General features: G+C 31.4%; 9 protein-coding genes, 1 long non-coding RNA gene and 1 pseudogene across 19 annotated transcripts in view; 6 read left to right on the top strand and 5 right to left on the bottom strand.

Moving 5' to 3' along the window:
- Position 1: 1 nt before the first annotated feature.
- LOC114386965 (putative exosome complex component rrp40) lies at positions 2-6,408 on the bottom strand. The gene is made up of 11 exons (XM_028347052.1): positions 6,267-6,408; positions 5,642-5,768; positions 5,464-5,538; positions 4,721-4,807; positions 3,963-4,019; positions 3,531-3,623; positions 1,096-1,168; positions 879-954; positions 709-799; positions 406-538; positions 2-235 (listed from the first exon to the last, which is right to left on the bottom strand). The coding sequence occupies exons 2-10, from the start codon at positions 5,690-5,692 to the stop codon at positions 419-421; spliced, it is 723 nt and encodes a 240-aa protein (XP_028202853.1). The 5' UTR covers positions 5,693-5,768; positions 6,267-6,408; the 3' UTR covers positions 2-235; positions 406-418.
- Positions 6,409-8,499: 2,091 nt separating this feature from the next.
- Positions 8,500-15,022, bottom strand: LOC114386943. Of its 3 annotated transcripts, none has more exons than XM_028347030.1 (11): positions 14,653-15,022; positions 13,937-14,099; positions 13,401-13,819; positions 12,780-12,863; positions 12,429-12,677; positions 11,987-12,122; positions 11,714-11,876; positions 11,443-11,571; positions 10,446-10,640; positions 9,458-9,580; positions 8,500-8,937 (listed from the first exon to the last, which is right to left on the bottom strand). In XM_028347030.1, the coding sequence occupies exons 3-11, from the start codon at positions 13,726-13,728 to the stop codon at positions 8,812-8,814; spliced, it is 1,533 nt and encodes a 510-aa protein (XP_028202831.1). In that variant the 5' UTR covers positions 13,729-13,819; positions 13,937-14,099; positions 14,653-15,022; the 3' UTR covers positions 8,500-8,811. The 3 variants fall into 3 exon arrangements, with proteins under 3 accessions (XP_028202831.1, XP_028202824.1, XP_028202841.1); XM_028347023.1 differs by having other exon boundaries at positions 14,017-14,099; XM_028347040.1 differs by lacking the exon at positions 13,937-14,099.
- Positions 15,023-36,464: 21,442 nt separating this feature from the next.
- LOC114386936 (probable protein S-acyltransferase 22) lies at positions 36,465-42,909 on the top strand. The gene is made up of 10 exons (XM_028347013.1): positions 36,465-36,876; positions 37,077-37,153; positions 37,255-37,368; positions 39,083-39,487; positions 39,808-39,876; positions 39,956-40,027; positions 40,582-40,710; positions 40,892-40,972; positions 41,254-41,442; positions 41,824-42,909. The coding sequence occupies exons 2-10, from the start codon at positions 37,112-37,114 to the stop codon at positions 42,598-42,600; spliced, it is 1,878 nt and encodes a 625-aa protein (XP_028202814.1). The 5' UTR covers positions 36,465-36,876; positions 37,077-37,111; the 3' UTR covers positions 42,601-42,909.
- Positions 42,910-46,770: 3,861 nt separating this feature from the next.
- On the top strand, positions 46,771-51,761 carry LOC114386916 (protein UXT homolog). 3 transcript variants are annotated; one of them, XM_028346993.1, is made up of 8 exons: positions 46,771-46,918; positions 47,057-47,275; positions 47,908-48,011; positions 48,299-48,328; positions 48,454-48,555; positions 48,927-49,002; positions 49,970-50,020; positions 51,317-51,761. In XM_028346993.1, exons 3-8 carry the CDS (start codon positions 47,920-47,922, stop codon positions 51,383-51,385), a joined length of 420 nt encoding a protein of 139 aa, XP_028202794.1. In that variant the 5' UTR covers positions 46,771-46,918; positions 47,057-47,275; positions 47,908-47,919; the 3' UTR covers positions 51,386-51,761. The 3 variants fall into 3 exon arrangements, with proteins under 3 accessions (XP_028202794.1, XP_028202801.1, XP_028202786.1); XM_028346985.1 differs by having other exon boundaries at positions 46,780-46,918; positions 48,895-49,002; positions 49,966-50,020; XM_028347000.1 differs by lacking the exons at positions 49,970-50,020; positions 51,317-51,761 and adding an exon at positions 49,492-49,959 and having other exon boundaries at positions 46,773-46,918; positions 48,895-49,002.
- Positions 51,762-65,489: 13,728 nt separating this feature from the next.
- Positions 65,490-70,863, bottom strand: LOC114386900 (protein argonaute 7-like). 2 transcript variants are annotated; one of them, XM_028346976.1, is made up of 3 exons: positions 70,192-70,863; positions 67,398-68,667; positions 65,490-67,226 (listed from the first exon to the last, which is right to left on the bottom strand). In XM_028346976.1, exons 1-3 carry the CDS (start codon positions 70,586-70,588, stop codon positions 65,765-65,767), a joined length of 3,129 nt encoding a protein of 1,042 aa, XP_028202777.1. In that variant the 5' UTR covers positions 70,589-70,863; the 3' UTR covers positions 65,490-65,764. The 2 variants fall into 2 exon arrangements, with proteins under 2 accessions (XP_028202777.1, XP_028202771.1); XM_028346970.1 differs by having other exon boundaries at positions 67,398-68,634; positions 70,192-70,861.
- Positions 70,864-94,814: 23,951 nt separating this feature from the next.
- Positions 94,815-110,564, bottom strand: LOC114386871 (CSC1-like protein At1g69450). 5 transcript variants are annotated; one of them, XM_028346935.1, is made up of 12 exons: positions 110,287-110,564; positions 110,036-110,081; positions 109,404-109,732; positions 109,090-109,245; positions 108,867-108,930; positions 108,428-108,637; positions 99,406-99,594; positions 98,968-99,266; positions 97,876-98,152; positions 97,201-97,473; positions 95,550-95,783; positions 94,815-95,410 (listed from the first exon to the last, which is right to left on the bottom strand). In XM_028346935.1, the coding sequence occupies exons 3-12, from the start codon at positions 109,682-109,684 to the stop codon at positions 95,255-95,257; spliced, it is 2,139 nt and encodes a 712-aa protein (XP_028202736.1). In that variant the 5' UTR covers positions 109,685-109,732; positions 110,036-110,081; positions 110,287-110,564; the 3' UTR covers positions 94,815-95,254. The 5 variants fall into 5 exon arrangements, 4 of the variants coding, with proteins under 4 accessions (XP_028202736.1, XP_028202749.1, XP_028202743.1 ...); XR_003661197.1 differs by having other exon boundaries at positions 95,269-95,410; positions 95,550-95,680; XM_028346948.1 differs by lacking the exon at positions 108,428-108,637.
- A 2,825-nt stretch (positions 110,565-113,389) lies between these two features.
- Positions 113,390-118,929, top strand: LOC114386861 (vesicle transport v-SNARE 12-like). Its single transcript, XM_028346922.1, has 6 exons — positions 113,390-113,776; positions 113,887-113,994; positions 114,817-114,875; positions 114,969-115,157; positions 118,108-118,278; positions 118,528-118,929. Exons 2-6 carry the CDS (start codon positions 113,898-113,900, stop codon positions 118,678-118,680), a joined length of 669 nt encoding a protein of 222 aa, XP_028202723.1. The 5' UTR covers positions 113,390-113,776; positions 113,887-113,897; the 3' UTR covers positions 118,681-118,929.
- A 2,020-nt stretch (positions 118,930-120,949) lies between these two features.
- Positions 120,950-123,978, top strand: LOC114386853. Its single transcript, XM_028346909.1, has 5 exons — positions 120,950-121,364; positions 122,275-122,374; positions 122,465-122,603; positions 123,370-123,465; positions 123,557-123,978. Exons 1-5 carry the CDS (start codon positions 121,076-121,078, stop codon positions 123,692-123,694), a joined length of 762 nt encoding a protein of 253 aa, XP_028202710.1. The 5' UTR covers positions 120,950-121,075; the 3' UTR covers positions 123,695-123,978.
- A 1,281-nt stretch (positions 123,979-125,259) lies between these two features.
- LOC114386844 lies at positions 125,260-130,298 on the top strand (annotated as a pseudogene).
- A 5,154-nt stretch (positions 130,299-135,452) lies between these two features.
- Positions 135,453-139,107, top strand: LOC114386836. Its single transcript, XR_003661187.1, has 4 exons — positions 135,453-135,602; positions 135,694-135,764; positions 136,021-136,071; positions 138,669-139,107. It is a non-coding gene; the product is annotated as an uncharacterized LOC114386836 (long non-coding RNA).
- Positions 139,108-142,730: 3,623 nt separating this feature from the next.
- The window catches only part of LOC114386826 (transmembrane emp24 domain-containing protein p24delta9-like), a 7,036-nt gene continuing 5,587 nt past the window's right edge, over positions 142,731-144,179 (bottom strand). Inside the window, exons 3-4 of the mRNA XM_028346885.1 lie at positions 143,073-143,149; positions 142,731-142,981 (exon numbers count right to left, since the gene is read on the bottom strand). Of these exons, the coding sequence (XP_028202686.1) occupies positions 142,837-142,981; positions 143,073-143,149 (222 nt within the window). The 3' untranslated portion in view covers positions 142,731-142,836. The remainder of the gene's footprint in view (positions 142,982-143,072; positions 143,150-144,179) is intronic.

The raw sequence follows: 144,179 nt of genomic DNA, 5'->3' as shown, positions 1-144,179 counted from the left end.
ATGTTTTTTAAAATAAATTTAGATATATATTTTAAATTAAAATAATTCATGGTTTGTAAAAATAATGATATTGAATGGCCCAAAAAATACATTCCAACCAAATGCATCTCGGTCATAAAATTAAAAAATTAAACTGAGGTTCTTGATTCTTTCTCGACAAAAATTAAACATGAAGGTGTTGATAATCCTTTGTGCCCTATAGGTAGTGGGGCTAGTCTAGTGGAGAGTGCTCACCCTGCAAAAACATTGGTATTTGGTAGCACATAAAAAGTACGCACTTCATGAGTTGGAAATGGAATAAGATGACAATTGCAAAACAAGTATTATGTTTTCTATGAACTTGAAATCACAAGGGACTATAAGAATAGCCAATCAAAACTAGAAGGGTTAAAATCATATACTCACAAGACTATCTTGATCAATGGATCCTCTCCAGCAGCTTTTCAACCATTATTCTCTGCTGAGCACCACTCAATGTCTCTGAATTCATAATCGCATTAGCTACAACAATAGTTGTTTGTGGAGATGCTGCACTGACCTAAATGAAACAATTTGAAAAGGAAAGCTGAAATTAATAGAATGAAATTACCCCCAACTCCAACTCATAAATGATGGTCAAGCATATGCTTCATACGAGACAAGTCCGTTTAAAGAAGCCAAGAAAAAGAACATAATATGGCACGCTAGAAATAGAGTGTTTTTGCATACCCAAACACGTCCATTTAAGCCAACTGCTATCTCGAAGGACAGTTTCTTCCCTAAAGCATCAAGTACTGGACATGTGGGAGAACTGAGAAGCCTACAAACAGCACAATCTCTCATGTCAAGATCTGTTAATGTTATGCATGGACAACAAAAATTAAATTTCACAGGCATACATCCTTGAGAGACCCGTTGTACACTCAAACATATAGCCATCTTTTAGGGCACCAAATTCTGCTGCTTTCCCACTGGCTAAACAAACACCGAAACAAAATAAAAGAGTCAAGTCAGCAAAAATAAAATAGAAATAAATTTAACTTAACCAACAAAAAACCTATAATTGATAGGCACAGAAAATAAGAACTTAAAATGAGGTCGAGAACAAACACCTACCATCAGTACATGCCAACTCTGGATTCATTCCAGGGTTTGCTTTTACGACCCGTGCGTAAATCAAAGTACCTATCTGCAGGTGAAGCATTAGGCAAAAGAAAATACAACCTACAGAAACATGATAGATCAAACGAACAGAGCATTGTTTAACATTCCGAGGGTAATGACAAGTCAAGTGCTAGCTCGACAGCTAAATTAAAAGAGATGAAAAGGAAAATGTATATAATTTTTACACTTCATCTCTTAGAAGAATTAATACAACATACAATCTCAGAAGACTTAATTAGGTTAACCAACAAGGCATCTTTGGTAATCCATTGCAGTAGAAAAATTCAAAGATAATAGTCCTATACATCTAACGGAAAAGCACTCTCTGCTTCGTAGTCTTGGTCACATCCAAAAAGATAAATAAAAAACAGAAATAGTAAGTTGCTGATTTGTTCTTCGATATTCAATAAATCTAAGGAATTTGGCCAGACTACAAGGAGCTGCAACATGTGTTATTAGTTGTTACGTTGCATTTGTAAATCCCATTTGGAAATATCCTATTTTCACATAAGGCATAATTCATCCCAAGAAAAACTTATAACCTGCTCCACATCAGAGCCACTATTAATGGTTTGAGTCTGGACACACCTTAAAATCACAATTTTGTTTAGCCAGCATACGGCCATCCAAGCATCCAGAGTGCACTCATTTTATTTTTTTTCTTAATCTTAAATAATAATGCCTCAATCATCCTGGTAATCTTATCTAGAAGGGTGACAATTTTATTTAAAAACTATAAATAACAGTGTTTTAAAACCCGGACGGTTGGACTGGTTCGACCGTAAACCAGTGGTCGGGTCGGGTTGCATATTGGATCATTTATGCTATTAGCCCAGTGGGGTCAGGTGCAACCCGGCCAAGTTAGCAGTTAAACCATCCTACAGTCTCTTATTTTAGAAGAAAAGAACTTAAATATTGAGGGGCTGGGAATGGAACCCAAACCCCATACGTTTACCAAGCTTCTATTCACCACTGGACCAATGGTTTGAGTTGCAATATATTTTGCAAATCATAGTTATATATCAAATCTTACATGAAAATTATAATTTTTTTTAACATACATCAATTTTTTTTATATTTTAACTTAAATTGATAAGTTTATTGAATCAATGTGCTAGAGTTATGCACGTGATATAATATGATAATTGATAAATATATAATATATATTATGGTTATAATAAAATTTAAAAAATAAATATATATATATATATATATATAACTCATTTTATTTGTTTTGAATATCATGGATGAATGTCAATAGATTTGAAATTGTAGAATGAACTTGTGAAATTAAATTAATTTGTGATGTAGTTTTTTAAGATAGGGTATGAATTTTTTTTTTAATAAAGACCGGGTCATGTGGGTCAACTGGTGACCCATAGGTTCGACCATTGACCCAGCACCTTAACCTGGTTGATCGTCAGTTCGGTTTTTTAAAACTATGATAAATATGAAGTATTTTAACCTGTGAAGGCTGATTATTGCTGCCAAATGGAAAAAGTATTTTAAAGAGTAACTTGGACAAGAATGAGTGTAGAGAGAAGAGAAATGCCATGTTTTCAACTATACATTTTCTTTTTCAACATAGGATATCAAGGCTGGTGAAAGATAAAAGCTTTAATTCAAGCTCCATAGCTAATAACAATCCTACCTGTGACAATTTGACGCTTGAAGCATTGAAGTGAAAAGAAAATAACCCAAGATTTTATGTATAGAAAATGAAATTTTACTATTAAAAAGGATGAAAGGTACAGCTATAGGGTGAATAAGATTTCCACAGAATCAGACAAAACAAATACATAGAAAGAACATGAAAATATAAAATAAATATAAAATGCAACTTTTCCCCAAGATACAGCCAAGTTATGATGGTTGGAGTTCAAATTTCTAAACTAGACATGATGTAACTTTTCAAGCAGACTAGTTAAGTAACTTAAAAAGTAAAGACCAGCATTAAGATCATGGATTGTAACTGACTTCAAAGGGTTTATGTTTTTTCTCATACTAGTCAAAGTTACTAGTGCCTCCAATGGTTGACCTCAGTGGCTCAATCATCTAGTCCACGTTACAATGCATAATACTGATCCCTTCAGCTATATTTAATTATTTATATTAATAATTGAGGACTACCAAATGAACCTTATATCCTTTTACTTAGGGTGTACTGCAACAAAATCCTAAATTCCTTAAGAACCATTGTGATTGAAAATACCATTAACTAGAAAGATGCAGTGATTTGTGTTTGTGGTAGGCACTACAACCTGCAGATAAAGAGATGAAATGATTTTCCAAAACTACACACAACATATGTCATTCTTCTACTTCTGAGTCATTAAACATCAAACAAAATTTTAAGCAATTCGCATGCAAAAATAATTTATGCTCACCTCAAACCTAGGTATATTTCTTCTAGTTCCTCCTTCAAATGCAAGCACTGGTAAAAATGCTAAAGCTGGCCCTTTTATGTCAACAAGAAAGTTCTGCACAGCAATAAATTGAGATTACCATAGAAAGAAACCCAGAGCTAGGTAAGAAACAAATTTAATTATTTTCAACTAAGAAAAAGTACAACAGATGACATCAGTGTAATCAATGGTGGATGGCGGAACATGATGGAAGGCTGAAATTCCTCCATATAAACACGCAATTGTGCCTTTGTAGGAAAAAACTAAAGGTTTTGCGGAAGGGTAGTGACATGTAATGGCTAATTCTCTTTTTTTAAGTCCTTAGTCTTCATTAACAAATAACAACTCAAGACAAATAAATACTAATGCAAGATCCTACATAAAACTTAAAGTCAACAAGAAAGTTTTCCTTACATCTGATCTGGAGTCTACAACAATTCCAAGAACAGAATCCTCTGCATGTGGCACATACTGAACAAAGCAGAAACAAAAAATCAGAATATGGAAGGAAAAAATAGAATTTTTGTTCGGGAAAAAACACTGAAATTCTACTCTGTTTATAACAAGAATGAAAATTACATAACATAATTCAATGCTGAAAAGAATAAAATAAAATTTGTAGGCATTAGGAAATAGTTTTCTGGCAAATGCAAACTGCTATTCATCTTAACAGCAAGAACCTAATTCCATATTGATATAGAATATGTATGAAACTACAAATTAAAATGGAAGAAAATGCACACAAACTTATCCTAATTTTGTGACTGCAATTGAAAAATCAATTAATTCAAGAGAGCATAAAATAGACCCAAAGCAAACATAGCAAAAGGTCCTCCACAAATTTCCTGACAGATACTAACTTTCAATGTAATGAGTATAATGACAAACAAATTTTGACACCTGCAAATAACAACACTGAAAATTGAAAACAATTGATTTGAGGATATTTATTCCCATCATCTTTGGAATTATTCATTTTGTTGTAGATCAAAAACATATTAGCCCATTCTACTAAAAATGCTCCAGGAATACATGTAAGATAAAATAAAACATTCTTGATTTAACTATAGCTATATTGCTATAAATATGCCTTTAAATCAGCATTGTCATGTCAGTCAAAGCAATGCCTTTACACATTAATACATATAGCATGAACACAGTATGATACTCACCCTCTTCTGAGAATTTTCAACCCAGTATTTATTAGGCTTTGAGAACCTTAGTCTGCCAGCCTTCATTACAGAAATCGCATCACAGTCCTAGAAAATTGACATGAGCGAGAATCCATTATTATTAACAGGATTGAACAGAATGAAGCAAATATATGAACTATCATCACATGTTATTTCCATTTTGTTTATAAGATGCTAAATGAGGAGGTGAATAAACAAATACAAAATCAAAAGCAAGACACCTGAAATTTAAGGTTAATGAAATTTAGAGTTCTGTATCACTTCATCCCTAAACAGAAGAAAAGCCAGTTCATAAATTCTAAGAAAAATTTGTATACTTATGTTAACCAAAGTGATTTAAAAACATGAGAGAGCTGAGCATATGTACTGTGTCTAACATGCATATGAATTTAAATTAAAAAGGAAGTATGGAGGTAAAAACAAGGCATCCTCAAATTAGTTAGTCTGATAAACACCCGATCAATTGGAAAACTGTCCCTCAAGAAAAAGCTGTTAAGGGAGGAGAACCAAGCCACTTAAGTACTCCACCGAGCATCCCATATTACTCAATGTGGGACATAGGCACCCCATAATACCCAAGTTTCCATCATTGTCAAAAATGATACATGTCTGTGTGAGCATGCACACGTAGTGTAGAGCCAACAAAAAAATAGTGAGAAACAGGAATTCAAATGTCAAACTGTCAATGAATGTTCTAAATTTCCGAAAAACCTGAGACATACCTGTCGTAGACCACCACCAAGTTTAATTGTCTGGTTTGTCATGTTAGACAGATCAAGAATCACATCTCCAGGACACTATACAACCATTGACACATTATAATTACGACTGACATAAAAAACGATGTTTGGTGCTGTATGTATCCATGCACAACAGAGATGGATAAGGGCAAGCACTCACCACTGATTGGTCTACCAAGTTTGTAGAGGAACTGGATGATTTTGTCTCCATTTTATTGAAGCAAAAACAGGATGCAGAATAAATGGCTCTTAACTCGTAAGAAGTTCCAACAACTTGTTACTTGTAACTGTGAAAACCATTCAGCATCAAAATGTAAGTTTTCAATTTCAAAACTAGCAACAGCACAAGAGTAAAATTATCATTCTTTTGCATGAAAGGCAGCATAGAAAACCAAACCAATGCCATGTGAAAAATTACAAACAGTTCTAACAATTTCTGCAAAGAACATTTCTCATTATACTGGCTCCATGCTTTTATCTATGAGACTCAACAACAAGTTAAAAAGAAAAAGAAAAAAAGGGTCCATTGATATATGATAGATACAAATAACTAACCCCAAAAGCTTTGCACAGACGAAACAAGTTCCTTCGTTCTGCTATAAATAAACAGAGAAAAAAAAAGTGCAAGATGCAGACAGAACCAATTTAAAAAGCGCGCAAATACAAATCGAATTCAGTTACGTGCGTTAGTATTCACAAAAGACGCAGAAGATACTTGACGGAGCTTCGACCTTACGACATAGCCGTATGCAAACACACATTATAGAGAGAGAAGAGAAGCATACGTAGAAGTCGCAGAGAGATAACAAATTGTTGAGTTGGAACCGTCGACGAATAATCAGTGAAAGTGGCAGTGTGGCACCATGACGGCGTCACTGTGAGGGTTTTGGGCAGAGATGAACTTTTCAGGTAGAGCGTGACTGTGAATGAGGGTTTAGGGTAGAAGGATTAAAAATAATATAATTTAAGAGAAAATATTTCTTAAAAAATATCAATTAATCTTTGATTAAGGTTTTTTAATAATTAATGAATTTTAATTAATTTATAATTAAATTAATAATTCTTCTAATTGCAATTATTGGTTAATAATAATCTAACAAATGAATTAAAATTGTAAATTTGTAAAACTAGATGACTAAATATTATAATTAAAAATATGAATGACTAAAGTTATGGATTTAAAAAATTAAATGATCAAAATTATAATGTAGTCTATATTTTTTATTATTAATAAACATTGAATAAGATGAAAGAAATAGAATATAGATTATATTTTAATGGCTAAAATACATTTTAGTGTTTTTATTTTGGATTTCTAATAATAAAAATTGCATGAGTTCCTAATAAATTAAAAAAATGTTTTTTTGCCTCCCAAAAAAAAAATTAGTCTTCAATATTTTATTTTATTTCTTGATAAATTAGTAAAGTTTGTTTTGAGTTTTTAATAAATTTTATTTAATTGTTACTAGTCCTTATCAATTATTTTTTAAAGGGACAAATACAAAATAAATAACATTTATTATCGATCAAAAGTAAAATTTATTAATTTATTAAGGACTAAAATCAATTATCAATGATAAAAACAAAATTTTCTTTTATTAGGAACTCAATATAAAAAAATTATTAAAAACATAATAAAATTCATTAATTTATAAGGATCTAAAACATATTTTAGTCTATTTTAATGTATTAATTAATTTTATAGTATTATATAAAGATCTTAATCTTAGTTTAAAAATAAAAATTTGTCTAACTTTTCCATTTAGTTTAAAACTTTGTTTTTAAACATATATTCGTATCATTTTTAAAATAAGTTTATGAAAAATATGAATTTGTTATTTAATTACAATTATAAAAATTCTTTTGACATGATTACAACTAGTCTTTCTACACATGAGATGCACGAGAGTTCTTAAGTTAGGTGTAAATTAATCTAATTTATATTTTTCCAAATATTTTAATTAAATATCTTTGATGAAAGTGAGATAAATTTTTTGTTAGTTATTTTAAATTTGTACAAACATTTAATTATTTTAATTACCTACCTTTAATCGAGAAAAATATTATTTTTGTTTTTACTTTAAAAAATTATAATTTCTTAACTGTATTTTTTATTTTATATATAATATTATTTTTACTTTAAAGGTGGTTGTGCAGAAAGGGGACGTTTTCAACCATGGGTCGCTTATTTCCAATGTGGGAGAATAACGACATAGAGGGAATAAGACTTAATTCTTCTTCCGAATCTCCTTGCTTTCAATTATTTCTTATGTTCTGAAATTTTTGTTTCTAAATTTGATTTTTTGAAATGTATTTGTGGTTTAATTATTGTTATTACTACTATTGTTATTGTTTTGAGGAAGTTGAGATTGGTTTTTTAGTTTTGTTTTTGAATGTGTTACAATTTTGATTCATATTTGATCATGGGGGTGAGTTTTTTCAATTGGGTCCGACGGTGATGAGTTTGACAATGCTAGGGTGGGGGTTTGGTGATTTTGATTTGACCCTTTTTTTTTTTATTATTTCTATAGATTATTACCTTCTTCCCTCAGTTTCAATAGATGAAGTGTTGCTTTCAATTGTTTTATGGGGGAAATAAACCACACAGAGGAAGGGAATAGGGACATTTTGGGGATAAAAAATTATTAAACCATCATTCGTCAATTGCATCTAAAATTTGTAATTGCATCTATAAAGTTTGTTAAAGAAGTTAGGTAGATATATGTCAAAATAGATTTAAGTTTATTAATTCAACCTAAGTTAAACTCATAAAAGAGAAAAAATTTACAATTGATTATAATACTTGATTAAACTTTGTTATAACTCGACCACTCAAATTGAACTCATCGTGGTGGGTTAGATTCATCCATCTAACTCACCTAAAAAATAACATACTCTTATTTTATAATATTTTTTAAAAACTTTAAAATATTTTATTCTTTTAACTAAAAATATAATAAAGTGCAAAGGAAAAGATTACATATACAAATTTTAAGAATATTAGTATAATTTGTTCTATAATCTATAATTTTTTCTTTAATAATCCAAGATGTCTCTTTTACAATTGTCACCTTTTCAATTAGTCATCTTGACAACACAAGGAGGAAGAAAATTGTCATGTAAAGTAACATATAGGACTTTAATTACATCATCTCATAAATAATAAAAAAAAACAATTTTGCATATCAGAGAAGCCTCAAATTTCTTCAAATTTGCTTCTCTTTTTTCTTTTTCTTTTCCCTCGTTTTATTAAATAGATTTGGCACCCCATTCTTTCATAAATATCAATGAATCTCTTCTCTTTTCTTTTCTGCTCTCCCCGTCGATCAACTAATGCACGCCCGAGTTATCGTCAAGAGTCATAAGTGTAGGAATTTGGCCATGGTTAACAAAATCAATTTTATTCAATCTTAAGCAGCACAACACTTCCTCTGGAAGTTCCTCTTGCTTTTGTGCCTGCAAAAGCATAACAAGTGGGGCATTAAAATATAGAAGCATACTAATACACCAATTAGGCAAGAAGGAAGAAGAACATGAACAATTTATTAGAAGAAAAAAAATATTACTCGACTACCTGTAATGTAGATATTAGTTGGAACTATAATAATTTTGGATCATGTAATAATTTTTCCAAACAAATAATAGTATATCTGAAAACTCATAAGTAAAAAAAAAACAATTGCTTGAGTTGAATATAAGTAAATTTAACTAATTTTGTCTTATTTAATATTATCATTTTTAAAACATCTTTTTTTTAATTTTAATTTTATTTTAAATGACTTTTTTTATTTATGATATTAAGTTCTAATAAAGAACATTTTAAAAATAATCTTATTTTTTATTTAAATGATATCAATCAAATTTCTTAATTAATATACAATTAGTTATTTTTATTTATATATGAGTTTAGAGGGAGTAGCATGATGAACTTGATTAGTGGAATGTCTAAACTAACTATTGCATGACCATGGTATACCTGGATAGTTAGGCCAACATCAAGTATTCCATGCTTTACACGGTCTCGAAGTGAATCAAGTCCTTTCCTTGATATATAGCTAAAGCGATGTATATCCAGATCTATTTCAAAGTAGTTAGGTCCCTGTAATTAAAATACATAAATAATGCGTAAAAATATGAGGAGCAGAAGAATCATTCATTCTACATTGTCAAGTGAGCTTCATGCTATGCTAAAACAAATGTTAAGATAAAAAGAACTTCAGAAAGATCTTTGTTACTCTAAGAAAAAAAAAGTTTTTGTTAAACAACTTAACATAGATTATGCGTCCTCTAAGTTCCTTTAAAATATTAGACATGGAATAGTGCACATCCCTTTCTGAATAGTGAATACAAAGATTCATGTCAGTCACCCCCGAACACTTCTGTAACCCAATGTATACGAGTGAAAGTATAATTTCAATTCAAAACACATAAAGGAATGTGCATCATTTGAATGTGTGTTTTACTATTTTTAGAGTTTTTCAATATCCTTACAAACATTTATTGAGTGTATCAAACTAACAATTAATAATAGATGAAGCAATCTTGTAATAAAAAATAGGAAAATATTAACCAATGTTCTAAGAACACTGTTTAAAGAACTTAAAGTAAAAACTTTTTTTTATTGATAAACAGATAATTGTGTTATTCATAGTTTTTTTTTCTGGACTCTCCTATGATTTTTACATTAAATATTTTCTTTTTTTAATTATTTAATCAATGTTTTAAGAACACTGGTTAGTCAGACCCTAAAAAATTAAAATAGATGGATCAATCCTAAGGTTCTATTATTAGACAAAGACAATTTAAACTAATTACCAAAGCTGTATATAAAAATGTCAACACCACGATGAGCTCAATTCTGAGGCCTTAAATATGTTTAAAACATTGCAATTTCAAGGATTCCTTCAACTGAGAAGTAGACACAAAGTTTGAGCCAAGCAAGACATAAGTTTGTATATATATACCTTATAGAACTCGTGTTGAGGACGTGACAAAACTGGCTTGCCATTGTAGGCATTTATAAGCTTCTTCTCGGCAGAATACAGATTAAGGTCCTCTGGATTAACTACTCCAGCCAAAATTTTTAGTCTCTCCCTATAGGGAACCAGGCTTTCCTTTGTATACCCTTTCACCTTTTCTGTCTCGTCATCTATTAATCTCTGTCAAACAAATACTGTTATTTAACAAATAAATGCTCAACTTGAAGCTAGGAAACTGCAGCAAGATCAAATTGGATTTTCACTTTTCTTCCTTAATGTTGGAAGACTAGAAATTGAGAATACATTGCAATTTTGAGAAGCTAAGGAAACTACAAAGCTTATGAGCATGTCATATTAAGGACCTACTTCAAAAGAATACCTAACAAGTTTTAACATGTATCCAGATAATACACGGGAGCAATCAATTGTTGGAAATAAAATCGAATATATATGCACATTTTAAGGGTAAGTAAACTAAAAGACTGAAAGAGATTATTCTGTTTAATAGGATTAGCCCTTAAAAGTAAAAGAGGACACACATGAAAATAGACATGATGTTAACCAAGTCAAGCTTGTTCTAAGCATCCACTTTGTTTTTGTTTTTTTTAACTCAAAAAGGTATGTACTACTCAGTTAAGTTTTAAAACATGCCCCCAGTCTGGGTTGACAATTGCACTTCTTGATGTTAATCATTAAAACAGATTAGGCCTTGAAAAAAAAAACATGGTAGAACTAGTGATGTCAAAAAGTACTTAATTGCCAAAATTTGAATGGAGGATATGGCTTTTTCTTGAGTGCAAGGACATGAATAATTAATGTAAGGATAATTCAATCAAACGTTGAGATTATACTTCCTTTAGGAAACATAAGAAGAAATCTGGCACTGGCAGTAATTGAAGGATTTCATTACTTCCTTTTTATATTGTAAACCTGCAGATCTGAAAGTTTAATGAAGTAACTAACTATTGATGAGAAGAAATACCTTGATCATCCCCATAAAATTTGGTGAGATCTCTTTCTCAAAATTCTCAGACAATTTAAAATATAGTACAAGACTCAAGCCTTCCCCATTGGCATCACCAAGGAACACGCTAGCAGCATATGTTGGCAACTAAGGCAAAAAAAACATAATTATGTAAGCACTCTCTAATGTTGTTCAAGTAGAAAAATAACAGCTATAGACCTCATCAAAAGTGAAGCATATTTGCGACTTGTGAGCATAAAAGGAGCAAATACATAGTTTAGGACCAAACCTGTATATTAACAATGAGGAGGGAAGGTAAACTCTCATTTTCTTTGACAAGTGGAAGTTCAAGATGCTTAGCTATGTGACTTATCTTCTTAGGACAGGCAAATAAATCAACACCTATTGGTATGTAAGGGCAGGATTCTGGAGCAGGGCACTTCTGCTTATCTCTGAATATCACATATAATATCAGTCTTTCAGAAGAAACAAAAGGACTAACTAATTGATGAATATGTGCATAAAATGACAGAAGATTGACAGATACAATTTTCTCACGTGCCTGAAAAAATTTTCACCGCGAAGATTGAACACTGAAGGCGAAATCGCAGACCATGTGCTAGGTAATGGCTTTTCTTGAATAGAAACTGGAATTTGAAGCCCCGCCGCAGGACGGTAAAGAAATTTCTCTGATGAACCTGTCCATCCACTCATTAGTATCATCATAATTCTGAGAAGTTTGAATGAATGTATTGATATGAAGTTCCTAAAGTTTTACTGCTTAGGCATTTTCAAATTATATGTATATATATATATATATATATATAGAAAAATAGCAATATAGATGTAACAAATAGGGCAACACACAAGAGATTGCATTCTTATTGTTGGACAAGGAAACCCTTCAAGGTGTTCATAATTTCACATTGAGAGATTTTAAAAAAATATATATAAAAAGAACAAAAGCCCAAAACAACGGAAAATCTTACACATAATGTACTTACATGATTCAGTCTTGTCATGTCCATCAATTGAAGTCCTTTTTACAGAAAGCATGATAACTGTTGATTGTTTTGAGCTGCTTTCTTGAGTTCTCTCCCCACTCTTACAGTTTCCACCATCTATTTTGAGGTAACTTTCATAAAACTCCTCATACTTATGCACTGAATCTACAATGCAGGATGCACTTTCATACTGGAGTAACTGAGTATTTGGGACACTTCCCATAGCATTGTTGGGAAAGGGAAAACAATCTGTAAATCATAAAAGGAAGAAACAGATAAGTTCCATTAAGAAAACAAGAGCCAATTCTGAAATTAATAGTCACTAGGAACTACAAGACATGAATTCATTACCTCCATGCACACTGCTGAATTCATCATCTGAATCAGATTCTATAATGCTAACTGAGTCAAACCATGCTTCTTCTTGGTATTTTCCTGCATAATATATACAAGTGTTCAGCATGTTTTACCAAAGGTAGCAATGTCAACTCCATGAAATCCATCAAGCTAAATGCAATAAGAAACATCATCAAAGAAGACAACCATGACAACAACAACAAAGCCTTATCCCACTAAGTGCAATCAGCTGCATGAATCACGGTTAAATGGATTCATATCTTGCATGAGGGAAATCAAGTTACTGATGCGTTGGCCAAACATGGTTTGAAACTTTAAGTGTTTCTAGTCATGATTTTGATGTAGCGCCTTTTTTTCATTTGTAATGCCTTAAATAACGTTTTTTTTTTTCAGTGTTCAAAGCTCTATCTAAAGCGCTTAAAGAAGAAAAACAAAACAAACATATTTTTCAAATGACTAAAACAAAAAAAAATTACACATTAAATTGTAAAGGACAAAAAAAGTATTTAACTCTCACTTTAAGACAATCATTAATTAACAAAAATCTCCCAATAGTTTTGTATTTTGCAGCAAGGAAGGAAGAGAGAGAGGGGAGAAGAGAAAACAAATGCATACCATTTGCATCAATTTGACTATGACTATGGTATTGTGTGAGATGAAACTTCATGTTTGAAACCTCTGATCTTCTGCAGGAGGGGGCTGAAGCACCATTATTCTCAAAGTCCAGGTGAACAAAGTTACTGAGAGAGAAGTCTCCCACACGGCTTCCGGCATTGCTAACCCTTTTCAAAGGCAATTCAGGAAGTGCAGAGGGAAGGCCGTTTCCTCTGCGTTTCCCAGACTTTTGTTTTCTTCTTTTCTGACCACTGCTCTTTCTGCTTGGATTTGAGGCACAGCTCCCCATTGTGGTGGATGCGATCTTCTTCATTAATCCGGTCAACATTTTTTCTTCCTTATGATGTATATCTCCACAAAAAATATTGATTAAGCAGTGTGTCTATGATTAATCCCCCCCTGAGAAGAAATTAGATCACCTTGCAGCCACACAAACAATTAAATTTGTACTAGATCAGCATCAAAAGGGTTATGGTTAATTTATATATACTAGGATGAGAAAATCAACTTAATTTAATAGAAGTGGCTGGCTTTACCAAATAATCAATTAAAACGTGCAACAGCAAGCACATATACTGTTATACATGTATACATATCTAGACAATGAAACACCTACGATTGATTATACATGGAAGCCATCAAGGTGATCGATCACATAGCTTTGTCTGCCACGCACCACCTCAATTTGAAGAAAAGCACCTGAATAATGATTAATTTGTAAAAAAAAGTATATATAATATCCTTTCATATAAGGATAATATTAATCGTAAAAAAAAGTACAATGATTAATTTGGCTTGCAAGAGTTGACAAAAATAAAACAAAACAAAACAAGATGTAACAACATTGGCCTGGATTCATCGTACATGTTCACATGAATTACACAATCCTAGAAACACGTACGTGCTGAATAATGTTGAAGGGGTAACTAACACACATAAAATAGCACATCACAGGCAGCATGAGCGAGTCACGTGAAAACAAAAGCATACATATATGAAATAGAGAAAGAACACGTTGATAAATAGGGAAGAAGAAGGAACATAATATATATATATATACATATATATATATATATATATATATATATATAGAGAGAGAGAGAGAGAGAGAGACAGAACATGCATGCACGCAGGATAAAAAAGGCTTGAAAAAAAATTAAAAACATGTATATTTGAGAAAAGGGTCATTGGCAAAAGGATCAATGATGATAATTGATAACAAAAGAAGAAGAAATGAAAGAGCCGAATTCACCTGAGGGGGGGTATGGTATGAAGAAAGAGGTGGTGAAGGTAGCATAAAGGAGGAACCGTCGTTCCCAGAAAAGGAACTATGATTCCTCTCTCTTGGCTAGCTTCTCCTACGTCTGGTGTTGTTGGTTGTGGTTTCCTTTGTCCTTTAAAACTCGTTGAGAATTGAGATATGATGATGAGAAACAAAAGAAAAGAGAGAGAGACAAAAAGAAGAGGGGTTCCAACCAAAAATGAAGAGAGAGAGAGACAGAAAAAGATTTTGATAACTGCACCCAACACACAACACAACACAACCCCTCCGATCAATTCGGATCCTACTTCGTTGTCAAAGTCTTTATCCCCGTCCTTTTAAATCTCTTTCGTCTCTCTCTCTTCTCATTGTCCCGAAGTCTATAAATACTTTTTTTCTTGCCAAGTACTATTATAATTAACCAGCATCAAATGATTCATGTCAAAGGTCAAAAAAATTATTGAAACATATTAATAATAACTTACCTCGTGGCCTCTTACAAGTTTCTTAAAGGTTTGATGTCTATAATAAAATTATTTGTAGTTAACTATTTTTATTTTTTTAATATATAAAGATTAAAATTTAATTAAAATATAAATTATAGGAGTAAAAATATCACTTACAAATTATAAGAATTAAAAAAAATTAAAATACAAACTATAAGAATTAAAATAATCACTTTTAAATTATAAACACTAAAAGAAAATTAAAATATAAATTATATATACTAAAAAAAATTACTTTCAAATTATAAAAGACAAAAACATATAAATCATAAAACTATAAGTACATAAGAGTAATTTAATCTTTCTTAAATTATATGTAACGTAGTTTTCAAGCGTTAGGTTGAGAACAATTAAACCATTTTCTTGAGTAGTAAATATTACATACAAGATGACTCTAGAAAATGTGGCACGAAATGCCATTTCTGAAAATCATGAATCATATATTTATGATTCTTAAAAAAAATTGTGGCAGAGAATACTAAAAATATTGGTCATAAATAATCTCATATGAACTTTCGGAAAATAAAAGAGTAACATTAGTATTTTTTTATCATAATTTTTAATTATTTATTACATTAAATGGTTTTAAAAAGTAATATAATATTTTTATTGTTATAAAATTTGTTTTTTAGCTTTAGAATGTTAGATTTTTATCTTCTCCATGAGAATATTTTCATGGAAAACATAGACAAGAAATTTCTTTAAAAAAAATTCTGATAATGTTATTTAAAAAAAAAACTGTAATTTCTTATGTAACAATTAAAGTGTTCTTTATACTGTTAAGGGTTAACCAATTAAAAATGTCTTATACAGTAATTTTGTTGATTCTTATATATATATATATATATATATATATATATATATATATATATATATATATATATATATATATATATATATATATATATATATATCTTGAATACATGCACCAGTAGCTAATATATAAAGCAATGCTTAGTTAAAGTGAAATACAGTTCAATAAAAGTGCCTAATGAAAACAATGCTTAATATGATGTTTGAATATTAATGATATTAAAACAATCAAAAAAAGTGATAAATAAATTTTATAGTTTTGATATAATAATTAGAAATTAGAGTCTAATATTCAGGTACTGTCAAGTAAAAACAAATTATAATAGTAACTAATTAAAAATGTTTCAAATATGGATTTTAAATATATGATAATAAATAATTGAATGATATTCTACAGTATTCTTTTATTTTCTTTGTTAACTTCAGTGTATTTATTTAAATTCTATGAATTATATATTTAGTCAAATCGTATGAATTATTTATTTTGTCAACAAGAGATTTCTATTTTTACCTGTACATTGTTCATGACAGAAAAATGGATAGTTAATTAAGTTAGCATGAAAAAAATAGCTTATTTTAGTAAATTACTATTGTAATATATATTTCATTGATTAAATTAATATCTGACTCAATAGAATTAAACTAGTAAATAAATTATCTTGATCGACCAACAAAATATATTTGATGTCTTTTTATTTTTAAAATACTATCTGAATCAATTGAATTAAACGTGTGAATAAATTATCTTGACGATCAAAATATATTTTATACTATTTTTGTTTTTAAATACTGATATGAGTAATGTTTTATTAGATTAAATTTAGATTTTTTTAATAAAAGTTATTGACATATTTTGGCCGATATGTCCATTTTTTTTCTCAAGCTCATATCACTATTTAACAATAAAAAATTTAAAAGATAACTCTTATGATCATGAAATGTAGTTAACTAATGAAATTGGGAAAGTAAGAACAGATATCTATCATTACGTGATAAAATTCTACGGATAAAAATTTTATAAAAAATAGATGTAAAGATACATAAATATTCTCTTACTTTCTCAAAAAAAAAAATCTTAGCTTTTTTTGGCATAATTTTCTCTTTGGATTTTTGGTACAGTTGGACTTCATTATGCTGCAAATCTAAAATACCTCGCGTTATTCAATTAAATTATAGCACAGTTCTTGGAACCAAAATGATTACGTATGTGTCACATATAATATGTTTTTGTAATTAAGTTTGTAGTCAAGGGTACCATACCATCGTTTAGTATGTTTAAAGAACATCTGTTGAAAAAAATTAGTCCCTTAAATAAATTCAGCTAGGGATACGGATACCCTACTTAAAAAAAAAAGACATACATAGTTCTTAGAAAAATTCTTGCGTATCTCGTTTCTCTAACGAAAATTCTAATACAATTTTTTTTTTTAATTCAAACAGCTGGTTAGTTGATTACTTGAGTCGAATAAGATAGGATCTTTAATTAATCTAACATATATTTCATAAATTTAAGTTTGCATTCCCCTCTTTGAGGTGACCGTAATTTTCTATTTTTTTATAATTAAAGATAAATAAATTTTAAAAAATTGCAAAAATATAACTCTAAATAAAAATTCAATGACATACTTAGTACATCCTACGTATATAAATATTTGTTATTATATTACAAACGAATTAATGCAAATCATGGTAGGTCACAATCATGGCAGCGTATCAATACTTTCAGTTGCTAATGCGTGTACATCTGGTACGCATCAGGAGAGTGACGGGACTTTTGCCTAATTTAAATGAACAATTTTTTGCATTTACATTCATAATCCAAAAAAAGAGTTTGCGAGTGTATTTAAATGGAAAATCGTAACAAGAACTTTTGATTGTCGTATATAACATAAGTATTTAGTAAAGAATTCAAACTAGCCAATTTTGATCACATAATAATTCGATATATATATATATATATATATATATATATATATATATATATATATATATATTAAGCTTACATATATTTTATATGTTTATGTTTTTAGATAAATTACTTCCATTGGAGACCATTCTAATTAAAAATTAAAGATGCACTATATGATTAATTCATTCGCAATTGTGTTTTCTTCTCAAATGTACTCGTTATCTTTCAAGTTTCAAAGTCTGCAATATTATTTTAATGTTTAGGCGAATGGGAAATGTCATGATAATAAAAATATATAGGGCTTGCATATTAAGTACATGTAGCCAAAGACAATGTAGCTAACTAATTAAGAGCTCCTGTCCCTTGAACAACTTTGTCAGATGGCTTTACCACTTCTTTTTGTCATAATAATCCACTCTTTTGTATTGAATAATAAGAGTGAATGATTGAATTTGTGTCCTAAGTAACAAGGACATAACTAGATATTAAGTAAATATTCTTGCTAATCTTACCTACCAAATGGGAAAAAAAGTCTGATTAATTCAAGAAACAAAGGAATACTATATGATATGAAGTGCATTAAGATACCAATGGAACTACTTAACCAAACTACTCTACATAAAGGCTTTCCTATATCGTGTCCTTAGTTAGTTTAGCTATTATATCACATCAACAAGTCAACATGTCAGTTTAGAATGTCATTCGTGTGCGTTATATAATTGTTTGTTGCCTATTTAATTATTTATTTATGAAATATATCCTTCATCATATAAAAAGTTTTTGTCATTATTGTTAAAAAATTGAAATAAAAGATAGGGTAGAATTGTAACGATTTTCATTTCTTTTAGCGTGACATTGATATGAGGTAATTTTCTTTCGAAATAATTATTAATTTTTGTTGACAAGTTAGAAACTATGAACCTACATAAAGAAATTAAATATTTTTTTAATAAAATTTATTTTATACTTAAGATTAAAATTTAAATTCTGAATCAATTAATTAGAAGAGATAAATTATTATCACTTATATTAGTCATTATTGATATATTGTAATTTACATTTATTCAAAACTAAATGTGAAGACATATAATAGATTAATATGAATGTCATGAGTTGTCACCTAATAAGCTTGATCATTATTTCATTATTTATATTTTCTTTTCAATTTTTTCTTGGCTTCTTCCACAATGTAGTCAAAGAAGGAAAAGATAAGAGGACCCATGTGGTAAGAAATTCATGATAGAATTTGACAAAACTATCAAATTAATTATTTTCATGCATAAAAATATTAAATTATTAAAAAATCACCTCAAATCTCTATTTTTCTTTTTTATTTTAATTTATGAATTATTTTTCTATTGTAATAATTTTTGGATTATTATATAACAAGTTTTGTTAAAAGTTAGAAAGTAATCATACAAATCTATTTAAGAAACTGATTTATTCTAATAAATGTTCTTTCATATATATACAAACTTAGAAATTCAACTCCTCTCATGCTTAAAGAATATAATTATTTATCAATTGTATTATATCATGTCACTTTAATTTATATAATTATTTTTATTTATATACGTATTAATAATGTATAGAGGAGATTGAGGAGTGCATCATGTTTTTTTATTAGTTAACATTTTATGAAAATTACAAAATTATAAGTGTGATTTACTATAAATAAGGAGTAAAACTTATATAATTTTATGATTTCTCATAAATTTGAATAATAATAAAAATATAATATTAAAAAGTATATTGCTTAATTATCTTACCTATGTATCAATGTTGAATGGAAATAATCTTCAACCGGCAATAAAGATATCATGACAAGTGCAAACAGCCAGGGCACACAGCAGCTAACAACTACGTACATTAATTAAATATATCAACCACAATAATTCTAAACATCTTAAGTTATTTTAGACTTTTTAGACCAAATAAAAGAAAAGCCTGCTTTGCCCAACAATCTAAAAGCACTTTTCAAGTGATACACAAATATATGAATTATTGTTTAAGAATCATAAAGCATCCCCAACAACATTCAAGATGTAGGTTTCTCAATAAAAACACGTTTCACCAAACCAATCATTGATTTAGGCACTCAGCCACTCTCAGTCATAACAAGATTCCTCTAAAATACTTTGTCCCCCATGGAAGCTCTTTGATTATATTGCACCACTTCCACTTCAACAACCGCCATTAATTAGCAATAAAACAAAAGAAAGAAAGACTTTTATAAAACTACTTAATAACTTCAGAAATCAGATTGCACTGCGATATGTGAACTATGGTTATTTTAGAGAGGGTTTCTAATTAAGCTGATAAATATTCTTAGTTTAATTTTGATATATTTCCAATATAAATACCAATTAATTAAAAATTATCTTAAATCTAATTTTTAAAAGGATTATTACAAAAATCAATAATTTTCCATTTTATATATGACAAATAATTGGATGATGATATATACTGTAAAAATATTTACGTTGTCATCAATATGTATTCGAATTAAATTCCAAAAGATAACCCCGGAAGAAAACTACATATCTTTTCTAATTAGTGTATTTCTGATTTAATGAATAGTGTATCAATTATTAAATAATTCACAGGGGTGATTCAAGTGGTATACAGTGCAAAATCTGCAATTAAGGAGACTCTGTAATGGGACTCCATGCTATATGGAAAATCACTTGTGAGAAATGACAGCCTCATCGATCACTCTTTGATAGAGAATCACAAGAAACCTCTCAAGGAAAAAAAATTAAGTAGTATGTTTAATAGCAATTTCATAAATTTAAAATTCATGTTATATTAATTGGAGGAATAGTTTTTAAATTAAGAAATGCAAGTTCAATTATATTTGAATTAATTAAAGGGTCAATATCCAAATATATATGCACATATGCGCATATATATATATATATATAGCTTTAATGATCATCAGTAATTCTTTTGCCAATATTAAATTTAATAATTATATTGTTATTATCATATAATTATATATGTTTAATGTAGGTTTTGGTCACTACAGTATAATTATTTTTCTTTTTTGTACAGGTCCCTATAAGTCAAATTATGGGACCAATCCTTCATTAAAAATATAGAGCATTTACTTTGATATTGAAAGAGCTTAATATCGGTATTGATATTTTATAGAGGAAGTACGCACGATCCACCTTAAGATCAATCACTGTTGAAACATAATACATTATTTTACAATTTGAATACACTATATATTTACCATTGCTATATGGGTGAGAATTTTATGATATTTTCGAAAATGAAGTGTGGTTTCATATCGGTATAAATCCTGAATGTTGTGCTTTGTGGTACCATCCATCGCATTGAGATCGAGATGGTGATCCCAACCAGGCCGGACCCAATGAAAAAAAATAAGAGGGATAAAAAATAACTTAGATAATTTTATAATAAAAATCTATATTAACTATTTATTTATAAAAAAATCCAAAATCTATCTATTAAAATGATTTTTGATAAATGTTTAATATTTCTTATTATTATAATGTTATTGGTATGAAATATTTATCAACTTTATCCTCAACTAATCTTTATTGAATAATTTTATTGTTTATATTAGATTTTTTCTTTTAATTATTTTTTTCGTTCAAAATACTCAAACCTAAAATCTTACTTTAGTTCACAATTAGTCAGATCAATAATTTATTAGTGTATTTAATATTTGGTTTGTTTTTCAATAGTCAAAATCTTTAAATAAAATTAATTAATTTGATATTAAAATATTATATATATATATATATATATATATATATATATATATATATATATTAAAAAATCTGGGGGCCAAGCCCCCCTCACATATACCTTGGTCCACCCCTGAACCCAACCATATCTGTCAGCCATGGACACCAGCATTTGAAGAAGGATGTAATTTTTTTCCTTTTTTTCATATGGGAATACTTTTCAAATTATTTTCCAAAAAGAGATAAATCGTGTTACGATTTTGAGTTAAAAAATGTAACATTTATTACAATTTTTTTTAATTAAAGTCGTAAAATTATTTACAACTCCAATATATTTTTTTTTTAATTATGACTTCAAAGTCGTTGAGTTTTCTTTTTTCTTTTAATTTTACGAATTTGAAGTCATAAGTTTTTTTTATTGGCATGACTTTGAAGTTGTGATATTTTTTTTACGGTTTTAGGATTTTTTTATTTACTTATAATTTTTTGTTTTGTTTGCAATTTTTTTCAAAAAACTGTAATTAAATTTTATTATTTAATTATTAAAAAAATATTTTTAATTTTACTTGTTATTATTTTTATTTAATATCTTGTATACATTTTTTATATGATTTTATTTAATATGTTATATATTTTTAAAATATGTTTTTATTTTTGATATTTTATATAATTTTTTAATAATGTTTTATCTAAAATATTTTATATTTTTAAAATTTAGATAATTTTTTATATTTAACGTAATTATAGTAAATGTGCATACAAATAAGTAGACAATTAATATAATTTTTATTTTCTATGTTTCTCTTTAAGTTTTATTATTCATTTTATATTAATGTATTTTATTATTTTTAATTTAACAACTATTTTTATTATTAAATTATTAGATGTTGTTAATAGTAAATTCTTTTATACAAAATAAATAATATTATTTCATAAATTATAAGTTAACATTAGTAACAAAATATTATAATATTTGTTTTAAAATTTTAGTTTTCTAAAATTTAAGTATTTAAAATAAAAAAAATATTCAAAAAATATTAAATATCATTATGTTAATTTTTTATTTCATTTACAAAACAAATAAAATTCAGTAGCATTATTAAAAAATTATATAAATTATATATATATATATATATATATATATATATAATATTAAATGTATTAAATAAACAATATTAAAAATTACATAAAATATTTTTAATAAAATAATATTAAAAATATATATAACATGATAAATAAAACCATATACAAAAATATATAGAAGATATTAAATAAAACTAATAACAAGTAAATTTAAAATATTTATTAATTACAATTTTTTTGAAAAAAAAAATGAAAACAAAACAAAAAAGATACAAGTAAATATAAAAATCTTAAAACAGTAAAAAAATACCACAACTTCAAAGTCATACCATTAAAAAAAACTTACCACTTTAAAGTCATCAAATTAATACAAAATAAAACTTTACTACTTTGAAGTCATAAATAAAAAAAATTATCCTCTTTTATAAAATAATTTGAAAAAATTCTCACATGAAAAAAGTGGAAAAATATTACACCCCAATGGTAAAAAAGCCCGATTTTGCATGGCGACAACCTCCACAAGTATCTAAGGTGGCGACAATTGTGTTGTGGTGCGGATGAACCTTCACCTCTACGATAGTGAAGATAAATACGATAAACATTATATTTAAAGTGATGGTAGAAAAATACTTTGGTAGTAATAACGAAGAAAATGAACAAATCCACAAAATAATGAGAGACTTATTTGATTTCACCGGGGAAATTTGTCATCCTATTTTGGAATATGATTTTCATATTCTAAAATAGGTTTTCTGGACTTCTAGAATAGGTATTTTAAAATATGAAATCATATTATGTAATATGAGAATTTTGAATATTTGGGGTGCAAGAAGAAAGAAAAAATAGGGGACAGGAAGCAATTTCCAAAACATAAATGTAATTTTTTTTATTAATTTTCAAGTTGTACATAAGTGTAATTGAGATTATATCGTAGACCAAAACCAAATGTTTTAGCCTTTGTGGTTGTGTAACAACTAAAGACAAAAATTTAGGGGTAATGTCTTCAGTGGCTTTTAAATTTTATATTATATTTAGTTAAAATTAGAGTTTCATCTCTAGAAAATAATGATCGACATTAATTATTACAAAGCTAAAATTTCAATTTGTAACAGATAATAACACTAAAAATATTGGGTCATCATTTGTTTCTACGGAAATAGAGAGAAAGAAAATGAAAAGAAAAGAAATAAAACAAAAATACTAAAATTGCACTATATTTGTTTCATTGATTGAGAAGATAAATTACAAGAAATTTTCTTATGACACACAAGAAAAATCCACTTTTTTCATTCTTATTTTTATTCATCCAAACAACACATTTTTTCTACTTTATAATCTTTTAGTTTTATCATTCCTAATTTTATCCTTTTTTTTATTTATTTCTATTCCAAACAAAGAGGATTGACCCACTAAATCTAAGTTCTTTTGAAAAACTAAACACAGGTTAAGAAGAGCCCTAAAATAATGCGATAGATATTATATTTTTGGTCTACGGATATTATTTTTTTCCGATACAAGTCTGAATATAAATTAACATTGGGTTGTGATTGATTCCTGAATGAAAACTTATGGCAGTAGCTATTTCTACTCCCCCTCTTTGCTTAGATACTATCCTTTTCAATTTGTTTTCCAAAAATATCCTCTCTTTTTTTTCTTACTAAAAATACACTCCCAGGTTAACATACTTACATCATTTCCTCTTAGCCCTTATTTTTGCCATACATTGCCTGTGCCCTCTGGGATCAAGCTAAGCTCACATCGCTTCAGCACCATCTTTTTCATTCCTATTATAAATGCATGAGTTGCACAAAAAATCTGCAATCTGTATTTTCTCACAATTTCTATTATTATCTACAATTTTCACTAGGACCAATGTTGTATTAAATCTCGTAGTTTGTATTTGAAACCCTTCAATGAGGAGCAAGGTTACCAACACTACCATGTTCATAAATCAATAGGATATCCCTTTTGACCTTTTGTTAAGCCAGATTTACGTTTTCTTGGTGTAAAATATTCATTCTTTTAGTTATGTGTTATAATAATTGAAAATGGTATCAGCATCTTCCACTCATAGATGTGTTCCTGCTTTTTCTGGAACGGTTAATAGGGGAGTGTATTTTTCTTGAAAGAGGACAATTTTGGAAAACAAATTGGAAAGGGAGTGTCTAAGTAAAGATGGGGAGTAGAAATAGAAACTGCGAAACTTATTCTTATGCCTCACCATATTTACTTTTCCAATTTTCTGTATTGGGCCGTGATGGTGTGTGCACCTTCTCCTCAGTTATGGATCAATTCATAGGCTATTGTATACCCCCATTATTACATCTTGCACCTCTCATTACATTCTAAAAGCTCATTTTAAAATATAAATTTGCATTTTAAAATGAATTTTCTGGAGTACAATGGGAGGTATCTAATTCAATAGTGAGAAATGTCGAATTCATAAGTTGGCTTTATAAGAAAACAACCAAAGAATTCGGCCCACAAATGGGGTTGTGAAATTTTTTGTGCCATTTTGTTTTGTGTCAATCCAACCGAGTGAAGTTATTTAAGTGTGAATTATCTTTGACGCAAAAAAAAAAAAATTGTGAATTATTCAATCTAATATATGAAATGTAAATGAAAAAACGAGGATGCAATGTCCAGTCTCGAACGTGTTTCCCCCCCTCAATTGATTCTGCTAGTGACGTGTGAATGTAATGAAATAAAACATTTTTCATTGTAAAAAATTAAGCATCAATGCAAAAACTAATATTAAACAAGTAATATGCATAACACATGATTAAGAAAAACAATTCGAAGAGTTATCATATGAATTCATGCAACAACATGTATTAACAAATACATATTCTTCTAACAATAAATTGGAAGTAGAGGATGAATGAAGCAACAAACATGAATTGAGGAGGGACCACACCATTCAGAAGCATGGACATACATAATTAAATGCTTCACATGTTTGTCTAAAGTTATATAATGAGACACAACCACCACACCCACCAGCCTCTTGGCACCTTCACCTTCACCTCCTCCACCTCTTTTTTTTTTATTTTTTATTCTTTATCTTTCTCTCTTTTTTGTTCCCCATCAAGCAAAAAATGCCATTAACAATCACCCCTTCCACCTTGCCTTTTTTTATCTATGTACTCGTGAATCTTAGTCATGATCATGGACCCACTATTTCTTATCCATCAAGCCCCCCATTAAATGTGATTAGATTACCAATTATTTTGCTACCAAGACTACCAATTTAACTGATTGTGAACCTTTTCACCTCTTGCCCTTTTTTCCTTTTTATCCATGAATTGCGCATTTTGTTTCTCTTTTGGTGGATTAGTGTCATAACAGCTCATTTGATGATACTATACTTCTATTTTTTAATTTTTTTTTTTCTACAAAAGAATGAATGATGAAAGACCGAGATTATATACCTACACTAGACACTCTATGAGGAACATCTTATCATGTTCAATTCGAATCATTTCCGTGCAAAGACAATCTCTCGTAATATCTATTAGTATTGGCATGTGTTTAAATTAAAGTATTTCATGATTATAGTGCCTTAATTCTCTCGTGGGAAGTGTTACATGTAACTAAAAAATCTAAAATGATTAAACTAATCGAGTAATATTTTTTTTGGTATTGACTGATCGAGTAGTATACTCTGTATTGAATTTTAAACAAAAAGTATACAAAAGTGCAAGAGAGTAACTTGGCTGAACAAACTTTAAAAAGAAAAAACCTTAGCTGAACACATAATTAATACTTCAACAGAGTACCCTGAAGTCCCGAACTAGGCTAATGTATGAAATGGACTATGAATCTCCCATCTGATAAGTTACAAATTCGAATTTTCACTCATTTTTTTTTTATGTGAGATAAATATAATTATCTTTGTACATGTTTTTTTGAGTCCAGGCTTTTTCTTATCTTAAATTGAAACACCATTGACTCTTCCTAAATTTTTTTACTACCAAAAGAAAAAGTCACCCGAAAAATAAACTAGCTTAATGATATCATATCTTCTGGATATAACGTAGGCTGATTATAAAATCTTTGGAACCGTGGCAGATATTTGAGAGGAACAAAAAGAAATCGAGCTTTTTGCCTAGTTTTTATGAACAACTTTGTAGTGTTAGCATCCCCTATTCAATGCTTGAGTTTCAGTGAGTTAGGTAAAATATTAAAATTAATTTCCGAGCACAGAGATTAATTAATGTAAAATCAGTCTTAGTCATTGACTTTGAGTTTTATTTTTATATACTACAGTTGTGTTAATTAAGATTTTATATATTATCTGTGGTAGAAGATACTTGTAATCTCTACCAAAAATACATTAAAGATAAACTAATTAAAAATTGTTATATTCTCTTACAATATTTGTTTATTAATTTTCTTAATGTTTTATAAAGAAAGTATTGGATAAATATTTTTTTAAATAATATTTTTCTCATTTATAATAAATAAGAAAAATATAAAATTCTAGAATGAGTCACTGTAACATGTTGCTGCAATGTTAAGATGCACCTACCCGCCATCATACATGTAATAACTTTGGCCAGTTTTTCAAATGCTCAATTCAATTATGTCATTTTAATTTAGCATTCAAATGTCAATCATTGATATCACTGTGGACCCTCTTTCTCTCTCTTGACCAATCAAGCTTCATGTTTTGAGAGATAACCATCAGAATCTCTCTATTCCTTTCACTTCTAATTAACTAATAAGTGATGATAGCCAAAATGGTAGCCAGCAAATTTTGTTTTCTTTACTTTCATGAGTCTGCATCTTTGCCCTCAAATGAAGCAAAACCTTTTTTTGTGGTTATCAACGTTTGGGTCTCTTTTGGACATTTTAGGTTAAACAATCTTATTTTCTCAGCCCGGGTCCTCTCATAGCATGATATAAACACAACCATTTCAAGTCACCAATCCAATTCAAAAGAAACTTAGAAACAATTTTTATATTTACAATTATCACTACTCTAAGAAACATTTTTTATACTCATATTTATCGCTATTCTAAAGAGGAAAAAATGATAATTTATGGTAAGATACAGTAACAAGCTTGGACCAGTTGGTAAATAAGGACAAAACTTAGTGTTATACTTTAGGTGCTGTAGAATTGAATGGGCCATTAACTATAGAATTGAGATAACATTAAATGCTACTTTTAATGCAGGTCGTTTTTAATAAAGATGGATATTATTCAAACTAGTCAGGGAAGAATATTCACCCAAAAAAAACTAGTCAAGTAAAATAACAGAAAAGTTAGAAGAAAGAATAGTAGGTGGCAAGTGAAATGGATAATAACTAATAGGAGTCTGGAATTATTTTTTTTTAAAAAATCATTTTTCTTAAATCATCTAACAAATACAATTAAAAAAAAGTGAAAAACAAACAAAAGCAAATAGTAAAAAGGTAACATAATGTAAATTAATCATGTAAAATAATTGAGGATTCAATCCTTTTACAATCATGACAAATGGAATCACAAATCCTCACTTCCACAAACATAATCCACCAACAAAAGCCTTAATGTAGATCACGAAAAAAAATATAGGTTAGGGGTGAGACCATATCATGATAAAAAAAAAGGCAAAAAATAAAAAGGCACAGTCAAAATGTTGGTAGATATGCAACAAAAAAAAAACAAAAATAGAACAAGTTACAATAGTACAATGAACATTAAAGAATGCAGTGAAGGAGAACTAAGCATGGCAAATAAATTCAAACTTGTGAGTTCTAATATCACCTCACTTCATTCTCGACGGGAAAATCTTGCTTTAAATAGGATGAGTCAGGTTTTCAACCTTATAAAAAAGGATTTGGGTTAAAGATGTAACTCCCTGTTTCACTCTTGCCCCCCTGTATTATCTTTTATTTTTTTTATAATTCTTTTTGTTACAACACACAGGCATGAGTTAAGATTTATTTTTGTACTATTATTTTCATAATTATTTAAAATATAAATTAATTATTTTAATTTTTAAATAATTTAAATTATAATAATGATTGAATAACAAGATTAAAATTAGATATTTAATCAAAAATATAATTTAATTCTTAAGTTTTTATTTTAATTTTTTTTGTTATTTTTGTATATATTGTTTGGACTAAAATATAACTAATAATTTGATAAGTAATTTATTTAAAAATGTATAAGTCAATAAAAATTGTAGAAAAAAGTGTTGCAAGTTTTCCATATATTTTCTCAAACATGATAAAACCTAACAAAAATGAGATTGAATCTAAAATATTAATTTAAACATATTTTTTAAACCTAAACATGAAGTTATTCCACCTTTTGCAATGATGGAGGATGAAAAGAGTCAAATTTATCTTCAATGCCTATAAGGAGGAACTTTACACTGTTTAGGCATTAGGTTTAGGCTTAGGGGCCATGATTGGCATGTCGCAGTGGGTGTTATTATGTCAACAATAAAGGAGTTGGATGATGTTTGAGCACTGCATCCTTAAGTAGAATTGAACACGAGGTGTAACATTAGGTCACATTTAGATTCCATAATTATACTTACAAATCAATACAATTGTTTTCAACATCATTTTATCTTTATTTACACTTTTTAAGAAAATTTTCAAGATATCACTCATGTTGAAATTTGGTAGGTTACATAAACTAGCCCAACAGATGAGATTTAGTGTGTGAAAATTGGCATTAAAAAGTTGTTTCACGGTAAAAAAAAAAAAAAAAAAAACATACACACGAAATTATATATAAATATGCAATTATTGATTTTAGTTTCGTACGTATAGCTTCTTTGTTGTATAAAAGTTATAAAAAATAGTGTTAACCACATTCTTTTTAACATATATTTTATTGATGATTGAAAATTATCAAAAATAATAAAATGAGAGACATTAAATAGAATATGAGATTCATTATTTATTGCAATTATTAATAATTTTCAATCATTAAAAACGATATATTTAAGAGTGTTATTACCATATCTCAAGTGATAAAACGGATAGATCATGACCAACATTATCAAGCAAGACACCAATATAATGTTAGAACTATTAAGAGAAACATAGTTAAAAAGGATTACAACCCTTAAAGTTAAATGTCAACATATCTTAACCACTTAGTTTATTTGCATGTCAAAAGAAAACCCTTAATGTTTACTTATGTAAAAAAAAAAAATATCTTATTGTACTAATAGATCTATTTATACTATTGGAGTATAAATACTGATATTTTAAGAAAAAATGTTGTGAGGTTAATTCTTGCATATTTTACTGTTACCATTCACCATGTGAATCTTGTTTAATATAGGGAATCTTACATGACATGTGTTTTATGCTAGCAAGGACAAAGTCTCAATTTACTAAGCCAAGATTTGTGATGATTTTGGAACACGAGAGCGGTTTGGATGTGCAAAAGAGGATGAAAGTTTTCAAAAAATCTTGTGGGTCCCATGGTTAAAATATGAGAAGATTGGTGAAGAATTGAGCAGAAATTGACATCTGTCAGTTTTTATGCTTGGGCCATCAGCCATCACCGGCCTCTTTCTCAAGTTTTCTAATGTAATAATATTGATAATATATTTTTATTTAATATTAATTTCTATTTTCTTATTTTTTTTACTTATTAAATTACTTTAATGTAAATATTTTATTTTATTTGTATTTTTCTTTAACTAAATCACCATCATTTTTATTCTATTTCCTATTTATTTCTGTTCTTTTTCTTTTTTCATCAATTTACTTTCATTCCTTTCCTTTCCCTCCTAACAGCCCAACAGAACCTAACTCAATAATTAAAATTTTCAACATTACTGGGAAGCTATGAAAATATGAATGAAGATAGAGGATCTAAAGTGATATCATATCTACAGAACAGTGAATGAAAATTCCTTCATTGCCCCTGTGTGTGCCTTTGATACTCACTATTACCATCTACACTTATGGGGTGTGTCCAAATGAAAGTGATGAAAATTCCATTGGGGTCATTCATGGAACGTGATCCATATAGGTCACGTACATCAATCACATGCCCAAGAGAAAACATAGGAATAGTGGCCAATAAGAAGAATAATCACGGTCAAATATGCTTTTTAATTTGTCTTATATATTAACATTAATACTAATTTGTAACCAATATTATTATATTTTGTCTCAAGTTTTGAAGAACACAAAGCTTATGATAAAATAATTAAAATGCGTAAGACAATCCAAAACAGGTTGAGATCTTGCGTTAATCAAGGATTCATGAGTTGGATTATTAAAACATTGTTCTGCTGTAAGTTAGTCAACTTATGCCATTTGCCTTGCTTGCAAGTTCAATTTTTAACTTTCTATGTCTTATCTTTTTGTTGTATTGCAAATGTGATATTCCTTCAAAATTTTATTCAGCACTTCGACTCTACGTGTTTGTTTGGATGCCAACAAAATCAATTTGTGATGTAACGTTATATGCTTGTATACCTTTTATTTTAAGAAATTCATTTAAAGTGTTTTTTCTTCTTCTAATTTTCCGTTAAATAAAGTTAATTTTAAGTAGGACTTAAATAATTTATTTGTAAAAAACATATTTATATTTTAAAATAAATTTACTTTATTACTAAACATTCAATTTATTAAAATAGATTTTTGTTAACATATACTTACTTTGTCTAGAATTTTTTTAAGAAGTGAATAAATATTAATTATTGTTAAGTAAGACCACATGTAACGTCAAAATTTATATCTAAAACAAACACGTATGGTAGAAAAAGAATAAGAACACGTGCATTCTTTATTATACATTTTTTATTCTAAATATTTAGCGGATTAAAAGTTAACTAACACTTCATATTAAATAATCTGCGTGTTCGATGGTTTTTGTGTAAAATATTTCTAAATTAATATCTACCTGAATTGTATTAAATTATAAAACCAAATTACAAAAAATAAATTCATTGAGTATATAATAATACTCGTATAAAATGTATATTGTGTATGATTTAATTTATTTAAGAGTGCTCAACATTGAATTCAGCAACTAAATCAAATATTTATTTACATACTTCACTTGTAACATCATATTGTCGTTCTAAAATATTACATACAAATTAAGAAAGATCAATAAATAAGTGAAAGGAACGGATAATTTTAAAAAATTAATCTTATTTTTTTTAATTTATTTACAAATCTTTTTGGTAGTTTGGTGTGAAATATTTATTAGTTTTGTTGATGACTAATTTTTATTAAAGAAATTTGATTGACCATTTTTAATGAAATATTTATTTTTAATTATATTTTTTTATTCGTGAGACTTGAACTCAAGATTTCATCGTTTAAGAAGATAAAATTCAATATCACTTGATTAAAATGATTTGTTGGGACAGTATTTATTTATAAATTTTATTGTTGATCATTAATATTATAAAAACATATATTTTAAAACTTAATTTTTGTTATATGACAATTATAAGTGTGATCGAGGAGAAAGCATGCAAGGATGCAGATGCATGGGGCAGCTATGACCCCCCCTCAAACTTCTTTAAATAGTTTATATAATATTTTTAAAAAAGATATTATCAATAATATGCATAATAACAATTAATAATATATACTACTTCTAGTAAAAATAAAATTAAATAATATACTAGTTAGTATATAATAATATATATTACTTAATAATATATTACTTCTTGTTAAAATAAAATAATACATTGTTTAATAAATCTAATAATTAGTTTAACTGATTATACGTTAATATTTTTAATACTAAAAATATTAATTTTTAATAATATATTGTCACAATATAACTCAAAGATATATATATATATATATATATATATATATATATATATATATTAATAGATTTTATTTTTATATTATTTTCCATTAATTGTTATGATCTAGGTTAATTATGTTTTATGTATTATTATAAGTCTTATTTATTTATTTATAAATATAATTATTAATATTAATTATTATTAACATTATATTATAAACATAAATATGTTGTATATAATTCCTATAAAATTTGATAACTTTTATTATTATTATATTTGATGTCGTGAGATTATTATTGTGAATATTGTTTGATTGTTATTGGGTTTGTGAGAAAAAAAAAATCTTTTAAAACTTGAAAAAAATATGAGTTATAAACACATGTATTTCTTTTTTGTATAATTTGAAATAAAAAATAATTTTAATTTTACATATAAAATTAATAAATAATGTTATAAAAGACATTATTTATTAAATATTTATTTTTTAGAACTTAGATATTTAAATAGTTAAAGTAAAGAAAGAAAAATCCAACCCCTGTTAATGGTTGTCTGGATCCGTCCTTGGGAGGTAGTATGTTAATTCCATTTTCTTGTTTGCATATTTGGTGTCAAATTTGATTAAAATATATTGATAATATAATTATATAAATATGTTTTACAATATCATCTAATTATGAAATGATTAAAGATATGTATGACAAAATTGTTAATTTTTGTCATTTATTTTAAAATTCATATATAAAATAAAACCTAAACCTAAAAATTGAACTCTTTGTTGCCTAAAATAAATTATCTATAAGCTCTAAAGCATAGTAGGAGTACTATAGTAGCATTAGGAATATTGGATGATTATTGATTGCTAAGCATGGCTTCTTAATTACTTCCGCACAAGTGAAAATTAGTATAAAGTCGGTGCTTATGTGCAGATACACTACGATGAATCATGACCGTCCATTAATTGATCAGCGGTGCCAAATCGACGGTCAAACGTGACTCACGGGACAACGTAATTTTAAAAAAGAAAACCGAAGGAGGACATTGTTTGGGACGAAACCGAAGAGGACATTCACAAAACGCACATTAATGGCTTTGCTTTTCCCAAAACGACATCCACGTAAATTCAATGCACTCGATCTTCTAAATTAAAAGAAATAAAAATTTTAAAATAAAATGTATTACTTTATGAATTTAATTATTTGGAGTAAACCCATAGTGGAATGTCTGTCATCTAATAATGAATTTCTATCTAATTAAAAATTATTGATTTTTATAATAATTAATTTTAAAATTATGTATAAAATAATTTATAAATAATTGACGATACAGAAATCTTTAACACAAACTATGTTAAAATTAAACTCTTATTTTGTTATTGATTTTCTTGATATCAATATATAAGGTTAACATTAGAGAAATAAAAGTAAAAAAAATTTGGTATATTTTCAAAGGAAAAATAATAAATATTTCGTGCTTTTATATTAGTCATTATTTTTAGTATTTTCATATAAAAAATACAAGATCATATTTTTTGCTTTTAAATTATTATTTTTAGTATACGATGGTAATAATAAGGTTAGAAAATAGGATTTTGTCCAAACTACTAATTTTTTTTTTTCATTTGTAGGCCAACCCTAGCAAGTTAGTTGTTTAGTTTTAAGTTAAGATGAAAGGTTTATAAAACTGGAACCGAAATTCATATGATCAAAGAATAATTTTTTAAACTATAGGTTTTTTTTATGATGACAAAGTATAGGTTATAAGTATTCAAATGTGAAATAGCTATTGTCATAAAGAAAAAAGAGCTAGTTTTTAGCAACAAACAAAAATACAAAATATATAGTGCCCCTATAAGAATGTTTGAATTGTTCCGAGAGTAATCTATCTATATTCTTTGATAAAACACTCAACTTAGTGTAACGGCATTTTCAAACCTTTCATGTAAGAAACTTATTGCTTGGTGTCTAAGTAACTCAATTGCTTTGTCAGTGTTTGTTTCTATATTTTTTAGAACATTTTAGGACTAAAAAGCAAACATATACAGCTTGACTTGTTTTTATTTAACCAACAGAAAGGCCATTAAGGCGAGCATTAAGAAATCATCAATAAATATCGAAGGGAGTGAAAAGAGAAACAAAAGGAGAAGTTAAACATTAAGGAAAATGTACAATCTGTTAGTTGTTGAGGGATGAGAAAGAAAATGAGTTAGGTCACTTGTTGGATATTAATGGTCTAATCCACATTAGGTTTAAGGCAGACTAAACTAATTTGTTAAAAAAGTTAAATGGGAGACATTAAAAAAAACTTATTTATATAAAATAATTATATTTCAAGTTACAAGATATATATATATAATGGACGACGAGTTAATTACTTATAAGTAAGTAAAAATGTCAGTTATATTAAAGTCGAATATGTAAAATTTTCTTTTGAAAGTTGGTTATAAGATCGATGTAACTAAGACATAAGTTGAAATTATAAAGTTGATTTGATGAAATTAACAACTAATATTTATTAATATAAAAAGAGAGACAAGTTGGTTATAAAATCGAGTGAACTTAGTGCAAATTCTCTCACGATCCAACAAAAATTAATGGTGGTTCCAAGTAATTTCTATCCTACAAGTATACTCTAATTGGTAAAATAAAAGTATACTCTAATTGGTAAAATAATTGAACAATTTATATCTTTCTATTTATATATTTATTTTTTTACTTATAGGAATCGAAAATAAGTATTATGAGATTTATAATAATTCATAAATTTTACTTAATCAATTGAGATAGATCTCTCGGTTGTATTACTTGATATATCAAATAGATAAGTAATAATAAGTCAAGAATCAAAGTTACAATTTCTCCATTTTTATTTATTTATTTTCATTTGCTTCTGCATTTAAGCAAGAAAAACCTATCATCCATTATAAATTATCCTCATTTTATCTATATCTATTTTATATTTATCTTTAAACTATTTTTCAATATTTTACTTCAAAGAAGATGAATAGTTAAGAATAATATAATATTTTTTATGAACTTTAAACATAATTTATATATTTGGAACATTTATTATAAATTTTAATTATAATATAATTTATATATTAAAAATATTCACCAAATATAAATTTTAATTAAGTAAAAGTAAACATTTATCTTATACAATACAAGTAAGTACAGATTTTTTTGCATATGTTCAAATTTAACTTGAATACATATGTTGGGTTCTAAACCTAAACTAATTAAATTTTAGGAATATATATATATATATATATATACTAAAGATTTAAATTTGTTGCCAATTTTTAAAACTAAACAGAATTCAATCAGTTATTTTAAATAATTTTTCTTTGTTAATATACTTTGACCGAACTAATATGAGTGCAACATTCTGATAAGTTTCTTATCTTTGATTTCTTTTGACTAAAATTGTTTACATATACAATAGACATTAGACAGAGTTACCCCACCATACATGAGCAAAACTCCAACATAGTAATTTTCTAGTATCATTGCACAGTATAAGGAAAAGCAACAATAAAAGAAAGCCAAACCTGGTCAAACACAAACAGTGAGTTGGTCATTGATGCTGGATTTAATTATATTCTTATCTGGATTTAATTGATATTCTTATACACTTATTATACAATTTATTACTACTACAAATTTATTCACTAAATATACCATTATGACGTCAAGAAGAAAGAAACGAATAGAATAACGGGTTCACATGCATCTCTTAATTAAGTGTTATTGGATTTAAATTTTGGTTTATTATTGAATAAGAAATAAATTATATTAAAAAAAAGACACAGGTTTCTATCAAAATTAATAACCAATTTCGGTTAGAGTTATTTGGTACTAATATAATTATAAAAATAAAAAAGATAAGAATTAAGAGAGTGAAGAGAGCGAAAGCGTTGCATGCGTTTTTTCCTGAGCAAACAAAAGCAGAACCAAACAACTGTCCATTGCAGTGAGTGTGGCTTGTGAGTAACATGATTTTGCCTATGGAAAAAGGTAACACAGCACAACACAACACAACACAGAGGGTAATGCTAATACCCCAAAAAAGTAAAAGGGTGGGTCATGATATTATGACATAAAATTTCCCAACAAAGAAAAGAAAGAAAGAAAGAAAATCAAACGCAAACAAACTCAATTCAACTCACTCTCCCACCACACCACACAGCATAGAGATCTATTCGCTTCTCTCTGCAAAAGTAAAAAGCTTTGCAAGCAAGCACCCCAACATCTAAAAACCCAGAAAAAGAAAAGGCCATTTCTTTACATCTTCCATGACCTGGGTAAGGTTTGTCTCTGAGTGAATCAGACAAACCTTTCCTCACTCTACACACAAAAAAAACTACCCCATTCTCTCTCTCTCTCTCTATATCTATTTTTGTTACATCTCTTTCTGCCAGCTCTTTGTACCAACATGCCATTGCAAGTTAAGTTTTTTTTTTTTTTTGCTGGTCCCAGAGTGAAATCTTTGGTTTTTCTTCTTCCCTTGAAAAGAACTTGAGGGGAAAGTGGTGAAAGAGGGTGGATAACAGTCCTCTACAGTTCTCTTTCTGGTTGTTGGTGCTGTTTGCATTTGTGTGTGTGGTTTTTTTATTTATTTTTGTACTCTGTGTACTTCTCCTTCAGAGTTTGGGTTTGCAAATTTGCATTCGTACTGAAGGATGAGGAAGAATGGGTGGCAGCTACCTTATCATCCTCTCCAGGTGAGTGTAAAGTTTTGATTTTTATTATTTTTTTGGGGATTTGTTACTGTTGTTTTTGTGGGGGTTTTGTCATTTTGACAAATTTTCTTTTGTGCGTGAAGGTGGTGGCTATTGCTGTGTTTATGGCTCTGGGGTTTGCCTTCTATGTGTTCTTTGCTCCTTTTGTTGGGAAGAAGATGTATCAGTATGTTGTTATGGGTCTCTACACACCCCTGGTAACCCAATCTTGAACCTTTAACCTACTTTATGCTCATTTTACTGATTTCATGTGGTTTGGTGGAAGGTGTGATGAGATCTGTGATTGTTGCTTTCTGATTCAAGGTTTTGGTTTCATGTGTCTCTAATCTTTATGTCCAATTTGGGTTCCTTTTCCTTTTCTATTATTTTTATTTTTATTTTATTTTGGGGTTAGCATTTAGATGGTGTTCAATTTAATGTTGTATGGAGTTGTCTCTGCATAGCTTATGAGTGGCCCATTTGGCTGCTTGTTATGCCCTCCTTAATTAAATTATCCTCTTCTCAATTAGTATTAAATTGCTGATACTTGTAGAGTAAACCCTTTGTTGAATCTGGGACATGTTCAATTGTTCATGGAAGATAACTTGAATGTGCTACTTATAAAGAGGGTGACATTGAATTTTGCAATGGCTTCAACATTCTGCTTAATTTTACAGCTTCAGTGTCTGAATATGGGTGACATTTAAGCAGACGTGGAAGTTGGAATTATATTATGTATGCTTTCCGATGACATATCAATGGATGATGGAGATAGCTTTTGTCTGCTGGTCATTATGCCAATTGCCAACTGAATCATCAGCATCGTCTTGAACCTTTCAGTTTTAAGATTTTAAGAAAAATGTGGAATTAGAGCAATAGACAATCATTATACTATTAATACTAGATAAAGGAAAATGTGGGCACTATAAAAATTCGCAGTTTCGTACAGCTGTTTTAACATAGCATAGCACTAACAGTTGCAACTTGGTGGTGGTTTTGTTTGGAGATCATTGCAGATAATGGTTTAGGTGCTCTCTTGAGAGTTTGGAATTTGCATTTATGTAATTGCTAAGTTCAATGAGACTTTTAGGGAAACTGATTCGATATCATTATAGAGCTTCTTGGTAAAATGAATTGTTTTCCTTAATGAGCCACGAGACCATAAGCTGCAAAAAAATGTTTGAATTGGGTTGGGTAATTTGCATTAAACACTTAGTTTAGAAGGAATTCTCTGGCAAATTGACTAGTGAACTTCTGGTTTCTGTGTGCTATTTGTAAATTGTAATTATGATTTATGACATAATATTATGGTGTAGTTTGATTTGATCCATGTATCCAACCTCACCTATGGTTGTTGTTGTATTTGTGGATTTTTAGATTCACAATCTTTAGATTTTAAACCCAAAAACTACTTTAACTATTCTCTAGTGGAGAATGAACAAATTCTTGGGTTTATGAACTGAACTCACAACAATCCTTGACTTGTATAATGTTAGTCTTCAACCGTAGAGCCAATGGAATATTAAATGGGTGGGTAACAATATATGTCCACTATCCAATAAATACAATATGCTTGACTATTTATATTCTGGATAAGTTTTTCTAGGCTGGTATGCTTTTGCAACCTATGTTCAACTCTCTTATAATTTGTCTTGCTGTCTGCACTTTTTGTTAGACCTATATATGACTATGGCCTTTTTAGGGCTGCTAGCTTGCTACTGCCTTGCATCACTCTGCTGTGTGGGTGAATATTTCTGGCTTTGAATGTGCTTGCAAGTTGCAATACACTTTACCAATATTGAGTGACAAATGGTTATTTTGATACCAATTTATATGCTTGTAAAAGATGAGAACTATCTGTGTATTAGTCTTAAACTGCAGAAAGGACATTATCATGTTGTAGTAATATACTAATACATCAACTCTTTCCAGATCACTTGTGTCTTTGGATTGTACATTTGGTGTGCAGCATCTGACCCTGCAGATCCTGGGGTTTTCAAGTCCAAAAAATATCTTAAAATTCCAGATAGCAAAAAGCTTGATGGACTCAAGAATTCTAAACTAGGAGGCGAATCAACTTCGTCAATGCATGATGGAAATGCTTCAACTGTTGGACCAAAATCGGTCGATAAGGAAGAATTGGGAACTGAAGCAAGTTTTAAAGATGCTGCTATTTCTACAGAGAAGAAAAATGCATCATCACCTTCTTTGTCCCGTCTCCTATTGGTTTGCTCTCCTTGTGCTTATATATGTGGTTGCTCAAGTTCAAGTAACGAATCTTCTGATCAACAAGCAAGTGAAGATGGCATGTTCTATTGCAGTTTGTGTGAAGTTGAGGTGAGCGGAAGCATTTTTTGACTAAACCTTTGTTCCTCCAAGTCTATTGTAGCAATACATTCTATAATATGTTATCGGTGGGGGTGAACACGTGCATTCCTTGATCTATTTTCTCCGTAACAATCCTCCAAGCAGAATTCAGATATACCATATGTGCATTCCTTGATCTAACCCTTCATAATGTCACCAGTTCTATTTTACAAAATTTGTGCTTATCTTGAAATGCATGTATTTTTAGCATTACAAGAATGCTTGGAGGTTTCATTCTGTCAATTTTGTTGATAAAAAAATTGAATCATTGGGGAATACTATTGTTTCAGGTCTTCAAGTATAGCAAGCATTGTAGAGTTTGTGACAAGTGTGTTGATCGCTTTGATCATCATTGCAGGGTATGATAATTTGAATTCTCTTTTCTTTTCTTATCAGTTGATATATCTCTGAAAGACTGTTGCTTCCATGATTTCGTAGTGGCTGAACAACTGTATTGGGAAAAGGAACTACAGAAAATTTTTCACCCTTATGGTTGCTTCTCTCCTCTTGGTAAGCAAGATTTTCCACCTATGCTTTGTTTATAATTCACATGTCCAAACATTGCATTATCATTATCTAAAATCTGCAAAACCATACTCTACAATTCAAACAGGTTCTTCTCCTGATCACCGTATTTCTGAAATCCTCTGTTGTCTGTTCTCAAAATACTATTCCTTCATTCCTTTGTGAGGCTACTTTAGTTCCCCATCCTACTGGAACTGGATTAGGAAATGAGAGCTTAGTAAGCAGTGGTATTAGTCTATTAGACTTCTAGAGAACTTATGGCTTGGTTTAGTAGAGTCTATATAATTTTTATATGCTCAGGAAACCAAGGAACATGCTTACATATTTTGTTTCCCTCGTTTCCTTGTAAAATATTTGATATTCTTCCAATCAATTGTCAAAAGTTGAACCATCCTAAAACCCAACTTACTTGATGGAAGCAACATGCCAAAACCTGAAGAAAACCCCAGAGTAAGCATTTTTAATTTCCTAGTCATTTTCATTTATTAACAATTGACAGGTATGTGCATGGTTTGTGCACCTTGGGCTTGGGATTGCAGCTTATTCTTCAGTGGTTGACTGGGATACTTGTGCTTATCTGCTGTTTTGTTGAGAAGAAGAAATTTTCTGTGGATATCTCCTCCAAATTGGGGAGCAGTTTCTCTCTGGTTCCCTTCGTTATTGTGGTGGTGAGCATTCTGCATACATTCTTGGTATTACTTAATTGATTTTAGATAATGTGGTTAGTGTATTGCTTAATTGGTTTTCTGTGCATCTTATGCACACTGAATATTTATACCTTTTGTCTTTGACTTCTTTCTTTTCCTTGCTCCTTTAATGTTATGCGTGATGAACCTCTTCTTTTCACAGGCAGTTTGCACCATTTTGGCTATGATTGCTACCCTACCCCTTGCTCAGCTGTTCTTCTTTCATATTCTTCTCATTAAAAAGGTAAAGCTTGGCAACCGTTTGGTACTAGAAAACCTACTTCCATGCTTCATTTGTAAAAACATCTTATATAATCATGCATACAAGTGACAACTTATTCATATTCTCCTCTCTAATTTTTCTCTGGCATAAAAAGCGAAAAAGAAATTCAAAAGCATATAAGGAGATAATATGATATGTATAAAAATATGCCCCTTTTCTTCCCAGAGACAATTTCATCTCATTTTAAAACAACAAAGTTGCTTAGTACTAAATATTATGATCATTTTGGTGTGACTACTCAGGGAATCACCACATATGATTACATCATAGCTTTGAGGGAGCAGGAGCAGGAGCAACAAGGCATTGGAGGTCAGCAGAGTCCCCAAATGTCGCCTGTTAGCTCCCTTACTGGAATGAGCAGTGCAAGCTCTTTTTCTACTTTCCATCGTGGAGCATGGTGCACACCCCCGCGTCTGTTCCTTGAAGATCAGGTAACATTTTCATTTCAGTTCTGCTATTTGTTAAATGTTTTTTTCTGTATTTTATGGAGTCTGCCTTAATTTCCTTCTCAAGTGATTTTCCATTTGCAGCACCTGTACGTGTGTATGGATTTTATGTGTACCTCTGGTACACTATCATTTGAATGAATGACTTAGCTATTGAAAATTTTACTAAATAAAACAAAAAATTCACAATGACATACTAATTAAATGTATCAAATTGGCCATGATAAAGATGTGTAGCTATAAGTTTCTTAGATGTTTTATGATTCTATGAAAAAAGAGTATCTTGAATACTGTGATGCATTGACTTCAGAAATATATCTAAGCTTTCTTGATGGTGTGTGATGGTTTGCAATTTGCATCATGCAGCTTGATGTAGTGCCCCCAGAAACGGCTTCTGTAAGTTCACTGGGAAAGAAGACAATGAGAGACGAGCCGGTTAAGAAAAAGAATCCCGGAGCAGTCAAAATCAGTCCATGGACGCTGGCACGGTTGAATGCAGAAGAGGTTTCCAAGGCTGCTGCAGAAGCAAGAAAAAAATCAAAGATTCTTCAGCCCGTGGCAAGGCATAATAACGAGCCATTCAGGCTGGAGCCAGATCGCAACTCTGGCAGCAGTGGCCGGCGAATGAGCCCTAGGATTGAGACCAACAGAAGACGGCCCGGTAAACGGATTCGCCTGCCTGCCGACTTGCATATGGAGGCCATACCAAAATTTTCTGCCAGCAACATTGACAAAGGCTTCATTGGAACATCTAGTTTGGCGCCTCTCCCGCCCAAAGCACGGAGCGTGTTTCAACCAAGTCAAGCAGTGTCAAGCTCAGCCGGGATGGTTGCCTCCTCTCCTGAAAGCAGTCTAGACTCGCCTGACATTCACCCGTTTCGTGTGTCTTCCACCGAAGCTGAAGAAGCAAGAAGGCTTTCCGATCTTTCTGCTGCTGCCGACGTGAACCTGAAGGGAATCCCTCTGTCAAGGTCAACTAGTGATGGGTATGAGGCCTCTGGTGGGGAAGATAGTGACAGGGTTCCCACCAGGATTGTTCAGAGGTCCACAAATTGGACTAATATGCTCTTCAGTGCTGATCAGTACGAGAGACCTTTTGAGCCAAAATCATCATCTAGCGTGGTTTATAGCAGAAAGTTGTGACCAATTTGGGTGTTAATTAGACAAAACTATTATCAGATTATATTGATGGGAATTGTTCATTCTTTGATTTGTGAGCCCAAAGGTACTCTCTCACCTTCAACAACCCTTAACTCTCTCACCTTCAACAACCCTTAACTCTCTCACCTTCTTGAGGTTGAGTTGATGCCCCTCAAAGTTTTTGGGGTAGGCTAAGTGGGAAGTGGGAACCCATGTACAAAGGTTTAGGTCACAGGAGCTGATTGAGTATCCCAATATATTGTTTTGTGCTCCTTATTTTGTTAAAATTTTAACCAAATAAGTCTTCTCATATCTTAAAATGAATCAAGTTTCACGCATAACTTTAAATTAACTTATTTAAAAATTGATTTTAATTTTAACTTGTGCATAAGGGTTAATTTTTTGGCTAAGCTTATGTATAAGTTAATTCTATTTTGAATGAGAAATTTATTTGATTTTATTTCTCATAAGTGTTTATTAAAAAGTTTATTTAAAAAGGGTTTAACATCTTATGTCAGATTTCAAAGCTTCCAGTTGCTACAAACATCACTGCTTTATGTTCACCCCAAAAATCCCGTAAAAAGTTTCATTATAAAAAAGGTTGAAATATGTTTTTTGTCAATGTAAAATTACCTAAGTAAGAATTTCTTTTTGTAAAGATTTTTTGCCTATTTTTCATTTTCGTAAAACTGAAATATGCTACTGTATGGTTTGAAATTAGGTTTGGTTGATTTCTATACCTGTCACTCCGTTGTTGGCTTAAATGTTGACTAATATTCTTACAATCTTTCTTTGAGGGTCTCCCTTCCCCACCAATTACAAAAGAAACTATCACAAATTTCTGAATCCCCCTTCCTTAACCTTCTTCAAAATTTCAAACCCAGAGAGAACAATACCTTTCACCCAATCTCAGAGTCGTCGCACTAGATCAAACTGCCATACATGTGAGATCCAAATCTTCGAACCTATTTGTGACCACCGTCAAACCATAATTGCACTACTATGAACCCATCGTTGGTCCTGTGGCAACCACCGCACTACCCCTACCTGTCACTGAAGTCCCGTAACTAATTCGGGTCCGTCGTAAACATATCGTGTTGTTGCCAGTGCGAAGTGTTTGGATGATCATTGGAGCGTGTGGTTGTGAGAAGCTAAACGTTATTTTTCGTCTGTCACAGACTCGCAGGCCATATCCTTAACAAAACCTCACCAAAACTCTAAAGCAAAAGCTATGAACTCTAACGTTCACTGCTTCCTAATGAAGCCCAAAGCCATGAGCAAAAATCAAAACCACACTAAATAACAAAACATATTCGAGTATCTATGAGATTCACACACAAAATACCACTGATGTTGTTGATTATGATTCTGACAATTTCCACAAACCATCCTAACCCTTCAAGCCTACACAAATACACACACCAACTGTTTGTATCAAAACCTAATCTTTGCAACATCAAACCACCAAGACACACACCTCGTTAAAATGCAGGCCCGTCTAATTAAAAAAAAATTGCAATTGGGGGGGAAAGTAGTCAACAATTGAGCCAATGAGAGTGTGACACATAAGCAAGGGAGTGCTATGTGGGTATGAAAATCAACCGAGTCTTGTTCTGGGCCAAAAAGTAATATTTGAATTTTACAAGATAAAAAATAAACATTTTTTTGTAAGGACGAAATCCATATTTGATAATTTTAGAGGGATGAAAAAATATTTTAGCCTTACAAAAATAATACATGGATTCTTCACATGATGGTCCTTCAAAGAATCAAGAAGTCATGGCAGCAAGAAATGAACTAAGTGGGACGACCTATATTGAAAGTGGAAAATCACTTAATTGGATTTAAGATGGATGAGATTTGTGTTTGGAAGCGTAACAAAGATGTATATAACCAATATAATACAATCAACGTGTGATGTGTTGGTATGAGTGGAAAGGAGTGTGATTTTTTAAGTGGCTTGAGTTTGATTTCAAAATTTATATGCAATGAAAAGGTTTCATTAGGAAGATTTCTTGCCTTCTATACTTGTTTGACATTTTTTTTTTCTCGAATGAGAGATGATACCAAACCAAAAAGGTTTTGGTTTTAAGGGATGAGACAAGATGTTGTTCATGCCAGCATAAATACCTCAAAGGCTCATACCTTTGGCCCTTATGTAAAGTAATTTAACAAAAAAACAAAACATGAGAATTCAATGTGGGTCTACAAAGAAAAATGTTTGTTACTTCAAAGAATTTGCAGAATGGATGTTAAGTATAAGAAATGGAACTACAAGTGAAATTAATTATCATTCATATGCCTCTTGATGACCTAATATGGTCATTAAAAAAATACATGATCCTGTTGCATATGTTGTTAATAGTACATACCCATGTTTTTCTTGGAAACTATAGGAGACTCATATTTATTTCAGCATGGAACTATTTTAGCACCTACAATAATTTAGTTAATGAGTTGAATGAATAAATCATGTCATTGATTATGAGAGAAACAAAAAATACTTAAGTTATGTTCAAGTCATGGAAACAATAACATATCTAGGAACCTAAGTTAGATGGGGCAATCAATTTAAGAAATAAAAATTAATAATCATTATAATGAAAAGAGTGAAAATTAAGTACAACTTGCTCAAATATACAAAATTAGAGAGGCAAAATATACTAGATCCGCCACTTGGAAATGTTTATGTACTTGATGATATGCATACTCCTGAATTTTGAACGCAATTGTTGCATATGGACTTCCTAATAAATAATTTGAAGTTAAAGATTGGTGTTTCCATCATATTATTGAAAAATATAAACCAGTCTTCAGAATTGTGAAATGAGACTTGACTAATAATCACACAACTGGACAATCATGTGTGGGAGACAAAAGTCATTTCTAGTTGCAAAATTGGAAAAAAAAAAGTTTTCATTCCTAGATTATCATTATTACCATATGATCCAAGAATTTCCTTCAAATTTCAGCGCAAGCAATTTTCAGTTATGTTTCCTTTTGCAATGACTATAAAATAAAAGTTAAGGTCAAAATTTTAAATATGTCCACATCTATCTTCCATGATATGTTTTTCACATGGTCAACTCTATTTTGTAATTTTAAGAGTTACAACTCATAAAAGTTAAATGATACTTATACATATACTATAAACACAAATTCAAGTATTATTTACGGAGAGGTCTTTCAAAATTAACTTAGGTAATGTTGGTTAAACACTATATGTTTCTTATATTTTTAGTTTTGAAATATATATAAAATTATTTGATGGTTTACCTATGATTTTGTTTTATTTCAATCAAAATATGTTATTATCTTCTATTTACTATCATAACTAATTCATATTATTTTTTAATGCAGGAATATCAAATACATCATTGATACCAAAGACTAATTATTTTTTGTTATCACAGTTAGTTTTTAATTTGTGGGATATTTGATATCAATTAGATAAATAGCAACTATCTAAATTAAAGCACAAGTTCAATTTCTCAATAAATAAAAAGATTGTGGATAAACTTTCTGCACTCCCATTATTATTTTTTACACTTTTCATTATATAATGAAAAGCCTATTATAAAATGTAATTAGCCCATTTCAGAATGCAAAAGGGAAAGTGGAGGAAGCAACATATGTGGATTCGGCCAAAATAGAGGCTTTCAGTTTGAGAATAAGCAAAAGCCCTAATCCCCACTATATATTAACCCTCTCTTAGTTTTTACACTTTGCTAGGCCTCATTTTATCACTTTGAAACCCTAAGACTCCTCTTCCTCTTCAATCATCATCACTTCACAATACCCTCAAAGTTCGACCCCTCCCAGGTTGTTGACGTCTTCATCCATGTTAATGGTAGCGAGGTTGGAGTGACGAGTTCCCTTGTAGTGCAGCGATGACAACGACGACTTGCAATGAAGATGAAAAAAAGAGTTGATAATCGAGCGTGAAAATGAGTCCTAAAATTTTAGATTAAAGATAATTTTCTTAACTTTTTATCTCTTTATCATTTTCAATATTTTTGGATTTCTTACAAGAAATGATCAATAATTATAATGTAATCTATATATTTAGAAATATTTATTTATTAGTATAAATTTTGGTTATATTATTACCTGGAATGCATAAATAAAAAGGGAGAAGCTGGCCTGAAATAGGGAAAACACAAAAGACAAAAGGAACAACTTTTTGACTCATCGGGCTTTGTCTCTCCAACCCGAAAAGTAGGAGTCAGAGAACGAAACGGCACTGTTGAGGTGAAGTCCAATTTCGTAGCTCTTGCGTTTAGCAAAAACGGTGTCGTACGGAGAAAGAGGCTGCGTTTAAGTAAGCATCTTAAACAATATCTATTCGAAAGTATCAGAATTTTTTATTTTAAAAAATAACAACCTACTGGTTCCAGTCATTTTTTGAATTCTTAAAAGTTTTTAAATTGGAATTTTAAAATAAAAAATATGCTAAAAGAGATTGCAGATTAGAGAAAACGCTGCTCACTCACTGCAGCTCCCTTGTTCACGTGGACCGGAGGGCGACAAACGCACGACGGAGGGTGACGGACGCGGTCTTTTCCGGCACGGTCTCTCTTCTGTCTTCGCTCTCCCTTTTCCGGCACGGCCCGAGGCGGTCTCACTTCTCTCACCCTTTTGCGACGAGGTCACCACTGTTTCTGTGTTTTCCGGCGAGGTACGTACTCTCCGTGTTTTTTGCGTTTGATTTCTCCGCGGTTTATCTGTTATGTTTTTTGAAATTTGATATAAAAAAATTGATGTTGTGTTATGTTTTTGGATGTTCTGACTTCTCAGTTCTCATGCTCTGTTTTCTTTGCTCATTTCTGATATTGTGATGTTATTATTGTGTAGTTGTGTTCTTGAAAAATGTCTACATATATAATTTTATAATAGACATTTGCATACATATATAATTTTTTTATTAACGAATAGAAGACGTATCCTATCCTTAATTTTAAAAAATTTGCGATATCGCTGTATCCGTGTCGTGTTGTACCTGTGTCATATCCCGTATCTAATCTTCATAGGTGCTATTACTTTGAACTGTATAGGGTACTTCCCTCTATAACAATAATTACGCAATTGAATCAACAGTAGCTTGTAACTCCAGGTCTCCTTGCTCACTACGTCATTGATAAAATGCCCAAATGAACCACTTTTTTGGATATGTATGCTGTTTCTATTGATATGCCTTTTTGGGTGTTATTTGTTGCTGGGAATATAAGCATGAACTTATGTGATATTTGTGTATGCATCACAATTTACTAATATAACTTGTAATTCATTGCTGGCCAATCCTTTTACTAGGACTCTCATCATATGGACAACTTACGTCAGGAGAAAGTTCAAAGATTTGAAGAATTTGTTGACAAACGCCTGAAACCTGATCTTGTTCATGCTATTGCTCAGCGGTATAGTGTTTGCTCCTGTGTGTTTTATTCTTCGTTGTTTGAATTAATGTGTATAAAATGTATGTCATATTGAATATGGAACCCTAAGTCCTTCTAATAGGAAATGCATGTCTACATAAGCCATATACTTAGTTCATTCTGCAGCATAAGTTATGTATGTCTGTCTTTAGGTTTACTGAGGTCTCAAATTATATCTTGCAAAATGGATTTAAAGAAACAATTACGTACGTGCATGACTCTCATTGTGTTTCATGGTATTTATTCATTTTCTCATCTCTTTATTGCAGGGACAAGGTATTTGAACAACAGAAAATTTTGTATCCATTTTCAGTTTTATATATACCGTTAGGATCAATTAGCACCATTGTAAGATTGAAATATCAATGTTGCACTCAGTATAGGATTATTGTTATGTATGGATTCACTTGACCTTTTCGTTCAGTGCTGATTTGGGAAAAAACATTGAAAACCTAGAGAAGAATAGTGTAACCAGTCTTAGAACTTTGGTCAATCTTGGGTCTGAAGTATACCTGCAGGCAGAAGTGTAAGTCATCAGATTTTTAGCTTTCGTGACTAATAGCATTGATTCTTTCTTTAAATTTCATGTTCTTGATTTCTGTATATCATCTTTATAGACACGACTCATCATCATACTATCAAATATTAAGATTTGTGCTATGTTGCCCAACTTGCATCTAGACACTCCCCGCTCCCTCCCCCCTCCTTCTCCTAGGTACAATTAATGTATGGAGATTTAAACCTAGGGCAACCCCCTCACCACTTGCACAGTGCTAGTTCTTTTCAGCTGCACATTACAATATGTGGATCTTTTTGTTTGTCTTCAGTCCAGTGAAATGTGCATATTTTATGTATTTAATTACAGGCCAGATACACAACACATATTTGTGGATGTAGGATTTGGATTCCATGTGGAGTTTACTTGGTCAGAAGCTCTGAACTACATAGAAAAAAGGGAAGAAAAGATAGCCAGGTATAAGTTTTTGATTCAACATACTAATTTACCTAGTTGAAACTTGAAAACCAATCTGTTTATTATGGATTTTCAGGCTTTTTTCCCTTCTAATTTTAAGCAACATTTTGGCATACTTAAATGGAGCTGATTAAATGATGTTGAAACAGACTTTAGTGAAATTATGGTCAAAATCCTCATGTTTCCTGTCTCGGACATATTTTGTATCAATATTCTCCCCAAATTTGGTTCATCCATCCACCTGTAATTTGCAAAAAAGCACTGAAGCACATTGTTTTCTTTAGTTATGCTTTGTTGTTGTTCCTTTGGCTAGAAGGTAACAATGATCATCTATGCTTAAGTGGGATTCTTATCTTTCATGTGATTGGCATATGGCAATTTTTCTGTGTTTTTCCTTTGAATCTCCCTGTCTTCCCTTGCATATGTTTTGGATGTGGACAGACTGAAAGCTGATTGATGAATGTGTAACTTAGGTTAGTGGAATTTCAGGTTGGCATGTGAGTTAACACTTCACAAGTTTCAAATACATAGAAAGGGCATATAGTTTGGAAGGCTTGGCTAACATTCCAAAAATCTGTGCTCAAGCATTTTGGCTAATATGGTGTTAGTTCATCAATTCTAATTGCTAGGAGACATTAGCTACTTGGTTGGTTGTTTCATTACATGAGATTAGATGTCAAGATACAGCTACAGAAGTTTTGTCAAAAATCATTATGGAAACAATTAAGAGATCCTTGTTAGTCCTGGAATTGTGATCAGGTCTTGAGTTTCTGTTATGTCATCTTTTAGTAATTCTGGCCGTTGTGGGACAGAATTATGTTCATCCTTTTCTTTTCTTTTAATATGTTTAAAGTCTAAACATGGTCAGCTTCTTTTCTTTATTTCCTTTTCCTTTTCCTTTTTAAGGTTGAAGCTTGAAAATACTGTTTCATGTTCAAACTTAAGGCATGTTTTATGTTGCAGGCAGATAGAGGAGTACACCCAGTTGATTGCATCTATTAAAGCTCAGATTAAGCTTGTATGTTCATTCTGTTCTCTTCAACTCACCGACTTCTTAATTCCCTTTGCTTGTAATTATTCTCATGTAAGGGGTGATAATTGGTCAATTAGATACTAGTTCTCAGAGCTGTCAATTTTAGCCAGCATACACTACACACAGCCTTAGACCACATGAGATAGGCAAAAAGCTTATAAGGCTGGAAAGCCCACAAAGCGCGGAATGCGCTTAAAGCCAAAAACCCTACAGGGCTTGTAGGTTATGACCAACTCATGGGTAAGCTCATTAAGAAAAAAAAAATAGCGTACCTCTTCTTGGGTTTCCCTGGCATGAACTTGTGTATATGCACCTATGCATACCAATAGGAATAGCTATGGACATTAAAATGTAATCTACATTACCAAATATATTAATTGGAACAAAATGTGATCTATATGACTGATTGCAATACCTGAATAACTAATAAACCATATTACAGGCCAATGACACAAATGCAATTAGCAAAAAAAAATAGTAAAAATAAGGATTTTCTAATATGCTCCTTACACAGTTAAGGTGTACCCTTGCACTTTTTTTTTCTTTACCTTTTTTTGTCAATTTATTCATGGTTTTGTTTTGAATCTCAGTCGCAATATGCTGTGTTATTGTGCTTAATTTTTTATTGCCACTTGTGTAATCTTGCTTGACTATGTTGGGATTAATTTTCTAATAATGTTATAATTGTTTGTGAATTTTAGACAAAGGTTATTGTAAATTTTCCAGTCATGGGACGTCAACTAAAGAGTTAATATGCATGAAGATAAAATTGAAGACTAACAAGAACTATTGTTTGTTGTTCTATTTTGCTCATTGCATTTTTATTATTCATCTTGGAAACACTGAATTAGTTATTTAGATATTAAGATAAGCAATATAGATTACATTTTATTCCAATTGACAATTAATGTGTAAAACTACATTTGAATGTCCATAGTTATTGGTATATGCATAGGTATGTTAGGCTTGTTGTTAACATAGGGTTAGCCCATTTGAGAAGTGAGCTAATTTTTAATGGATTGGCCTTAACCTACATGGGCCTATGCTTTTTGCATCGACCACTGTAGGCTAGAGCTGGCTGAGTGAGGTGGATTTGCCCATGTTGATAGCCTTACTATGGGAGATATCAAAGAAAATGTTGGGTAGCGTTTGACATCATTCTGGTACTGACCTGGGATTGAATTTTCCATGAAGATATTTTAGGAAATTGTAATCTATTTCTATCCAAATAATAATTATTTTACTTTGGAGTTCCATGAACTTTAAACCGTTACAATGCAGGTTTGTGAAGGGATTCGAGAATTACTGCAACTTCCAGCTGAGAAATCCCTACCAGAACGGATATTTTGATAATTACTGAAGAAATGCATGTGAGCAGACCAGAGATTGATGTTTATCTAGGGCGAAAGATTGCATCTCTTTCTCTGACCTTATATCAAAGTACATGAAGATATATTGAACGTCGTTATGTTGTCTTGTTAACCTTTTTGTTATGGTGTCCTGTGTTTGGTCTTGTGGCACTGTGATGCCTCAAGGTTTATTTTTGTTAGCCATTATGTTTAAACTCGATGGTTATGGGAAATCATTTGAAGAATGGCTAGTTTAGTTTTGCATTCAAATAATTTGAGAAAAACATAGCTAATGTATTCGCATAAATGCTAGCGGAAAGTTTGATAATGGAAGATGGCAGTTGCTTCCTGCACCTCCATAATTTCTAACATTCTAACATTACCCTTCATACCCCATTGGAAGCATTTTCTTTTATATGGTTATTTTTAGTAATGCCAAGTTTGGAAATCCATAATTTAGTTTTAGTTAATTCTGAATTACTTGATCCAGAATTAACTGAAACTAATTCTGGATTTGTAAATTAATTTGGAAACATACAACAAATTGTTTTGTTAGATTCACCAATCTAGAACTTGTCCCCCCCCCCCCCCTTCATGTTTTGGAATGCATACAAGCACATAGAGCACCCCCCCTAATAAGAGGAATTTGCTTGAGTGTTCGAAGTAAGAATAATGGGAAGACTGAAAGAAGAAAGCGCAAGAAGCAACCACAATAGTGTGTAACCCATTGAAGAGCAAGAAATGCAACCATGAGGCGATTTTTTCTCTAAATTGCAACCTCACCGCACCCCTAATCATTGTGCCAAGCAAAGACGTCCCACCTCACCGCACACCGCACACCACACGCTCGATGTCACTTACATCTAGCATGCCACCCACCTCGTTGACAAATCTGCTGGCTTCACTTCTCCCAATCCTTGTTTTGGCTGTGCCATTGTCTCCCCCACCGGTGTGTCATCGAAGATGAGGACTAGCACTACGCGCTGGGCATTGCCATCCCGGAGGTGTAGGCTGTCGTGGCACAGATGGAAAAGGGAGAAATGTGTTAGGGTTGCTTCTGGGTGCTGATGAGTATAAGAGATTAAAGAGCATTTTTGTCCATTCCAGGTTATTAAAGTTTTCTATGGGGTGCAAGAAGCAAAACTAAGGTGCAGGAAGATTGATGAACCTGTTCTGGGCTTTAACGGTGCACTTTTTTGCCTTGATATTGTTCACTAAAATTAGTACTTAAATTCGACCAAGAATAAAGAAAGAGTTGGTATAACTATAGTCTATAAGGTAGAATAGAAACCACTGCCGAACAAAGAAATGAATGAAAATCAACCATGTACAGAATTGTACGTGGATTTTGTACAAATCGGATTGTAACATTATTTTGATAAATTTTATTTTGTTAATAAGTGATTAGACATAAGTGATTAATCTGAGAAAATTATGATTGAATAGTTGAGATACTATTCAAATTCAATTCTTAATAAAAATAATTCTTGATCAAATTTTACTTATCTTTATTTATTTTTTAATTGAATTCTGAATTGATTAGAATATTTTTTTTTAAAGAACTGAAGGATTAAAAAATAAAACAAAAATAAATTTGCTTTGTGACATTCTCCATTTTGTATAAATAAGAAAGAGATAGCAAGGAAATCGAATAAACAGTACAATCCAACAAAGATACCCAAGTCACCTCATGATTAATGAATGCTGGGGCATTAATAATATTATGATTTGGAACTGTGTTGCAACAAGAGCCAACCCATGCAAGTACCATCACGTGTTTGTAGTAAAATTATCGACAAGTTTTGGATGCATTGTTGAATTATTATCATCTATTGAGCCATACAATACAGGTTCAATACAAATTGGAGTTGCAATGTGGGAATTAACATACTGAGTTTAAAGAAGACATCCAAGAAGCTGGCTACTAGGGTTGGAAAAAAAGGAGGATAAGATGGAAATGATGGGACCTATAACGTAAATCCATACAAAAGAAAGGCAACGTCATATCTTAGTTTGTCTGATAGGGTTGATGGCATCATGATTGGTGATTGATCATAAGGCTGTTGTTACTGCTTTTTTTAAATATTTTATTTTATGGGTTGGTGTGTTGTGATATGAATTGCATCTGATCTGATTTAACGGAAGCATCAACATAGGTTCCATCACCGACAATGGACACATCTCTCTCACATAAATCCAACACCTTCTCACTTTTCTTTTCCCCAGGTATGGTTTCTCTCACACTTTGTTCTGATGCTTGCTTGCTAGCTTTTCGTACCTTCCAAGGCTAGTGTGAAAAGTTTTTTTTGTTTTAGTAATAAAAATCTTTATATGAATTGTGATGAACTGAAGGGTAATGGGGGAAAATACACCACCAAAAATGGGGTGAAAGAGGTGGATGAAAGCATGATAGATAGAAAGAAGGAAAAAAGAAAAAGAAAATGAAAGATATGATAATTGATGTGATGTGATAAGAAATCAGAAAGAAATAACTTAATAAAAAGAAAAATGAAATAGAAAATAAATGCTACATGTTAAAAATAATTCAACTTTGAAATCTTATGTTCAATCTGATCTCATCAAAGAGATGATATATAGCAACAAAAATATCTTATGTTTATGCATTTAATTTATTTTAATTCTTGTTTTAAGAATATGACTTAAATTCTCGTAGTTATTTTAGTAAAAAAAAATTCACACACATATATTCCTAAAGGTGAGTAAACTTGAAATCCCTTTGTGCTTTTTTAAATGGGGATTGCTCACATTTTGATTTGGTGAAGCTCAGTTGCTCTGAATTACGTGCTAATAACATAGCTTTTGTTTGAATAGCAAAGAATCACTAGTAAACATATGAACTTGTAAGCCTTGGACACTCACAACTTAGTCGCCTCTAACTTAAAATAGGTGTTTTAAGTTTGGGCATGTGTTTTTAAAGCTTAGTACATGTAGTTAAGAAAATTATTTCTATTTGATTTTTTTTATGTAAAATTATCTCGAGTCAACAAAAATTACACATGGTAAAAGAATTAGTCTTTGACCTAATAAATTAAGACACATCCATAATTTCTGATTTATAAAAAAATTGAGATAACATTAATTTATTAAATAGAATTTTGATTTGTGAGTAAATGATTTTATTCAAAAATAATGATAAACCAAGCGATATTGAAATAGCAAGTACCATGCCATACATACAATTGTTTGTCCACGAGTTTATTTCATCGTCTTCTCAATTTTTTCTCTTTTGTCAGTGTTGATAGGTTAAGAAATTTTTGAGCATTTTTCACTTCTTTAATTTACTTTAAAAAATTATAGAACTCAAGACATGATGGACCTTATCCTGAGCTTGTGCAAATGCATAACGTTGTATCATAAGAAATGAAAGCTCAACGTTCTTTAAATTTGAAATACTATGATATTTGCTCAGTTTTTGATAGTGAGTTTATATATTTTACGTTGAAATACTGCAATAAAAGATTATCCATGAAATTTTAAACAATGGTAGAAAAATGAGAAAGCAAAAAGTTCAAAATTTAATCTGTCAAAGACTTGGAATCTAAAACTTAGTCACCATGTTTATAGTGAAATTTCGAATCACTTTTACACTTTGGTTGGATGCGAAAAGGAAACGGTTACATTTCCACATGTAGTACCTAAAGTCATTATTTTTTATTAGTACGAATTAAACATGATAATATGAGATTTATAATACTTACATATTTAACTAGCTGAATTAAATTTTATTGGTTTTTTCTTGTTTAGTTGTGAAGTTAATAAAGCAGATAGAGTAAAAAACATATATACTAAATGTTAAAATTATAAAATTTTCTGTAGTTGATACTTTAAATGTAGACAAATCTTTTCAATCATCCTTTTCAATTGGTTATATTGGAGAATCAAATGTGACAGAGAAAGAGGGTTTATGGTGTAATTTTTTTTCAAAATTAGCAGAATGGATACTTTTTGAATTATTTATGAAGATGGATAAGTTGTCATTTTAAACATGATTTCACATACAAAGAAATTGTGCTTGCAAACACAATTTTTCTTTTCATCCGTTTTTGTATAAAGAAATCGTGCACGGATTGACGATTTATGTGTTTTATTTTTTTTTACGTAGTTTAACTTAAATTGTGCTTACATTGATAATTTCAATTTAATTTTTTTAATATGAAACTAAAATTGTCTTTGAGGTAATGATTTTTTTTAAAAAAATTTCATGAATTTATAATGGGGCATATGACAACCAACCTTGTTGAGTGCACGAATTTTGTTTTAAAAGAAGCATGAGCCTTGCCTATATATGCCTTGGTGAATACAACATTTGAAAGAAGAAAGTTGGGGTTTGTTGAAAGAGGGATACATCACAATGCATGTTAAGTACATGACACACCTACTCGAAAGAGGTAGTTGTTATGATACAAGAAAATCAACTTCTTGCTAGGATGCATCATGTGGAGGCCTACATTTTTTTAGGCTGATGAGCGAGGACGTATATTGTTAAATTGAATATTGAATGTGCCTTACTCTGTTGAATAAAGCATAAAGCTGCATGAGAGAGAGAGATATAGAAATCATACTACACGTGTTTCGTACAGCATAAGACTCAGAGTAGGAAGATCAAGAATGCATCCCAAAAGCTTACAATTATTCTATGATAGCTGTAGTATATATCTGTACACGAAGAGAGCAGTTAGGTAGTTATAACTAATTAATTAATCTTCCTAACTAACCTAACAGAATCACCTAACTGTCACAAGGTGCTGCTAATATCCCCCCCTCAAGCTGGGAATGGATATTCATCATTCCCAGCTTGTTACAAAGGTTCTGAAAAACCGTAGGAGGCAAAGCTTTGGTGAAGATATCTGCAAGCTGCAAGGAAGATGGAACTGGAAGAAGCTTAAGAAGGCCTGAGGTGACTTTTTGACGGACTATATGACAATCTATCTCGATGTGCTTCGTGCGTTCATGGAAGACGGGGTTAGTGGCAATCTGGATTGCGGATTGATTATCGCAATAGATGGTGGCTGGCTTAGTGAAGTTGTGTCGAAAGTCTTGGAGAAGGTAGGTCAGCCACTGCAGTTCGCAGGTGGTCGTAGCCATGGCTCGATACTCAGCCTCCGAGGAACTACGCGAGACCGTTGACTGCTTTTTAGACTGCCAGGAAACAGGAGATGAACCTAAGTATATGACGAAGCCGGTAGTGGATTTTCTTGAGTCTTGGCATCCTGCCCAGTCCGAGTCACTAAAGGCTCGGAGCTGAGGAGTGCCGGTGGCGGAAAGGAAGATGCCTGAGCCCGACGTTCCTTTGAGATAGCGAAGAATCCGGTAAGCTGCTTGTTGATGAACACTGGTGGGGTTGGACATATATTGGCTAAGCTGCTGTACTGCGTATGTGATGTCAGGGCGAGTATTGGTGAGATATATGAGCCTACCAATGAGCCTTCGGTAAGAAGAAGAAGCTTCCGTTGATAATGGCGTCCCTGCTGTAGCTTGTAGTTTGGTCGAATAGTCCATTGGGGTTACATTCGGTTGACATCCCAGCATTCCCGAATCAGAAAGTATGTCCAAAGTGTACTTTCTTTGACACAAATGGATACCTGAGGAAGAGCGTGCAATCTCCATACCGAGGAAGTATTTCAAATTTCCAAGATCTTTGATTTTAAAAGCTTGATCGAGGAGCTTGATAACATCTTGTATTTCAGATTCGCTGTTGCCAGTTAAGATAATATCGTCCACATACACCAAGAGGGCTGTGATAATAGAACCAGTGAATCGCAAAAATAGTGAGTGATCTGAGTGAGATTTTTCAAAACCAAGAGATATTAGGAGACCCGACAATTTCGTGAACCATTGACGGCTTGCCTGCTTGAGCTCATAAAGTGAACGCTGCAATCGACACACCATTTGTGAGTTTGGAACCGACAAGCCAGGTGGAACTTGCATGTAAACTTCCTCATCTAACTCGCCGTGGAGAAAGGCGTTATTTACGTCTAGCTGTCTTAGGTGCCACTGATTAAAGGCAACCATGGCTAGGAGTAAACGAACAATGGTTAGTTTGGCCACTGGAGAAAACGCATAAAGATAGTCAAGCCCCTCCATTTGTGTATAACCCTTTGCTACTAAACGCGCCTTGTATCTCTCTATGGAACCATCTGCTCGATGTTTGATTTTATATACCCATCTGCATCCAATTGCTGTCTTATGAGGAGGTAAAAGAGTGAGTTTCCAGGTGTTGTTTGATTGTAGAGCTTGTAATTCAGCTTCCATGGCTTTAATCCAACAGTCATACTGAGATGCTTCGGCATATGAGGAAGGTTCCACTGTGGATGATATTGACATGACAAAGTGTTTGTGTGTGTGTGACAGTCGTGAGTAGGAAAGTACCGAGCTTAGAGGATAGCGAGAACTCGTCGAAACCTTAGTATCGTGTGAAGAGAGACTATGGTGGTAGTCTTGTAAGTAAGTGGGTGCGTGTTTGGGTCGTGTGGAGCGTCTGGGTTCGTGTTTGGTTCTTTGGGAGAAGGCTGATTCATCTGTGGAAGTGAGTTGTAAGGGAGTATGGTCTGTGGTTTCTTGAATCACAGGTTGTGGGGGCTTTTCTATGATTGGGTCATGGGGACTGATGTTGAAGGATTTTGGGAGTATCGTACTGGATTCTGGATGTGAGGATTGTGTTTCGGGTATTTGCGAAAAATGATCTTCATAGAAAACGACATTTCGTGATGTGATGATGCTATGCAAATGCAAGTTATAGACCAGATATCCTTTAGTGCTAGCCTTGAATCCTATGAAAATGCATGGATGCGCCCTAGGGTCTAGTTTCTTACGATTGGCTTTAAGTGTGCTAGCATAACATAGGCATCCGAAAACGCGAAGGTGTGATATTTCGGGTAAGTGTCCATGAAGCTTTTCGTATGGGGATACATTATGTAAGAATGGAGTAGGTATGCAATTTACTAGGTATGTAGCGTGCAACAGTGCATAGCACCAAAAGTTAGATGGCAAATTAGCTTGAAATAAAAGAGCACGTGTCACATTAAGCAAATGTTGGTGTTTGCGTTCTGCAATACCATTTTGTTCGGGTGTCTCTACGCAAGTGGTTTGATGCATGATTCCTTTTGATGCATAGAAGCTGGGCATAAGAAACTCATACCCATTGTCACTTCTTATCTTTTTAATTTTCTTATTATATTGCGTTTCAACAGAGGCAATGAAGTTCACGATAATGTCTCGGGTTTCAGCCTTAGTGTGCATAAGGTGTACCCACGTGAATCTCGAATGATCATCAACAATGGTCAAAAAGTATTTATGACCGTGCATAGATGGCTTTGAGCAAGGACCCCATATATCCACATGAAGCAAGTAAAAAATATGAGATGCATGAGAGGTGCTAGAAGAAAAGGGAAGTTTCTTATGTTTCGCGTAATGACATGTATTGCATACAAAAGTTTTATCATTCCGCAAAATAGGGTAATGAGGCTTCATACATTGTAATCTTTCTGTTGAAAGGTGGCCCATTCGAAAATGCCAAAGGTCTATAGGTATAATTTTGCATTTAGGGTGAATGATGGTCGAGCAAATGACTTTATTCACTTGATCTGGTATGAGGTGATAGAGACCATGTTTCTCTTCAACTATACCAATCTTCGTACGAGTGCTTGCATCCTGTAGCATGCATGAGGTGGAAGAAAAAATTAATGCACAATGAGTAGAAGATACTAGCTTAGAAATAGAAATTAGATTAAAAGTAAACGCGGGCATGTATAGAACATTGAATAGGGTTATGGATTTTGAGAGGTGCACGATGCCTGAATGAGTGGCATGAACTTGATGACCATTAGGGAGCTTTACGGGAACTGGATTTATGCATTCATATGAGTGAAGATTACTCAAGGAGCAAGTCACGTGGTCCGTTGCTCTTGAGTCCAGAATCCATGGGCTAGTGAAAGATTGGAATGTACCTGGGCTGGAGGGTTTATCTATGGCACAAGACGAAATCGAGGCAACTTGTTTCGTTTGTTCCAATGTCGTGCTTCCTGTTGATGACTGTTTGATTAAAGCTAGAAGAGCCTTGTACTGCTCAGGTGAGAATCGCACAACGTCCTGGGATTCACGATGCTGATTTTGATCTTCCATGGGTTGGCTATCCATCGTCACTACGTTGTTCACAGTAGATCTTCCATTGTAGGGTTTATACCCTGGTGGGTATCCATGCTTTCGATAGCATACATCGACAGTGTGGCCCATCCTACCACAATGGGTACACGATTTTCTTCCACTCGTGCCTTTGTTCCTTGTCTCATGATTCAGAGGCATTCCATGTTTCTTGTAACATATATTTTCAGTGTGTCCAATGCGTCCACAGTAATTGCAGATGGTTTTCGCAGCATTAATGGAAACGTCTTTAGGTTCAAAGTTAAGGTTAGGAGAGGAATTACCTAACAATTGTCTTTCTTGTTGCGCCACGTATGAGAATATTTTCGTTATTGCTGGTATGGGATCCATGAGCAACACATGTGATCGAATGTTGGTGTACTGGTCATTCAAGCCACGCAAGAACTGCATAGCTCTATCTTCAAGCTTTCTTTGTGCAATAATGGCGAAGGCTGAGCAGGAACATCTGACGTTGCAGGTACAAGCTGGGTCGGGTCTGAAGTTTTCAATTTCATCCCAGATGACGCGTAGCCGAGTGAAATATTCTGTTACGGAGAGAGTTCCTTGCCTTAGTGTGGACGCTTCTTGCTGAAGATCGGAGATTCTTAAGAGGTCTCCCTGCGAGTATCTCGTCTTCAAGTCTCTCCAGATGTCTTCAGCTTTGTCCATCCAGAGTATGCTTTGCCTTATGGAAGCGGCAACGGAGTGTACTATCCAAGATAGCACCATGTTATTGCACCGGCGCCAAGCTCCGTACGTCCTGTCGGTTTTCAGTGGTTCCGGCGCACTTCCGTCAACGAATTCCAACTTGTTTTTGGCGCTTAATGCGATAATCATGGAACGACTCCATGAATGGTAATTGGTAGAATCCAGTACCGGGGAGACCAATGCAATGGATGGGTTTTCACTTGGATGAAGGTATAGGTAACTTTCTATATTGTTGAGTGTGGTTTCATTCATGGTGGAAGTGTTTGGTGGAAGAAAAAGAATAGTGAGTGCGCAACAGAGCTCTCCTCGTTAGAAGAGCTCTGATACCATGTTGAATAAAGCATAAAGCTGCATGAGAGAGAGAGATATAGAAATCATACTGCACATGTTTCGTACAGCATAAGACTCAGAGTAGGAAGATCAAGAATGCATCCCAAAAGCTTACAATTATTCTATGATAGCTGTAGTATATATCTGTACACGAAGAGAGTAGTTAGGTAGTTATAACTAATTAACTAATCTTCCTAACTAACCTAACAGAATCACCTAACTGTCACAAGGTGCTACTAATATACTCTCATGTTATTGTAACATGTTCTTCTTGCCATTTATAGATCAACTCGTTTGTTGATCTTGCGTACAAGTTGAAAAACATTTATAAGGTTATGAACTTTAGTTTCATTCACTCAGAAATAAGGACTATTAGTCTCAATATATGGATCTATTTTTGTTCCTCACCCTAAAATGCGACAACACCAATCAAGAAGGCCAAACATTAGTCGCATACATAGTGAAATGAATGAACCAATATCAAATAAGCCTAAGAAAATGTTCAATGTGTCACAATGAATAACGTCATCTTAGTAATTGTCTATATAAACAATGAAATATATAAAATATCTTATAATATTTTATCTTCTTTTTTCATGCTTAATTAGTATGTGTGTGTTGCTTAGTTATATTAAATTTGGTCTACTTATTGTTTTATTGTTTTTCTTGTATTTTTTAAATTTAGAAATTCTTTAATCACTTATAATTTTATGCTAAAATAAAAATCTATTTTAAATTATAAAAAATTAAGGAAAAAAAATAACCAAAATTTTCACAGCAAAGACAATCTTGGTTTAATATTAAAAAATGAATTAAAATCGTCAAGCACGTTTTCAGTTAAATTACGTAAAGAAAAACTAAAACACAGAAATTGTCAATGAGGAAACGATTTCTTCATACAAAAAGGAATCAAAAGGAAAATTTTGTTTGCAAGCACGGTTTCTTTGTATGTAAAATCGTATTTAGAATGATAACTTATTTATTTTCGTAAATAATTTAAAAAATATCCATTATAATCATTTTGAAAATAATTGCACCATAATGATAAAAAAGCCGAGAAAGAGTGTTGAAATTATTAAACCTAAATAGTCACATTATTGACAAATGGCGAAAAGAGTTGAGAGGCCATTTAAAAAGCAAATAGTTATCATCATCAATAGTTAATAAAAATGACATGTCATGCGCGCGATAAAAGTGAGAGGACTTAAAAATAAAATAAAAATGAAGAATGCATAAATTTTACTTATATAGCTTAAAACTAAAATGTAAAATTAAATTAGCACTTACACCATCATATGTTTCAATGTTTAAATATTATGATAAATAGACCGGGAATAAAGTAAAATAGCCTAATGCTGCTGTACAAGGGAACAACAAAACACAATTTTGCATTTATATTATATAAATAGTTTAAGTACATGCCTCACTAGATTGAGTTATTGTTATTTGTAAACTTTTGAAGTACATAATTACATTTTATTTGCAAGACAATTGATAGTTAGCAAGATCCTAGTTGAACCTTTTCCAAAAAGCTTAGTTGTTCACATCTCTCTCTTCTCAATATATACGATCATCATTAATTATCTTCCTTTTTTCATATCAAAATTGTGAATACAAAAGATATTTAAGTAGAAAAATATAACGAAAATAACTTTATCTGAAATCTGAACCCATTACTTATCCTTTTCTTTTTCCTGTCACTTCCTTTGTAATAAGCTGTAAGAATAAAATAAATACAAATTTATTTAATGATTTATATGTATTCATAAATTTTTACAAATTTTAATAAAGTTTTACGTATTTAATACTTATATATATATAAAAAGAAATAAGCACAAGCTTTTCACATAGTGATTCCCTTCTAATACGCACCTTATAAACAGGCTCACTGTACAACAATCATCATACCTATAGTAGGAGAAAACGTGACCACAAGTCTTAAGAGGCATGTGATTTACCAGCATTTAAAAATCACGTGATGTAATTTTCAATATTTAAAACAATGACAAAACTTAAACCATATAGGTGTATATTTGAGTTTATTTTTAATATAATGTTAGTATAGAACTTTTTCATTATCATTAAATTAAAGATAATTTTAAATAAAACTTTTAAAATATTTTTTTATAGTAGAAAATTTCCGTATTATTATTATAAGAAGGTCTTATTTTATTAAGACTTTTCGTCCATCATATTCGAATTCAGTCCTTTATGAAGTTTCCCTTATGAGTTATGACAACTATCATAAGAATTAAGGCTATCGATTATAAGTAAGACCAACTACGTAAATCACATGTTATTTGATAGGTTTAAAATTAAATTATTAATATCAGTATATTTTAATTAAATTTATATATATAAAATATTATTTTCAATTAAAAATACAATTTTAGAGATTGGAAAGTAAAATTCGAATTTTGATTGAAAAAACATTGTGAATTTTATGTTGAAGATAAAGCAAGCAAGCAGAGGAAGAGAAAAACATTTGGGTGGGGTAAGAAAAAGATAATTAAAGAATCTATGGCGTACTTGAGGTGGGACCCAGAAAGCGGTGTGAATGGTGTATGTGATAGGATCTTAGTAAGGGCAGGGCACTATCAGTGGCAGAAAGAAAACCATATTCATTTATCAGTCTTTCTGTCCCTTCCCTTGCCATGGACGTGCAGTCCTGAAAAAGCATCTGACCCACATGCAAAAGTAAGTATGAGAGAGTGGATGTGTATGTGCTACTCTTACAAATTTTCCTACAATCATTTTATCATAAGTGATAAATGTATTTTATGTTTCTAAAATATTCAATACATTTACTTTTTATTTAACACTTCTCGTTAAAGGTAGGAAAATAATTTAGTAGATATATTCCTTAATTGAAGATAAATAAATTATAAAATAGAATAGAATAAATAAATAAATGTGATTTTTTTATTACATTATTAATGTGAAATATTTATTAATTTTGTCTATAATAAATTTTGGTTGAAAAAGTTAATTAATTATCTTTAATAACTCAATCTTTTCTCACAACTATGTCTTTTCCATTATAATATTCAAACTAATGCTTTACTTAAAAAATTTAAACTTAATTGTAGTCAACCAATAATATTTTTAGTAATAAATATAATAAATAATGCGATGATAAATAGAGAGATAATAAGAAAATTTGGATGAAAGTGAAGAAATTATTAGAATATATAAATTACGCTAATTACCTCTTGAGATTTTATGAAATTACACAAATTTTATGTTTCTTCTATTTCTACACCAATCATTTTAATTATTTGAAAAATATACACTTTTGTAAATATTACACTGTGTTCCTTCCATAAGATAAGTCACTATAAATGTTAAAAACAAGATAAATTATTGTAATTTTACGTAATCTCAGATGTTGTTAGTGTAATTTATTCAAATTATTAAATAATTTTGGACTATTATTATTATTTTTTATGAGCAGTTAGACCAGAATGTTTTTAATTAATCATTACATGACAAGTAGTTGAGTGTTATTTTTTTTGGAAAAAAAAATTGAGACATTTCACTACTTATGATGTAGAGATTGATCAAGATGGGATCTAATAATTTATGGTAAAAGTGAAATGGAAGAAAAGTTGAATGTAGAAATATAATAATTCGTATATTATATATATTAAATAGCTTAAAGGGACAAAAGGGGAACTTCAAAAAACACTCACTTTACTTCTTTTCAAACCCCTTCCTTTCTTGGCTTTTGTTTTGTGTTTCTTCATCTCTCTCTCTCTGCATCTCTAATAATACAATTGGGCTGGCATTTGCCGTGCAATGTGAATCTGTAACTGAGCTTCTGTACCATTCCCTGTGGGTCCAATAAAAGTCCTTTACACCTTTGATTTTTAGTAAACCCATAAACTTTCTTGTCTTTTGCTTTCAATTTGGATTCTTTACTCTGCCACATACAGTTTGATGGTTGCATTGCATGCCAAAAATAATGGTCTAGTTATTTCATTTATGCCACTTCTACATTTATGTTTACACCCTTGCTTAATTACATGTACAAAATATAAAACAAATAAATTGTTATTAAACAAAATTAATAGTGTTTAACAACTTTTTAAGTGTATATCTATATATACCTTGTTGAAGAAGTGAGAGATGTAATAAGAGAAGAAGAGAAATGAGGTATAGAAAGATATGGTAGCATTAATTGCATGCCAAAATAATGGTTCAGTTGCTTTATTTATGCCACTTCTTATGTTTATATATAGTTATTTACAACCTTGCTCAACTAATTACATTTATGAAATCAAGTGTTTAACAATGCTTTAAGTGATCAGTCAAAAAAACAATGTTTTAAGTGTATATACTTCTTGATGAACTGAGAGATGTAATGAGAAAGGTTTAATAGATTAACAAAAAAATGAGTTATAAAAGGAAAAAAAAAAACTTAGTTTCCTTTGACTTGACTTTATTTCTTTACTATTGTGCTTAGATGAAGTCATCTTTACAGTTATGTAAAATAGTTTTTGAGACTAGTTTTTGTACCGCGAGTAGTTTACGTATGTTAGGGTAACAAGTTAAAGCTGCATGCACGGATGCACAACTACCTATACCTGAAAATTGAAGATTATAGATTGTATGAGGAACTGAAACTCTTTTGTCCTTTGTTGAAGCTATTTTTTGTCTCTGCTAAACCAGTTGTTTATACACATATCAATTTGTTAGCATTCATCTAAATCATATAGTATAAAATTTGAACATCGGAAGAAGTAGACATGACGGGAAATCATACTTTTTGCTCACAAGTGAATAAAAATATGGAAAGTTTTAACATGTCAATATGTTTAGAATCAAACGAAAAAACCATTAAAATAATAAGTAGAATCCAAGGGCTATTGTAACTAAACTGAACTTAAAACCTTCAGAATTATGTAGAATCCAAGAATTATAAAACTATACCAATATTCTTATGAATGTCACAATTGAACTAGGAAAGAAATATACAGTTTGAAGAGCATTCTGATTAGCCTGCACTTTGGCCTTTAAATGGAGAACTTTTTTGGTTAGATAAAATGCAAGATTCCATGTCTTCAATTTTTTTATATGATCCACTAATATTTATCCTGCACATGATATATCCACTGATTACATGATTTAAACAAACTATCTAGAAATCAAATGGCATTGGCAGAAGAGTAACAAATAATCACTAGCAATAGAACATGAGCTTCTTGATGTTTTCACTAAGTTTAGGTAGAGGTGCTGTCTTTGGAGGAGCAGCTCTGGATAGTGTAGATGTGCTTCTGAATAAACCTAAGGACTCTGATCTCTCAAGGTAGAGTCTGCCTCTATATGCAGCCAAATGTGCATAATATGCAGGAGGCACCAAAGAAATTGGCTTGGTACACCTAACAAAAGTGTAGCACAAGTTGTAAACCAGTTTCTGAAGTTCATCAGAAGTAAACTGGTTTTCATCCCACAAGACATGGTAGTGAGTTGGCCTACTTGTTCCTTTAACACCCCAATGGCTACAAAGATAGAAATCAAACTCCTTTGGATGAGTGATCACAGAATCAACCACAGTCCCTGGAGGAATGTTTTCATATAGAAAATTGTTTTTTTGAGTTGAAGACTGGTCAGTTTCAAAGGGAAACAACCTTGTGTGATGCCTCTTTTGCACAACTGCAAAAGTAATGGTAGGTTTGTAGCCAGGAAACCTTGAGCATGCACACCTGATGGATTGAAGTTCCTCTTCCAGCACTTTGTAAAACTGAGTTTCACTGACCCCGTCTCGGAAGAAAATGATTCTGTTAGGGAGTTTCTCTACCTCCTGGTAAAAATCATCAAGCAACTCCCCCACCATTGCGCCTAGGTCCAGGATGATTTCTTGTCTATGTGTTTGAGACCTTATTCTTGAAATGTACTTGTTTGCTGTTGGCCAATTCATGCTGCCGACGACAGCAGCGACAGATGGACTGACATCATCTAGAGGGTGAGGATGTGTCACATCTGCACCCATGAATATCACCGGCTCGTCAATATGAAAGAGGCGCGGTAACTGCGATGGCAATGAGTTGTACAAGGCAACTGTGCATCCACCAACTTTGGCGTTGATTTTGAGGGCCAAATTGGCCAAAAATTGTGAACTCAACTTGTTGAGATTGGGGTACAGGCAGCATTGGCTCACAACACCAACACTTGTCTCAGCAATTCGTTTCAAGTCTGCATACCCTTTGTGTTTTCTCTCCATTATGCAAATAAGAAGCTGGAGATTGTTTGAGGCTGTCCTCAGGATCCTCTTGAGCTTAGATTCCAAAAGGGTGACATTGTTAAGAATTTGGATTGATTCAAACTGGGGACTAATAACTGTGTTCTTGTTAAGAAAAATGCCCAATTGTTCACACCTTTGACATAACTGGTTTATGAATCTGGGGACATTGGACTTCTGGTCAGGTGTGCCCCCAAAACTAATTAGTGCCCACCTTTCAATTGTAGTTCCTTCGAAGACATGTCCATCAAGAAGGTTCCACTGGCAGTCGTGACGTGAAGGAGTCAGGTTTCTCACATGACCTCCATCTCCAAGCTTTAGTTTGGGAGGGTGAAGAATTCTACCAGTCAACTTTGTCATTTCTCTTGATACTTGGAGTTTGAATTCTTTTTCCTGATCACCACTGTCAAAACGATTACATTTCAAGGCATTAGAAAATAATACAAAAGCAATATGAATATGCAAAAGTAAAAAGTCAAACAAAGGATCCATAGAAGTACATATGAGGTTAAGAACCATATTATATATTCAACAAACAAGAAAAATGGAACTACTATAATATGTAGTTAACTACCTGGTAGGCCCAACAGTTCCTCTCATGACTCCTTCGACAATGGTTTTTCGTTCTCCCGGTCTTTGGCAGCCCATTTTGAGTATTCTTGCTGTTTGATCATCAGACAGTTTCCCAAGGAACTTCTGGCCTTCACAGATCACACAAAGCTCCATAGGGAGATAACAAGGCTTACTCCTACTAATTTGCAAGCATGGCAGTTTTCTGAATTGTATGTCATAGTTATACTGATCTTTAAAGTAATTCACCAACCTCAGATTCTTCCCATCTCTGTCAGCAAACCAAAGATTTTCAGTAACCTCCTCAGTCAAGCCATAGACACGATATCGTTGAACAGTTTCTCTATGGCAAACGAAGACCCTGATGTTCTTCAATGCCTTCTCCACTTCCTTCCTCTCTTCACCGGTTAATTGAGCTGTCTTTCTTTGAGACAGGTCTCGAAGAAACTCGAGGCGCTTCTGCAAGTATGCAATCACTCCTATGCTCTCATGGAAAGCAGTTACTGAGAAATCCACGTTGAGAGCAAGTCCTTGTTGTGTTGGTCTAAGACTCTGAAAGAAGCCTCTCAATCCAACAGCTCCTCCACCAATGTCTTTGCTTCTTCCCATTGAACTTGAATAGAATGACCTCCCTACAGGTATGCATTTCTCGGTTGGACTTTCCCTAAGAACTACATCCAAAGCATGCAGATAATCCTGTGGAAGTGGAATCCAATCATCATCCTCTTTGCTCAAATAGTTACTCAACTCCTTCCCATTGATCTTCGAGACCAGTTTGATATTTATCCTGAAAAGTTTAAGCTGTTCATGCTTCTCTTTCAAGTCAGACATTTCTCCATAAGGTGAAGTCAGCTTGCTAGTGGGGATTGGGAGGCTTATGTAGAACTCAAGCTTGTCATTTTGGAATTCAACTGGACTATAAAGATTCTTTCTACCATCATATGCTGGAGTAGCACCACAGAGGACCGCAGAATTGTTATTTACCAACTTCTGCTTGATTGCTCTGGCAACATCCTTGGAGGGATGAGGAGTGATTTCAACATTGTAATGATATATCTTCTGTGATGGATCAAATTGCACCAAAAAGTGGTTGGCAAGAAGAGAGATCACAGAACCTTCTTTGCCACCAGAGTCTGGCCTCCTTGCAACAATTACTGCCTGTGGCTTCCTTGCTGGAATGAGTTTCTTCCCATCATCTCCTTTTAAGGATGCCTTAGTTTGCTGCTGAAGTTCCTTCGGAGCTGAATCAGTGTAAGAAACAAGATGGTTCATAACTTTACCAATTTACTTTGTTGCCTATGGATTGCTTCAAAGGAGGGGAAGAGGTAAAGGAAAATTAAACCTTTTCATTATTACACAGACAAAAGTTTGGACCTTCTATTTTTCCTCTCCTTCAAACTTTTGAACCAAACAATACTTTTTTTTCATCAAAATTCCTGCACTCTTCTCCAGTTCCTTTCAACCAAACAAACAGTATGGTAAGCTCAAGTTACCAACTCCTTGTGCTCATTAGATGTCTATTTGTTTCCACAGGAAAAAACAGAATTTCTAGAAAAGTTTAGTAAATCTATTTTTGTAAAAAAATATTATTATTACAAAATATTCTGTTGTTTGTTTCTTCAAAAGTAAGTTATTGAGAAGTTCCTTTGGATTATATAAAAAAATATTTTTTTATCATGCACCCTATTAAAAGTAACTACTTATAAATTAACCATTTCCCATATTAGTTACAATAGCATGGACCAATTTCTTGTAGGAGATAAATGTTTAACAAAACACTAAATATTTCCTCAAAGCAAGCCATGATGTATATACAAGCAAGTATTGATACTAGATTCAATGATTTTGAAAATACCATAATAGCACTTTCTAGGAATATAATTCCAGCTTCAGAAACTGGAGCCATGAATCTAGAGTAATTGTAAACAAATTAAAGAATGAAAATTACTAATATAATTAAGGCCTTGACTTTGCTTATAAGGAAACTATTTTATCCCCAACCTAAATTCACTAATAACTAGAACAACCCTTGCACTTTTTTTCTGATATAGCCCTGAGCCTGACAGACACACCAGATAAAAAAAACAGAAAAAGAAAAGGAAAAGGGACCCATGAACTGGGACAGCATAGTGAATAGGAAAATCCACCGTACTTCAGAATATGCTAATATTGGCTTCAACAACTGGCACCAAAAAAAGGGAAAAGGAAGAAAGACTTTCAACATCGCTAGCTCTTAGGAGAAAAAAAGAATTAAAAAAGAAAGATGTTGAGCGAATAAAATCCAATCATGAAATACTACTATGGAGAGAAAGAGTTGAACAATTTTTTTCCCCACAACTGTTTAATAAAAGAGAATACATTGGAGTACTACTTTTGACAAAATCAACATAGAAACTTAAGGCATCAATTGCAGCAAGTGGCACACTGATCTGAAGTTTTTTTCCCCCCCAACAAGACCATGGACCAAACCCTTCGTGATTGAAGTTTAGAAATACATCAATATATAACTACATATAAAAATAAATATATAAATTACAACCCCAAATGAAATGTTTCAAAAATACACACACTACATACAAAAGAAACAGCCAGAAATGGTTTCTTCATGGTATTGCCATGATGAGGCTTTTTTTTCCTTTTTATGTGAGAAATGAGAAGTTAAAGGAAAATTGAATTATTTTTTCCAAGAAAACCAAACAAGAAGGCCTAAAGAACAATTTTTTGTCTTCTGAATTAACAAAGCAAGAATGCAAGCAAAAGGGTGAGTTTGAAAGTGAAGGAACAATGCTAGTGCTTACCAGGATCAAGTGGTGGCTGAGAGAGCTTGTAATCTGAGGACGGGGAGCTATTGAGCATGCATGGAGGTTTGCGCAAATGGGTTTTTGATTTGATGGTGAGGTTCGGAGGGAAGGGTGGAGTCAAAGGAAGTTGTTGAAGAGGTATAAGAGAAGGTAGAGGAAGAAGAGCTGGGTAGTATCTCTGATACTTGTTCTGGTTGTTGCAAAAGCCAAGCTGAGTTGAGTATTGTAGCAGCTGATGATGATGGTGATGGTGCTGATAGTGATGATGATGGTGGTGGTGGTGGTGGTGATGGTGATAATGATGATGCTCATGAGAGTTGCCTCCATTCCTGAAGCTCCTTCTTTTGGTGGTGAATTTCTGGTTGGCATTGGTTGAGTCCTCTGTCTCTTCCATGGCTTGATCAAGAGAAAAAAAGATGAAAGTGTGTGTGTGTGTGTTTAGAGAATATATGAAGATGGGGTTGATTTGGTTTTTGTGCTTTCACTACAAGTTTGAAGATGTGACAACAGAAACTACATAAAGTATTTAGAGAGAAGAAGACACAGGAGGACGGAAGGAGAGAACTTTGGGTTTTATTTAGCTTCTGGAGGTTTTTATATGCACTAGTATTTGAGATTGGTGTGGTGGCAATATCTTTTAGGAAAAAATAAATGAACACTCCAAACACTATTAAACATTTAGTTAATGAGAAAAATATAAGTATTATAGGATGTAGGTTGTGATAGAAAGAAAAATATAATAAAAAATAATATATATTTTAATGAAAAAAATGAAGAAAAAAAGATAGTAGTAGTATTAGAAGAAAATTGGCAAGTACCCTTGGAGTTGCATTAAATGAGAGGGTAAAATGGCAGTAACCAAAGAGGTATTGTCTTTATGCAGTTTGCAATCTGTCTGTATAAGAGTGTATGCTATGTTTAGGGGCATTTATACCATCTTACATGGTCCTTGACTCACTGTCAAACACAACACTGGCCTACACTTTTTTCCTTTGAATATGTAATGGGAAGTCAAATTAAGAGGGAAAGACAGACCAAAGAAACCTTCACACACACACACACTCTCTCTCACTAGTTTATTATTTGTTTATTGGATTTTACATTTGTGCTTATGGGGATTGGGGTTTCATCTTCCACTTGGATGGATCAATTTGAGTTCACATTTTGTCTCTCGTTTCACTCTGGTCTAAACATCATCATCCCTTTGTTATGTCACTATTGTTGTCTGTATTGTGCAGGCTTAAACCATTTTCACGCATTGAATTTTTCCAGCTTGGTTTCCTGTGCTCTGCTTATTTCGTCATCACCACACCACTCTTCTTCTTCTTTCATATCTCCTACATTTTGCATAATTGGGACCACTTCTACAAGCATGAAAATGGCTAAACATGTTTGGAATTGATTTTATATAGGAAAATCATCTTTTTAAAAAAATTTCTCAAGGAATTGGTAAAAATAGCAGTAAAAAAAAGGAATTGGTAAAAATCAATTTAGAGTTTAATACCATACATTATTACTATAATGTTTTTTACTATATAAACCAATCAAAAATCTATTTTAGTATAACTTATAAGATAATTAACTATTTTAATTTTCAACAAATTTATTATACATATCATATTATAGAGTAACAATGTAAAAAAAAAAAACTTTCACAATGTCAGTAAATATATTATTTATTCATAAATTTAATTTAACATACTGATAAAAAAAAATAATTAAACATGGAAGCAGATATAATCTTTAGTAAATTAGTTTTTATTTGTGAACATAACTTTAGAGCGAAAAATATTTAGAACATGTTTGGATTAAATTTTGTAAATTTAAGTGGGTCAAAACTTAAGTTTGCAAAAATAACCCGTCTTTTACATAATTGAGATTATAGGTAAAATTTTCAAGTACAAACATACCTTTGAGGTAACTAAACATGTCACCAAAATGAATTTATTTTTCAAACTGAATTTGATGCTCCCCACCCATAAAACCAAACATAGCCTTAACCTTGAGCACACGTGCATCTAATAAATCACAGAAAAAATTCAGTCTAAGGATAAATAAGGCATAAATTTATCAAGTAATGTTCTGTTTAGAACTTCAGGCCTAGAGATACCTATCATTTTCTGTTCCTTTTCATTCAACTCCCCTGGATAAATTTAGGTTCATTGCACATAGCAATTGAAAGGAGATTTAAGCTCAACCCCTTGTCTAATCCAGAGGTAAGGCAGATTTTTCATGATACTAGTAATTAGAACTACATTAAAAAAACTGTCAACAGAGAGCATAAGCTATTTCATCATGCTTATGTCTTCCTAATTTTCTTTTTAGTTCAGTTTGATCTAATCTTTAATCCTTTCATTTGCCTCATCTTTAGTCTACATAATCAGTGTTGGTGGGACGTAAAAGGGCCATTCATGCATTCAGAAGGTGGGTCTCTCGAGACAAACATCGGTTGAATGTGATGATGGGGCTGTGTTATGTATGTGGCCATTAACATAAGTTTAGTTTGAATGTAAATCACATAGCCCCACTAGTCTCCATAGGCTTTAATGCTGTTTACAATGTCTTTTTGTCATAATTTTGTCTATACTTACTGATGTAACTCTCAATTTAATTATACACTGCTTTCATAATCTTTCATAACATGAAATGATTCCTTCATTCTTTTATAAGCTATATATTAGGTAATATATGAGTCTATTTTTATTTTATTTTTATAAATGATTCAAAGAATATTCATATGAATTTAACGGTAATACACTAATAGTTAAAATAATTATATAATATTATCTAATTACAAATTATCTCTTATATGATTTTCAAAATAATAATTATAAAAATTAATAAATTTATTATATATGATAGTTTAAAATAAATAATAATATAATTATTTTTTTTCTGTATTCGTATATAGTTCTCGCCTATGGTATAAAACGGTCATTATCCTTAAATATGTTTTATATTTCAAAATCATATGTTATGATATTGACAATAACTTGACCACAGACATTTAAGCATAATCCTTTTTTTTCTTTCCATTCCCCTTGCCCTCTGTTGGCATTGGGTAAAACCAACTTTACATAATATGGAAGTTTGCCATGTGAAATGATTTCATTAACTAAGTGAAAATATTAATATAATACTCTATTAATTGTGTAAGGGACATGTAAAACCTATATTCCACCGCCATTTGATGAACTGAGTCCATTTAAAATTTTTATTCATTATCAACCAAAGAGGGTAAGAAATATCATTTAATGCTACTAATTGAGAAGTTGCAGAATGATTCTTTCTGAATTGAGAGTGGAAGTCATAGACTTTAAATCCTAGCCAGCCCTAAATTTGTGATGATCCCTATATCTTCACTTTGCTTTCTGTCCACTTTCCTGTAGTAAGGTTTTTTAAACAATGCTGCATCTTAAAGGTCACTTTTATTTGATTTTAATCTAAATTTCTATAAGAATGTTTATTAATTCAAAAGTGATTTTCTATGGTGACTTAATTTACTGATTCAACTGTGACAGTTATTACTATTCTTTTCTGTACATTCCATGGAATATGAATATAAGATATAGTCGTAAAAAGTGAAATCAGACTACACTGGCATTACCTAAGAAATTTCAAAACTTTAATTTATTATTGTTGTACTTGTGATATGCCTGCCATGAAAGATACAGCACGAGGAATCACTCCCTTTTCATGGTTTTGTGCCTGCCATATTTCTGTTCTTATAATTCCTAATTCCCAGATTCACCAAACCACATACAAGATTCTTTTCTTTCGTAGTTTGGAACTATGATAAACTTTCAGTAATAGGGATGCAATTTAATAACATCGCTGCTAACAATGGTGTTTCTTTTAATAAAATTATTTTTAATGCCACTAAGGCTAACCATTGAAATTTGACATAACTTTCTCAAGCTGCTACAATGTTGTTTTATCATTGGAAACTTTTTTGGACGATAATTTTGTTGGTGTAGTCTTTAGAGACAGTTTATAATGATGTGGTAGACATCTAGCAATTGATTTGGTTGTCTAGGTAATATTTTTATTGTATATTTTTTTTAGTCTTAAATATAAAAAAAATATTTTTTTTCTTAAATCTAAAAAAAGAAAATTAATTTTATGTTATTTAATATTATTTTTTAAAAAATATTTTTTATTTAATTGATGTGTTAATTTTAATAATTTTTTTATTTTTTATATCAAATTTTAATAAAAAAGTACTTTTTAATTAAAATTAATATAATTAATTAATTTTCTTAATTAACGTTGTAACATTCCATTTTTCGTAAAATAAATTAAAAAAATTTATATTTAAAAATAAATAGAGTTTTAAAAAAAAATGATGACATTTTTATAATTAAATAAATAAGGAGAAATAACTTTATTAATTAAAATAATGGTTTGAAGGAAAATAAAAAAATATATTTTATTTATTCATTTGATAGGAAATAAAATAGAGTTCTTTCTATAAAAATAGAATAAATAATAGGCTGACCCTAGCTATAAATAGATACATACATTTTATATTACTCAATTTTTTTTCCCTTTCAAAATCCTCTCTTTTTCCTGTATACACCCAAACCAAATCTATCTCTGATGATTTCAGAATCGTTAACCATTGGATCATCGTGAAATTTTAACACAAGGTTAGGAACTTATTTTTGCACACAACCACCGTTGGGATTTTTAAGATAATGTCTGTGGTGGAAGAAATGTCCCTCGCACTGAGCTTTCTCTTTTCTTGCATACACCAAAATTTGTCTCAGTAAAACTATGATTCCAGACTCGTTAGTCATTGGATCATCGTAAAAGTTAGATACCCTGTTTAAAATTAATTTACTCACATCTCCACCGTTGAGATTTTCAAATTAATTTATGTGAAGGGATAAATACTCATCGCACGCAAACAGTGGAATGAAGGATTCAATCCCTTCTCTTTCTCTCTAACGCTCAGAAACCCTAGCAGAGCAACCAGAGGAAAAACTTGAGAAATCTCAGGAAATCGCTAGAGATGCTGCTATCACTGCTGGAATACACATGTGAGCCCGCTTAAAGGTAATGGATGATTTTATCGTGATTGAGGTTAGAATGAACATGTGTAGAGATCCTCAGAGAATTAAATTATGATTTATTTTGGGATGTTTATTGAATTATAATTTTCCTTTACGATTATAAATACAATATTGTTGTGTTTGACAAACCAATTGATGTCCTGATGTGAATTGGTTGATAAACTTGAGTGCTCTTGGTGTTTTCATGTTTTTGACATATGATTTTTATTCATTGATTTAATATGATTGTGTTGAATTGTTTGAGGGGTTTTACTTCTCATGTTGTGAGAATCATTTTGTATAAATTTTATATTGAGATTATGAAATGGTAATTCAAATCGTGAGTAAGTGATAAATTGAACTTGTAATGAATGGTGAGATACATGTGTATTGAGATATTATATGTATTAATTTATAAGGTATGAATTGTACAATAACACAATTGTAAGATCCTTTAAGGGCAACGGATTTTTGCGCGACGAGTATTGTGATGAAATCCACTATGGGAACTCGACGAGTTGAATCACTCTGAGGCGCGACGACTTAAAATGATTTTGAAAACAATTGAGTAGTTGTGTGTATTGCATAGTTCATAGGTAAAGTCTATGTGTGTGTCATTGTTAACTCGTTGGCAAGTGTACCAAATCGTCACAAGTAGTAAAGTACTCGGAAGTCCGAGTGTCGAATCCACAGGGACTTTGTTTGTACTTAGATTAATGCAAATCCAATTTAAAAGCAAGAGATAAGAATTTAAAATAGAAGATAAGGGAAAGAAAAGATAAGATATTTAAAGATAAAATTAGAAGATAAAAGAAAAGATAAGATATTTAAAGATAAAATTAGAAGATAAAAGAAAAGATAAGATATTTAAAGATAAAATTAGAAGATAAAAGATTGAAAGATCAAAATAAAAGATAAAATATTTAAATTGCGATAAAGATAACTACTTCTATGAAATTCAAATAAAGTCTAAATCTACTAAGCCTAACTACTTACTCCTAATAAAACCCAACAGTAAAACAAGGAATAACTACTTCTAAGAAAAACCAACAATAAAAATAGGGAATAAAATCTATATATTAAAATTGCTAAAACCTAACAAGTCTAATCAGCCTAGATATATGGATTCAGGATTTGTCTGTTATCAATATCAGCAAACTAATTCTGCCCCACATTTATCCATCTACTTGCCCCTGATGCCTCATGATGACAAGCCTACCTTAATTACCTATATTCAAAATGCCCTTTGCGAAGACTCAATAACTAAGATGCATTAAGTTTACATTCTAGACATTTGCTAAAGCATCGGCATTGAGGCATTAAGTCATGCTAACCCAATGATTTCTTTATTTTATTGTTCTATTAAGCGTTACCCTCTCCCAAGTGGCCTAACCCTTAAAACCGATTCACGCATTCATTCATTATCCCTAATTAGGTTTTACCCTCTCCCGAGTGGCCTAAAGACTAACCGAAAACAAAATCCGAGATGCAGAATAAGCAAGAAAGAAAAGCAGATAAAAGAAACTGGAAGGAAAAACCCTCTAAAAGATAACCCGATAATTTTCTCCTTTTAGTATTCTCTTAAGCGTTACCCTCTCCCGAGTGGCCTAACCCTTAAAACAGATTCAAGTATTCATTCCTTACCTCTAATTAGGCTTTACCCTCTCTCGAGTGGACTAAACCCTAACAGAAAGCAAGTTCCGAGATACATGATGTAAAAAGAAAGAACGGTAAATAAATAAAAGAACTTGAAGGGAATTCCTCTTTTTATTGATAACTCTTGAAATGCTCCATACATCATTGGCTTTTTAGGCCTGCCAGGCCCTAGCTAGGGGATTAGTCACTCATAGTCATGAGGGCTTTACAATGAGAGGAGAGGTGAAAGAAAGAAAAGGAGTAAATGAAACCCCTAGGAGAGGGGATTCTGTGGTGGTGTCCTCCTTTGGACTGGCTTTCTATTTATAGCTGTTGAAGTGGGCTTTGGGCCTTTGTAGGCGCGCTTAGCGTGTGTACTTCCTAGCCCGCTTAGCCCGTGACGCGCGCTGAGCGCACGTATTGGACGGGGCCTTCTTCAAATTTTCTTCTTTTCTTCAATTTTTCTGCCCTTTTTGCTTGTTACACCTCCAATTTTTATATCTGCAACCAAAAATTCAATTTAATTAATTTTCTAACTTTTAATCACAAATAACTGCTAAATAATTAATTTCAGGCCAATATTTGACTAATTTTCTACTATCAAAATACAATTATTTAGCAGTTATCAGTCATGTATATATTAATATTGTATGATGCGTATATGATTCATGACGTGTGATAACATGTTGCTTTGGAATTATACCATTGTGATTGAGATTAAGTGTATGTGATGAAATTGGGCATGTATTGAATTGTAATATACATGTGTATTGAGATGTTGTGTGCATCGAGTTATTAGCTATGAACTATACAATCACATGATTGTAAGACCTTTTAAGAACGATGAGTTAATGCGCGACGAGTATTGTGATGGTAACCATTGTGGGGACCTGACGAGTTTAATCACAAGCGCAACGAGATAAAATTATTTTGAGAACAATTGACGAGTCATGTGTTTTGTACAGTTCATAGATAGAGTCTGCATACTAAAATATTTTCTGGGTTGAACCTGAATCAGGAGGGAGAGGACCTGACGAACTCTTCAGAGTGTAGACCTTGAGAGTAAATACACTCAGTTTGATTGTTCCTTGAAGCCTATGTTGATCTCATAAGGTTGGAGTGTTATCGCAAAACAGGGTGACCCTAAATAGTCTCCACATGATTTTACCGAGTGAGAGTGGTCTAACTTACTAGTGTGTGGTTTGTCTTGTCATGTACTCCTGGGCGCCCAATGAGATTTTTCACTAACATGGTACCACATTGCATATATGATTGAGTCTTAGTATATCTGTTGCATAACTCTTGTGTATTGATTGGTTGAGTGATATTGTGTTTAACCCTTGAGTACGTGAATGATGTGAAAATAAATGAGGCATGTTGTGTTGAGGTGTGGTGTTGCACGACAAGTGGTGGAATGACATGAACTGTATTTAAGTAAGTTGTATTTCATTTATATGATATGTATCTATGTTGTCTCGTTTCTCTCTATTAGTTAGGAATGTGATAACTCACTCCTTGTGTGTTATTTGTGTTTGGATTCTGTGATGATCTAGAACTTTGTGTTCGTGGGAACAAATGGTTAGATGGTAAGCTATGGAGAACCTTATGCTAGAGAACGCTGAAACAGAATGCTATGATAGGATGTGATATTAGGGTACAAGTTTCTATATTAATTGCATGAAGTCTTGACGACTTTGTTTTGAGCCGAGATGATTTTATTATTTATTTGGATAAGTTCTATTATGATGTTAGAAAAGTAAATGTGAGTCTTTTACCCATTGAAATGCTTTTATTTAAATATATTTTGAAACTTTTAATTAATTTTGCATTCTTATTTCTTTTATTATTAGTATATATATATATATATATATATATATATATATATATATATATATATATATATGGGGTAGCTGCTGTCATAAATGGAACATATACATTTTCCCTTGAGTGAGTGCTTGTTTAGTTCTACCATGAGAAATATCAATTGATTATTGCTAGCTAGTAAAGATACAAATGTCTGCTATTACTAGTAGTATATAGAGATAGTTTTAATGATGTGGTAGACACCAGTAGTATTAGGTATAAATAATTATGTCATCAAAGTTTAAATTGAGTTTGATTAGAAGTGATAAAAAGTAACCTGTGCTAAATTGAAAATTTTACATCAAATTTTACAACAAACTTACTTTCAGGATAAAAAAAAATTCCAACATAAATTACTTTAGTTCAAAATTAATTTTATAAAATAAATTCTGTAAATGTTCACCTAAATTCACACTAAAGTTCTCTCTCTTTGTATTCACTTTTTTTTGTGTGTGTTCATGTTATCTCTTCAGTTAAGAGTTGTGTTAATCACTCACAAATAATGTTAATGAATGTTTTTTTTATGAATTAATGTTAATGGATGTTATGTGAGCTATATGAGAAAAATATTGTGCTTAATTAACATTTCCGTCCAAGAAAACAAAAGAAAATAATTTCATCTTTTTGTCCTGTTTTCTTTCCCTTTTCTTTTCCTTTAAATACATCTAGCCAAACATAGAAACTGGTACCTCCTTCAAGCAAAAACATTAATAGGAAAGCTGAAAAAAGAGATAAGAGTTTAATATTTTGATCTAAATACATAATAAAGATACTAATTAAGGTGAATTTTCAATTTCATTTTTTCCGTTTTAGTAAGTATTAGTAGTATAAAATAGTGGATATCTCAAATGCTTAACCGATTAATTTATATGATTCTGAAGGAATTCACTACTCTATTTCATAGGACATTTGATCCCATTTTAGTGTCATGGTGTGTATATAGAGATAAGAACAAATATTTCCAGAGTGGCATCAAAGTGATTGAGAGCTCATTTTTGTTTTTACTTGTCACCTCTTGTTCATTGCTTATGACATGGTTGAATTCATTGTGCATAATTTTGCTTTGAAAAGGAGTATAGGGAATCATAAACTTCCCTTGCATTTTTTGTCGTTAAATGGATACCAAAGAGGACCAACTGTACAAACATCAGTATCAATAATTGATAGGCAAAATATATGTAGTGGTTGGCATACATAAGTATCAGTTCACTAGTTGTGTTGTTGAGTGGTTGCTCTTGAAAATCATTATAAAAAAAAAAAGATCATTAAGAACTATTTTATCCAACATCTGACTCATCTCTTAGTGATGATGTGGACATGTGGTTTATGGTTTTCCTAGGTAATTTATTTATTTTTTATCAACATGGTTTTGCTAATTGCTTAAATAAATTATAATGGATATTATGCTATGCATCCTGCGTACATATTTTGTTACCATTTCCTGATACTGTATTTTTTACTCTGATATTGGATTAGGACAACCGTTTTTCAGATCTGTGATATAAACCTAAAAGGTTACTACCATGACTAAAGAGAATAAGATGAAATTGAGATATTTCATTTATTTATAATAATAGATAAAGATGACTGCATTTATATAGTTTTAAGTGATATCAATGGATAATAATTATTCAAATGTCAACATTATATTATTTTAACAAGTAAAATAAAAATTATAATTATAAAAATAACTCTATCTTATATAGTCCTTGAACCATTTAATTTTGGGCTTAGAGTCCATCCTATCAATTTGACAAAGATTGAGTCTAGGTTCAACGGGTATAAATGTTTACTTGGGTTTATTATCCAAATTAATTCAGTTTATAAGTATAGATGAAGGTCAAAATTAGGAAAAAAATTTGTTACATGACTTTGTGAACATTTGAATAGTATATCACACTTCTTAAAGTAAATTAATCTTGTCACTACAATCAGAGTATATATTGTCTACGAGTGGCCTTGGGTCTCATGCCAAGAGATCTAACTCACTTTAGATCCCCATAAATACGACTAACATCAATGTAGTAAGTAAACATTGATTGCATACCATCACTTTGATGGAATATTCACTAACGTGAGCATCATAGGGTCTTTCGAAGGTACACATCAATTCAAACGATGCTTAGGCCACATTGGAGAACTGATTCACTCTCTTAAGGTCTTAGACCTTATTTTGCTCAAATGTCTTTCAATCAATGTTTACCAGAGCTTGTTCTTGGTCAATAGTCAACCTTTAAAACATTAGCCCAATCCATTTAGGAAGCATCACTTGATGTTGTTTTGAGAATTTGATAAATCCCCAAAGGTCAAGTGGAGGTGATTTGCCCTATAATGTTTATAATGACCACATTCCTTCTTGGTCTCTTTCACCGATGCTACAACTAGTCTACAAAATTATGGTTGAGTGTAGAATTGTAGTTGTTCATCCGATGAATGAACTAATATGTCGCCTTCAAGAGTATATCAAAGGACTAATTGAACTATTAACATTGGTTCAAATTAAAAATCACTGTTGAATTGTTTATTCTCTCATACTTATTCAAACTCCTGACCTTCTTGCTCTTTATACATGCTTTTTGCAAACCATAATTTCTCTCTCGATCCCCACTGCCACCATGAACCCAAACCCACCACCACCATGACCCTGCAACTGCCACCATCACCTTACCTCCACTTCATCATGGTCATCAAGAATCACACAATCATTAACATTGACATTATTATTTTACTCACTCATCTTTTTCACTGTCTTCATTACTCGAGTAGTAATCACTCTTAAGTCCATGATCATCAACGTAAAATCTTCATCACTAGTCACACCATAACATCATCACTTTCCTACCATTAATTTGATTTCAATCTTGCAATGGATAGGTGTGTTGATTCACATTTTACTTCTTATCAAGAGTTTTGATTGTGATAATTTTATCTAAGTTGTTTTTATTATGTCAGGCAGGATAGATGGCAATATCATGTGTGGACTTAAATGCTTGTATCATTGTTTGATTCAAGGTTTGGAGAGGGAGATCGAACATCCGTTTACAATACAAGCTATGTTTGGGGGATTTTTTTATGTTGTATATATTTTTTTAATTTTATAAGCCATGTAAAAAATATTATACTACATCAGTTATAATTATAACAAATATAAAAATTCATCAATTCTCCATGCTTATGCTGGAGACATAGCACCAAACCTAGAACCTTTATCCTTTCCACAACACCAGTGCACCCCATCACCAAACAACCTACATATATCCCATCCAATCACCTCCACATTCTCATCAATCTCACCAAATAATATAGGGAAAAATGCAACTTTTATTTACCTTAATTTGTTCCGCAACACTTGCATCCCACATTGCCAACCCACAACCATCCTCTTGGAAAAACTGTGACACCCTCGACTCCGATATACATATTTAAATAATAAAATACATGGAAATGTGAAATTACATAAAATGATTTTATTCAATAAACATAAAGGAGCTCACACGAGTAAAAGATTCACATTCGTGTTAATTACCAAATAAAAAACTTACCAATTAAAGGCATAAAAATATTTTCGGCTCAAAATAAGACCGTTCAAGTTTACAAAAGAACTCAAGTTAAGTAGCAGAATAAAATAAAGTAAAATGACATGTTTGGAACATCATGTAATTAAAACAGAAACTCATGCCCTAATGTCACATCTTATTAAAGCATTGTGTCCTGATGTCCTCCAACACAAGGTTCCTTAAAGCAGTCCACTTAGTTATCTATTCCCACGAACACAATGTTCGAGATCATCACAGGATCCAAACACAAACAACACATGGGAAATGGATTATCACATTTCTAAACAAGTGAAGATAAACAAAGACATCTATATATAGTATAAGTATAACAAGCTCAACTTAGCACAATTTGTATCATTTTACCACTCATTGTGTAACATCACTTGTCCCAAGGATTTAAGTACAAAATCACATTTCAGACCTTCACATTAATCACGTATTCAGAACAACAAATCTCAAGTACAACACAACATCTCACACTCATACAATTTATTACTCACCATCATGTAGCTAGTCACCATGAACATTACACAGACATTATGCAATAGATATACTAAAACTTCATCCTATATATAATGTGGTACCGTGTCAGGGAAAAACCTCGTCAAATGCCTAAGAGTATATAACAAGATATACCATACACTGGTAAGTCAAGTCACTTTCACTAGGCAAAATCATAGGGAGATCAGTCAGGGTCACACTGTTTTGTAAGAATGCTCCAATCATATGGGATCGATACAAACTTAAAGGAGCACTCAAACCGAGTGTATTTACCCCCAAGGCCTAGACTCCAAAGAGTTTGTCCTGGTCTCTCCCTTTTGATTCAGGTCTAACCCAGAAAATATTTTAACACGCAGACTCTATCAATGAACTATGCAAAACACATGACTTCTCAATTGTTCTCAAGATAATTTTAACTTGTCGCACCTCAAAGTGATTCAACTCGTCAGGTTCCCACAGTGAACCTATCACAATACTTGTTACGCATTAACTCGTACCCTTAAAAGGTCTTACAATCGTGTGATTGTACGGTTCATAACTCACAACTCAATGCACACAACATCTCAATACACATATGATATCACAATTTAACACATACTCCCAATATTAATCACAATGTTATAATCCCAAAAAAACATGCTATCATACCTCATGAATCATATATGCATCACACAATATTAATATATACACGGCACAAACACATACTTTACTTATGAACTATGCAATACACAAAATTACTCAATTGTTTTCAAAATCATTTTAACTCATCGTGCCTCAAAGTGATTCAACTCGTCGGGTTCTCACAGTGGATCCCATCACAATACTCGTCGTGCAAAAACTCGCCGTCCTTAAAGGATCTTACAATTGTGTGATTGTACAGTTCATAGCTCATAACTCAATGCCATAACTTTACACTTCACAATAACATGTATAATCATATTGAGAAACGTATTAATCTCACACTTATTCGCAACACATGTCACATGTCTCATCACACTTTCTTACTAACTCATTATCACTATTCATACATCACACACACACACACACACACACACACACACACACACACACACACACACACACACACACACACACACACACACACACACACACACACACACACACACATATATATATATATATATATATCATACAATAACAATCTTTCAACATTTAAGGCATATAATCATTCACTTATTCATTCGATTAATAGCATAGAACATGTGATCACATCATGAGAAACAAAACCTCTCAATTAAACCATTCAATTCACATCTAGGCATTAATTGACCTATTAAACATGAGCAATTCATAGTTATCATTGTACAATAAAAATTAAAACACATAAAACATCCTAAAATTAACTTCAATTTGATCCTTTAAGGATCTCTACACATGTTCACTCTGACCTCAATTGCGATAAACTCATCCTTTACACCTAAGCAGACTCACGTGTATAGTTCGGCAATGATAATGGCATCTCTAAGCTTTTTCCTCTAGTTGTTCTACTAGAGTTTCCAAGCGTTAGAGAGAAGAAGAAGGGATTGGAGTTTCAATTTCATTGCCTCCGTGCAAGGGACAATTCTCTCTTTGTAGGAATTACTTTTCAAATCCCATCGGTGGAAATGTGAAAAAATGAGTTTCGAAGATGGTGCCAAAATTGTAGAATGATCCAACGGTTAACGAATTCGAGATTATATTCTTATTGGGATATGTTTGGGTGTGTGCGAAAAAAAGAGAGGGTTTTGGAAAAAGGAAAAAGGGAGAACGAATTTGGAAGAAAAAGAAAGCGTAGAAATATATCGTAAATATAAAAACTAACCTAAGATGTCTCTATTTATAACTAGGATACCGTGAGTCTATTATTTACTCTACTTTTTTATTTTATAAAAATGAACTCTATTTTACAATTTCATTAAATAAATAACCAATTAAAACATCATTTTATTTTTTAAAACATCATTTTACTCTATTTATTTTCTAATACTATGAAATTCTTATTTTAATTAATAAAAATCCTTTTCTATCATTTATTTAATTTCTAAAAACTCTATTAGTTTTAAAATAAAACTTTTTTTATTTATTTTATGAAAAATAGAGTGTTACAAAAACTACCACGCCATGCTCCTCAACGCCGTAGCCTTCCTCTTTGACGCCCACCATGGCTTCACAATGCTTACCTCGAGGACCAGATCCACGCAACAACATAGTTTGTGCATGAAGGTCAAAAATTGATGAAAATTGAGGGTTGAGCGCGTGGGATATTTGGGGGTTCCTTATTCTCATTCTTCTTTATGCCACTCTTGATTCAACTTCACCATTTGCAAGATATGTGCGTCATTTAATAGAGTTTCTACAAACCCATCTGCGAGTCCTTTTTTTGTTAATCCGCTCACCACTGCAAGACCCATCTACACGCGCCACCACGGTGCCCCCCATCTGCGACCGTTGTGGGGTTCGCATCATGTGAAGTGACCTTCATGCGAAAACAAATCCTCCCTTCTCCTCAGACAAAGATGGCACCGACGCCAGAAATAACAGTGATCCGCATAGAGGGATTTGTGATCCAAACCTAGTTCTGAGAAAAAAAAGTAACATATTTAAATTTTGCTAGAATAAAAACAAACAAAAACTTTTGTAGGCCGAATTCTAAATATTTTTTATATTTATAGAGAAAAAAACATATTTTAAGATATATTTTTCAATCTAAATATCACAACATATAGATTACAATGTATTAAAAAAATATAAGATACAAAATTACAAGTATAAAACATGGGGCGATAAATATATATCGGAATGCTATTTTTAAAAAAAAAAATTGAATTATATATATGTTATTATTAAAACCAATATAGTAGGCAAAATTTTCAATATCAATTATGTTAATACTCGATGTAGGATGTAACATGACTACTCATGCATAATCTATTAAAAAAACTTGTTTCCACTTTCATTTTTATTTTCTTTTTAACCTAAAATGAATCGAACAGATTTCCGCAATGAAGCTCCCTAGCTAGGGACATGATTCATGCATATAGAGAATGTTGACTATCTGCATTGCAACCAGAAATATCAAGTTTAATGATGAAGCTAATGTGCGTGGTAACTTTCTTTAACCATAGGTCATAAAGATTACGGGATATCTTGGGAGGCAGATTGAGAAGTAGATCTAGATATCATAATGTTGACCCGTATGACCTGCACTAAGACTACCAAACAACTTGGTTATTTTATAAACCAAAGAGGCAGACATTAATGATGGTTTGGACCAAGAAAATGAAAAGAATAATGATTCTAGTCTAGTGAATAACTCAAGGTGTATATGTATCTGTGTCTGTGTAAAATAAAATTAACACCTTCAGCTACCATTTGATAGTGCATGTAATTTATTTAATAATTGAAAAGAACCCTTACATTGGTATTGGTGGCTCAATATTTGTTTAAGAAAGTCTCAATGAAATTGATTGAATTGAACCATTTCATTAGAATAAAATAAAAAAAAGGAAATGCTCGATGCAATAAACACAGTTTAAACTCTAGTTTGCTTGTTGATGTTATCAAGACGATGGGATGGCTTTGTTAAAATAATAGCGCACCAAAGAGGAAGAAGCATATCACCGATAACGTGACCAAAGAAGTCTAGCGGTGGATGAATTGAATAAGTAAGTTATTATAAATTTTTTGATATTTGAGTTTGATGATATATGATAAAAGTATAATTAATTATATAAATTAATTAACATAAAGTTATTTAAACTCAATTAGATGCAATGATATTAAATATGTAAATAAAAAAATTTATTTTCTATAATAATGATATTTGACTCAAGCATTATTATCTTTGATGAAGAATATGTGTAGTAAAAAAACAAAGAGGAAGAAGCATATTAATAACCAAATATTCGTTGTTTATTTATCATATTATAAATGTGAAGAAAGTATAAAAATATTATAAAATAAAATATTTATTAGTTTTATTAATAATTAATCTCTATTGTAGAATTAAATTAAACAACTTTGATAAATTTTTTGCTTTAAGTTACATTTTTCCATCCACAATATTCAACCTACTAGTATTATCTGAATCTAGTTTCACTCGAATAAAGTAATATTGGTAGAATCAAATTTTCATTCTCTTAGCATTAGCATACGACATCTTGTAATTTTATTTCAATTCACGTTGAGACGGTCTGGTAAAGATGAAAGAGGATGAAAAATGAATTAAATGAGCGGTAAAATTTTGTAGAATCCACATTTTAATTTTTTACTTTAAGTCAAATTAACATACACTTACAAACAACTTCAAGGTGAAAAAGTTGTACATATTTAAATTTGGGAAGTCCTTTCCCAAAAATGTGTCCAGTTATTGTTGGAGCTACACTAGTTCTTCATATACTCGTGTGATAGGAAGAATAACAAACTTGTCCTTGCAATTTTCCCTTGTAGAGTAGTTCAGTCTTCTATTTGACCCCACATTCATCTCATATTTGTGTCTGGTAGCGTAATCACTAGTGCACTTAAGTGTAGGGTGTTTCTCTTCTTTCTTGATTATTATTGTCCTTGTCATTTTCAAAATCTTAGGACAAAGAAGACTATTTGGGTAGGACACGAGACACCATAGTACGTTGTGTGTCCTCAAGAACGTGTCTGAATTTGTACCCCATTGGTTGGTCGCGTGGTATGATGTTGGCTTTGCATTCCACCTTGCTTGTCATGTAGTTCGTCCATGCTTTGAAGAATATGTGACCCACACCTTCAGTTGTGTCTATTCAATGCGGTGTTATTTCAATTTTACTTTCCATTTTTTTTATTAATTTTTTATACGTAGTATCACCAACTTTGATAATTATTAATATCTGTGGGAAAATTTGATTCTTTTCTTCCACTCATGTTTTATTTTCATCCATAACTTGAAATTTTACTTAAAGAAACTAAGTCCACCAATTTCAATAACACTTGAATCAAAGAATTCTTTTTTATTAGATATGACTTTGTAAATATTAATCATTTTGTTAACAATTTATGGAAAAAAAATATTTTTGTTCAAATAACTTTTTGGTTATTATAATATAGTTGTTTTTGTTTTTTATTTTTATTTTTTACTTTGCACCCTTATTATATACTTTTTGTTTCATTTTAGAACTTGTTTGCATAAAATTTTATTTTAATATGTACTTCTAAAAATAAAATAAAAATAAAATGAATTAAATTTTTTTATAAGTTAAAATCAACTTATACTTTTTTTATATAATTTTTCATCAAATTTCTCTAAAAACTTAGATGTATAAGTTGACTTTATCTTATGAAACAATTGATTTATTTTATTTTTAAAAATTTCTCTCTTATAAATTAAATACTCATTGAGAAGTTTATTTAAACTAGGTATCAGTTTTCAATGTCATGAGGTTATGGTTGTTGAGAGATGGCATGACGATCAGAGATTAGATAACAGGCTTAATATTTTCTTAAATAATAGGGATTAAAAGGAAATTTTTGTAATATAAAAGAGAGACATATACACAAAATCTACAATTTTAAAAGGAGTGAAACAATAAGGTGAGGAATTAAAATCGCATAGACAACCAGAAGAATTAAAAAGGAAAAATAAATATATTATAAGAATTAAAAACTCATTTAAATATATTTTATTTTATAAAATTGGAAAATAAGAAAATAATATATAATAAGTACTTTTATAATTATGAGTATAGTAAATTACATTTGTCTCTAAGCTTATCTTATACTCATCTTTTATTGTCTTCATGCTCTAAACAGAATGAGAATGAAAAGAAGCAGAGAACAGGATGTGCACAGTAAGAACTAAGAAGAGAGTAAGGCCTACAACACGTGCATTAAAGAAAGAGGGTACTAGTGATGGTGATGATGATCAATGATATTTTTGTACTATTAAATGAAAATTTGCCGGAGAGTATTTTTTTAAGGGAAATGCTACTTAGGGGTTAATAAAAAATAAGATAAATAAACAGTAAAAATAATGTGTAACTCATATTTTTATATTTTACTTTAATTCAAAACTTTCATTTTAACTCATTTTTTTTTCATTTCTTTTCCCTCTTATGCGCAAAATTATGTGTCCATAATTTTTTTTACGCTCTCTTGATCATTTTTACACTAAATGTTTTTTCATTTTCGTTTCCTAATTAATATGTTAAGGGCGAGATATTTTTTGTTTCAATAAAAAAAATCATGTTATTGGTAAAATGTTGAATGATTTTCTGTGGTAAGGTGTATGAAAGAAGATTTACTGAGATTAAAGAATATCATAATAACATTATTAGTTTTTGACATCTGCAGGAAATATATATCTTATTGCCATTGGGCTGAAAAAATGCTGGAAGTATACCTTTTTAAATATATTTTAGTACTTCTAAATTATTTTAATAACTTTTATTATAGATATATTCAAAAGAAAATATTTAACTTTTTTTGTTTGAGACTTCCAGCAAAAAAAATTGTTTATGAGACAAATTGACATTTTTAAAAATACATTAGTAAGTTCAATAAGAAAAATACAATAGTAATAAAGAGTACACTAATTAAGAATCACCAAATAAATGAATTAACTAACGCAAATTTTTTTCAGCTTAACCAAATGTCTGACTCTGTACCCAAAAAAAATTATTATTAAAAAATCTTGTTTGTATTTTTCTTTTCTAAGCATTTACATATTTATGGTGAAAAAAATATTTTAAATTTTTGTGCATGTATGTAGTTCAAAATTTTCACCGACGTTATCACACCTTAGTGTAGTTTAACTGACTACTGATATCTTGATAATTCATTGTTCATGAAGTTATATATGATACTATATATTAGATGAAGGTAGTTGAGATGAGTTATTGTAAATCATTTTATTTGACTTCAATTCTTATATTATTTTTTTTACTAAACTAAAGTTATTCTAATTTTACTTGCATCAAAGTAAAGGAAAATCAAGGAGAATGTTCTGGTATAAATTAAAGAAGACTCTTCCTGTTAGTGCCTCAGCAACCGCAAATTATTTCTGCCCTGCCATTTGAAAAGTTCATTAATTTTTATTCCACTTCTTTGGTATGATTATTCTGAGGGGTCCTATCCTTCAAAACGTCCCAATCCCTATGCATTTTCTGATCCAACCTTTAGCCGCAAACACCAGACACCCCAATTAGGGTGTAATGTCAAGATTCATAATGGTAAGAGGCTTTTTTAATTGATGCTGGTTCATTCTCATCACAGTCCTCTTCCTCCATTGACCCCACCAATCCATCCTCTCTGGTATATCAAATGATCCCTTCTTGTTAGTGCCACAGAAACCTCAAATTATTTCTCAGCCCCACATCACAGTCTTCAAACCCTCCTTTTCTACCCATGATTTGATCATTGCTATCATCAAACATTGCTACCACACTCATACTTCAATCAGAATTCCTCTTTATCCCTAAACACCCTATTGGCTAAATTTTATTTCGTTAATTAATTTAATTACTGTGACACAAGTATTTTTACTATAACCATAACTACCACCATCATAACTTTTTGTTGATATTCCATTTTTACCATGTCGAGAAAAACTTCAATGTGGGGCTCTTATATTTGTTGAAATAAATCGGAGTCCTTTTTTTAGGGGAGGGAACTATAGGGAGAGTGGATGATACTTTAGATTAAGACAGAGAAAATCTCTAAATTTAAATAATACTTACAAAAATATTTAAATTTCCTAACCTCAATAAAGAAATGAGTAGAGACTCAAATTTGTGTCTTACTCAAATTTTTTCAAGATTAGGCTTTTGTTTAGTGTGACCAAAGTATCGTTGTTTGAGGGTCAAATAATCTCTAGATATGAAAATCCATTTAAGGAGATGATATATCTCCCATAAGATATTCTTCTATAAACAATCATGCTTAAAGAGCACAACCATATCAAACCATATTTATATAAATTGGGCTGGGCTCTTATTCTACTTTTTGTACTTGCTCATATTGGTTGGTGAGAACATGTGTAGTGTAACCACAGAAGCATGAGCATTGCTTCTAGCTATGAGCATTAACACTTTTAATGTGAACAGTGAAAATGCTAGAAATTTGTCCAGGTGTTAGCAGCTCCTCTTCCTTTGGCTGACCCCATTAAATGTTTCACTCACTGTTGTTTTCCCCTTCTCCACCTTACCTTCCTTTTTCTTTTCTCCCTTTGACCATCCCCTCATTCAAAAGGCTTAGTCTTTGCTTTATGGTGTGTAGGAGAGCATGTGAATTTGATAGAATTGGGTTGAAGCACTGCAGTTTAGATTGAGATCATTGAGGGCCCTCCAAATTGGTTGCTCTACCTTTCTGTTGTTTGTCTAATTCAGCTTTCTTTCTTAAAGAAATTTCCTTTTCCATTCTAAAGGAGAGTTCAAGATTACTGTAATATGCCGGCAAAGTTTCCTATGCAATGATTCATAAATCAACTCAATAAACCTTGATACTCAAAGGGGTGTAATTTACATGTCTAGCTCAAAATTATATATATACTAGGAATTAAATAATCTCATAATCATAATCGAGTACTGTCTCAAGAACTATACAGCTTAGATAGGGGAATTTCTTGTTACATTTGAAGAATGGATTTCGTTAATTGCTTATCCACTATTAGAAATGCCGAATCAATTCAAAATGTAAATTGGATTTAAAAAATGCAAAGGGGAAATTATATAATGGAAATCCATGTTGTGTACACTCTCTTGAAGAAAATGTCCCATTTTGCTTGAATGGAAGAAAGACGAGAGAAACAAAAAAAAAAAAAATGAAAATTTGACATTTATAATTCTTTTTTTACTTTTTCTTTCATAACAAAATTCTCATGCTACTTATAAATATGAAAGGATTCAAATTTTTAAGTTTTAACATTAAGAAAGTCTTAAAAAAAATAATTCTAAAAAATATAACTAATTTTAATTAAATTTCTTGTTATGGATTTTCTAATTTTCTTAATAAAAATAATGATAATTTTTTAAAAAAATATTTTTAAATTTGCAAAATGATAAATAAAAGTAAAAAAAATTATTTTATAAATGATTAATGTTTACAAAAAATAAGGGTGTAATTTATGAGGATATTTTTCTTAAGACTTCAATATATATATTTTTCCTCCATATTTTGTCACGGCACAAAAAAAATAATTCCATCTCCTAACTTTTGTCCACCATAAAACGGGATATTGTGAACCCACATTCTTCTCATAATATGCTATGTTGGTCTATGATTGGGTTCTCTCTTGTAATCATAGATTTTTTTTAACAAGCATGATAGTTTTACACTTTTTTTTTTCTTCTTACATCTATTTTCACCCTCAATGAATTTTTTTTCTCCTTCTAATCATATTATTTATATATTATTTTCTATTTCTCTTCTTTTTCTATCCATATCTAAACAGATTATATAAACCTAAAAAGAATGTCAAGAAAAACATATTTTCCTACTTTTCAACTGGACTATCTTTTGAAGTTTCTCTTTTGAAAGTAGATTTAGTTTAGCTTTCGGCAACCTTCTGTCAACATCATAAATCCTGTAGAATTTACTCATCATCAGTGTTATATATATATATATATATGCACCGTTCAAGTGCGTAGAACAAGGGCCTTATAATTCGGGCTGGGTAGGTGTATTTGTGTCAATCGGTTATGGGTTGGGTCAAACATGGATTGGCCCACCTATAATTTGGTTAATTTACTCTAGAGTGTAAAATAATAATTTTAAATAATTTATATAACCGACATGTATTAATAAATTTAAATTAAATTATATTAAAATATTATTTGACATACATATATTAAAATTTAAAAATCTAATTATTATTGAAAATAAATATTTTTTTATAAAATAAATTTAAGTAAATTTGTGAAAGAAAAACTTGATGATTACAGTTATTAATTACGATAATTTCGAATTTGTGGAGCAGCTTAGATCCCTGATCACTCGGATAAGGAACATCCAACTATGACGAATTGGTCCACTTTTTTAACTTCAGTTTTATTAGCCTAACTTACATATTTTGTCAAGTTTTTTTTTTACTCTTACATTATTTAAAAAATCAGATTAGACTGTTCAGTTTGTTTGTTTAATTGGACCAAGAATAGGTCAAGTCACTAGTCCGGACAACTAAGGAAAATGATAAAACAAAAATCTATTAACAACTGGTCACGAACTGACCAACAATTGATGCTAAAAAATGGTTTGAACTGATTTTCTTTTTTTATAAAATATTTTTAATTTTAGTTCTAATTTTTAAATATATAAAAATCATATGATATTTACATATGAATTATTATCATCTAAATATTTATTATGAATTCTTTATTTTCTAATATGACCCCTTTATGTTTATTTAAACTTTTACCTAACTTAATTTTCTTATAATTTTTTATATTAATTTATTACTGACATGTTTTTTAATCTTAAATATATATTTAATCAATACCAATCAAACCATTGTTCAACCAATGAATTGTAAACCAATACTTTTACTGATACAACAACCCGTCAGAATTTAAAAATATTAGTCACTATCTCATCACTTCAAGTTGAGTTGACATTTATATCGAGTACTAACTGATTTTAATAGTGAATCATCAAACATGAATCTCCCGTAGTCAATTTTGTTCTTTAATAAGGTGTTTTTTAATCAAACTAGTCATTTAAAGTTAAATATATTTATAATAAATTTAAATGTATTTTTTGTCATTATAATTTACCTTTGATTTTATTTTTAGTCCTTATACTTACAAACTTTAATTTATAGTCTTTATAGTTTAAAAAACGATTTTAATTTACGTTATAAGGATCAAAACCTAATTGAATAAAGTTAGTGGAACTAAAACTTAAACCAAATCAAGCCACAACTACATTGATAAAAACTAATGTAATTATTATAAGGACTAAAATTAAAGTAAATTAGTCTGACTAAACGCATATAAATTTTAGGTAAAATTGCACTTTTGGTCCCTCAGTTTATCTCCAATTTTGGATTTGGTATTCCAGTTTTATAAATCCTTGTAAAATTGGTCCTGAAAACCCGATTTGGACGTTGACCGTTAACCTCATACGTTGACTGCCACATGTCAATGCCACGTGTCAATGTCTGAGTGATTCCCTGTAAAGGCTTCATTTTTTGTAGGTAAAATTGTACTTTTAGTCCTCCAGTTTTACTTCAATTTTGATTTTGGTCCCTTTATAATTTAATTCGCACATTTGGTCCCCCAATTTTATAAATCCCTTTATAAATTCAGTCAAATTTCATCATCGTGAAGGTGTATTTCAAATTTCAAACAAAAATACCATTGTCATACATAGGCCACTTAAGCAGTCGTATACACATAATACTGCATGGGGGAGCAAAAAAAGAAAAAAATAGGGGATTATTACAGAACTGTTAAAGTAAGAAATTTGAAAATTTCAGACCCAGGTTAGGATTTATGTGCCACTTTCCCAAGTTGAACAACCCCGGAAGTGAGAGAGAGACAAATAGTGATTTTTCTTTGGGTTCCTAAGTGAGTGAAAAACTTGTGATGAAAAGAAAGTGCGAGATTTATCAAGACCTACCATGTTTCTAGCACCAGTGACTAAACCATTCAAAAGACAAATTTTGTAAGAACAATTTATGAAGGGATTTATAAAACTGGGGGACTAAATGTGTGAATTAAACTATAGAGGGACCAAAATCGAAATTAGAGTAAAATTGGGGGACCAAAAGTGCAATTTTACCTACAAAAAATGAAGCTTTTACAAGAAACCACTCAGACGTTGACACGTGGTAGTCACACGTGGCAGTCAACGTCAGAAGTTAATGGTCAACGTTCAAATCGGGCTTCCAGGACCAATTTTACAGGAATTTATAAAACTGGAGGACCAAATTTATGAATTAAATTATAGGGGGACCAAATTCGTAATTGGAGATAAAGTAGGAGACCAATTTTGCAATTTTGCCTAAACTTTATAAAGCTTGAAGGAGAAGTTGTAGAGCCAATATGAATTTTCACCTAATAATAAAGCAAGTATTTAACATTTCTTAAATTTTTGTTAACGTGCATGATGCATCCTTAGAGAATGCATGTTAAAAACAATGTTCAATAAAAATACAAGGGTTCAATATCTTGGAAGTCTAAATATCATTTAATATTTTACTCTGCAAATAATTAAGAAAAGTAAGAAATATACGCAAATAAGGAGGAAAGTGGTTTAAGAGCCAAGGCAAAAGATAACTTCAGTGCTATATGCAAGTTTTAGGCTCTTCATTTAAGAAGCTGGAAAAAATTGGCCACTCTTTCGGAATTCAAGACTTTTCCATCTATACAAACAAGCATATACAAGCCCCTTTTGCACTTCATTGCCCTTGACATATGAATATTTGCATCATATACTGGGAAGAACCAACACAACTGGTTTATTATTGAATGACATTGTGCCTTAGCATTAAGCCTGAGATATAAGGGGACTGCGAAGATTGTCATTGTTTTGTGAATGTTGAATTGGAAGCAATGCAGGGTCTTTATAAGCATTTACCAAATTCTCATAAAACTGTGTCATTGTAGCATCATTTTGATCTTGCCTATCCTTCTTTTTCAAACTCTGGAAACACAAAACCAAGTTAAAATCAGACCTGACAGATTGAATGCAAGATGCAACAACTCTTTATTCTTTCAGTAATGTTAGGGGTTGGATATTGGAAAAAACATTTGAACAATCATTTGCTGGATTTGAAGTGTACCTCTGCAGAATATGCAACAAATATGGGCAGGAATCGTTTTCGGCAGTACTCATTAAAGAGAAGTGTGAGGACTGGTAGGGGCATCGTCAAAGTAGATGCTAGAGAAAGCTTTTTCAAAGCAAAGATTCCCACTGCAATAATGTGCATGAGTACCAGAGAAAATATCATTGAGTTGTGTATAATAGGCCAAAATTTCCCAGCTGTATCATACTTTGGTGCATATACATTTATAAACTGCATAATATATTGGCAGAGCATCAGTGTAAATTATATCAAAAATGTTTTTAAATGTCACAATTTCATGGATAAAATTAACATTGTCAGAACAAAAAGAAAATAATCCTTGAATATGTCGGGGGAAGACCTCTTGCACACGCACACACAAACAACACCAACAATTGAAATAGCGACGACACATATCTAACATAGTTTGGCATTTCTTACCTACGTCCGAGGAACATCTCAAATAAAATTACAAGTTTTCTGGACAAACTTGAGAAAACCCTCCTATTTACAAGTTCTTTGTACAGACTTGATAAAACTCTCATTACAAGGTTTTTGGACAACTTAAGAAAACCCTCTCAATTACAAGTTTTCTGGACTCTTAAGAAACCATCCCCATTACACGAACCCCACTACCCCTCTTCGCACTTGGGTAATATCTTCTCGCATCACAATTACCTCCTTTTATAAAGATGGCGAATGGCTCCATTCTTGAATGTGACTTAAGTGAACCTTAATTGTACTTCACTAGAATTGAAAACTTCTACCAAGCAATCAAATTCAAGGTTATATCACTACTTATGCTCCACATTAGTCAACCACAACCACAGGCAGTTCCTGAAACCAAATTCCAAGACATTAAAATGGAACTTGTTTAGGCTTCCCCTCTTCAATCTTTTATTTCCTAACTTTGTTGCATTTTAGAATTTGCCTTGGCTTATCCTATTTAGATCTAAGTCATGATATATTTCAGTAAATACTGTCTTGCAATCTTTGGAAAGCATGGATAAAGTACATGCAGTTGCTCTTACTTATTGTTGCTCCTTATACACATGAATCATACTCCAGTGCAGAAACGGCTAAATTTCATCTTAATAAAGCCATCGTCCAACTACTATGCCCTTTGACCCTTTCCAGGCATCTACTTATTATTTCACCAAAAATATTCCTCAGCTACATCAACCTTCCCAAGTTCAGAAGTCCCGGTGAACAAATTTTCAATTACGGACAAAATTAAACATCAGGATTTACTCTTAGCCTCTTAGGTGTAGACAGAAATCAATAAATATCTCTAAGATGCCTCCTCACTTAAGAGCCTTTTGAACTTGAATCATGATTAATTATCCCATTTTACTTGGTGCTTAAATTTATTTTTCTATACAAAGAATGGGTGCAACAAGGATAGACCTTATTTTTAGAAGCTTTGGTACCACAATAAGACATAATTCAATCCAAAGCTTAAGCTAATGGGTGGAAACTTAGAAATGATTCTTGAACACTTTTTATATTGCAAATATTTTGTATGGATTTCCAATAATGAAATTCTCCCTTGCTTTTATTAGTAGAAGCTCATCTGTGGCATAAAATAAGCTTGGCAAATATAAGAGTCTTCTAGCAGATATCAAATAACATCCAAAGAAATGCTGACCTGGTTTCGAAAAATGATGTAAGCAAGACAAAAGTAGGCCAAGAGGAACGGCAAAATTAATGGAGCTAGGAAGAAATATGTAATACCAAGAAGTCCAAAGAAAAGGACCCTTGGAATATCCTTGTGGTATGGAGTAGATGGAACTTCAAATTCATCATCTTGACTGGTGAAAGGCCTCGTTATCCAACTGAAAATGAAAGGAATTACACGGAAGAGTTCTGATGACACGCTTGTCCATCCTTGCGTGACAACATAGGTAATAAAAAATGATGCCTACAATCAAACCAAAATTAATGACATCAGAAAGATAGAAATTAAAAAGTCTATATTTTTATAAATTGTTATGTAGATTTTATATTTGAATTGTGATCATGTGATATGATCAAAGTCATAGATAGAATAAACAATTTTATTCTTATTATGTTTGGGAGGACATTTGTTTGGGTATTTTTCTTTGGTAGATGTTTATTTACTTTTATTCTATCAAGGTTCATTCTTTAAAATGGGACTTTCTTTTCGTAGAGATTTGAATGATAAAAAAACTAGTTAATTACAACTTGTCTTGGTCTTACTTGATTCTTTCCATAGCGTGGTTTTCTATCCTGCAACAGACTTTTTGTAGCCCTCAAAAATATGTTTCAGGAAAGTTTACAATGGAGAGAAACATTTTCTAACCTGTGCTGGAACTGCAACAGCCAGCTTCCCAGGAATGTTCTTGGGATCAAGGAGGGTATTGAACATAGATAGAATTGAGCCAGAAAATACAGTTGCGAAAAAAACATTCCATACTGTGAACCACAGCACTTTTCTAGATGCACTCATTTCTATATCACTATGTGAAATGTATCCTTGAATGGAGGATAGGAACTCCATGGCAGGAGGCACCAATTTCAGAAACAACTGAAGAATAAGACTGGGAAGGTATCCCGTAACTATTTGACTGAAAAATTTTCTGAAAGCAGATTCACAAAAGGCTCAGTGATTGTGCATTAAGAAATAAGAAAAAAAAATTACAAGGAAAAAGTTAGCATGTCTGCAAAATAAAGATGTAGCATTACAAGTAGATGTTTGATTACACAGGAAAAAACAGAATCACATGCAAGATATTTAACATGACACAAAATGCTGTGATTGGATCATCCTAGCAGCAAGGAATTTCAACATTGAGTAAATCTGGCAAAAAAATTATCAACAACATCCACTCTGGTCTTCATGTAACTATCATCCTTTATCAATTGCAAAACCCATACTTTATGTCTACAACCAAGATGTCCTGAAAAACAAGGTTTAGCACTGGAGTTCCTATGTGTATAGGCAGTATGCAAGCAATATGATTGCAATACTCCTCCAAATCAATGAAATCCTTGAAACATTTTTCTTACTACCAATTAACAGCGTCATGGTTTAGAATTCTGACAACCTAGTTTGATAAGTCAAGTTTCTTTTTAAAATCAATTTACAGCTTCCTGGCTTTACCTTGTCTGAACTAACTGATATTCCTAATGAACTGCACATGCAATCGAGGCAAAGTAAAATCTGCTCTCACCAACTTGTGGCCTAGTCAATTATTGAAAGTATATACTTTGAGAAACACTGGACAATCACTTTGACCTAATTCTCATGCAACCCCAAAAGTTATTCTTTTGAGCAGAAACTCACATCCATGGGTTAATAAGACCGTGAGGAGAGGGGAAATAAGAGAAGAAAGGTAGCAAAGCATAGAGGGGGTTTATCATGAACAAATAAATAAATAAACAAGCAACTTACATGGTTAGAATACTTGTCAAGAAGGGAAATAAAATTTCCAATTGATTGAGGTTGGTAAGCCCCTGTACGATTACTACAGGTATAAGGAACACAATAGTGAAAGTAGTACACACAAGTACAACCACCAACTTAGAAATCCATCTTCGCATGAATGATTCAGAGAAGAAAGGCCAGTACACATCGTGAGGTTCTGGAGCTAGCTCAGTAATCCAATGGGTGGGATTGACTGATTGCTGTAAATGAAAAGCAGTTGCAGCACCAAAACGAGACTTAAAGAACACAAAAGCTGCTCGAGCCTCCTTGAATATTGAACAAGAGTAGAGATTAGTAGGATGCATTTTATGACTTTATACAAGAAAATGCAAATAGTTAAAACAAGACTGAAACTACTTTTAAATTGTTTCTTTTTGGAAAAAGACCTGAAAGATTACCACATACTTCTCCTGCCAATGAAGCCTCTAACTGCTTCAATCTCACATTCTCCTCAATGTCCTCTAATTTCTTTTCATAATATATAACACTGTTTTTTCGGCTAAAAAGTCCAGGAAAACCACGCTGCGTATTCTTCTGCTGAGTGGAATCAGATCGTAATTGAGTAACCCTTTTGTACATTTTTTTTGCTTCGTTCTAGATTAAAGAAACGGAAAGACAGGGATGTTAGTTGCATAATTCTCAAAACTGAAACAGAAATAGAATACTGAAACAATTAATCTGGTCAACAAAATAGCAACCACCTATACATATAATTGAAAAGATAATTAGATTTGGATTACCAGCAAAGCTGTTAAAATTAATAAATAATGCTTGAGCTGCAAATAGGATAATAATAAATTACTACAAAGGTTTGAGTATTGTAATTGTCTCAAGGAATTTTCCTACAAACAATACTTTTTCATGGAATATCTCATTTATATATAGACTATCTTCAAAAGTGAACCTAACCAAAGGAAAGAAAAACCAAAAATAGTAACATTAGGTCAGGCATATGCGTTTCAATCACTACAATGGTGGAAAGCAAATATGCAAATTGTTTTGCATACAAGTCAGATCAATTATATGCTGCTTGTTTGTCACACTGAATCACTTAACTCAAAGGATCTATTGATGTCAATGCATATATTTCAAGAAGGTGTGAATAAATATGACCATCCTCATCCTCTGATAACTTAGAAGGTGGTGACTGTAAGAATTAATGTCTCATGTGAGAGGTATGTGACTTATGTAGGGACTAATAAATAAATAATTAACGATTAAGGACTAAATTGTAATTGGGCTTAATAGGAGAAGTTTCTAGGGTTAACTGCTACTTGATAGGAGTAATGGTTATAAAAGGGGCTTAATACCCACTAATGTAAAATAAGGTCCCCTTCCTGACCAGAAAGTGTTCTCTCTCACCATAACCATCACGAACGGAGAGAGGCAGAGAAGAAAGGCCTAAGGAAGTGAAATCTTATTTTTCTCCTCTTTCAAGAAAATTAAAGTGCACCGCAGAGAAGTTCCAAAGAGAAAGGTACAAGTCTTAATGGAGAAAGGTACACATCATTATCTATTGTTGTTTATTGATTGTTTGTGAGAACCATAGGTTTTAAGATCTTGTTGTTTCCTGTCATTGATAGTCTAGGAAACCCCTTAAGAATCTTTACATGTGGTATCAGAGCATGTTATGAAATTTATGATTCTCCAAGAATGATTTAATTTCTCTCAATTATACATGAACCCTAATTATGAAATTTAGGGATAATTTAATTTCTTTCAATTATGTATGAACCCTAATTATGAAATTTAGGGATAATTTAATTTCTCTCAATTATGCATAAATCCTAATTATGAAATTTAGGAATTTTATTTTCCGCTGCATGTATTATTTTATTGGCAATATTTTATTATTGTTGAATACCAATTTTTGGAGAAAGATTATTTGAAAACTTATGATTATGGGAGAGAAAGTTGCACGGCATGTATATATTAAATTTGGAGAAAGTTTTTACTTCTAATGGTGAAAGAAAGAAAGCGTGCCTAAACGTAAAGATTCAATTTCAATTTTGAAAAGCTGCATTGGCAGGTACGTTTGTGGCAGGAAGAATATTGAAATTTTGGAAATTTCTATTTGCAACCTTATGTTTGCTATTTCCAATCCCACTTGATCTTTTTTTTCCCGAAAAAATTATTGTTGAAAGTGATTAAAGGATTGAAAGTTTATGTTATGTAATTAAATTAATGTGAATGTTTTGCAATTATTGATAGCAGTAAATACATGTATATGCTACATATTTGCTTGAACGTGTTAGAATGTAAAAACACAAATAAATGCAAATATTATTTTATGGTTTGGAATGAAATTAATAGAATGACTATGAATTGTTAATAGCAATAAGTATGTGCAGGCCATACATATTTGGTTGGAATTAAATGTATGTTGGATTTGTTAGTCACCAAAGTGACCAAATTTGTAAGGTTATTTAATTCCAAATTAATGATTATTTCAATAATATTTGGTTGGAATTAAATATATGTTGAATTTGTTAGTCACCAAAGTGGCCAAATTTGTAAGGTTATTTAATTCTAACTTAATGATTATTCCAATTACTCATAGAATAATGGATGCTAAATTATATGATTATTGGTTTATGGGTAATTGAAATTCATTGTTATAAGGCATTTATGGATCGCCCAAAGGTTGATTAGTTATTCTTATAATTAATGAATATAATTGTAGGCAATTTGTGTGTATCATTAGTTTTATTTATATGCCCAAAGGAAATAGATACAACTAATTGGTGCATATTTAATTGCCAAATAATGTTAAAATTTTATTAGCATCATTATGTTTGTATGTTGTATGTTGGTGTATCACCCAAAGGAGAACATCAATATACATTGTCTGTTATCTGAATGAATCATATGTATGACATATATTTTATGTCTCAAAACACTTATGTGAATTTTATTATGTAATACATGTTTTGAATTCATTGGATTCTTATGCATCATCTGTACCAATTTTAATAGGCTTAACTTCTCTGACAGAAATGAGCAAGTCCAATTTCACCTTAGTGTTTTGGATCATGATCTTGCTATGTTAGAAGAGAAATTTGTTACTATTATTGATGTTAGTAGCAATGAAGAGAAAGTTCATTATAAAACTTGGGAAAGACCTAACAGACTCAGCCTAATGTTGATAAGAATGACTGTTGCAGACAGTATTAAGACAACTCTCCCTAAAATCGAAAGTGCTAAAAAGTTTATGAGATTAGTGGGAGAGTATTCTCAAACAGCTGATAAGTCTGTTGTTGGGACATTAATGAGTACATTAATCACCATGAAGTTTGATGATTCACGTACTATGTATGCACATGTCATTGAGATGACAAACATTGCAGCAAGACTTAAGACCTTGAGAATATAATGGCTGTGAATGAGAACTTTCTTGTTCAGTTTATTCTGAACTCATTACCGTCTGAGTTTGGCCTGTTCTAAATGAACTATAATATCATGAAAGATAAATGGAATGTGCATGAATTGCACAGTATGTTAGTTCTGGAAGAAACGAGGCTTAAGAATCAAGGAAGTCACTTAGTCCATTATGTTAGCCACCAAGGGAATCAAGGAGCTTGAAAAGAAATTTATGAAGAAGCATGATAAAGGCAAAAGGGTCATTAAAGAACAATGACGACTCTTTGCAAATCCAGAAGAAAGGTATCAAAGGGCAATAATTGTCAATTTTGTGAAATTAAGATATTTCCAAAAGGATTGCCTAAAGTGTAAGTCTTGGTTCGAAAAGAATGGTGAGCTTAATGCTCATGTATGTTTTGAATCAAACTTAACTATAGTTTCCCATGATACATGATGGATTAATTCTGGATGTATGACTCATGTTTCTAACATTATGCAAAGATTCCTTACAATCCAAACCATAAGCCCAAATGAGAAGTTCATTTTCATGGGGAATGAAGTGAAAGCTCCAGTGAAAATAGTTGAGACTTATTGTTTAAAATGCAACACTGGACGTCGTTTAGATTTACTGGAAACTCCTTATGTACCTAGTTTATCTAGTAATTTAGTTTCATTATTTAAACTTGATGTTACTGCATACTCTTTTAATTTTGGTAATGGATGTTTCAATTTATTTAAGCATAATCATCTCATTGGTACTGATATTCTCATGATGGTTTATATAAATTGGAAATAGACAGTTTGTATGTTGAAACTGTTTTAATTCTGCATCATAATGTTGGCACTAAACGTAGTTTAGTGAATGAACGATCTGCTTTCTTGTGGTATAAACGTTTAGGTCACATTTCTAGAGAAAGGATAAAAAGATTAATAAAGAATGAAATTCTTCCTGATCTAGATTTTACGGATCTAAATATTTGTGTGGATTGTATCAAGGGAAAACAAATAAAACACACAAAGAAATGAGCTACAAGAAGCACTCAGCTTCTTGAAATTGTGCATACTGATATTTGTGGACATTTTGATGTTAGTTCTTTCGGAAAGGAAAGATACTTTATCACCATTATTGATGATTATTCACATTACGGTTATGTCTACTTACTGCCCGAGATTTCTTAGGCAATGGATGCCTTAAAAATTTACTACAATAAAGTAAAATGGCAATTAGACATAAATGTGAAAATTATTAGATATGATAGAGGTGATAAGTATTACGGAAGATATGATGAAACTGGGCAACACTCAAGTTCATTTGCTAAGCTTGTTCAGAAACATGCATTTGTGTGCAATACACAATTCCCGATACACCACAACAAAATGGTGTATCAGAAAGACATAGTAGAACTTTAATGGATATGGTTAGGAGTATGTTAATCAATTAGACTTTACCCGTATGTTTGTGGATGTATGCCTTGAAAACTGCCATGTATTTGTTGAATAGGGTTCCTAGTAAGGCAGTTCCAAAGACATCTTTTGAACTGTGGACAAATAGGACGCTTAGTATAAGACACCTGCATGTTTGGGGTTGCTAGACAGAAATAAGAATTTACAATCCGCAAGAAAGAAAATTGGATGCAAGAACAATCAGTGAATATTTCATTGGTTATCCAGAAAAGTCAAATGGGTATATGATTTATTGTCCTAATCATAATATGAGAATTGTCGAAACTGGAAATGCAAGATTCATTGAAAACGGTGAAATCAGTAGGAGTACAGTTCCACGAGAAGTGAAAATTAAAGAAGTTAGAGTGCAAGTCCCTTTAACTTTTGTCTCTAACAGTAAGGTGATTACTACATCAGTTATTGTTGCAAACAGTAATGAAGAAGTACAACACAATGATGAGCCCATGATACATAATGAACCCATTGGGGAAGAACCACAAGAAGTAGCATTAAGGAGGTCTCAAAAAGAAAGAAGACCAGCTATTTCGAATGATCATGTGGTATACCTACATGAAACAGAAACAAACTTAAGCATTAATGATAATGATCCAGTTTTGTTTTCACAAGTTGTAAGTTGTGATAGTTCTGAGAAGTGGTTAAATGTCATGAAAGAAGAAATAGATTCCATGGAACATAATGGAGTTTGGGAGCTTGTAAAATTACCAAAGGGTTGTAAGAGAGTTGGTTGTAAGTGGGTCTTCAAGACTAAACGTGACTCTCATGACAACTTTGAACGTTACAAGACTAGACTTGTTGCTAAGGAATTTACTCAGAAAGATGACATTGATTATAAAGAGACGTTTTCACCCGTCTCATGAAAGGATTCTTTCAGGATTATTATGGCATTAGTAGCCCATTATGACTTGGAGTTACATCAGATGGATGTGAAAACTGCCTTTCTTAATGGAGACTTAGAGAAGAATGTTTGTATGGACCAACCAATGGGGTTCTCAGTTGAAGGAAATGAACACATGGTGTGCATACTAAAGAAATTAATATACAATATTAAAACAAGCTTCCCGCCAATGGTATTTGAGGTTTAATGATACCATTATTTCCTTTAGATTTAAGGAAAATATTGTTTATCGATGTATGTATCTGAAGGTCAGTGGGAGTAAGGTTATTTTCTAATTTTGTATATTGATGATATCTTGCTTGCAGCTAACGATCTTGGTCTTCTTCATGAGACTAAGAAATTTCTCTCTAGAAACTTTGAAGTGAAAGATATGGGTGAGGTAAGCTATGTGATAGGGATAGAAATATTTCATAATAGATCACAAGGATTGTTAGGCTTATCTCAGAAAGTATATATATCGATAAAGTGCTAGAGAGATTCAAGATGGAAAGGTGTTTAACATCGCCTATTCTAATTCAGAAATGAGACAGAGTTAGTCTCGCACAATGTCCTAGAAATGATATGGAACGAAAACAAATGAAAGTAATTTTGTATTCATCAGTTGTTGTTGCATCTGAGAGCTGAATTTGTAATATGTTTTAAGGTTACAATTCAGGCTAATTGGCTGCGGAACTTTATTTCAGGGCTTGGAATTGTCGATAATATTGCTAGGCCGCTGAAAATGTATTGTGATAACTCCGCAGCAGTATTTTGTTAGAACGACAAGTACTCTAAGGGTGCTAAGCATATGAAATTGAGGTACTTTGTCGTGAAGGAAGAAGTTCAGAAACAAAGAGTGTCAATAGAACATATTAGCACAAACCTTATGATAGTTGACCCTTTGAATAAGAGATTATTGCCCAAGACATTATAGAACATGTTGAAAGTATGGGCATTATTGTTATTGATGATCATTAAATGTAATTTACCTTATGTAATTTTGCTGACACTCTGAGCTCAATTATGATATGTTTCTGATTACATGTTCTCTATGTTTGCATGCATGTTTGTGTTAGAGTAATGTTAACGGGCTTTGTCTTGAATGAAGACATTATGTTGGACCAATTATGTACTCCTAACTAATGGTCATATTAAGTAGAAGACTAATTTGTAGTACATGGAAGGGACTATGTCAATTAGATGATGTACAACCGCCATGACTCAAATTGGTTCCTATTCTTAATCATGAAATTATGATGTACCCAATGTATAGAACAATTTAGTCAATTTTTAATGCGCATTATGTTAGTTAATCTATTTATTTATTTAGTCCATAATGTTTATTAATGTCACATGAGCCAAGTGGGAGAATGTAAGAATTAATGTCTCACATGAGAGGCATGTGACTTATGTAGGGACTAATAAATAAATAATTAACGATTAAGGACTAAATTGTAATTGGTCTTAATAGGAGAAGTTTCTAGGGTTAACTGTTACTTGATGGGAGTAATGGTTATAAAAGGGGCTTAATACCCACTAATGTGAAATAAGGTCCCCTTCCTGACCAGAAAGTGTTCTCTCTCACCATAACCATCACGAACGGAGAGAGGCAGAGAAGAAAGGCCTAAGGAAGTGAAATCTTATTTCTCTCCTCTTTCAAGGAAATCAAAGTGCACTGGAGAGAAGTTCCAAAGAGAATGGTACAAGTCTTAATGGAGAAAGGTACACATCATTATCTATTGTTGTTTATTGATTGTTTGTGAGAACCATAGGTTTCAAGATCCTGTTGTTTCCTATCATTGATAGTCTAGGAAACCCCTTAAGAATTTTTACAGTGACTTAATCCTTTATGTTGGCTCAACAACAAAAGCAATCTGGACAATATCATAAACACTTTAGCAGCAGCAAAATTACGGAATTCTAGCATTGGGGCTCATTTATCACAAAAGCACCCACTTTTAGGGTTGTAATCAAGTATGAAAAATTGGAAGAAAAAATGTTCCAAGGGCTGTCATATGGCTGTGAGAAGTAATGTGCATTAATAGGCTTGTTAGCTTCGATACAGGAAAAATTCTCCTTAGTTTAACTTCAAATGTCAATCAATACCTTCTGTACTTGAATAAATCTGATTATAAAGGCAAGACAAGGACATGCAGAACATACTAGCATCAAGTACGCCCAAGTTTAAAGGCCATAGGACCTGAATATTCTTGTATATTTATTACTGAGCTAATTGTAGATCATAATTATTTGAGTTACCACTTACTAGCATTAAGAAGTTGTTAATAAATTGTAAAATATTTTTCTTTCAATCCTAGGGGTACTTTGGGGCATGTCTAGTTTTAGAAAATGCTTTTTGTTATCATTTCCTAATTTTGTAATCATTTGTAACAACAGTATGAAACATAAAACATTTTCTCAAACCAAACAGGCCTTTAGTAATCTGGTATTTCCCAGTAAAGGTGGTATTCAGGCTTTGTTTATGTTTTTTAGTTGTTATAGAATATTTTAGTAATTTACATATTTGTTCATAGGCATTACCATTACCAGAGACTTTTTAAGTAACAAAACTATCTTTTGTTTTGAGGTAAGTTAGTTTCTACAAGCTCTATATGGTAGTCATTGAGAAGCTGCAACCTGAATCCCCAGGCATTTCAAAGGAGCACCAAGCAAGGGACTTCTCTATGAAGATAAAGGTCAAACTCAGATCATTGACTTTACAAATGCAGATAGGGCCAATATTCCCTTAGATGCGCAATACACTTCAAGATTCTCTTATTGGCGATAACTTAGTATCCAGGAAAAGTAAGAAACAGGAAAATAGAGAGAGGGGAAACAGAAATAGATCAAAAAAGAAATTCCTATGATCTAATGTAAGTGAAACAGACTTTTGTATCTTTCATCCTGTCTTATTTATAAAGTATTATGAAAACAGCTAAAACCTACAGTTTATAGAATAGTATTGTATAGGTATGGTACGGCTACCGTATCTTGTAAACTTGGTTACATTTCACAGCCAAAATTAGTATAATATGTTCTTTGTGCTTGGAAAAGAGTAAGACCATTTTAAAGTGATGTAAATTCGATTGTTAAGAGGAAAAGGAGATCCTGTTATGAACCCAGAAACAGAAAATGAGAATATAATGCCTCTATTATTGAATAATGATTGGTAACAAAGAGAAGGAGAGAATTCACCTCAAAGGGTTTCCCCTTTCTACAACAGCTCAAGTTCATTTCTGCTAACAAACCTCCTTTCCTCCACCTTATTTATTATCTAACTAATCTCCTCTAACTAACTATTTATTCTAACAACTAAACTAATTACTTTGTATTGCTCTTGTTCTTCCAAGTAACTATGCTTCTCTCCTAACAGACCTCCATTCCTCCCCTTATCCTTATTTCCCCCTATTTATTATCTAACTAAATGTTCTATCTATACTACCTACTTTGTATTTCTTACATTCTTCCAAGCAACTACCCTTCTCCCCTAACCGATTTCTATCATTTTCTTGTGATTCACTCAAAGCTCTAATTTGACTTCTTTTTCAACTATAAGTGATACATCTTAATGCTTAATCAAAAGCACAAATATGTAGCGGATCAAAGCACATAGCCAGAAAATTATGCACACCTTTAGAAGACTAAGAATAAAGTTTCCTAGAAAATGTACAATATAGAGGCAAAAACCAATCAACAAGAAACGAAATTAAAATTAAACATGATCCTTACTACAAGACTACGGATTTTGCCTGTTCGGCGAACAACCACGTGTGACAGATATGTAGAAGGGTAAAGCTCACTAAAGAAGCTCTGAACACTGTCACTGATGCTGCCTGAGGAGGAAGTGGGAATGCTGTGAACTAAAATGGTGAAGTGATGAGGCTGAGGTTCGGAAGAATAAAAGTAAGAAATTCTTCTAGAAGATATGTATTTATACTCCTGAAGATTAAAGGAAATAAAGATATGAGTGAGCAATTCAATTGTTTGTTCATATATGAATTATATCTACTTATAGTTATATATTTTAATTAATGAAGAAAATTAAAGAGAAAGAAAAGCCCTTATTACCAATCCCTGTATTAAATCTGATGTACAATGCATGAAACTTAAGAGATTGCGGAAACAGTCAGATAAAGTATTTCCATAAGCTAAGGGTGAATGTACTTACATAAAAAAGTAGTATGCATATGAATCCAGTGACAATATATACAGCACTGAAGTGGACCCATAACCTGAAACAAAAATCATAAAGGATAACAGTCTCATACAATTCTTATCCATAATGAGAAAGTAACAAAAGACAAATGCTGAAAAAAAAAACACTCTCAAGGCTGAAGTAAGTTCTTTAAGAAAGCTCAATTAGAACAATAAAATCTTGAGTTAGTATTCACCAATGAGAGCCACTGTTTACATTTGATATAGTGAACACATCCAAGGAGTTATTGACAAAGTCTGCAATATCAATATCTTTTAGCTGATTTCCCCAACAATTGACTGGAAGAAGCACAAAGATCCCAATAATCCCAGCAAAGGTAAACGTTTTCAAACTGCATCCAATAAACATAAGAACTCAGTCTACAATATAAATAAGAGATATTTATTTAGATGATTCCTTTCTTTTGTTTTGGAAGGGTTGGAAAGGAGTGACACACAAGCTTACAAAACCACTAAACCATGAAGGTGCATAGTGAAGGGAATGATGTACCTAAAGGTTATCATGCGCATAAACACCACACCATCTAACCCTGATAATGAAAACAGTTCCTCCTCAGAAAGCCTCCAGGCTTTTGCAACCCAACCTGCAGAAGGAATTAGTCTTTCTAACTTGAAACGACTTCTCCTCTTAGAAGTTCCTTCAGTCAGCAGGCGTGGCACATAAACCTCATAATTGCTTGGTTGTTTCCTCAATATAGAATACAGTGTGAAGAACAACACACACAGAGCAGTGTTGATACCAACAGATGTCAATAGAGCAGACACAATCATGTTTCCAAGGAAATCTCAGAAATCGAAAAAAAAAGACTTGGTGACTACCTACAAGAAACACAAACAATGGAAATTCAAATCAAACACTTTTTTTTTAATTTTGAGTTCATCATGTGCACAAAACGCAATAAGACCAAGAACATGGAGCAAACTTTGTAAATAAATAACCTATGGTTAAACTAACTTAGTTGGTTGAACATAGTACGTGGGTATTTGTAAATCCTTTGGTGCCTATCTTGGATTCATATGAATAAAAAAAAAAGTGTTTCCATTAGACCAAATTGATCATTCTGTCATTTTACCATACTAATCGGTCAATCTAGTAATACGTGACAAATTGTGAGAGATCACCTCATATTGGCGTTTTCCGTGTCAGCCAAACAGCCAGTGCTATAAACTGCCAGAACAACCAATTTACTTTAACAATGGAGTAAAGTGAAACTTTTTATATTTACAACTAAGCTGAAACTATAAATTTAATGAGTGAGCCAAACAATATCTCAGCCACAACTGTTCACTAGATTATTTGTATATAAACAAAAAGACACATAACTAATTGCTGAAAAGAAGAAAAATAAAATTAAACAAAAAAATGTACATACTCTTGAAACGGATGTTGAGAAGCCGTGAATTGAAAAACCCAGATTTAGAAAACTCCCAAAGTATGAGACTTTAATCACAATATGATTGTTGAGCTCACTCTCAAAACCCAAACTTGAACAACCTTGGATGGCTATATTGAAGACTTTGGAATGAGGATGAATAGCTGATATTACGTGGCAATTTTTGCTATGTTGACTTAAACTATGTAGGGAATAAAGAGGACCAATAGTTGAGAACCAAAAAAAAAAAAAAAAGACAGAGGGAAGAAGAGAGCAAAGATACACGGAAGAAACGCGAAACACGCGTCTTTATAATATAGTATGTGTCAGAACTCAGAAGAACATCTGAACATGGACCAGTTTAGCCAAGTACGCAATTAATTAGACAATCAATTACTGTATGTCAAATCAATTTGTTTTTTTTTAAAAAGAAGTTTAATTTTAAGGGGGAAAATTAAAAGTCAAGACAACACTCAATTATTGTCATTTTTAATTTGAGTTAATAATTAATATAGCAAAATTTTAATATAGTGCGTGTCATCTAACTAAAAATATTTTAAATATGACTTCAACATAAATTATTATAATAAATCTAATAACTTATAATTATACATCAATGATTAAATAACAATATATATGTTAACTCATAGGATTAAAAAAGCAATGTAAGATTTTAGTGTGTTCAATGATTTATTTAGTAAAAGAATTCTTATTTAATTTTTTAAAAAAATTTATTGAGTTAATAATACACTCCAAGCTGACATGAGACTAAAAAATTTAATGTGTTATAATTTTTTAAAAAGATGTTATAATTAATATTAATATGTAACTAAACTCAACTACATATATAAAAAATTTGACCGAGATAAAATAATCAAGTAAGAGAGTGATGGAGAGGTTTTCAATTTCAGGTTGGAAATTTTATATGATTAATTAATTGATTTTACATTTTAGAATTCATATTTTATTTCAGGGATGGGGTTGAAAGGTCGTTATAATAGTAGAACGCTCAACTAATGGTTTCCAGCTGTCAGTCACAGACGGTTAGCTGCAGCTGCTGCCGAAGGTAGAGCTTGCTTAAATAATTTGTGCAATATGATAATTTTGGTGAAAATATTTTAATTTAAGAAAAAAAAACATTTAAATAACTTATGTCGATTATGAAACCGTCAAATTATAAACAATTAATATTAATATATGAGCCGACCTTACTTGAAAAAAAAGTTGAAAAGGGTGAATTGCTTTTTGCATCTCTATTATTTTTATTCACACCATCCACATTTATTAAATTGAGCTTAATATTTTTTATATGTAGTCAGTATAAAATAAATTTATATTATTAATTAATAAAAAAATATTATTATAATTAAAATATAAAAATAAACTCTTAGCCCACTAGATGAAGTTGACTATATGAATCATACTAGCTTATTAGATAAGTTAAAAATCAAATTTTCAAAAATATTATTGAATTTTAGATCTTCCTTAATTATTTCCTCTATCATTATTTTATCTCCTTCTCATTTTTAACATACTAAAAATTATACAATCTACTCTTTAAACCAAGTCTCTTGTGACCTTAATACATATTCAAACCACCTTGCCTATCATTTTTTAAAAAAATGAATAATGATGGAGGGGATAAAATCCCACCAGCAAAAACCATGAATTATTACTGGCTTTGTGAAAGGTTAGCAGAAAAGACATGAACACAGTTAACTGAACCATGTTTAACCATCTATTCCTAAGTTGCTTTGAGACAATAACAACTTTTTTGAAAGTTTGCGCCACTAACAGCGAGTCACATTCTAACCAAAGTTTTTTCCAACCCTTATCATGAGTGATCTCAATGGCATTTATAGACGCCATTATTTCAACATGAAGGGCATGCTCTACGCCAACATATAAAGCAAAACAACCCATTACATCAACCATATGATTTCGGAAAATAGCACCACAACCCACTAAGCATGGGGATCTGTTTGCAACCTCATCATTGTTGTATTTTATCCGGCCATGGATAGGGGTACCAGCTGACTGCCTGCTTAATGCAGGGAGCTTTCAATTTGGAGATTTCTTCGATGGAAGGGTATATGTAGTAATGAGAGTGAGTGGTCTCCTGCAAGCTTAACATTGGCTAAGATAACTATAAAGGCTTTTTAAAGGTAAGCTCTTTGATTCTGGAATTTGGACTTGTTTTGGTTGTCCCAAATTGCTGAAACCAAGAAAGTTATGGCAACCATAAGAACATCATTCAACTGTTAGAATTCAAAACAGAAAGGATGCTTAGGGTGGACTATTTGTCCAAACGAAGTCTAATTTTATTTTTTCTTGAGCCAGTCCCAGATTGAAGAAGCAAAACAACAGTTAAGGAAGAGATGGTCTATTGTTTCCATCGAATTGTGGCAAAGCTCACATTTGGAAACCTCTAGTGAATAAAGTGTCGTCTGTTGGGAGCTTATTTTGAATGAGGCACCAAAGAACCAAAGATCTAGCTAGGCCCAAGGAATGATATTTCTTGGGGGATTTAAAAAGAGAATGCAGATTTTAAAGTCATAATTCCCAAATTGGTTGATCCTTGACTTCAAAAAAGGGGGTGATAGTGCTTAATTTCTATTTCTGTTGAGAGTTGCATCCCTTCTGTTTTAAGCCAAATGGGCAAATTCCAACACCCTTTGAAGTTGATGACTAGGGCTTGAAGGTTGCACAAGATGTGATCTGGGACATTAACAACAGAGGACATGGGTTGAGAAATCCATTTATGCAGCCCAAAAATGTTGTTCTCACCATTTTCAAGGACCCAAAATGTGTAATTAATAATTGTAGCCTAGAAGTTCTTCATACCAAACCGAAGGGAGGATTTTATATAACAACGAGGATGTAAAGCACCTTTGAAGGCTCTAGCTCGGATAAGTCTAGCCCAATGATAATCAAAATTAATGAGTTTCTCGGTTAAAGCAAGAATAATTGCTTGGTTGAGATTGACAAAGAATCTTTGGCCGAGACCTCCCTCGTACAAAGGACCACAAATGTTTGAACTGTTTTAGTTAATACACTTTGAAATATTTTAAATCTCTTTCTGTCTCCTCCAAATCTTTCAATATTGGAGGAAAACAAAAATTTGACTCTCTTCTCTTCCATCATTTTTCCCCTCGATCAAACAACATGTTAGGCAAAAGGCAAAAGAAATTCGAATTTGGTTTGACTGGAATGATATGGTAAAAACAAAAATTGACTGTTGACTTGTACCATCTAATAAAACCCGGCAACCGTCAACTAACGACACAGCATCCATATCAAACTGTCCTAACCTCAGGTGCTCCTTCCCTGCGGTTAGTGAAATTACAGTTCCTACGGTGCAAAACGAAACTTGCTCTTGTTCCTTCCCCTCCTCATATTTTCCAATACCATTTTTCACTGTTAACACCAACACACCCAAAATCTCAATCTTGTTCAGATCCCTCATACCCCTTTTTTCATTCAAACTAAGGTAAAATCGAATCCATCACCTTGCACTGATGGGGTTCTATTGTTTCTAATTTTCAATTTCCAATTTTCCAATTCTTCAATTTTCAACTTTTTTGCTCTTTTTGGAAAAAGGGGGTGACAAGATGAGTGAGGTCTTCGAAGGGTACGAGCGCCAGTACTGTGAGCTCTCTGCTAATCTCTCTCGCAAATGCAGTTCTGCCTCTCTTGTTTCTGGCCAGGGTACCTTAAAAATCCAAACTTTATCGTCGTTTCATTCACCCCTTTTGTCGTTTGCCTCTTTTTCTGTGTTGCGTTTTGATGTCTTGGACTGCCCTTTGTGTTTTTTCATGCATATCTGTCTCCAGAGTTTTATATTTATTGGGAAATGGAGCTTCTAATAGAAACACTCTTCTTCCTAATTGTCCTTTGGATTGTGTTAAATTGGCTTTGAGCAAGAGTATAGGGATTATTACTATACAAAATTTGTAGTAATATAAATTATTTGATTGTCATGATGTGGTCAAAACAAGTAAAAGTCATTATTTTGTGTTATTCAATAATTTTGTGCTACCGCTATATGTTTCGATCTATATGATTTGATGAACCCTATCTTATTGATCAGTTGAGTGAATTATATTATTGGGACTAGTCATGTTCTTCGGTTTTTCTGATGTTCTTCCCCGGTTGCTGCTGTTGAATCTGGTGATCCCTGGCTGGCAACATGGATTTGTTCATGTGTTTCTTTTGTTAATAGTGTTTGCCCATTAAAAGCGATGAAGATGTGCATATCTTTTAGATTCTGGAGGAAGTGGATGATTTAATTTGCTTATCTTTTTGTTCATGGCAACATGGATTTGTTCATGTGTTTCTTTTGGTGATCCCTGGCTGGCAACATGCATATCTTTTAGATTCTGGAGGAAGTGGATGATTTAATTTGCTGTGCTGTGTGTCGGGTGTTATCTTGAGCATGCTTCTGTGACATGAAGATGTATGATAGCTTATCGTTTACTTTAACGTTAAATCTTGTTTACTGATTTTTTTTTAAATCAACACTATTTTCAGAACAGCAGCAGCAGAAGTTGTCTGAGATTAAAGCGGGACTAGATGATGCTGATGTTCTGGTACTAAGATGAATGTTTTCTTACATGTCCGTGCTTTGTTTTTGTAGGTTTTATCTTCTATTCCTTTCTTATATCACTCTTCTCTCTCTTCAGATTCGGAAAATGGACCTTGAGGCGAGAAGTTTGCAGCCAAGTGTAAAAGCAATGCTTCTTGCAAAGTTGAGGGAATACAAATCTGATCTAACCAATTTGAAAAAGGAATTTAAAAGGCTAACATCACCTAATGCTGACGAGGTTGCCCGTGAAGAATTGTTGGAGACTGGAATGGCAAATACACATTTGGTAAATTTGGAACCCTGGGTTGTATTACTTGATATCATCATTTTCTTAAAAAATAAAGAAAAGTGTGACTTTCTTGGTTAGAGAGCTCCAATCGAAGAAAGTGTTAGAAATATAATAATAATACATAACCTTTCTTGTATCTTCACCTAATAACTTAAACTTTTGGGATAGTTAGTCCGTGACATGGTATCAAAGCTTTTATGACCAAGTGATCTAGAGTTTGATAAAAAAAAAAGTTTAATTTCAGCATGAGAAGGTGGACTTGTGCATTGTCTTTGCTTCATGCCCAAAGGGGTCTTGTGTGAGGGGACATGTTAGAAATAATGAAATATTATATAAAACCATTGATGTGTCTTCACCTAGCAACTTAAGCTTTTGAAATAGTTGGTTCATGATAGTAGCTACCATTAAGGCTTTTCAAATAGCTATCTTTTTGTTGAGATATTTGATATAATTAGGAAATTTTTGTCAATTAATGTGATTAGGGAATTTCTACTATGTTTCCATTATTTCTATAGGTAGATTGATTCTTATCCTTGATTTATGGGCTTGACTCTCTTATACTTAGAGCAGTCCCATCCTCTATGGTCTTCCCATCACTACTTCATTGCAAAGCTCCCTAAAATTCAGTATTCTACTGTAATTTCACTATTATTCTTGCAAATGAATCATCTTATATGTTGTGTCAACTGTCCAACATCTTGCAGCATTTTAGCTCCTCTCCGTTATGTTATTTCTTCCTACAAGTTCAGCCCTCTTCCAGTTGTGTTCTTCATTTTGACCATCTCTTTCTCCATCTCTGCTTATGCCATGCATATTACCAGTGTGTTTCAGACAATTTTACCGCTATGCATTTTATTGGCGCATTTCAAATTTAAACACTTTTTTTGGCAACCTTTGTCCTCCTATTGCTAGTCCTTGGTTGTGTTCTTTATTCTGACCATCTTTTCCATTGGTTTCTTCTACCACTGATATCTCTGGTGTGCTTTAACACTTGTGTTTCTGTCTTGGTTCTTATCTACTCTGTCATTCATTTTTCATGCATGTTTCAAATAATCTTTGGTTATTGTAACTGGTCCCCTATTGTCGTGTCATCATTTTGGCAGATTTGCCCTTTTTGGTTCAAGTCATGCACTATCGGTGACATTAATCTACTCTCTTGACTTTACCAAAAGTTCCCTGCAATAGTCATAATGAATTGTCACAGTCCCTTCATTCTTCAATCTCAAATTTTGATTTTTTTAAAGGGTATGTTTGTAACAAGCTTAAAACTTAGTAAGTTTCAACTTGGGGGGGTATGTTGAGATATTTGGTGTAATTAGGAAAATATTGTCCATTAATGTAATTAGGGAAATTTTTCTTTCTTTCCATGATTTCTATAGATAGATTGATTCTAATTCCTAATTTTATGAGATTGATTCTCTCAGCCTTGTATACAAGTATAATACTATTATCATGAAATAAACACATCATTCTTTAATTTCAACACTTTTAATTGACTGAATGTTTCCCTAATTATAACATGAGAGACCTATGCACTGTCTACACTTTAAGCCCAAAGGGTTCTTGCATGAAGAGACATGTTTTGGAATATAATATAACATCATCATTCATGTTTCTTAATCTAGTAGCATAAGCTTTTGGGATAGTTGGTTCATGATAGTAACTACCATTAAGTGTATGTTCAGCAAACTTGACAACAAAAAATCGTTGCTTCTCCATTCAATGGAATGCAACGTTTATACAAACATAGCCTATGGCTCTTCCAAAAGGGATCTTTTGATAGATTGAATGCTGATTGATCAAGGTAGGGCATTTTATAAACTATTTTACCAGAAGGAGCTGTTTTGAAACATTTTACCAAATTGAGGCTGTTTTGACTGTTTGATCAGGTCAACTCACCAGTCAAAGTAGCGAGTTCAGTGCCATGGCAACAATTATATATTTTTTAAGAATTGGACTAATAGTCCATGTGACGTGCCACATATGAATTTGCCAGTTAGACTAGTGTGTTCTGAAAATGCCATTCTTGGACATTGGATGTGATGTGCCACATTGGGTTGACACAACTTGCCACGTGGACTGCTAGTTCAATTTAAAAAATAAATATAAGCGCTGCCATAGCACTGAACTCTCCACTTTGACTGGCAAGTTGACCTGTCAATGGTCAACATAGTCACAGTTTGGTAATGTTTCAAAACAGCCCATTTTGGTAAATAGTTTCTAAAAGTGCCCTACTTTGGTCAATCAGTCATTGATTGAATGTTTCCATACTTATGCACTCATTTTCGTCACTAGTTTACTACTGTTTTTTCACTATTAGTTTTTTGTTAGTACATCATGTTAGGGTATGTAATGTTGTTATCTTTTGCCTCTTTTAATCCCGAATTCTGTTGTAGAATTTATCGTTGTAGTTCCTGGACACCATTGATGTTCTAACTTTAAAGAAATAGCTGTGACTGAATGTGAGGTTGATCAATTACTGTGCCCGGTTTTATTGCAAGCTATATTACAGAAGTATTTGTTGTAGAATGGTTGTGGTTTGCCATTGTTCTAATAGACTGTGAATGATGACTATTATTATTATTAAGCATGGCATATTACTATGATAATTGAGAGTGTTATGCCTGTGATGAGAATATGACTGATTGTTTATTGCAAATAAGGTTGCAAATGTGTGCATATGCATATCTTGGGCCCTGTTTAGAATATCCCAATATAGTTTTTTAAAGTTTTAAATTACTATAGGTTTTTGAAATTGATTGCACTTGTAACTGAAGTAGTGCAGTTTGAATGCATATCCAGTGCTGTTAGGCATGTTCCCTCATTTTTTGTTTTCTGAATTTTGAAATTAGTTGGTTTTTGAAGGTTGTTACACTTGTAACCCAAGTAGTGCATTAGATCTGATGCTAATCTATTGTTTGTTGGGAAAATATGGATGATATTGCAGGCTTCTGCTGATCAGAGAGAACGATTAACAATGTCTGTGGAGAGAATAAACCAGTCGGGTGAGAGAATTAGGGAGAGCCATAGAACCTTGCTGGAGACTGAAGAACTAGGTGTCAACATCCTCCAAGATTTGCACAGTCAGAGAGAGACTCTACTGAACTCCCATAAAAGGGTATGCCGATATGTGAATGCTATTTTTTTAAAATTGAGTTCTTATTATGCTAACTTTAGGTAGTTTTAGTCCTTTTTCATTCACTAGGAAAGAACCATGAGATGATCTTATTCTCTAAGGAAAAGTATTAATACCAATCATGATATATAACTCTTCCTCGGGGGGATACGATTGCGAGTCTTCAACATAACATGTGCAATATAGAAGTTGTGATGATTGTTTTGATGGTCATTTTTCTATGCCTTGCAGCTTCATGGGATAGATGATGCTATCGACAAGAGTAAGAAGGTTTTAACTACCATGTCACGGAGAATAACTAGAAACAAATGGATCGTTGCATCCGTGATTGGAGCTCTTGTTTTTGCTATAGTGATTATTCTTTTTTACAAGCTATCTCGTTAGCTAATATACACAAGTTACAACAGGATGGAAGCAATGTTTAATGCTTTTATGTGTTTGGTTTATATATAGGAACCATATGACAAGTGTGATGTTATCATATCTCTGCAATTATTTCCCCATTGTTATTTTAAGATTGGTAACTTTTCAATGATACCTTGCTCTTTATGCTCTTCATTAATGTTTTTCTTTTGAACTGTAAGAGCATTCACTTAATGGAAGTAATTTTGTTCTAGTGTACTCATTTTATGACATGATGCTTTGCTAGCATTTCTTAAGTTTATGGATTTCAAATCCTGTGCTAATGCTGTATGCTTGTGCCTTTGCTCAGCAAAGAAACACTGCTGAACATGCAATTTCTATTATTATTATCTTCAAATCTGTTGTTTCCACGTATGTTTTGACATGAAAACGAGTTACACAAAGCGTTTGATGTGTGCCAGAGACATATTAGTCAATTCCTTTACGTGTTTGCTTCATAGATGAAATTAATAGCAGCGGTCCTTTTTCCTAACCCTGATATGGTTTCATTTTTAACAAAAAATATTGATGTGACACATTGACTAATGACATAATACACCCGACATTGAATGCCATATTACACCCATTGATTTATCATATATAACAATTTATAACCAGATAATATGATAAATTTTTTAGATTGTATTCTATTTTTTTTTTTCAAATTTGTGGTAAAAAATGTGGGGCTTTTAAAATACCGTGCAATTAGTAAAAGTTTGGCTACATAACTATTTTGTTCCATGAATGTCTAAATTAGTAATAATTTATTTCTTGAAAGAAAAAAATATATAATTTAGTCTCTTAATCCATAAAAATATGATAATTATATCACTTGTATAATTTAATGACAATTTAATCTCTAAGTTTTAGAATTTAATATCAAATTGTTTATAAAAAAATATAAGTTAATATCAATTTCATCTATAAACATTATAACTTAATTATAAAATGGTACTACAAAATTAACAAAACATAATTATCATAATTTTTATACATTTAAGGACTAAGTAAAAAATTTTATTGTTTCAAGAACTAAGTGCATGTTTGGGGATGCAGTGGGGAGCCCCAAACGTAGTTTGGCCAATGCGTGTTGATGTACTGGACTTAAATGCAAATGAACAACTTTATTACTTTTGCGTTTTACTCATTAGAATTTGTGCACTGCCGTTAGAACACAAGGAAACAAACATGCTCAAAATTGTTCCCGACTTGGAACATGTTTGAAAATAAGGTGAAAAATTACTTTTGAGGTAAATATACTTTTGTTAAAGGATCACAATCTTTACTTTTGCTTTTATATGTTGGTTCTGTATTTGAACATGTATGGCAACAATTTTAACTCCAAACTAAATATATACTTACACATTGAGGGACCGAACTAGGTTAAGTTTGAATTTTCATTCAAAATACAATGCACCAATTCCAAGATAAATCTAATGGTTTACCTTACGAACACAGATTTACAAAAGAAAAAAAAACGGGATGCTTTTACAAATCTCATTTTATCTCAAAAGTTTGTTTACAGCAATAAAACAAAAATAATAATCATTTATTTAACAGTGTGTTTGGGTAGAGAATTTTAATTGAGAAAAATAATTTATCAAAAATTTAAATTTCTTTGATTTAAACTTCATTGTTTAGATGGTTTTTTTTACGAAGAATTTAAATTTTTGAAATTTTAAAATAGAATTTTGAATAACTGAAAATGTGAAATTTTAATTTTCTCTTAAAATATGAGAAATTAAAATTGTGTTAATGAGAGAAGAACTTTTCAAAATATTCGCCAAAATTATATTCTCAAACTTCTGACTCTTTCCTCAGGTGAATGATCCTCTTATTTATTTTCTTTTTTCGTTACAATTGTTTTTATCCAAACATAAAATTTTAAAATTAAAAAAAATTAATTGAAATATTTAAAAATTTTAAAATTTAAAATTTTTAAATTTTTTCATTCAAACACACTCTAAATTTGTTTCTATTTATAAACGGTTCATTAATCACAGTAGTTCAAACAAACTCTAAATTTTTTTCTATTTATAAATGGTTCATGAATCGTAGTAGGAAACCGAGGAGTGTTATAGGAAGTGGTTGAGTGGCGTAAGTAAGCATGTACAAAATGACCACGAACTGGAGTAGTGTGGTTGACGCCAAAACAAAAATGAATCGCGCGAAACTCGCGAGAACAGGCACGCACGCGTCTAAATTGGTGAGCTACCACGACACGCCTAGGAGCTTGGAGGAACATATAAGATCCACGTGGACCCCACTTCACAAAAAAATCTTCACAGCCCAAACTCCAACTCTTCTTTCTTTCCTTTTGCTTTTTCCAACTTCTCTTCTTTTTCTTCTTCGTCAAACTCATCAATTTGAATTCACCATGGATTCCCTTCCTTCCGTCTCGCCCTCCATGGTCCTCCCTCCGAGCCATCCTTTCCGCCGCCTCCCTCCCAGCCTCGTCTCCTCCCGAACCAGAAGCCGCCGTCGCCGCCACGTGTCGGTGTCCTGCACCCTCGCCGGCGACGGCACCGATGACGAAGTCGAAAGGGCTCTTCACATGGACGGCGCAATTCCCCGCACCTCCGACGAGTTCGTCAAGCGCGTATCCTCACGCGCCTACGACATGCGCCGCAATCTCCAACAATCCTTCGACACCAGCAGCTACGACGGTACCCCACACACACCTCCTCTGTATAATTATTACTATTAGGTTAAAATATTCATTTGGTTGCTACAATTAATTATTATCATTTTTTAATTTTGGTCCCTGTTTAAGAATACGGTAAATTTTAGTCTCTAAACAGTTGGTGTATCACTGCTAGAAAGCTTTTGTATCAGTTTTACTGTATCAGACAGTTTATTTTTTTTTTTTTCTCTTATGATCGCGATGGGGCCCAATATTTAACTCTTATGCATGTGTAACAACTAAAACTTTCAGTTTTTTTTTTCTTGTGTGAAACTTACTGTTTTTGTATAGGGACTAAATTGATTTTACAAAGCTGATTTTGGATGGATAGTGATGAAATTGATTTTGATTATAATTGGTTTTGAATTTTTTTAATTATAAAGCAAGTTAGTAGTAAAACACAATATAAATTTTTTGTTCCAGAACAAACTACCTAAAGTTACTTTAACTCCAAATAATTGATTCAATGGGAAGTCAAACATGTGAAAATTTATCTAAAATCATGTTAATTGCCATTTCAACGTGATTCTAGAGAATCTAACTTAAAACTAAACACACACTAAGTGAATAATAGTTTACCCTTGTTATTGATAAACCTCCAAAATTTACTTCTATGCATATGTAAGAGTTAAAAGTAACAATTTTCTTGATTAAAGATTAAAACTTAAAAATAGAGACCATTAAGGTGTGTTTGGGATAGCTGCAAAAATTAAATTATTTCAATAATCGATTATAATCAGAAAACAATTTTTGTTTAAAGTTTGCTGAAAAGTGCTTTTACAAGCATGAAGCGAATAGTTTAAACTTATTATTATTGTACCTCCAAAAATTGAAGGGAGAAAGAAAAAAAATCATTACTATTGTGCTGTGTGTTTTTCCTTTCTTTTCATCAGTTTTAGATGCCAACCCTTGGAGAGAGATTTCAAAGCCTGTGTATGTACTCACGCAAAAGGAAAATCAACTGTGCACAATGAAAACCCGCAGAAATAGAAGGTTTGTTTGATTAATGATTCAATTTGTTCTGTGATTTTCTCTTAAGCGATGTTTGGCATTGAGTGTGCTTTTTGTGCAACACTGGAACAGCGAAGTTGAAAGAGAGCTTGGATTGTTGTTTTCTAAAGGCAGCAAGTGGAGTTCTGGAATTGGAAATCAGTCAAAACAAGCGAGGGGAGGGACTAATAAGTTTCAAATGCTTGTGGAAGATGTTAGAGAGGGAGTGCTGGTATGTGTTCTATTCACATTCGCAAACATGGGATTGTGGCTTAACTTTTTGTTTGTTCCGCATGTGGAAAACATTTTGTAACATGAAATGCAGCCAGAAATATCAAATACTATGATATGTTCTTCCCTTTTGTTTGAACTCAATTGTTAATTTGTTATATGGTTACTTCAATTGTAATATATTACTTTGTTTAGTTCAAACTAGGATGGAAACTAAAAAATTCCTTGATTAGTTTTTCACCTTTCTTAATGTACCCTAGTCCCTACTACCCTAAACAATAAGTTGAACCATGCTATGGACATAACATAAAAGGACAAAACTTAGATGCATTTCTTTAGATACTTTTGCTGCTATTTTCCAATCAAAATTAGAGGTTCACCTTGATAATTCTGCGTGATTAAGGTTTGCATTCAAGGTTAATGTAAAGGTTCTCCAATTCTGATTGAAGAACACCAAAAGCATCTAAACAATTGTATCCAAATTTTGTCAAAACATAAATGCAGTTCTTTAGATACTTTTGGGGCGGTTCTTCAATTAGAATTGAAGTTTCACCATGGTAACTTAAGTTGATCCTTAATGCAAACTTTAATCATGTGGATTGCTTCTTTCGTTTTTTTTTTTGGAGGGGGGGTGGGGGTGGAGTAGAGGTTCATTGGATTAATTTTTATGTTCAATGAAACAATCTTACGTCTACAACATATTGCATGGTTTATTGTAATTTTTTTATCAATTCACTCGTAATCACTTGCAATTTGACATGTTGCAGGTATTTGAAGATGCAAACGAGGCAGTAAAGTATTGTGACTTGCTAGAAGGAGGTGGTCAAGGTTGTGAAGGTGTTGCCGAGATAGAAGCCTCATCGGTACAAAGAATTAAGCATTTTGTTATTTGTCATTGTTCTTTCTGTTGCATGAAAAAACTTTGTGCCATAACATTTGCTTTGTTTCATGCAGATATTTGATCTTTGCCAGAAAATGAGGGCTCTTGCAGTTCTATTCCGCAGAGGGAGGACACCTCCTCTACCCGAAAGTCTTAAGCTGAATCTGCGAGCTCGTAATCGGTCCCTTGAAGATCAAGATGATTTGATGTGAAATTTGAAGATTAAGATGATTTGATGAGAAATTCATATTCCCTTTTGTTGAGAGGGAAGCAACTGTACGCTAATTGCTAATATGCTTAAGCCCCCCAAAGGAACAAAATATGTATATTGATAGAAATTCATTCATCATATAATTGAAAAAAGTATAGCATGTATATGGTTTACCCAATGCTCATGTTCAAAATTTCAGCTTTTTATTCAGAGTTTAAATCGACTCATTGGAAGTGGCCCTGTATTGATTATGGATACAAGATAAAATGGTTAAAATTCACTGTATAATGTCCTATACATTGCTAATCCACTGGTAGTGGGGGTTTGGATAGTTTATAATAATGCTGCACATTTTATTTTTCTAGGGAATTAAAAGATATTTTATAAATAATTCAATTCAATTTCAGTCACAGGAACTGTCTGAGTTTAGAGCATACAAATATTTTAGTTTAGTAGTCTTAAATCACTCTGATTTGAATTTTAGAATATCATGTACCGAACTAAAAATAATAATTTGATATATTTGATTTCTACGTTGAACTGAATCACGAACAAAGCTTGCTTGGCTCACCTATTGGAATATTAAATATACTTTGATTTATACACTACCATGTACCAAGACTTAGGGGACCAACCCGTTGGATTTTCCACTTTTCCTCTTATAGTCAATATTAGGTAATGAGTGGCCACAATATTTTTATTATATAGTTTTGACTCGATGTAGCAATATTCTGATAAAATGAAAACCTGATTTTTTCCCTCTTTGAACTATTTCTTAATATAGGTATGAACAAAATTTCCCAACTAAAGAAAATCTTTACAAGTTAGAAGTATTTGGCATTGACAATGTAACCAGAGAGATTCTCACTGTCCGTTGTCCCAATTTGGAGCACATAAATAGCTAGTGGGCAATATTCCTACCAAAAGCAAGTGACAATCTGAAGAACCACTTATAGTTAAAGTGTGATTATATCATATTAAAATAGATATAGATATATGATATAGAAACACGAAAGGTGTCGTACTAAAACAGGACATACCCACACCTCATCCTAGCAAGAAAAACAGAAAATGCTGCAAAGCGAATATAAATATTTTTAAAAAATCAAATTAGAATCTGATTTTTTTATACATAAAAATCAAAGATAGATGCCAAATCACACATCTTATTTAACAACTTATCTAGACCCATCGGTAAAATCTGGAATTTATCAAGGTATAGTTGATTGATTAATTAAAATGTAATATTTAAGTTCAAATATAATAATTTTTTAATTGATTTAATTTAATTTACTCTATACTTTTAATAAGAGGAAAAAAGTTCTGTTGAATTAGTAAAAGTAGGATAACTATTAACTGATAAGAGAGCCCAAAACTTCACAATCACATCACACACCAAGAAACTAAAGAAGAAACAAAGCCACAAATTAGTAAATCACATTCCAGAGAACCATTTTCCCATTTTTCAATTTCATTTGGCATTTACATTTGCATTTGATTTCCGCGTTCGCAAGTTGTAATCAAAATCAAGCCATAGCGACCGAGGAAGGCGGTGATCGGCAATGAGCAGCGGCGGCGGAGGCGAAGGAGAAGGAGAAGGCGCGTGTGAGTCGAACGTCGCTGATTCTGTGGCACGCGCACCAAAACGACGCCGCGGCGGTGCGGAAGCTTCTGGAGGAGGATCCGTCCCTGGTGAAGGCGAGGGATTACGATAGCCGCACGCCGCTGCACGTGAAGTCACTCCACGGATGGGTCGAAGTGTCGAAGTGCTTGATCGAATTCGATGCTGACGTCAACGCTCAGGATCGTTGGAAAAACACTGTACTTTCTCTCTCTCTCTCTCTCTATATATATATATATATGTGTGTGTGTGTGTGTGTGTGTGTGTGGTTTGTGATTGGTTGGTTGATGGGAGAGGTTTTTGCTTTTTCTGATGAATATCTGAAATTTAGTGTTGTTTTGTTCCGGAAAGCCTCTGGCTGATGCAGAAGGAGCTAAAAGAACTGCCATGATTGAGCTTTTGAAGTCACATGGTGGCTTGTCGTATCTGGGTACCACATTTCTCTGTCTCTAACTCCAATGGAAGGGTTTGAACTTAATCAAATGTTTCATAGTTCGAGTCTTGAATATACAACCGCATTAAATACTGTTATATGTAGTGGTCTTACTTCAAATTGGATTGCCTTCTGCGGAGAATACCTGTCATCTAAAATTAGTTTGCTTTCTGTATGTGCCGTGCTTCTTGTGGTTACTTTTGTGTGAATATTTTACTGCTCATTTGATTTTACTTTTACTCTGCATTTATATTGTTGATGAACCAAATCTGCACTTGAGGAGTTGAGGTTTGGTCTTATTATTGGTGTGTTTCCTGAAGGGATCTTTTGGTGAGATTTTAAAAGCCCATTGGCGAGGAACACCTGTTGCTGTCAAACGTATTCTTCCATCTCTGTCAGATGATAGATTGGTCATTTAAGATTCTTTATTTAATCTCTAGAATTTGTCTTGATTTGAATACTAATGGGTATCAGATGATGGGTGATGTCGAAGTTTTCTGATGCCTGCGGCTGATGAATCTGTTAAAATTATTAACTTTTATTTGTCTTCTGTCAAGTCGTAAGGGGTTACAGGCAGGGTTCTCTTGTAGCCTGAGAAGTGAGAAGATGGGCATGGTCCCCCACAAAACTTTTTTTTTTATTTCTTTTAAACTTGGATTTTCTTCATGTGTTTATTTTTTATTTAAAAGGTTAGCTTGTCCCTCCCAAACTAATATTGTCTCATTGTGGCTCTAATCACAACAGCTCTGCCCTGGCTGTGGGTAACCATTTCAAAACTGAACTGTTTCTGATGATATTTTGTTCTGGTTGAACCACCTCTACCTCTTTAGGGCAAAATGGTTTACTGTAAAGCCCATCTACTTATTTCTGTTTATCAATGAAAAATTAAAGCTAAATGAGAGGGAAGGCAATAAACAGACAACTTGTGGTTAAGCTTGTGTACTCAATGAATAATAAAAACTAAATGAGAGGGAAGGCAATAGACAGACATCTTGTGATTAAGCTTGTGTAATTTCAGAACTATTTTTTCTATCGTAGCCTTTTGTCAGTCACTTATCCTTTTCTTTCTGCTGATTACTTTTTAATTCAGTCAGGACTTCAGGCATGAGGTTAATTTACTAGTGAAGCTTTCGACACCCTAATGTCGTTCAATTTCTTGGAGCTGTTACTGACAAGAAGCCCCTTATGTTAATTACTGAGTATCTGAGAGGAGTATGTGAATGCATATAACTAGATGTCTAGGTTCTGATGCTCTGAACTTATGCAATCTTAAGATTAAATTTTACTAAATCTCTATTTCATGCCATTTTTAGGGTGATCTTTATAAGTACCTCAAGGACAAAGGTGCACTTAGTCCTTCAACAGCCATCAACTTTGGCTTGGATATTGCTAGGTATGGTTTGTCATACCTTAAGTTTCCTTTATTTTTCTTTTAAATTTTTTTTATAAAGAGAACAAACAGAAAACCACAAAACAAGCAAATCATTAACCCATAGATCTCTTCAACCTCTCCATAAATCTGTTATATAATTATAAACCACTCCTAAATAATTCTCGAAGCACACAACACAAGCGTTGGGATAGAAAATAGTGTTTTAGTTTCTTGCTTTACAACCTAATTGCTGTAGGATATTCTGAACGACTTATGTCCTTGACCTTGTAAAAGCCTTATATCTTTATGGGTGTCTCTCTGCCCCTCAACTTACTTTGCAATTGCATTGGATTGTGCTTATGGCTTTCTTTGGTGTTCTGATGCTTCAAGGTATTGGATTGGGCAGTTCTGCTGCATTTTTCTATGTTCTGTTCTATGATATTCAACCCCCCCGTTTGTCTGCTACAAAAATAAGAAAAATCAAAGAATGCCACTGTTATAAATGGATGCAAACTGGCTATTCAACTCCCAAATATCACTATATCATCTCACTGAAATCTGACTTCCTTAGTTGCTTGATCAGTCAACTGCAAGTTTGATGAAATTGATTAAAACATAAAAATTATAGGCTGTCAGGCTTTTATTAAAATTATGTACCCAATAGCTAAAACTTGGTTGGAGAAAAGGTTGCAAAGATTTGGAACCCCATAAAAACAGATTTTCTCCTACTTAGTCCTATTGCTTGATGCTGTTTACTTTTCACTACCATTGGTGCAGTCTGAAGTTTACCTTGAGTTTGATTATAAACCCTAGTTTCCTCCTAAGGAATAAGAATATGCGATGAAGCAAACAGTAAAATATTGATTTTGTGCCTGTATTGGAGAAATTGCATGGAGTAATGCTGTTGAGACATATATAATACCCTTGATATGATTTTCTACAAAAATAATTGTCATAGCCAGTTAAGTTTTGCTGTGTGTATGAGGGTACAAATGGTATCCTAACTTTCCATTTTTCTTTAAAAAGAAGAACTGGACCAAGAAATAATGGCTATAAATTGTATTCACAAGCTCACTTAAAAATGAGTGAAGTTTTTGTTATTCCTCAGTTAAAGAAACTGAATAGTTCATTGAATCTAACTATTATGTGAATCTATATTTTGTGAATATTGTTTGTAGAGGGATGGCCTATCTTCACAATGAACCAAATGTTATCATTCATTGAGACCTAAAGCCAAGGTAAATATATTATTCTTACAGATTGACTTAAACTTTGTTTTCTCCTAGATTGAGAGTATTTAGTGTGATCTGCATGCCAGGAATTTATATGTCTATGCATTACATGTTGAAATCGTTTTTCAGTTTCGCCCCTACAATTTCAGGAATGTTCTTTTAGTCCTCTGGTGCTGACCATTTAAAAGTTGGTGAATTTGGACTTAGTAAGCTCATTAAGGTCCAAAGTGCTCATGACGGGTGAAACTGGAAGCTGTGAGTATTAGGAATTTTTTCAAATTAGAAAGGGAAAAATGCATAGACATGCCATAAACTTTACCTTGTTTTGAAATTTCCACCTTGAACTTTCATAAATAGCTGAGTGCTAAACTTTCTAAATCTGCTATTGGACCAATCCATTCAGCTATTAAGTTAAAATCACTGATAACATGACTTGCATGTGATAATCTCTAATTTATTCATTTTATTTTTATTTTTAATTTTATTTACAATTTGCATAAATTAAAAAATTTAGAACAATTTAAAAGGAAAAGAAAGTAAGAGTATTTAAAAATAAAATAATATGAATTAGTAAGATATTATCATGAGTATTAATCAATACACGTCATATGACAAATGGTTTTTGTTATGCTTATGCATGGAAGGTTCTATTTGTAATTTAGGAAAGGTTAAGAGCCTTTCATCTGAAATTGGAAGTTTAATATGGCTATTTCAATAAAGTTGAGGGAACGTGTGCACTTTTTCAATTAATAGTAGTAACTTTAAAGCACAAAATTGAAATGTTCTTCTTTTGGGGGGAAAAAATAGACTGCCACATGGCTCCTGAAGTTTTGAAATACCGGAGATATGATAAGAAGGTTGATGTGTTCTCCTTTGCAATGAGTGAGGTAATTCTGCACTCAGATTTAGAATTTTGTTTGATAAAATTTGAAGCTAGTTCTAAACTTCAAATTCATGATTCTTGAAATCCTTCTTTGGTTCAGATGCTTGAAGGTGAACCCCCGTTTTCAATTTAAGAACCTTATGATGGAGCCAAATATGTGGCAGAAGGACAAAGGCCTTCTTTTAGGGCAAAGGGTTATATCCTGAACTGCAAGAGTAAGTCATTTCTAATCCCACATTGTCTATTTGTCAGAGATGTTCATGAAAATCATTCTTTGCCTTGAACCTAACAACTTAAGCATCCACTTCCACTTCCCTCTTCTTTTACTCTTTACACGATCCAACATTTATATTCTTTTACTGTGTGAAACAGTCCTACTTGAAGATCTGATTCATTATGAATGAGATTAAAATTGAAGAGAAAAAAATGTTGCATGTCTTTTTATCTGCTTACTCGTGCTGCTTGGTACATCCAATTTTCAATGCCCCTAGTGTGACAAAAATAAATACAAAATCTCTAATTTTGATATTACTGAATCTGGATGCGTACAACTTAGGCTGTTACATGTTTGAGTCTGTTAGATGTTTGAGTCTAGTTGAATACTTATTTCTTTTATATCAACTATTGATGGGAGCAACTTCTTGTAATTCTAATATTGAGTAGTCTCATTGACTTTATCTTGCTTGTCAGTGTCCTGAAGATGATTATCTACTATCACCATTCCACGCTGCTGCGGGGTTTTTGAACATAGTCACCTTGGAAAATCTAGATAGAGTCACATGCTCTGACCCTTAACTATTAGATTCAAGTGAGCATAACAGGTTGATGCTGATTGCTTTTTTGTCTGGTTAAACTTCTTGGCAATTTCCTACTACCAACTACTGTTACTATCACAGGAGATGTGGAGATGTAGCACAAAGCCCACGTGAACACCGGACCCGACACAAAACAGAGCAGCTTATACAAACAGTCACTGAGACACTTCATTGTTTAATTAACTATGTTAACATTATTTTCTATGTATTATTAGTAGAGTTATTAATTTTTTCTTCAAATTATCAAAATTTATAAATTAAAAAATATTAAATATATAAATCTTTTTAATTTTATTTTATATCATTTTATATGTTTTTATTTTGAATAGTTTACATATTAATTAAATTTTATAAATTAATATATAAATTATTTATATTTTTTAAATTGATTTTAATATATAAATTATTTTTACTCTAATTCATATAAAATTTAATAAAAGACTTGTTTTGTTTAGTTAATTACATTAACATTATTTTCTATGTATAGTTGGTGGGTTATTAATTTTTTTTAATTATCAAAAATTATAAATTGAAAATATTAATATATTTTTTTAATTTTACGTAAATAAATAGAGTAAAAATAATTTGTATATTAAAATCAATTTTTAAAAAATTATGTAAATAATTTACATATTAATACATGAAATTTAAGTATAAATTAGTAAAATAAAAAAAAATATGTAAACTATTCAAAATAAAATATATAAAATTAAAAAATTTATATAAAAATTTTGATAATTAAAAAAAATAACTCTTGACTAATGATATATAAAAAATAAAGTAATATTAACTTAGTTAATTAAATAAAATAACTGTATTAGTGGTTTACGGTGTAGCCTATGAATAAAAGATGGTAGTTTTAGTTTAATTTCAAACTACTCTTGATCCTAAAGTAATTTAGATACTAAAGTAATTTAGATAGCACTTTAAAAATGTTATTAAATGTTAACTTGAGGATCAAAAGCGATGTATTTTCAAATGAGATTGATGAAAATAAGACAAATTTTTAAACAGATTAGAATAGAGTTTTCAAAATTTGTATAGATTAAAAAAAATATTTTATCCTTAAGCAATTTTATGAATTTAAGTTAATAATCCTACTTTTTAGATTTTGGGTTTGGTGGATTTGAAATTTGAGATGGATTCAAATGTGATTTGCCTAACAGGTTGTTAGCACAAATGCGTCTAAGAATCCAAATGCCTGATGTATTAATGGTTTTGGTGGCTAAAAGCCATCAAAAGATCTTTAATAACTAATACACACTTCACAATAACAATTTTTGGTCATTTTTAACAATTAGAAAATGAAAATAAAATAAAATTAGTGTCATATCATTATTTAACTACAAATAAAAGGTATGGACTAAAACCTTAAATGAGAAAAAAAAATATTTAGAGACATGACCATCAAACTTTTGTTCAAGAATTAAAACTCAATTTAAAAAAGTTTGGGGACCGTAGATAGTTAACCATATGTTTTTTAACTATCTATACAACATGATATGATAGTATTATTTAAATGAATACATGTTGTAAATTACATGTTTCTCATTCATGTCGAAATTATGGTAGGTTATCTTTCATTAATTTAGTTTTTCTTAATTATCCATGCATTTGATTGGGGAATATTATTTAAATGAATAGACCATTATAGGTCTTATCATATGTCATTTATGTTATAAATTATGTTTGTATCTCATTCATACCAAAATTAGAGTGGTCTTACCATATATGTGAACCTTTATGATAATATGAAATAAATGAAAAGATAATTTATAGGTCTTAACATATTATCATATATAGATAAAAAAAAATGCCATTCATGTCGTAAATAATATTTATTCCTTATCTTGCTTTAATTATGGTGGTTTACCTTTTATTAAAAAAAAATTAAACTATTTATGTGAATTAATATGATAATATTATTTAAATGAATATAACATTGTAGGTCTTATCGCATGTCATCCATGTTGTAAATTATGTTTGTATCTCATTCATGCTGAAATTATATTGGTTTCACCTTCATTAATTATTATTATTTTTTAACTATCCATGTGAACCAATGTGATAATATGATTTAAATAAAATACCATTGATAGGTTGTACCATATTTCACTCTGGCATTAAAATTATGTTTATCTTCTTTTCAATATGTGTGGGTATGAGTAAACATAATTTAAGAGTGGTTATATGGTACAAATTTGTTCACCAAATGGAATTTGCACCACAATTGTGTTCTACTTTTTTTCAAAGGAATTCATGTTATGACTATGCACTAATATGACAGTTTCAATTAACGGATTGCATTTATGCTTCATAATTTGACCTTGATGTCAAAATTATGCATGACATGTCAATGTCAATAACACTTAATGATTTATATGTATGCTTAGCTACATGGCATTCAAGCCAAAGGTAATTTGAGTATTTTTAACTTTTAAAATGTTCATGAAACTAATATGATAGTTTCAATTGATGGATTGCGTGTAAGTTTCACCACACGACAATCATATGTCACAACTATGCATGATACAATAATATCTTTTAATGACCTATATGCATGCTTAGTCACATGACATTTATGTCACAAGTATGTATCTTACCTTGTAATTATTGTCTTTTGAAATGTTTATGAAACTAATATGACAACTTCAATTGATAGACTGCACATAAGTTTCACCATATGACAATCATGCTACAACTATGCATGACATGTCAATATCATTTAATATGTATGTTTTACCACATGACATTCATGTGGTAAGTATGTATATTATATCTTATGATTATTTTTAACTTGTAAAATATTCATGAAACTAAGATGAGTTTCAATTGATGGATTGCATGTAAGTTTCACCATATGACAATTATGCCACAACTATGCATGATACGTTAATATCATTTAATTAATTATATGTATGCTTAGCCACATGATATTCATGCCACAAGTGTGTATCTTACCTTTGATTATTGTTAACTTTTAAAATGTTCATGAAACAAATATGATAGTTTCAATTGATGGATTGCATGCAAGCTTCACCACATGGAAATAATGTCAAAACTATGCATGACACGATAATATTAATATTTAGTGATTAATATGTATGCTTAGCCACATGGTATTCATGTCGCAAGTATGTATCTTACCTTGTAATTATTTTTATCTTTTAAAATATTTATGAAACTAATATAACAACCTCAATCTATGGATTGCATGTAAGCTTCACCATATGAAAATCATATACTGCAACTATGAATGACACATTAATAACATTTCATTATTAATTAATATGTATGCTCAGCCACATGCCATACATGCCATAAGTATGTATATTATACCTTCTAATTATTTTTAAATTTTAAAATATTCGTGAAACTAATATGCTATGTGCAAGTTTTACCATATGACAATCATGTCAACTATGCATGACACACCAATATCACTTAATGTTTTTTATGTATGTTTAACCATATGACACTCATGTATTTAAGTATGTACATTCTATCTTCTAATTATTTTTAACTTGTAAAATATTTGTGAAACTAAGATGACAATTTTAATTGATGGATTGCATGTAAGCTTCACCACATGGCAATTATGTCGCAACTACACATGAAATGACAATATTAATATTTAATGATTTATTCGTATACTTAGCCACATGACATTGATGGCGCAAGTATGTATCTTACCTTCTAATTTTTTTTAACTTTTAAAATGTTCAAGAAACTAATGCAATAGTTTCAATTGATGATTTGGGTGTAAGTTTCACCATATGACAATCATGTCACAACTCCACATGACACGATAATATTAATATTTAATGATTTATGCGTATGCTTACCCACATGGCATTCATGTCGCAAGTATGTATCTTACCTTGTAATTATTTTTATCTTTTAAAATGTTTATGGAACTAATATGACAATCTCAATTGATGGACTGCACGTAAGCTTTCACCATATGGTAATCATTATGCAACTATGAATGACACGTCAATAACATTTAATGATTAGTTTATATGTATGCTCAGCCACAACATGCCATAAGTATTATATTATACATTCTACTTATTTTTAAATTGTAAAATATTGGTGAAACTAAGATACCAATTTCGACTATGTGCAAGTTTTACCATATGACAATCATGTCACAACTATGCATGACGCGCCAATATCACTTAATGATTTTTATGTATGTTTAACCACATGATATTTGTGTCATAAGTATGTATATTATACCTTCTATTTATTTTAAATTTTAAAATATTCATGAAACTAAGATGACCGTTCCAATTGATGGATTGCGTGTAAGCTTCACCACATGCAAATCATACCGCACCTGTGCATGACACGATAATATTAATATTTAATGATTTATTCGTATGTTAGCCACATGACATTCATGCCGCAAGTATGTATCTTACCTTCTGATTTTTTTTTCTTTTAAAATATTTGTGAAACTAAGATGACAGTTCCAGTTGATGGATTGCGTGTAAGCTTCCCCACATGCAAATCATGCCGCAATTGCACATGACACAATATTATTAATATTTAACGATTTATTTGTATGCTAGCCACATGGCATTCATGCCGCAAGTATGTATCTTACCTTTTGAATTTTTTTTTTTACTTTTAAAATATGTGTGAAACTAAGATGACAGTTTCAATTGATGGGTTGTGTATGTTCCACCACATGGCAATCATGCCGCAACTACGCATGACACGACAATATTAATATTTGATGATTTATTCGTATGCTAGCCATATGGCATTCATGCCGCAAGTCTGTATCTTACCTTTTTTATTTATTTTTTACTTTTAAAATATTTGTGAAACAAAGATGATAGTTTCAATTGATGGATTGTGTAAGTTCCACCACATGGCAATCATGCCGCAACTACGCATGACACGATAATATTAATATTTGATGATTTATTTGTATGCTAGCCACATGGCATTCATGCCGCAAGTATGTATCTTATCTTTTGATTTTTTTTAACTTTTAAAATGTTCATGAAACTAATGTGATAGTTTCGATTGATGGATTGCTTGTAAGCTTCACCGCATGACAATCGTGCCACAACTACACATGACACAACAATATTAATAATAATTTATACGTATGCTTAGCCACATGGCATTCATGCCGCAAGTATGCATGTCACCTTCTGATTTTTTTTTTAACATTTAAAATGTTCATAAAACTAATGGGATTGTTTTAATGGATGGATTGCGTGTAAGCTTCACTAGATGACAATCATGCCGTAACTATGCCTGACATGAAAATATTAATATTTAATGATTTATACGTATGCTTAGCCAAATGGCATTCATGCCGCAAGTATGTGTCTTGTCTTGCAATTATTTTTACCTTTTAAAATATCTATAAATGCAAGTAGAAGTTGAATGTGTCACCATTCAATTAAAGTAGTACCCCAGTCATCCTTATGAATTTTATAAAAAGGCCTACATCTTCTACTCCATTTGAAAACAATTGTTTTGGGAGGATTCTCGTTTTAATACTCTTAAGCTAAACAATTTGTTTCCTTGGTAATTAATTTGTTAGCATGGTTGTGAAGAATATTTTTGGACAGTGATGTAACATTTCTTGTTAACATGTTGATTTTGCCTTGGTGTTCAGTTTTCTACCATGTACCAAACACGAAAGTGAAAGAATTGATGGATGGGTACAGCATTTTTGGCTTCTCAAAGGTAAAACATAAGATTTGAGTTTTTTTAATTGTTATTTTGTTTATATTTAGATTTAATTTGCCCTTAATTTTTTTTATAAGGAGTGTTAATCTTTGCTCTAATAGAAAGCATTTGACTTTGCAAAATTTTAGATAAATATTTAATGGCATAACCATAGGAGTGCTAATAAGCTACTCGATTGCATAATTAATCTCAAATTTAATTTTTTCAATATTTTTTAAAATTATTTGTACTCAATTCTTGAATTTCTTTGCAGGTAAACTTAATTAATCAAGTAGTTGTGGAATTTTGTGGAAAAAAAAACTAGGTAAGAATTTATAATTAATTTTACATGTGTAATTCTCTTTTTTGAAGTTTATTGTTTTATCTATGTATGTATTAAAAGGGGTTGAACTTTTTTTACATAGTTGTTTAAATATTGAAATTTTGATAAATAATTATTTAATAAATAATAGATTTGACAAAAAAAAATATTTATTATTAATTTTTTTTGTAAAACTAGATATATAATCACCTAGAAAAAATTAAATAAATATCAACTCGGACAGTAAATTCATTGTTTGACTTTTTACCAAAATTGGTGTGATGAAACCTAGTACTAATAATATTTTTTTTAAATTTGTTTACAATTTTTAACGGCTAAAAATTGTTTTTATAAAACATAAGTTTTGGTAAAAAATATCACATAGTGAATCCATTATTTGGCTTTTTTAGTGAAATGGTGCAAGTTTTCTAATTAATTACCAAAATTGATAAATTTCAAATAAATTATGACAATAGGCAACTCGTGTTTAGGAATACAACTTCATATGTAAAAAAATCGTCATTGTAGAGATTACTTTTTTTATATTCTTTTTTATGAAGAAATTGTCATTTTAAAGACAATTTGAGTATTTTTTTTAATGTTAATATATTGAAGTCTTTCAAAGATTATTTGATTTCGGTATAGCCATGGTTTTCACCGTAAAAAACAAAAAGATAACAACTTGCAGGTAATTCTGTATTGGGATGAAGACTAGGACATAGGAGTCGTGAGGATAATGGATGTTTCTTAAGATGGTTGAGGAGCGTGAGAAGGATTCCGTTGTTCTACACTTTCAACGAAGCACATGTGGTGTGATGTAAGGGAAATACCATGACTGAATTTAGTTGAACCCTATTAACAATATTCACTGTGATGCTTGACACTGTAGTTCCCGTAAGGATGTCAAGCATCACATGAATATTGTTAGAGGGGTTTAACTAAATTCAGTTCTAGTATTTCCCTCACATCATACCATATTTGCTTCATTGAAACTACAACAACTGAATCCTTCTCATGCTTCTCAACCATTCTAAGGAACCTCACTTCCCTCGTGGCTCCTAATTATCAGTATCTTCATCCCAATCCTGAGTTATCTGCATGTTGCTATCATCTTTTTGTTTTTGAAAAGTAAGAAGCATGGTTATACTGAAATTACCTTTGAAAAAGAAGACTTTAGCTGATTGACATATAAAATAATGAAATCGTCTTTCATATGACATTTTTTTCATTTAAGAAAGAATATAAAAATAAAGTCATCTTTACAACAACGATGATTCCTTCACATATGAAATCGTGTTCCTAAACACAAATCACTCATTTCTCGTAACTCATTTGAAATTTATATACTTATGTGATTAATTAGAAAAATTGCACAAATGTGGTAAAAAAAAGACTCATTATTTTCAATTTGACCCACACTAACAAGAGGGACTACAAAACAACCTTAAAAACCTAGAGACTAAAAAAATAAATTTAAATTTGAAAGACAAAAAAAATGACCTAAATTTGAGAAATTAAAAACATGTTTAAGCTTACAAAACACTTTATTTCTATCTATTTATTTTTAATTCCTCAATGGAAAGTTTAATAATAACATGAAAAGTTTACCTAATGTGAAACACATGACCATTATTAATTCATCACAACTTTTCGAGGTCTCACATTGCAAGTCAAGTCGAGTGAATGTCACTATTCTAATTCATTTTTTATTCATATTATATTTGATTGTACTCTCAGAGAGTCCGTTTATATTAAAAAATAATTATTTATATATCAAATCAATTATTTTTTTTATTCAAACAAATTGAAGACACGTTATGAGCTAGACCTTGACATTTTTTTATCATTTATATACACATGCAACTCTCACACACACATTCCTACATAATGTTATTGATTTCCTAAGGATAAATACCAATTCGGATCTTTTTATCCTCATTCCATATACTTGTTAACTTGAATATAACACACTACACATAATAACAATGAACTAAGTCTGGATATTGTATTGTATCATTCCCGTAATAACTTAATTTGTAATAAACTAAATAATTTATTTTTTTTCAATCAATAGTTGAGGATTGTGGTCAATTACTAGTGAAAAATAACTTTCATAGCAAGTAAAAACAGTAATAAGAATTAACATATAAGAAAGCTTAAAGTTATTTTTACAAATCATGCAATTGATTTCCCCAATTCGTCCCAATTGCATATCCAACCGTCCTTGGCCATTGACTTCTCTTAAATTAGCTGGTAGGTTCTCATCAAACTCTATCCCCCATCTTTCACTTAGTTTTCCATTCTTACCTGGTCAATTAGAAATTAAACTGAGAGAAAGTATAATATCAGGAAGAATAGTGGTAAGTAACTAAACTATGTTAGAAATCCCTAAAACATGTTTGGTCATTAGTTGTTTGAAGGGATCTAATTATGCTATAGTTCAATTGTTCATATGAGGAAGTTTTACCATACATCTTATGCTTTTGAGCTTTGCTTGTGTTCACTTTAGTTAAGTTTTAAATAAAAGTTTATTTTATTTGGGATTTTTAGTTTATTCCTTTTGTGCTTGATCCTTGGATTGTTTGCTTATGATTTGTAAGAACTTTGTTGAATTCTAATCAAGTGGAAAAGAGTTCACAAGTAACTACACTAGGGAAATCTTAGAAGCTTTGAAGCTAAGAACAAAAGGGGTTCAATCCGAAGAAGTCAAACATATCACACGACAATCAGAAGCAACCAATGATATTTATGCCTACGGGAGTGCATGATTCTATTCATTTGATTGTAATGGGGAAATTCAATCGGATTCTGAATGAAGAGAACAACCAATGATATTTATGCCTAGGGGTAAATTGTTAGACACTCAAGTCAATTAATTATACTTATCAAGGGGCGTGATCAAGGGACTTTCTTGCTTAAGTTTTCTATTTATCACTGAATAGGAATGATTAGTGATGCATGTTAGGTTGGTCCAATGAAATCTAAGTCAAAACAATTTTCATAAAGCTTTCTTCCTTTAAATTCATTACTTTTATGCAATTGTCTTTGGACAGTAATATATTAATATTAGTAATCTATAATTCTTACTTTAAATTACCCAATTGTCACACAAGTTCTTATCATCCATTCATAATTCGTCATTAATGATTTTTAAAGTAACTAATGGACACACATATGTTGTCTTGCCCACATGTCCGCATTTCTATCAGGCTATTGTGATCATGTTTTGCTAAATTTGAAATATTGTAAATTTATCTTACTATGCATATATGCAAATATATTCATTTAATTTAATATTTTTTTAATACTTGTCTATCTATCATTTTTACATAGTGTACAATAGAAATGCAACGTCTGTGTGTCTATAATTCTATCTTATCATACATTGACATGTATACTAAGTTTAGTCTAATTTTTTTTTTCTAAATATATATTTATCTATATATTATTTTTCTAAGCTAAAATTTTCTCTCACATTAAATATTTTATGTCACTTTATCTATATATTATGTTTAATCTGTAATGATATTTTTTGTTTATTTTTAAAGTTTTATTTTATTCTTTTATTATTAATAGACGTGAAATTAGTTCCATATTAGTCGATTTTTTTGTTTTTAATTTTTAAAACCAAACAATTATTTATAGAGGAATAAGTCCAGACATATTATGTTATGGGTGAGCAATTAGATAGAAAAGAAAAGAGGGATAGTTAAATTACATCGAACATAAGGAGGTTTCCTTGAATTCTTTCTTAGAAAATTAGTGACAACAAATTTTTTCTAAGATCTATTAGATGTTCTGTAATATATATATATATATATATATATATATATATATATATATATATATATATATATATAATGTTAAAATGCTTGATAATTGTTAATTACTTGGAAAAGATGTAGTTTTCTTCTTCACATATTTAAGGATAAACACAGTAAAACCTATATTTTTAAAAACTGCTTTATTGTAAATATTAAGTAAATATATTGTAAATTTATCTTACTATGCATAGATGTGTGTATATTAATTTTAGTTTAATATTTTTTTAATACTATTTTATCTATAATATATCCATTTAAATTAAATCTTTAACATATGATATAGTTTTAGTTTATCTATTTAATATTTACTTTTTTTTCTCAACACGTGTATGTTTATTTTTATTTTTTATTTTGTGTGCCTCTAATATTTATGGTAATCTATTTTCTTTTACCAATTCATATTTTTATTTATGTAAATATGTTCATTTTTTTCACACATGAAATTGTTTACATGTTATCTATAAATTTAAGATAAAGTCACGAATACTTAGCCGGTGAATAAGTTATTTTGACACAGAATTAATGATACAATTTGTTTTGATATATAAAATTAAAAATAGTATTTCCTATACACTTGATTACATAGCGCTAATCTATAATAATATAGCATGAAAAAAAAAAGTATTTGCTAGATGGACTACATAAAAGTTGGCTTTTATACTAAATGTAAATAAATAAATCTACCAAAAATGAATTTATGAGTTTAGAATATTGATATAACACTTATTTGTTGAATACATAATAAAAAAGATGAGAATGGTCTTTGTATCGTGTGACTTGCAAAAACTCAAAAGTCAAGTATTTCTTTGTCTAATCACATTCTTTCTAGAGTTTTCAATGGGACAAAACCTATGAATCAATTGATAATATGAATACAAAGAGAATCTAACATTGCTATTTATTAATCCTAGACACATCTCATTATGGGCCTAGTGGTTAGGTTCACATTGTTTTCCCACACTCACTAGAATAAGTAGTCCAAAGCCCATAAACAATTAATATATTATTAGTGAGCCTAAGTATCATCAAAGGGATCATAATATTAGCTCATTTTTAGTAAAATAAAATATTCCAATTAAATATAGCCCACAAGAATATATGGGAAAATTCTAATAGTTATATCTTCTTGAGTCACTTCATGATCAATGTTATTCTTCCATTTAGCTGGGAATAAGAAAATATATTAAATACAACAAATTTTAAATGGAGTGCTGCAATTTGTAAATACAAGATGTTGTTATAATTTATTTTTAGCAAAAATCATTCAACCATAACAAGTTTTAAATGCTACACTTTTCATTTGTGAATTGCAACTTACAATTCCATGAACACATCACTAAATAAATATAATAAAAAAAGATGTATATAAGAATTGCTCACAAGATTAAACAAATAATATCTAATTAAAAAAAGACTCACATTCTAAGAAAAGAAAAGGAATAATTTATATTATCGTGTAACTTTAAAATAATAACAAAGCAGCAAGAGAAAAAAATTAGAAAAAAATTAGAGGTATTTTTAATAATTTCAAATAAGAAAAATAAGAAAATATGTGCCATCAGAATCCAAATACATAGCCATTAGTCTCAACCCTTTTTCTCTTAATGTGTTAAAAGTGTTAATAAGATTGAGTATTCTCTATGGTTACATAAGGACAACTAAATTGACATTTTTTTCACCACAACATGAAACATAAAGGAGAAACAAATTTTAGAGGAAGAATGGGTGACTGAATCCACATTTTTTTCCACAAAATCATAAAAAGAAAAGAAAAGCAAATTTAGTGGGAAAATGGGTAACTAAATCAACACCCTATTAACATAGGTGTGACAAAAATAAGGATAACAAAAGGGACTAACGGGTTTGTAATTGCCCATTTGCTCATTTAACATACATGGAAAAAGTAGTCTATGTGCTACGTTATTGTTGAAGAACAACACAAAGAGTACATAAGAAACTATTTATAAGTTTTGCCCTTTCGAAAGCTCTTTACTAGGGATGAGTGATTTTAATTTTTAATATTGATGTAATTATAACCGATGTAGAAAAGTGACTTTCTACATAAGTTATAGTTATAATTGATGAAAAATCCATTTTTCAGTTTTGTTACTTTTCTCTCATGTGAACCATGCATTCTAGTATTTTGAAAAGATGAAGATGTGATGGTAAGGGTAATGATTCTTGTACTTTACCTATGAATCCTTCCGACATTGGTTCAAATTGTCTTTTCCATGTTACATTAGTGCATTTATATATATTTTATTTTTGCTAAAATATAATTTTCGTTCTTCTAGTTTTTTAAATTTGATTTTAGTTTTTATATTTTTTATTGAGACATTTTATCTTTCACTTTTAACAAATCCATAATTATAGTTTCCCTATTTTTTAGTTGAGACATTTCGTCTCCCACTTTTAAAAAATTGGGGTTTTAATCCTTTTGGCCAATTTCAAACTTGTCACTTGTGTACTTTTTTAATTCTTTCTTAATAGATTAAGCTTATTAGTCATTAAATAATTTTTAAAAAAATTGTCATGTATATAATAAATAAACAATTTCCATCAATTCACATAATACATAAACCAATATTTGAAATTGATCACATATATTATAATTGCAAATGCACAAAATTGTGTTTCTTATAATTTTTTTATGCTTGCTCTCGTATGATTTCTATAATAAATATTTATTCTCTTTTGTTCCTTAATCAATTTCTTTTGTAAGATGTTACAGGAAAATGTAAGGTTATTTTTTATAAAAAACGCTCTAAATAAAAAACACAAATAATTCCTTAAGAATTATGTGCCATGAACTTATCTATTTTTCAACAGAATAAAAGAAACAAACTCAGAAATTTTAGAGGCCTCCATTAGGTGTATATCCTATTATAATAAACTGATTCCACTCAGCACAATATGAGAAAAATGTATAAGCTATGACAAAAATTTAGAGGATTTTATTTTTCTGAAAGAAGGTCTTCAAGTGCCATAGTTGCAACCCTGCTACTGACATGCAGATAAAAAATGAAAGCAAGCTCAACCAGAACATACAGGTGTTGGTTGTGGAGTCATGCAGCTCCAATTCTTCTTCTCTGAAAGAAAGTGGTAAATAGAATAAGAACAATGCAATTGAAATTTGAATTAAGAGTAGAATAATATACATGTACAAATGTGCACGCTTACTGTTTACGAAGATAAATAGTCTCCTCAGTAATGGAAGAGGCAACTTCCTGCAAAATTTGTAGCTCTAGAACCATTTTCTGGCACATGTGAAACAATCAGTATATGAATTGTTTTTTTTTTCTTTCTATCAAACAGAAAACTATCAAAGATCTCAACTTAGACAACTAATATAATAATCAAAGGATCAGAGAATTGAAGGATTGAGATTTGAGAAAATCTAATAATCAAAGGGAAGTCATGAAAAAAAGCAAAAAAGAAAAGTTGTGGCTGGGAGGGTGAGAGAATTGAAGGGCTGAGAAAATCATCCTATTGCATTAGGCATATTATTGTGGGATAAAGTTCAACTATATAGGATTTAAGCTATATTTTTCTTTCAACAAATCTTTGCAATACTTTTTAGCATTTTCTTTTTTAATCTTTTTCTTTTCATCATTCAGCTTATCTCACATCTTTCTTTCTTGTCTTCATATCTCTCTCAAACTGTTGCAAAACAAATTTATGAATTTTCTTTTAAGTGTTTCATGTAAATACATTTCACATCCACCTTTATTATATTCATTATCAATTATAATTCTTTACACTTTTGTTACATCCCGTCATTTTTCTCATTTCTTTTTAATTAGAATATTTCTCGGTTAAAAGTTAACAATTAATCTATCAAGATATTGAGATTTATTTAAGGAATTGACATTTTCCAACAAATGTTTTTTATATGCACGTTTGGAATCCATCTCATGATCACATATTTAAATGATAAAATTGTCTACCAATCATACCATACCTTATTAATATTTGTTTTTCTTATTTATTTTCTAAACATCTAGTAAGAATGTCAAAAAATAATTTTTCATTTATTATCTGTTGGAACAAAGAAGCTCTTCACTCACACACTCACTATGCACTCACTCACTCTATGTTAGAGAATAAGAGAAGATGAAAGAATTGATTGAGAAAAAATAGAGGGAACTTAGAATTCTGAATAAAACTTTTGCACTCTTATACTCATCATTATACTTATATACATGTAGCTATAACAACTTTCATAGCTGTCAATCTAACTAACTCCTAACTATTAACTAACTAACTGAATTACAACATACATCAACA

This window comes from Glycine soja, chromosome 2, assembly GCF_004193775.1.
Source record: "Glycine soja cultivar W05 chromosome 2, ASM419377v2, whole genome shotgun sequence".
NCBI classification, from domain to species: Eukaryota; Viridiplantae; Streptophyta; class Magnoliopsida; order Fabales; family Fabaceae; genus Glycine; species Glycine soja.
The sequence above is the reverse complement of the archived record's forward strand: the minus strand, read 5'-3'. Positions and strand labels throughout refer to the sequence as shown.

Excerpts from the sequence above, each read along its gene's own strand:
- LOC114386871 (XM_028346935.1), bottom strand. The coding sequence starts at position 109,684 with ATGATTGTGTCTGCTCTATTGACATCTGTTGGTATCAACACTGCTCTG. Across the intron at positions 99,595-108,427 it reads GCAAAATCCGTAGTCTTGTA|AACGAAGCAAAAAAAATGTA; the intron begins GTAAGGATCATG and ends TCTTTAATCTAG. Across the intron at positions 97,474-97,875 it reads CTGTTGCAGTTCCAGCACAG|GCATCATTTTTTATTACCTA; the intron begins GTTAGAAAATGT and ends GTTTGATTGTAG.
- LOC114386916 (XM_028346985.1), top strand. The coding sequence starts at position 47,920 with ATGGACAACTTACGTCAGGAGAAAGTTCAAAGATTTGAAGAATTTGTT. Across the intron at positions 48,556-48,894 it reads GTATACCTGCAGGCAGAAGT|GCCAGATACACAACACATAT; the intron begins GTAAGTCATCAG and ends ATTTAATTACAG. Across the intron at positions 50,021-51,316 it reads TTAAAGCTCAGATTAAGCTT|GTTTGTGAAGGGATTCGAGA; the intron begins GTATGTTCATTC and ends GTTACAATGCAG.
- LOC114386861 (XM_028346922.1), top strand. The coding sequence starts at position 113,898 with ATGAGTGAGGTCTTCGAAGGGTACGAGCGCCAGTACTGTGAGCTCTCT. Across the intron at positions 113,995-114,816 it reads CTCTCTTGTTTCTGGCCAGG|AACAGCAGCAGCAGAAGTTG; the intron begins GTACCTTAAAAA and ends CACTATTTTCAG. Across the intron at positions 115,158-118,107 it reads GAATGGCAAATACACATTTG|GCTTCTGCTGATCAGAGAGA; the intron begins GTAAATTTGGAA and ends ATGATATTGCAG.
- LOC114386900 (XM_028346976.1), bottom strand. The coding sequence starts at position 70,588 with ATGGAAGAGACAGAGGACTCAACCAATGCCAACCAGAAATTCACCACC. Across the intron at positions 68,668-70,191 it reads TCAGCCACCACTTGATCCTG|TTATGAACCATCTTGTTTCT; the intron begins GTAAGCACTAGC and ends AAATTGGTAAAG. Across the intron at positions 67,227-67,397 it reads GGAACTGTTGGGCCTACCAG|TGGTGATCAGGAAAAAGAAT; the intron begins GTAGTTAACTAC and ends TCGTTTTGACAG.
- LOC114386965 (XM_028347052.1), bottom strand. The coding sequence starts at position 5,692 with ATGGAGACAAAATCATCCAGTTCCTCTACAAACTTGGTAGACCAATCA. Across the intron at positions 5,539-5,641 it reads ACTTGGTAGACCAATCAGTG|TGTCCTGGAGATGTGATTCT; the intron begins GTGAGTGCTTGC and ends ATGGTTGTATAG. Across the intron at positions 800-878 it reads ACAACGGGTCTCTCAAGGAT|GCTTCTCAGTTCTCCCACAT; the intron begins GTATGCCTGTGA and ends TGCTGTTTGTAG.
- LOC114386936 (XM_028347013.1), top strand. The coding sequence starts at position 37,112 with ATGAGGAAGAATGGGTGGCAGCTACCTTATCATCCTCTCCAG. Across the intron at positions 37,154-37,254 it reads TACCTTATCATCCTCTCCAG|GTGGTGGCTATTGCTGTGTT; the intron begins GTGAGTGTAAAG and ends TTGTGCGTGAAG. Across the intron at positions 40,711-40,891 it reads TTCCCTTCGTTATTGTGGTG|GCAGTTTGCACCATTTTGGC; the intron begins GTGAGCATTCTG and ends TTCTTTTCACAG.
- LOC114386943 (XM_028347030.1), bottom strand. The coding sequence starts at position 13,728 with ATGTTGACCGGATTAATGAAGAAGATCGCATCCACCACAATGGGGAGC. Across the intron at positions 10,641-11,442 it reads ATTTTATGGGGATGATCAAG|AGATTAATAGATGACGAGAC; the intron begins GTATTTCTTCTC and ends TTTGTTTGACAG. Across the intron at positions 9,581-10,445 it reads CTCAACACGAGTTCTATAAG|GGACCTAACTACTTTGAAAT; the intron begins GTATATATATAC and ends TTTTAATTACAG.
- LOC114386853 (XM_028346909.1), top strand. The coding sequence starts at position 121,076 with ATGGATTCCCTTCCTTCCGTCTCGCCCTCCATGGTCCTCCCTCCGAGC. Across the intron at positions 122,375-122,464 it reads AAAACCCGCAGAAATAGAAG|CGAAGTTGAAAGAGAGCTTG; the intron begins GTTTGTTTGATT and ends ACACTGGAACAG. Across the intron at positions 122,604-123,369 it reads ATGTTAGAGAGGGAGTGCTG|GTATTTGAAGATGCAAACGA; the intron begins GTATGTGTTCTA and ends GACATGTTGCAG.